The following is a 107,987-nucleotide window of genomic DNA, read 5'->3' as shown; positions in this document are numbered from 1 at the left end:
TGTGTCTGATCTCGTTAAACCAATTTCCCCCCCTGCCACAACAGCTTTGTAAGGAAAAATCAAGAGCATCTGGCTTCCCCCCACCACTACGGCCGCAACGGGGACTGGCCTCCCGCATTTGCTAACTGCTCTCACAGCAATTCAGGAAGCAGAGCTTTGCTTGTAGCAAACAGCTTAATTAGGACACAGTGCTCCCCTCATTTACAGTTAGCAAGAAGAGATGGTTTGACAGGATTTTAAGAAAACTGCTAAACGTATCACATGCCCAAAGGGATATATATTGCAATAATCCAACTACCAAAGCTGGTCTCTTGCTCAGTAAAACACTCCCTTTGTCTCTGAGCAGGAATTCCCCAGACCTTGGATATTAAAAGAAACCCATTTCTCATCTTCATCAGAGTAAATACCGATACTGATGACACTTTTTTTCCCTGACAGGTATCTAAACAGGGAGCAAGATGGCAAGACCAAAGAGGAAAACTATTCTGCCTGGTGGGACCAGCCTCCCTGCCGCTCAGCCACTGCGCTTACCCAGGTGGTGTAGGGAATTATCCACCCCAGTAAGTCATTTGAAACAAAGATTAGATTAAACTCTATGAACAGGGCCAGAAAAGGATTTTGAATCCAAACTTGGATGAAATTTATGCAGAAAAGGTGATGATTACAGATGCAATGTTGAGCCTGGATATCAGGAACACATGATTTTCGCTGGAAGCCAAAATTTGATTTCTAGCTCCTCTCCCAGCAGAGATGTTATTCCGGCAAAAGCAATTAGTTTATTGGCAGGAGCCAGACATCAGTTGGGCTGCTCCTTACATAAGCGTATTTGAGAGCCTGTGTGCGCCCCACTGCATCCGGATGGCGGAGCAGGTCAATAGATACTAATTAACATCACAACGAGACCCTGTTCCAGGGCCTGTCGGTACAATCACGCCAGGAGCTCCAATGCCGGGGTTTTTGCCGCCTGGGTCCGAATACTTTCTTCTCTGAAAGGATAAGGAGGTTGCATAAAATCGTGAAGATGTGGCCTGCTATGCCATGAAAATGTGAAAAATGCAAGTGCTCAGCAGTGCCAATACCCCCAAAAAGTGATGATTTAGCCAGAAAACCACCGTGTGGGAAACATCCCAGGTGCAGGTCCACAGAATAAATTTCAAGTATTATGTTGCCCTGGGAACTGCATCTCTTTAGGGAAACTCCTCCCCCAGCTCGGTGGTGTATGTACCAGCAAAGAAAGACTTTTTTTTCCCTCTTTCAAAGCAGTTTGTTGAATTTTGTAGCAGTCCAGACCCAGCAACCACCAGCTTCCAGCAATCCTCTGGTTTGAGAAGGACAATTAAACCCGCCTGCCCACAGCTCTTTCCCCTATCATCCAACCATGAATAAAGGCTCCCAAATCTTATGAACTCATGCAAAAGAAAGAAAAAACAAACCCAGAGCCACTCCCACAGACACTACTGTATGTCATAGGGCCAGATGATGTTATATGAAGTTCACCAGCGCCTGTGGTGACCACACGTGCGTGGGGTGGAAGTTAGGAGTGGGGATGCAAAGCACCAGGTGAGTTATGTGTTTCCTGTTAGCTGGAGGCTGGAGGCTCAACTGGACCTCAAGTCCAGTTGAGTTCGGGGTCTAGGTACCTGGGTGGCAAAACGGAAGAGAGAAGTGTTACAAGCTAAGCCACCGGCTTTAACATGGATGTAGGAGTTATGCCAGAGACCAACGGTTCAATACATCTTAAATGTGAAATGCTGATGGACTGGGCCAAGAGTACTTCGATACTTCAGAGATCACAAGATCTAGGATGGAGGAGACTGCTGATTAGATAGGCCAGTCCATTCCCACTCCTCTACAGCTGGTGACGAGGGCACTGATCCCCTATCCTTCCCCGTGCTCCACAAGAAGACTAGACCAGATCACGACAGTCAGGTTTTTACCCCTTCTCTCTGGAGACTGTGTCCTAGCCTATCTCAGAGGGCTGGGCTTTAATCCACATGTCCAAATACCCTCCATTGCAATAGCCTAGAATAGCCTGACGACTCCTCAGTCATCACTGGCAGAGGTGGAGGTCTTTGCAAACAGCTTAAACACAGCATAGGCCATAGTAATCTTGTCTCGAGGCAGGGGATGGACAGCTGCACTATCCTAGGATAGTCCCATCTAGTTCGTAGTATAACCTAGGGTTTTTCACACCATTTTGACAACGATGAAGTGGAAGTTTTGCTACAGACATCAAACTCGAGCGATCCCAGCAAATGCCCAAGAGGGTCATCCTGACAATTGCAATTTTTTTTCCCTTTAAATCTTAAATGTAATTATGCTGTGCCTGGGATTTCAGCCTGCAGCGAGGACTTGGATTAACACTATCCATATGGAAAGCAATGCTGTGGAAGGGGCTGGAGGCTTCACCAGTTACTTTACCAGATGCTCACCTGAGCATCTATGAAGACGTGAAGAAGATCAGAGTTATCGGCTAAGGGCACTAACTGGATGTTCCTGTTCAGACAATTAGCAGGGTCAAAAATGAAACAAACACAGTTTTAGAGAGCTAACCACCTGAGAAACGAAGTAGCTTGTGCATGTCTAGGGTGCTTGCTCCAGGCTGTCTGAAGGCACAGGCTGTCATTGCTGAACTCATTCCTGCTTTGCTATAGCCCAGAGGGGTCTCTACCATGGTAAGAGGCCGATATCACTGCAAAGAAGAAACAGACCCCAAATGTCTGTCCTTTGCTACTGCCTGTCTGCTAAGAGATGATGTTGGGGAGACAGTGTAATGAAACAGATGATAACAAAGGACTCAGCTTGTCTAAAGGACACCAGAGGCAAGTCCCTGGAGACCAGTGGAGATCCACAGGTGTCAAAAAGAAGAAAAATCAAGCCTAAAAACAGCTTGGAAAAGGCTTCATTGCTGGGAACCGGAAAAGCAGACCATTCCCACCAGAGGGAAACCCCAAACCAGAAAGTGTCCTGGAGGTCTTGTTGACTGCCCACACAAGCAATCACAGCTGGCTTTTGCTTTTTAACTACCCAAGATGGTGATCAGGACAAAGGACCAGGAAGGGCCTCAACATCTTCCACGATGAAAGCCCTGAGGCCCCGGAAAGGCAGAGGGCCCCAACGCAGACCCCATGGACTAAACCATAGCCTCTCCAAGGCCAGGTGGGATGGTTTCCACTCTGGAAATCCCTGTATACCCTGAGCACCCTTACCTCACTGAATGGGGGTTTGGGGGCACATGGGAACCAGGATTTGAGCTGGCTTGTGTTCTGCTGGGAAGGGCTGCTCCTGGGCACCAGGTTGCAAAGTCAATCTCCTTTTGCCTTCAATATTTAAACACTGTAAACAGCAACCAAGCAGTTGCAAGTCCACAGAAAGAGCTATCTAACATGAAAATCCTAAAATCCAAATCCTTTTTACCCTAAAACCATGCACATGATGCATTTCTCAGCCCCCTGAGGAGCACCATGTCATGTGGCAGAGGGGTAAAGATAAGCTATGCTTGGCACCTGACCAGGAGGAAGACATGACTTTCTGAACTATTAAGCAGAAGATAAGTGTATTTGAACCCTAGGGCCAGCGCCAGGCAACGGGGCCGGAGCTTGGCTACCCGTGACCCCCCCAGAGGAGGCGGAGGGCAGGCGTTGGGGCCAGTCACTGCTGCTGAAGAGCAGCTTGGCACATCTCTGCCGACCTCAGCGAGATGCCCTAATGGCAAAACTCTCCTTCCCTCACCCTGTCTATTAGCCTTATTTATTTTTTTCCTTTGTAGAAGCTGAAAGTTGTTCTGAGCTAATTTGTTAGGCCTGTACGGGCTCATCGTGCCTAAGTCACTGGCTGCGGGTGTGTGCCCATGCTGTGGGATGTTTTCAGATTATCGCTCTATTTGTTTTTAATAAACATTGAAACAAGTAATTATCTTTTCTTCTGTTACCTCCCAGTAACCCGCTGGGATGTGAGGCAGCGCTTCAGCACGCCCAGACCTGTCCAGGTGCATCCTGCTCAGAGATGTCTCTGCCTTTACTCCAAGCAGGGGTGTGGAGCAGGAAGGCATGTCTCGGGCTAGAGAAAGTTTGGACAGGCATATGATGGGGCAGATGCAGGCATGGAAATGAAGGTGCAGAGTGCAGGAGATGGGCCCCGAGGCTAGGGACAAGTGGATGGGCAGTGCCTTTGGCTTAGCCCCGTGGCCTGCATCTCCATGGATGTCCAGCCAAAACCCATCCCCTCCATAACCACGTGGCTTTTTTACCACTGTCCATGCTACTTGCTGTGGCTTGGGTTTGGACCAACCAGCACAGAGCCTGAAGAAGCTCCCTGTGATAGTTTGCCCTCAAAGGAGACCTGCTCCATTCTTGCCACCCAGCCCTGGGCACCTCCTGGCCGTGCCTGCCCTGGCAGCCATCCCCATGCTAGTCTTCCTGTGGTCTTAGGCAGCACCCTTCTTTGCTCTCAAGATGGGTGGCTTGGGCACCAGCCATGGGATTTGTTTTGAGCTGCAGCTTGTTTCCAGCCCGCTGACCTGCCCTAGGCTCTATTTTGAAGCTCCAGCTTTCAGGAGGCTCCCTGGTCCCTCCTGAAGCTGTCCCAGTGCTACATTGCCCTCCTTGTTCAAGACATGAGATGCCTTCCAGCTAGAAAAGACAGAGCACGTTGCTTTTCTCCCTGCCAGACGCGTCCCTGGAGGGATGGGGAGGACTGGTGGGAGGCAGCCGGCAGCCTCGGCACTGTGCAAGCATTCCCAGCAAGGTCACCTAAGGAGAGCCTTGCCGGTCGATCTGCTCTCTAATGAGTTTCCACATGTCTGCCTCTGCCCCGTACCACCAGTGGGCACCATTATTCCCATCCTCTTTTGAACGTGCTGCTGGCTCCCATCGCCTTGCTGTGACGAGGTGGCCACTCGCCAGGGCTTGGAGCAGGCAGGGGGAGGGAAGGCAGAGTTGTTCTTCCAAATACGAAGAGGCTGCAGAGGGGGAAGGGTGAGGAAAGAATCCTTCCTGCAATTATCTGGTCCCTGAATCCAGAAAGCTCCTTGCATTACCTTGTCTTGGCACCACTCCCTGGGGAGATGCGGGGAAGACAGGGTGCATCCCAGAGCCCAGGCACCTGCCATCCCTGGGGATATGACAGCCCAGAGGGCTGCTCCCTGCTGATCTAACAAGCGTCTGATGAGCAGGTTCAAGATAGGATCCGGCTCCTGTGCTTCTCATCACCGTTCCTGCTCATCTGCTGCTCCAGGCCACGGAGCCAACATCAGCCCTCGTCCTTTTTCCATCACTCACAGCCTACCCCTGCGGGTGACCATGCTGGGGTGCTGCTCATCTGGGTGGAGCTGGAGCCACTTGTGTCACTGCAGGATGCACACATTATATAATATTACATATATATTTTTTATATATATATGATGCAGTGGTAGTGCAACCTAGCATCCTTGGAGACTTGCCCGGCCCTGAGGCTCTGCACTGCTGGGCAGGGCTTTTCAGCTGGGGCAGGGATGGCTGTGCCTGAACAGACCTGGCTGGGGCACAGGGAGGCTGCAGGAGGTGGTGGGGGGCAAAGCTGGGCTCTGCCTGCCCCTCCTGTTTCTGTGAGCTCGCACTTGAGATCGCCAGCCTGCTGCAGCGTGGGCTTGGTAGTGGAAATATTGAGGGATGAGGTCCTTCATCTGAGCATCGCCCATGAAGCTCCCAGCTAGCACCTCAGCAGCAGCTTTGCACCGAGGTCCCCCAGCTCTGGTCCTAGCCTATGTCCTCTGTAGCACCTCTGCCATCGCAGCCACATGGGCAGGGCAAGAGGCCTTTGTCTCTGCCAGATTTTAGGTGCCTCCTAGTCTGTGAAATGCCAGCCACTTCTCCAAAGCCTCTGCAAGCCTCATCACCTCGCCGTACCTAAAAAAGCCCCGAGCAATGCCAGACCTTGGCTCCACAGAGGTAAACGCTGACCTGGCAACTTGCACAGCACCGAGAAGGCAATGGAAGTGAGCTGGCATGAAACTCCCCCAGCAAAGCTCTCTAAACCTCACAAACTACCCGTGACATGCTGGCTCCGTGGGATACAGTTCATCTCGTTTGGCCGCCGGAGATGCTCAGATAAGTCATCTGCTTATCAACACCCTCGTGTTGTACCGAGTAATAAATGAACATAAGCTGCTTTTATTTTCCTCCAGCCATTGAGGCAGGCTGAGCGAGCAAGCTGGAGGGGAAACCAGAAGCCTGGCTGTGTTTGTGTGGTTTTGGGTGAGTCATATGAGTCCTATCCCCCCCCTATCTGAGCTGCCAAGCCCACTTCGCCCCTGGAATAACAGCGACGATGAGAGTGGGCTGGCGCAGGAAAGGCATTTGTGGCATGGTTCAAAATGGCAGCCTGTTTTGTTTTTTTTTTCAAAGAGAGGTGCAAAATTGAAGTGTCTAACTTCTGGTGGCTTGAAGCAGGCATGACTTGCTCAGTCTGGAAAGGGGAGCTGCCACCCAGAAATACTCTGGCTGGAGGGGTAAAGGATGGTCTGCGGGACATGACAGAGTTGGCAGGCTACAGGTCCTCGGATTGACAGGAAAAGGTAAACTTTTTAGCCCATCCCAGCCAGAAAGCATGTTCCACTTCATAAAAGAAAAACAACCTCCCATGCATCTGTAGCTGTGGTTTCCTTCTTTGCTGGCATTTCTGATAACGCTCCAGCCACAGCCAGGCTCACTTTCTTGCAGCTTTTTCCGGTGTAAATCAGATTTCATCCTGGGGTGCACCCAGGGCTGGGGCATTGCGGGTACCCGATGTCAGAAAGGCCCCAATGAACAGCTATGGGAAGGGGAGGTATCCCCACATGGGTGCAGCAGTCAAAATATGACCAGCCCCAAATCCTTTCTTGTTTTGTTAGCTCCCAACAACAACAAAAGCGTCGTGCTGTACATCACCCTGCTCAGCATGTCCTTTCTGGGCACCCAGAAAAACATTGCTTGAGCTAAGAAGGAATAATCCACATGTAGGATTTTTCCAGTTCTGCTGGAAGCTAGAGCTGAAGCCCCCCAGCCGGTTGCTGGTGCAGACCCAGTGCCAAAAGGTGCAGTTCGGGGAGCCCGAGCAGCCTGGGGATGCTCCTCTGGAGAGAGCAGTTTCCTTGTGCCACCTTGTGGAGTCCAGCAAAAAATACAGGCAGCATGCATGGGAAGCCAGCACATGAAAAGGGACTTTTTATATTAAAAAGGGTTGTTGCTTTGCAAAGCAGCTCTCTTTTTGCTGCTCCAAAGCCGAGTGCTCTGATTTCTGATCTGTACATTAACCCTGAAAGAAATCTCCATCCCTAATGTGCATCTTGATGCCTTGCCATTCACTCTCTCCTGGTTGCCAGCCCAGGAGCAAGAATAGCTATCCGTCAAGTATATTAAGCCCCCCATCACCTCAAATGATACCTCAAGGCTGGAGGTATTTGCCTCAGCTCTGGATGCTGAAGCCACCCCCCTTACTCTGTTCAGAGAGAACAAGTCTGGGCCATCACCTAAAGGTGGAAGCATCCAAAGCACCGCTCGAATGAGCTCTGGGCCAGGAACATGGTGTTCATGCCCAAAATCACACACCACCAAACAGCTCTGCCTGTCTTCTTCCTATCAAACAGACCCAGGAACTCTTTTCTAGAGGGCCTCTCTAGTAAACCCCCTTTGCAACCTGAGGCAACCATGATCTCTGGTGACATGTTGCCCAGGAGCAGCTCAGCCAGGGCTCCTGAGCTCGGGCATGTTCTGCATGCTCCACCGCCCTGGCTTGGGGCTGGGCATGGAGACAAAACACTGGGATTTTTGTCTATAACGGAAGACACTGCATATTTCTCCTTCATAAACAAGTTTTTCACAGCTCTCTTGCCAGGTACTGTCAACAGCGAAGTGTCCTCCCCACCCTCCCAAAAGCTTAAACCATGGAAAAGAAACAAACACCATCTCTAACAGTCCCTCTTATTATTTTTTTTCACCTTTGGAAAGCTTTCCCAACCTCTGGGGAGGGCTTACAATTGCCCTTTTCTCCTCCCTGTTCCTTCTCCTGGTAGAGAAGGAAAATCCCAACTGCTATCCCATGACTGGTGAAGTCCGACCAGGGTTGGCCTCTTATGGGGGGAAAAAACCCAAATCTCCTCCTCTCTCTTCCTGGTATTCCTCATCCTACTTGAATACAGGCCAAATTGGCATTTCCCTGAAGAGCTTCAGGTCATTTATGGAAAAATCACTCCTGCTGTTAAATACCAAAGAAGATTTGACCCTTGTTTTCTGTACATCTAGAACTCCCTGCAGCATCTTCCTTTAAATACCGCCCCTCTCCTAGTTAAAAAACCTCATGGCCAACTCTGACTTCGTTGTGATGCCTATGGGCCACCAGTTTGTGATGTGAAAGTACTCGTTTTTGGGGGAAAATGAGTGTTTTCCACTTCTCTTTGTGCCATTGACCTCTTTGATCTTGTCCTTCGGACCGAGAGCCCTGGGGGACTGAAGTAATTTCCCACCCTGTGTTTGTACAGCACCTTGCACAGCCTTGACCCAAAACAGTGCTCCTGGGCTCCACCAAAGCACAGCTGGAGGAAACCACTGCCTCCGAGGCACTCCTCGATACAGGACCTCATATCTCTATAGCCATATAGGTCAGCTTAAAGCCACACAATGCAAAGGCAATTTACCTGTGATGCCCCAAGCCCCCAAAACATCACAAGAGTCAGCAACCCTTGGGAGATGTTGGACACAGAGGTGATCCCTGAACATCCTCTGAGCCTGTTCCCTTTTGTGGGGGGTTTATCCAGCTGCCAGGATGATGCCGTAGGTGCAGGGAGAGCATCCCGCCCACCAGGTATCCAGTTACTGCATCATCTCGCTGGAAACAGTCCTCCTGCTGTTAAGGCATCGGACAGATCAGGCCTTCCAGGGAAACGAAGTGTCAGTGCCCTGCAGACATCCCCACTGCCTGCTCTGAGACACAAGTCTTGGTGGGGGATCATTTCACGTACAATGGCTTTTCATTCAGCCTGCGAGTGTCTAATTTGATCCAGGGACTCGCAGAGCGGAGAGCTGGCGAAACTAGATGACCAGATGTTTTCTGAGGAGGCTTGCACTCCTCTGTGGCACAGTGAGAAGGATGTTAGTGGCAGCCTGCTCGAGAATATAGATCAACGGAGAAATTAGTGAGAACATGCTGCTGTCAACACGAGCGACGTACATGCTGTACTCTGTACATCACTGCACGTTCCTGCTCCACCAAAGCCTCCCTGCTGCAGAGCAGAGGAGGAGGTCAAATTACTGAACCAGTGCTTCAGATCCACAAAAATCCTTTGGTGTTAGCTCCGCAGCAGGTTGTCCTCTGCCCCAGCACTCTCCCTTGAACCGGGGGCACTGGCTGGTATTTTTATGTCCGTTTGGTGCCAGGTTTTGGAGGTAAAGAGGAAGCGGGATGCTCTGCAAGGCTGTTGTGGCACCCTGGTTCACCATGGCCCAAGGACTGGACCATGAGCTGCCATGCAGCAGTGTCCCCTCCTTGGTCTGGGCATCATGTAAATGCCCTGCCATTGCTCACCTTCTGGCGTGCGTGCACAAACCGGGAGGGGAATGGCAATTTGGAGAAGCTGATGGACAGCCTCGGACCCCAGCGCTGCAGCATAGGCTGTGCTTTTGCAGGATACAGCCTTTACCGTTGTGCTTGAGCCACCAAGGTGCATGCCCTGTACTGGAGGAATCTCTGGCAAAAGACGGGTTATAAGCTGTGGTCTAATAATACATTAACCCCCAGGAAGGTGCTGGTGTGGCCACCCATCACTAGGTCAATCCTTACATCGTTAGCACCCAAAATGCTCTTGTCGCCAGAGAAGGTGCCCTCACTGCGGCAGAAGGTTAGGGGCAGCCTGGTGGAGGTCATGCTGAGACCAGCATGAGGAGCTGGAGCACAGGGGGAGGGTATGGGGAAATTTAACCCCCTGCCTTGTCAGCCCGTCGGCAGGGTGCTCATCTGACCTCCTCCCAGAGATAGCTGCAAGTTGCTTTTGTCTTCATGTTTGTGCTCAATGTGATTTTGGACGTACAGGTTAGGAAAGGCCTCACACTAAGGCTTAAGCCCCAGCCTGCCAGCAGCATTTCATTCGCAGCGGATAATGCTTCCCTTACAGGTAAAAAAGGACCGCAAACACCATATATATAGCACAATTATTTTCTGGTTGGCGATAACTTCACCTCTAATCAGCACAGCAAGAGAGGTTTGGGATAGGCACTCAAAATAAGCACCTTGAGTGATTAGCAAAGGTGGTCCTGCTGTGAGGCTTCCTCAAAGCCAGATGTAAGGATGAGCTCTGCTTCATCTCCAAAGCCATTTCTGGGGGGACAGGCTGGAAGATGAGGTTAGCCAGAAGACTGGGTCACAGCCATGGTGCTGTAGGTGTGCTGGCAGGTTTCACCAGAGCAAGAGATGGAGAGTGCTTCTTGGAGTAGGGGCAAGTACGTGCTGCTGTAAGAGGCGATTTCCTCTTTCATTTCCGTGTTTTCATCCCAGGTAGGAAAATGCATCTCAGGAGGCTTGCGTTTGAGGGCAATGAACTAATTTACCTTTTACCTTCATGTCTGACTCACGTTAGGAGTGATTTTGGGACAGCTGGCAACCTAACAGCATTTCACTTTCCTGGGAGGACTGACCAAAACAGTAACTCACCAGACACCTGTCCTCATCGCCAGTAGCTCTACCTTTCCTTTGCAAATGAAGCAAAAGCTGGGGAGGTCCATCTCCCTGCGGTGCCTGCCTCCCTGCCAAAGCTGCTCCTGCACTGACAATAGGGAGCAAGAGAAAACTCATCCTCCATGCAAGATGCTGCTGGCACGAGACCCTGCAAAACAAAAACACATGTCAACGGCAGCCAGGCTGGATGTGAGTCTTTCTAATTCAAGAACAATAAGTTCGATGGATTGAGGAATCAAAGCTGCCAGTGCCAGAGGACAAAAAAGTCTTCAAAAGTATTAGATTGCTCCAAAGGCGGGGGGGAAGCCTAACGCAGATTAACTGTGATTTGGGGAGAGGAAACAAAATAAAGAAAGGCTGGTGTTTGTGGATAGTGCTCGTTGGCCACTTGGCATCTGTCTCCTCTCTATTTGGAGGACCAGAGACCCCTGACTGTTAGATAAAGCAGGAAAAAACACACACAGAGTAAAGCAATAAGAGCCAAGCGTTAGGACCCATCCCCAAAGAGGAAGAGGAGCATGTTGGTACGCAACCTCCAGTCTCACAAGTGCAGATGCACACTGGTGCATCCCATGGAGGTAAGGCTGGGCTTTGAGCAGGACCATCAGTTACCTGAGATACAGGACCTTGCCCTGGCACGCAGCTGCCTTGCTGGGCAGCAGCACTCTGTCAAAGCTGCTGGGCTGCAGTTTTTTGCATCTTTACAAAGCCCAGAAATGGTCTGAAGTAGTGGGGTTTTGTGCCCAGCAAGCCTCTGCTGATCCAGCATTTACCAGAAGGTTTGGTGGAGAATGAGTGTTTAAGATGGAGAACGTTTGCTAACCCACCTCATTTATCAGACTGGAAAAGCAGAGTTTTGACTGCTCCATCTTTTTACTGAAATGATTCATTACCTGGAGGAAGGTGGACAGCCCCCAGCATATTTGCCTTCAATCCAGCTCCAAATCATCCCCACTTTGGAAATTCACAATAAAACCATCTCACCCTGCAGATAGCCTGAGGTTGGGACAGGATGATGGAGGTTACATATATTTGGAGGGGATTGAATTAGACATGCTTCAGCTGTACTTGTTCGCAAGAGGATAAAGCGCTCCCTGTGAAAGCTGATCAGGCTTGATACGCTTAAAAACTCCAGCATCTAAGCTTTGGAGAGCAGGTTCAGATGAAAGGATGAGCGCTGGGCTGGACTCTGCCATTGCCGGGGGAAAGCTCACCTTTGCGGGCAAACCCTTGGGATGACGGCACAGAGTGTCCGTTGGCAGCTGGTTTGGGAGCGAGAAATTAGGAGAGCGCATCATCTCCCATGGACTCGCCCTCTCCACGTGCCTCCTCCCTAGGAGTGGCGATGTACCATCCCAGAGGGAAGGGGCCAGCATGCATGGCCACGTTATTCATGGACCACAGGGAGCTAGAACAACTCCATCAGGCTTTGCTGGCACTCAAGCTTGCTCCTCCTGAGTTTTACTCACATAGATGCTCGGTCCCATAAAGATCAGCCCCGTTCCAGCTTACTTGTAGTTGACAGGTGACTTGCTGCTAGGTAGCGCAGGGATTTTTTAGGGACAAGCGTCCTGTTGTTCTGCCTTGGAGAAATGATGCAATTTTCACGTGTCCCTGCTGCAGAATGAATGAATGAGACATTTGATGGACGACACATTAGTAAGGCTGGCAAGCCTGCTGGCTCTGGGTTTTATAAGGAGCGCTGAAGGCTTTTTTTCCACTTGTTTCTGCCATGAGCAGTTAGAAAGGGTGATAAACAGCAACAGTAACCATGCAAAGCCGTCCCCACCTCTTCCTGCCTCGCGACAGGTTGATCTTTCATGTCCAGGGACATCCCTAGCCCAGGGGCTGCGGCAGGGCCCCAGCACCACAGGAGCTGCAGGTGCCTGCGGAAAGAGGCAGTTGCCCAAAGGGATGCCTAAGTTTGCAGGGGGGGGGGGAAGGTTCATTGCCACAGAGGTTGCCCGGTAATCGGGAGATGTTTCCATAACCTCCTGAGCCTCTGCAGCCAATATTTGCTCCCCAAAACTGAGGTACAGGACGAAAAGACTCAACTTCTCCTTTGGCTCTGTAAAACCACGCTGGTTTCCTCAGCAAAAAAAAAAAAAAAAGCAACAAACAACAAATCCACTTGCCAAACTTACAAACTTCAGCAAAACAGCATTCTTTTCCCCAGGCAAATAATTTGTTAAAGCTTTTTTTTTTTTTTAAAAAAAACCACATTGTACACAGATTTTAAGTGGGATCTTATATCTGTCATTTGTACAGCTTTGTATCAGGTGAGTTTTGGTTTTTTCCACCCCTGTGACACCTTTATTTGGTATTGAAGTTAATTCCACTTACTTACTAGTTTGCATTTGATTGTGTGTGAATAACCTGGCAGTGCTGAGGAACTGATATTTGCTTAAAGAAAAACTATCCAATTAAAGGTTGAGGTCGTGTCTGCGTCTCTGAGGCAGCTCATGCAGAAAAATACATTGCTCTAGAAATCATCCAGACCAGCCAGAAATGCACCCATACTTTGAGTGAGTTTTTAGATGAATTTGGGCAAAAAACTTGGCTTTTTAGCTTCTAAAGGAGCTCCAGCCATTTACAGGGGAAAACTCAGCATCTCCCAAATGACGCCTCATCAGCTCTACCCAAAGCAGTGAACGGCACAGTGGAAACAACACAGTTTTACCTCCTTTTTAGAAACTCAGCATCTCCAGATGCCTCAGACACAAACATCTCAAGCACAAGTTGTTCCATATGTTCAGTGCAAATCACAGACAAGCCCCCGAGGAATAGATACATACCGACCGCATACATGCTCTTTCCTGTTTTTTTTTTTAATGCTAACTCCAAACAAAACAGCTATGATGTGGAGACACTGTTTATATCAGCTCCCCATCAAGCGACGGGATGTTTATAAGGGAGGGAGCAAGATTATGTAGCCTGGACCCCTGTGCCCACCCAGCGGGACTCCTTGGCACAAGGAGCCCCGTGTCACCCAGCTGGGGACAGCAAGGACCCCCTCATGCAGGAGAAGAGGAGAAACAAGTGCATCCCACCCTGGGGTACCTTTAGCAACAGCAATGCCAGGATGCAATGCAACATGAGGATGCTCAGTAACTAACGCTACTTTTTGTTATCACCGAGGAATATGGTGTCACCCTCTGTGTTGCAGCAGATCCGTGATGTCCTTGGGAGCAGCAGCCACCTCTGCCCATCACAACCCTCCCCAGGCAGGGGAGCATGCTGCTGTGGGAGGCAAGGCTTTGCTGCCGGCACCCCGCCAGCTCCTGCAGTTGCTTACACCCTCAGGAAAGAAAATACCAGTCCTATATTAAGGCCCAAGAGACCGGAGAGGGACTATCAGGTGTGGGATGAAGCTGAAGGAATTAAGCCCAGGGAGGAAACCAAGAAGCTACATGATGTGAGAGATGGAGAGAGGAGTGGGGATTCAACCCTGCTCAAATCCATGCGATCGCCTTGAGCAAGATGTGGGTTTTTTCCCAGCTCTTTTCAATTCAGGGGAGTGGCCCAATTTTCACAGCTGAATTAAACCTGTTCAACTTAGCATTGGCTCCAAAGGTTAAGAAGAAGCAGTGTTTCTGGCAGATGACCTGGCAGGAAAACACGGCGAGGGCTGATTAAGAACCTGGTGCCCCAGGGGAGAAACAGCAGCCCTGGCAAGGTTGGGGTGCGGGTCATGATCCCCATGGGGTGTTTCAGACTCCAGCATTGCTGCTCCGCTGGCTTTGTTCTCACCCTACCCGCAAGCAAGAGCTGCTCGTGGAAAATGCCATTTATCATGGAAAAACCCACATGGGCAAGATAAAAATACATATTCTTATTCCTTTAATAGGGAACCCTAACAAGAGCATACCCCCCAGGGACTGGGATGTATGGTACATCAATACAGAGCTTTACATTTCCAGTGCTGTCCTCTCCCTCTTAGCATAACACACAATTTTTTTCTCTTTACTGCTGGTGCACAATGACCACAGGTTTTCAATGAACTGGCTACAGCAAAACCTCAGGTCTTTTCCCGCCTGTATCTTCCCAACTAATATAACACTCATTCATGGGTATGAATAATTCCCTATAATTCCTCTTTGGCTCGTCTGCCATTACGTCATCCTGCCTGCGTGGGCAGCGAGTATTTCTGGCTTCTCCCTGACTCCAGCTCTTTTCAAGCCACCTCACTTCCCTCCCCAGTAATTAGTAACGGTTTTTTTCCATCACAAAATGGGAAGTTTCATTGAACCGTTGAAATTCAGCCCATTTCAAACAGATTTTTATGCAGCACAAGACTTTGAAGTTGCCACAGGACGTGGAGGCCAAGACTTTGAAAGATTTTTTGATCCCCTTGTGCAAGGCATCACCTGGAAATATCTAATGCAAGAAAACAGGAGCAACCCAAAGCAATGTCTGGCGACGTCTGTGTTGGCCAAACTGCATCTCATGCATGCTCCCCAAGTTATCTTTTATTCTGAAAAAGAGCTCAGCTAGCATCTTTCCTAGAAGCCGAGCATCACGGTTCACATTACAGTTTACTGACCTACAAGCTGGGCATTTTGTTAGAGGGGAAAATATTCACATTATTTACATATTTGAGAGTAGTTTGTTCTTTGTCATCGTAGACACTGAAAAGCCCTTCCAGCAGGAGGGCTTTCTTCAGGATGCAGTTGGTCAGGGCTCCAAGTTTCTTTGAGTTACAATCTCTCCTATAGGCCATAGATTAAGAGTATATATACACTCAGATAATACATGCAGCCCTGGTGTAGATTTGCTTTTATTGCTTCTTCTGGGGTTAGCCCGTTGCCGTGATTTATTAGCAGTATTAGCCTCAGAAATGTTACAACAAAACAGGCATCCTTTCAAGAAATCACTGATTTATAAAAAGAAAAACATTTTCTAGCATACGCAGAGATTTTTAAAAGCTTTGCTTTGGGGAAAAAAAGACACACAACACAATGCATTTCAGTAATTCTGATAATAATATATATTAATAAATAATAATATCAATAAAAATAATTCCTAATAAGCCCTACTAGGTTAAGCTTTTATCGCACCTTTGGTTTTAAATGATAACACTTAAGAAGCGGGAAGAAAGGAAGGAAATGACTTTTCAATTAGCCCTAAACAATTTCTCCTCCCAGGAGGGTTTTTCCTCCAGTCGCATGGGAGATGCTGAAATTTTTCGTTTCCTTCTTAAGGCTTTTCCTGCTGTTGCCTTTCAAAATTGTAGGAACCAAGACCAAAAGACTCCAACCTGCGCCTGACACCACACAACAGCTCTTTCTCCTATAGCAGTCACACTGATCACCACTTTTTGCCCTTCACATAGCTAGGGAGGCAAACCCCGCTGTCTTACGGATAAGGAGCTGAGGCAGAACAGACAAATTACCTGTAATCGTACAGCTGGTAGCAGAGAGATCCCAAGATTACAGTTCCCCCAGCACTACCCCAAAGAGCCCTGGGAATGCACTAATATCCACCCCACTGACCTGTGCTGGGGCACAAACCTCCCTCCCCTGGTGCCAATTAGGAGATGTGCCCTTGATTGCAATTAAGCCCAGGTTGCTGGGATGCTCATAGCATCCCCAAGGCTTTCCCAAGCCCCCTCCTAGTGCAGCCTGCCCTGAACCCGCTTATCACAACTTCATCCCTGAAGATGGGAGGGAGATTTTGCTGGTGTTTTAATTTCTTCACCAGGGCTGCGGGATGGGAATGGCAGAGCCAGATGGCTCTTCTCTTGCCTTAATTCCCACCCTGACCTGCCCACCTCACTTTCTCCCCACCCTCTCTGCATGCTCTAGAGATGCTCCTGCACTTTCCTCCTGCCTGTCTCAGTCGAGGGTGGTATCAAACGTGGCACAAATACATCGGGAGACATTTGCGTAGAGGCAGACAGACAAACAGAAAATGTAGGAGAAAAGCAGAACCAAGAAAAGCTTCAGAAAATATTTCCTGGACAACTTCCTAACCAGGGTGCTGCTGGTGGGGGAAGTATTTGGACAAAAGCAACGGCAAATCCTTTGGAACTAATGAAAGCCATCTATTGTGAGCAAAATGAAAATGCAATCTGCAACCCTGCCCTTGTTCTAGCAGAGCAGCTCTGCCTTGCTTTGCAAGCAGGAGAAAGCGCTTGTTCTTTGAAATAAGGGTGTGAGGGCCACAGCTGGACCCCACACCTCCAGTCCACTGTGCAGATGCTCAGACTGGTGATGGAAAAATAATGGAGCAACCCTTGGTTTTGGCGGTACCCACCAATTTCAGAGTGAGCAGCGGCCCCATCTTGCAGGAACAGGTTTTATTCAAGGGAAAGAAGGTGACCTTGGGTTTGGTGGATGCCCGAGGAGTCTCTGAAGGAAAAGCCAGCAGATGGTGCTCAAGGATGGAGCCAAGGCAGGATGCTCCTGGGTGTCCCCACGCATACATGACCCAGAGCCGTTGGCCCTGTGCTTGTGTGAATCACATAGGGGAAATCCACAGAGCATTTCTTAAATTGGGGGTAGAAATGGCCCAGCTGAAGCATATCCGCACACAGAAAAGAACTGCAAGATTTCACCACTGCCTGTTTCACTGAAATTTTTTTTTTGAGGGTCCCAAGCTGAGACCCTTATTGTGGGGATGGGAGGACATCAAGGTCCCCTTTGCATTCAGGCAAGGATATAGCACACAAAGCTTTTTTGTCATGGGTGGAAAGAGAATTCCTCAAAACCCTCTTCCTGACTCATAGCATTAATCACATCTAGTTATTAATACACCATGGGGGAAATCTTGCTAAACTTAGTCCCAGCTGTCTCTAGAAATTACCAATGTGATGTGATTCAGTCTTTTACTACTGACCAGAGAGGATAGTTTTGGTGTCTGGGGATGAAAGAAGTCTGTCCCTGCAGATGTCACCCCTTCCCGGGGTTTCACTCACCCCCGGAATATCACAGCAGCCATGGTGGGGACCTGCCCGGGTTCCCCACTGCTGCCGTGGCAGATGGGGACTGCTTTGCAGGGGGTCGCCAACACAAATATAGAGGGAACTGCTAAAGGAAGGATTGGAAAGGATCATGAGTGGAAGAAAAAAAAAAAACCAACCACCCCAAAATGCCATCAGCATCCTGGCTGCCTGCTCTCCCCCTGTGCAACAGTTACAAAGCCCCTTTCTGGAAAGGAAAACCTTTCAGCTTGGTTATTAGAGTCATGAAGGCAGTCAAATGGGAATTTAAGACCTCTCGTAGTCTCATTTAACTATTGGAGCACTTGGTAAAAGTCACTTCAATATTAAACCATATTAAGACAGATTCTGCACTGCAAAAAGAATAAATTCTAACTTCCAAGTTAAATATGTTCTCAGTCAAGCTGTGATAGGCATACAATGCAGGTCATACGCGTTTTGCCAATATTGTTACATGACTTATCTCCTATCTTCTATCTTGGCTGTTTTTCACTACTGTTCTGGGGTGGCTGGAGCTCTCCCATGTTTTATTATTTTGTTTTTGCCAGTCACTTAAAACTGTTTTCCTGCGTTCCTTCATTGCCACGCAGAAAACTCTGTTTTTTTAAGGTTATCTGAACTAATGGCAATACAGATCCCAGTTGCCATTGAGTTGATATGACCAAACCATACTAGTTTCCACTGGTGGTGGCAATCTGGAACCGCTGGACGCCACTCGGTGGATGTAATTCTTGCCGAGTGTGTCGTACAGGTGACAGCAGGGCTGAGGTGCACAGGAAAGGTGATAGCCTGAAAGACCAATGGCAGGAGAAGATGCAGGGCAGCACATCATCTGTGCCTGCCTGTTCTGTAGGAGGCTGGCAACAGGGTGAGAGCGCCCATGGCCACATGCTGCTGCTTTATGGGGTTGGCCTGGTGCCACCGCAGCATCCCCACTTGGGCTTTCCCACCTGACAGCTGAATTAAGAAGGAAGATAATTTGGTTTGGACACTTCTGCCAGCAAAGTGCACCTCCATCGTATGTATTTTATCCTTTAGCAGCTGTCTCTCACCCATCTTGGCCATTGTTACGTGTTTGTCATTGCTTTCTAGTGGACCCCATTTCCTCCATCCCCTGTTCAGCTGCCTGCCGACACCCAGCGAGGAGCTGCAGCTTCCTTTGGCCAGGCATATTTATTATTTGGGAACACCCTGCCTTTGAGCTCCAGCTCACCAGATTTGGGGAGGGGGACATGACACCCTGCTCACTTTTGGGCACACAGCTGGGGATGTTTGCACTGGATCCCTCTGCAACATCGGCACTCAGTCTCTGCAAATGCCAAGCCAAGCACCATTTCTAAAATGAGCTATTGCATCAGTTCAAGGGCTCAGCACTTTCCTGAAGCATTCTAGCTATTTCTTTACGTAGTTCATCTTTCAAACAGCACAAAATCTAGAGCAAACATAATAAATCCCCATTTGAAATGAAGAGAATTTGACTATTTGATGCCAGGGACACCATCTCAGTTCCAGCCTTATATGGAACCAAACAAGGGCAAGAGATAAGAATTACTGTTTCCATACCACCATTTATTGCAAAACACAACCCAGTCCAGACTGAAATGTTTAACTTTGGCCAGTGACATGCTGTCACTTGAGGCAGAGGAATAAAATTAGCCCCTCAAATATGCCTGAAAGGCTCTGCCTAATAAAAGGTTAAAGGTATTTTTTCACAGCACATAGGTTTTTGAAAAAAAAGTCACCAGTCAGGAACATTCAAACTTTTACTTGAAACTTTCCACTAGGCTATATATACTTTAAAATATTTATCCTTATGCTAAAGGGTTAACTTTTATTTATAAGTTATGCTATAACATAATCCCCCCACTTCTTCCTCCCCATCTGGGCAGGTAAAAAAACATGTTATATGTAAGTAGGAAACTGCATTAAGAAGAGATTCTCTCACCCTGTGCACTGATGCTCATAACCGTGCAGGGGGAGAGGCTGAGCTTTCCACAGCCTCAAGCATCTCTGTGCATCAAACGGCACTTCGCTGGAGCCCTGCGTAACTTGGTATGGTCCTTGGCACATCCTGGCTCCTGCAAACATCCAAGTCCAGCCCTTCCCTACTGAAAGGCATAGTTAAATCAGCTCCTGCAACCCTGCAGGACTTTTTTCTTTTCTTTTTTTTTAAAATATATTTCTTCTCACTGGTAACAGGGAGAAGCATTTTGGAGACAGCAAGGCCAGCACAGGAAGGGGAAGCCACACAGCACAGAGGCGTCCCCCGGGGCGGGGGGACCGCGTGTGATGAGCAGCTCTGACCTCAGCCCCGGGAACGCCAGCACCAACCATCTGGATCCCATTTGCGACGCCGGATCGCCCGGCCCCCCAGCACTCCTGCGCCAGCCGCCTCCTCCGGCCTCGCTCAGACCTGCAGCGGCCGTCTCGCAGGGACCAGTGCACCCCCATTTCCCTCGCCCCGCCAGTGCTTGTACCCCACCAAGCAAGGCGAGCGGGGACTGGGAAGGCTGAGCAGCGCCAGCACACCATGAAGCAAGAGTGAGAGGTGCTTTGCAGCGGAAAATCCTGGAATAAGCAACTTTTTTGGGGGTTCGCTCAGGGGTAAGTGTTGCTTTCTGTGTGGGAGCCCTTAGCTTGGGCTCAGCAGCTGCTGAGCTGTGTTTCTCCTCCTCAGTGGGGTGTTAGTCTTTGGGGAGTTTTCATGGAATTTTGGACAAAACCCATCCCATGCACAGAGCGGTGTCCTCAGAGGAAAGCTACCCCCAGGCTTGCATTGTGCTTGGAAAAGCAGAGCGATACAGCCTGTTTGCTCACACCAGGAGCCTCCTCCCTGAGCTGATGCACCGCAGGTGCATGGGGACACTCTTGACCCCACCAGTGCAGGGGAATTAAATTCATTCAAACGCACCAAGTAGAGTATTTCCCCTGCTGCTGCAGGATGGTGCTTGCCTTTGATGCCTTGAAATCACCGCAGCAGCAGCAGCTTGGTGGGGTGGGTGTCCCAAGGAGGGCATGTAGTGGTTTGGGGAGCTGCTTGGGCACAAGGAGGTGGGTGCATGAATGGGACCCTGCAAGGAGTCCAGCTAAGGGGGTGTCTCACTGCCCCTTTCTGCTCCTGAGGCATGCCCCCAGGGCTGGGGGTTGTTTGATAGCAGCCCTCACCGCTCCTGCCTCAAGGCAAGGTAGGATGAACTGGCCAGAGATGCTTGTCAGCCTGTTCACCCCATTCAGGTCCTGCTGCTGGGAATGTCCCTGCTGCTCCAGGGTGGGCCAGCACTGTTGTGGCTCCAGGGACAATCCTCATCCTCTCGTGGTCATCCATGGAGAGGGAAATTGGCCAAACATCGGGTATTTTTCCCCTGCCAAGGACTCTCCAGCCTTGCATGGAGCCACCTCCCCTCTCCACAGCCCCCATCCCTGCTCCCTCCTGCCTTTCCCCCCATAGCCCCAGTTGCCCTCGGCTCCCTAGGGCTTTGCACACAGCAATGCTCTTGCTGAGGGGGCGGCTATGACTAATCATAGAGACACCCTGCCACTGTCCCTCTTGGCTCAGCAAAGCCCTCCCTTCCCAACTGGAGTCCGAGGCAAGAAAGGGTTGCAGCCAAATTGGTTTCCTGACTAGGCACAGGGGCCAAAACTGGCTGGAGCAGAGGTGGCCAAAGCCACTCTGGTTCCAGCGGGTGCAATGGGAAACTCTCAGCTCATTTCTGGTTACTGTGATGATTCATGTACGCCCTCAGGGGAGGAATACTGCATTTTTCAAACTTCTGGCTTTACCCCATTACTTATTGGTTTAAAAAAATGAAAAAAATCAGTATTTATGGTTGGATAATTACTGTGCTTATATAGTGCTGTTTCTGGGGCACAGCCACTCAGTTTGGGAGCTTTGTGGAGGCTAGAGAGATGTCTCCAGCTGGAGGCTCTTGCAGGGAGCTGGGGGGACTCCTCCAAGGTCACGTAGTATTGTGGTGGCAGAGCAGAGACCCAACTCTGCATCTCCCCAGCACCATCCCTTGGCTCACCAGTACCAGAGCTCCTGGAAACAGGCTTTCCATCCCAAAACTTATACCCTCATTCCACCTTGGTCTTCGCAGAGAGGTTGACCATGACTAGGGTGCGATGGCATTTTTAAGTCAGGAATGCAGGGCTGCACACTTGCTGCCACCGCATCATCCTTCATTCATTCCCTTCCCATTCTTCAACAGTCTCCCTGGTTCCCTTCCTGGTTTTTCAAACATCTTTACAACTTTCCATTCAAATGCATTAACATTCCCTGATTTCAGGGTGAGCTAAACCAGCCCCTGCTGTATTCCCACATGTCAAGGAGGAAAAAAAAATGTTGTTCCTCTCCTAAATTTTGCTACGTGCCTGTCTGGGAACAGGAGGAAAGGGAAGGGGAACATCATATTCCTTCCATCAGTGCAAACTTGGGTAACTGCAGAGTCTTGCCAGCCTTGGACTGTATCATCCCAGCCTGGATGCATTTGATTTGCAAAGGGACGAACCTGCCTCCGCATTGGGCACGCACAGCAGCAGGGCTGGCTGCGGGTGGCATTGCATGCCTGTTCTCCACCGTGAATCGCAGCCAGCCTTACCCCTCCATATGCCTATCACTTTTTCCACCTTTTTAAGTGATCTGTGTTCCACATTAAGGAGCCGATTTGTTTGGGTGGAGAGGCACTGGGAGGCTTAGTTTACTATACATAAAGAGTCATTGATCTTTAAGGGAGTTTCCTCTTTTTTTTTTTTTTTTAGCAAATATTCCCTTTCTTATGAACTACTCTATTTTAGTCTCAGTTTTCAGATGAAAAAAAACCAACCAGATTTTAAGCCAACAGCATGCTTATAAGAACAGAAATGAATATGTGATTCATATTAGATGTTAGCATCCAGGGAACTTGCCTGTGTAGGATGTGTGACATAATTCTGTCGCTTTGCTGAACGCTGGTTTTCAAAAATCAAAGCTCAAGTGGCTTGCAAAAACAGGAAGATTTTCCACCCTTTTAGACTTGTTTGCTTTTAACACTCAGGTCTACCTTTGTAGGAAGAAATGTTTTCAGGAGCAGCCCTCAACCCAACAACCCTCACCTTCCCAGTGCCATCAATGCCAGATGGCAGCAATGTTTATGGAAACACTTCAAAAGAGCTGGTGCAAATTGAAAGGGCTCCACTCAACTCCTTGGATCCATGAATAAATTCAGAGTCTGTTCCATACAGGTCATCCCAAGTCTCTAGAAATAGCCTTGCTTCTCTGGAGGCTGTGTGGCCAGGTGATATTTGGTGCCATATGATGAAGAGGTAGCCAGGTGCCTAGAGGCTTGGGAGGCTTATGTCCCTTTTCAAAGGTGACTGAGTTATTTCACAGGGAAAAAAATCATGGCATTTAGCCTCCTAGGTGTCCAAATCACTGCTAGGAGTGGCTTTTGGCTAATGTTTTCCCCAGCTCAGAGCTCTTAACAGTGCAGAGAAATTTAAGGGGAGATTCATACAACAGAGAGGAGCATGCATCACCTCCAGAGGGCAATCTGTGCTATCATGGCTCCATATCAGGATTTCAGGAGCTGTTTTTCCTCCCTGCTTGCTCCACAGCTACAATGGGATGTACATCCCACTACTGGGACTGCAAATAGTTGTTCTGAGTGGCCAGTGTCCACTTTCAAGCCACTGGCAAAGCTTACAGCAGCCTCATGGCTTCACTGCTGCCTCCAAGTGACATGCATATAGCAGAGAACAGCCAAGTCAAGGGGACTTCAGGCTGAGCAGTTTGGTTGGGAAACAGGGTGATGATGAGGCATGGGGAGATCCCCATGAAGCAAACACAGATGAAGGCAGAGGCCCCTTGGTTTTGACCCTGGCATCCCCATGGAGCAGGCTTTTAGAGGGCTCCGAGGATGCTCACAGCATTTCATCTCCCACACCATCTGTAGGACAATGTTTTACCTTCCTTCTGGTCCTGCCTGATCCCCTTGCAGAAAAGCTGTTGGGACCCAGGTGGAAATGCACATCTTTCTCCCAGTACAAGATGACCCACCCCACAATCAAAGGGAATTTAGGGTCACAATTGCTTTGCAGGCTTCTATTCAAGCTATTTTGGGGGGATGCGCCTGGGGCTGGGCAGGAAAGTTGGACCACATGTACTTTGGCTGAGGGCAGTGAGGTATCCCAAAGGTCCTTGGCTGTGCCAGCTAGCAAAGCTGCACAGGCTGCCCAAGGCCAAGCCCAAACCAGGCCATTTGTCCCCAGAAGAGCACATGAGTCATGGCTCTGCTTACTGTGGTTGCTTTGGGTCCTCTGTTCTTTCCCAAAGACTGCTCACCTCCCTGCAGCAACAGCACTGTCATGGGGAAGGAGAACTGATGGGAACAGATTTCACAAATAAATCACTAGTTTTGGATTTCCTGGTTATCACACCCCAAGAGTCAGTTCTGCCCAGCTCAGTCCTTTAGTCTTGAAGAAAAGCATCAGGCAACTACAAAACACTAGTACAGAAAACCCATCCGACAGCTTGACCTGTGCTATCCAATTGCTTTCTCTTATAGTCCAGCAAGATAGATAGCATCAGTGCTTGAAGCACTGCCCAGCTGGGAGTTCAGGTTTAAGAGGTATTTTGCAACAACATTAATTATTCCCCCTACCTGCCATAGCACCCATCCATATCTATATGCATGACACACATCACATTTCTATTCACACCAAAGCCATAGATACTCCCCCTCCCTCTCAAAGCCAGCCAGCCCAGCTGAGAGGCACATGTAATGAATCAAAGTGATATGTAACAGCTGTAGTAATTTTTCTGTCTTTTATGTTTTGCTTTTTTAAGTGTACTCATCTGCTTTGCACTTTTACAGATTTTATTTTAACTACACTCTAGTGAAAAAACACACAAGTGAATGATTGCTTAGAAAGTGAATTTGAAACATCCACTCAAATAAAAAAATTATGTAAAAATATCAGATTTTATGCACAGAAAAGTATGCAATAAGCAAAAAATAGCTGCTGGGAAAAATATTTAAGGAAATCACTTCATTGCGTTAGTGGTAGAAATGAGTGCCTTTTGAAAGCATTATTAGTAACAGATGTGTATCTTCTGATGAAATGGAGGACATACCATAATATTAAGAGGTCACCACACACTATATAAACTCTAGACAGACATAAAAACTTCAGACTATTGAAAACTACATGAGTTAATCTTTTAGCACATGAATTAAGAGACTGGCTCCCCAGGTTTTGGTGCTAATTCTTAACAGTTCAGGAAAATGCTTTCCTTTCCTAAAGGCACTCAGTAGTTAGGTTTTTCAGCATTTTTTCCCAGCTTGCAGTGGTTATATGAAAAGCTCCACAGGAACTTTCACCTCCCACTTTTCATTTAAAAAAAAAATATCCAGGATGAAATTGCCTTATTGAAAATAACAACAATCCAGGAGAATAAAGTTGCAAAACAGATACTTACCATAATGAAGAATTAAAACAAATTAGCATAAGTTCACATCCCTGGTTTTATCCTCCACCCCCTGCAAGCCAGTGCCGCCTCCAGCTTCTGTGACCAGTAGTAATTTGGGCCACAAAGCAAGGACACATTGAGCAAAGCAAGTTACTTGTTGTGCCTCACCAAGGCAATCCAAGCAAGACCTACCTCCAAGCAATAAAAAAATCACATCCTTTACTGTCTTAAACATACTTTGCTCACTGAGCCAGAGACTTAGTGTTGGCTCAGTCAAACCAGATCTGAGCAGAGTTTTGGTTCAACCCCCCCAAAAAATCACATTACCTCTACAAAAAAGCTGCTGTCTTCGCTTCTTCTCAAGGGCTATCCCCTACAGAAAGATCATCTCCTCACCTACCCCTTTCTGCAAGCACCCAACTCTTCCTCCTTTGCTAACAAAGGTGCTGTGGAAGGGGGAATATAAGGGAAAACCCTGATCAGGAACACCTGTGCTTAAATGCGCCTCTTTTTCCTTAAGTTGTCAGTCAGTCTCTAAGAGACATCAATCACCTCTTCCTGCAAAACTTTGCTGCTTCTTTCCTTCTAATAACTAATCTCAGGTCCTGTGATTTTAGGATGGTTTTGGGGAAGCATAATGCTAAAACTCATCTCTTGTTGATGAACAAGTCCCTCTGCTTTCATATAACTAAAAATACCATGATGGAGGTCACAGAGAAAGCTGGAAATAGATCTGGAGGCCACCTAAAGGCTAAAATGGAAAAGAAGGTGACTAAAAAGAACAACGAACTTATTATTTCTTGAAAAAGACATTGTATTTCCCAACTGGCCAGGGCAAATAAACCAAAGCTGAGACTGAGTGTTGTTTTAATATACTGTAATATCCAGGTTTATCTCATGGTGCCCCAAGGGCTGACTCATGACTTTCAATTGTTTGGGTTTGCCAGGATGGAGGTACATAAAAAATAGCCGGTGGTTTCTCTGCCGCAAGGCTCTGGGGCTGAACCATGACCCAAAGGGACCTAACGGAGGTGGGCTCAGCCCCAATTCTCCCCCAGGCTCCCTGTTTGAACATGGGCAAGGCAGTTCTTCAAGAGGTTTCAAGCCATAGCAACCCTAAAGATGTAGGTGTAGATCCACCATTGAGTTTGGAAATCCCATTCAATGTAAAGCTCAGTTGCCCACCACTGTGGGACAGTCATGGGGGGTGTTGCAGGCAGGGGAGATTTCATAGCACCAGGGAGATTTGCTTTTCCCTTCTGCTGCGTTTCATGGCTGTAAACAGCCCCATAAGTCTCTCCGCAGCTGCTCAATGTTAAAATCAAAAAACCCCCAAACGTTTGCTTCGGTCCTGTGATTTATTAGCTGGCAAGACATTAATTTTCACTGGTTTATCTTGATGCTCTGTTCACCCCCAGCTGTTGCAACTGCAGAGGGATAGGATACCAGCAGCTAATAAACAGGATGGTAACATAACTTCCTGCGTTTCGGAAAAGAAATACTAGCACTCTTACGGCGTACATTATTTTAACGGGCTGTTTTTCCATAGCATGCATTTTATTTCACATTTTTCATTCATTGCTAGCAGCATTTTTACTCCCAATGGATGCTGCAAGGCAAGTCCATCTCAAAAAACTTGCAGCTCTTCCATAAACCTCTTCTGCCCAGAGGGGAGATGCTCTGGTGGGGTTGGATGGGTGGTTGTCACAAGCTCAGTGCTTTTTGCAAACCTCAGCTCTGGGACCTACAGACCTTTCTGTATTTGTGTGCTCAGGGGACAAACCCTGCCGTGACACCCATGGCTAATCCTGCACCCATGGGGAAGCAGAGCCCAGCTTTCCCCTCCCCACGTGTCCTTTGGGTGAAACTAGGTTTTCTGGGAGCAAGCTGTAAATTAGGGGCACGGTCCAGCACAGCAGGTTTGCTCCCACTGGAGGCACTGGGAGGTTTGGCTTGGACTCTGATAGCCGGGGGGATGGATGGGTGCCAGCTAACAAGGATGATTTTTTAGTCTCTTTATCAATGACAGCGATACCTCTGGGCTGCAGCAGCTGCCTCTATAAATCAAGGAGTTGCCAATACCAGGGAAGACTTGTCACGTCTTAATCAATGCTGCGTGCTAGCTGCTGGGTCTGGATGCCTATTAAATGTCTTTCCATCTGGTGCTATTATGATTATTATACACAAATGTGGGGGGAAAAGTAGAGTCTAGCTTTTGCCTGAATCATGCTATATGGCATTCATAAATGCCGTCTGGAGCACACGGAAGAGCGAATGCTGCAAACCCCTTCTCCCAAGAAGGACCAGACCCCAACCCAGCTTTGACATGCAGGGAGCCAGTGGAAGTGTCAGGATTGCATCGGGTTTTGGGAAACTAGGTGGACGTTGTCCCCTCCTTTCCACTGAACCCCCCTCTGATAGCCCTGAGGAGTGTCTCTTCAGTGGAAGATGGATCAGCTGTGCAGATGTTTGTTTCCAAATTTTCCCTAATTCCCAGCACTTCGTTCTGTTTCCAGCTGTGCCAGTGATGGCCATCTGTGTAACTACCATGGCTTTCCTTAAAGAGCGGGTTAGTCTTCCCCCTAGCCCTCTTTGGCTCTTGTATTGGTCATAACTCTCTGGATTGATGGAGTTAGCAAGGATGGTAATAAAAAAATCGATTTTTTTTTTTTTTTTTTATGATGATCTGGTTAATAGCTTGATGTATTTGTATCACTTCTGGCTTATTTGAGTAATTGAGCTCCTTTTGGAGAATGAAAAGTATTAAAATCACTGCATTCCCTTTCGGGAGGATATTTTCTCAGTTAAGCAATCCTTGCTGGTTTCTGCTCTGTAGACTTGGAAATGAGGATTAAATAATAAATCGCCCATCTCTATGACAACAGATACACAGCTTTCCTGAAGGAGACATTGTTTCAGAAGGCTTGCCAGGTGGATCACAGATAAGAAAACTGCATAAATTATATTTTTGGCTCCAGCATGTAAAATATTATTCTTGGTGCTTTTCCAAAATGTGATCAGCCGGCGCAGGCTATTCTACTGCTGGGGCTGCGAGCTTGAGGGAGTCCAAGGGCTTTTTGCTGTACAGCCAGAACATGTGGCTCACTTGGGTCTGGAGTAATTAAATTTCCATTTATATGTTTGGGACAGCTGAAAAGGTGAGCTGAGGCAAAGAGGGATGTTCAGGGCAATTATTATTATGGTATTTGTAAAAAATAAAATAAGAAAGGGCAACAGCAAGAGGGAACATGTTGGCCAAGGTGTTTCAGCTGGTCATCCATGGGTGAGGAGGATAAGAGAAAGGCCATCATATATTTTGAGGGTTGGTGGAAGAAACCTAGGCTGACCACTTTCCTATATATTAGGTATTACCTGGGACAGCATAGGCAAGAAGCAAGCCAGCTAAGTCCACAGGGATGATTAAATGCCAATTATGTGAGCAATGATTCCTCTTCCAAAGAAATGCTTGCTCTGAAGCAGACTCTGTCCAGCATTAATTTTTTTTTTTCCTGCTGAAGTGCCACAAAAGCATTGCAAAATCACATGGTTTGGTTTTTCTATCTCGTCCCTCATCTGTGCCTGGCCAGCACTGCTGCTGTTTCTCACTCTCCCTGTTTTTCTCCCTTAGGTCTCACATTGGGTGCTTTGAAACAAAGAGAATAAAAGGAAAACTCAGATAAGACCAAAATGAGGAAACACCGACATTTGCCCTTTGAGGCAATGTTTTGCCTGCTACTCTCAGGCTTTTGCTCAGTTCGTGCCCAGCAGCAAGCAGGTAAGACCAGACTCCTTTACTCGACTTCACCCCCAAACAAATGTGCTGCTAGTTCGCACTGTTTGGTTTTCAATATGCATGTTGATGGTACATTGTGTTTTATCTTCTGCTCCTCAGCTCCCACTTGGCTGAGGGTCCTTTCGGACCCAGACCTTAGCCAACGCACACGGTGCCTTCCTGAGCATGTTGCTGGCCGGTGGTGTGCCTTTGAGGATGCTCTGCGGGGGATGGGGGTGCGGGTTGTGCACCCAGGGTGGCCCCAAGTGGGTTTTCTCCTGGGCAGAGCTGTTTTGCCCTCCTTGCATGTGTAGGAGGGCTTTTTGCAGTGAGAAGAGCACTGCTGCCGACCTGCAGAAAGGTTGTTTGGTTTTTTAAGAGCTGGTGCCTTTGGGACCAGAGCTGGTGTCACGAGGCGGGGTGTTAGCAGCTGGAAAAATATGGAAAACTCATGCCAGCACCCAGGCTGCTTAAACCAAGCAGCCCTTCCTTCCTCAAGCACCGCCGCAGAGCCAGCAAAGCCCTGCGTCAGCAAAAAATGTGCAGGAGACCATGGGCAGCTAGAAGCTGAGCATGCCTAAATTCACATGTGAAGCTGCAGGCATCTTTGTCTGGCTCAGGGCTGGTGTCCAAACCTGTGCGGCGAGGGTCTGGGAGGGGAGAATCATCTTGCCTCCTCCTCCCTGGGAAGGGTAGGTCGCATGCTGTCCCTTCCTGTCTCCCAACGCCTGTGGTGTCAGGGCGCTGATAGCTGCCTGGTTTTTCTCCAGTGCTTCTCGTTTTGTTGTGGGCAATAAGGGGAAGCTAAGCTTCACTTTCACCATGTGAAGGAGGCTGTCGGTCGTTTGGGTGAGGAGGAGGAGGAGGCATGCTTGCGCTGACCGATAGAAAATCCTAAACCCCCATCTGTTTTTTTAAAGCTGTCAAAACCGTTGCTGTGGCTGATATAATATTTCTAGTGGATTCCTCTTGGAGCATTGGGAAGGAACATTTCCAACTTGTTCGAGAGTTTCTGTATGATGTTGTAAAAGCTTTAGATGTGGGAGGAAATGATTTTCGCTTTGCCCTGGTCCAGTTCAGCGGAAACCCCCATACAGAGTTCCAGTTAAATACCTACCCCTCTACCCGAGACGTCCTGTCCCATATTGCCAACATGCCTTACATGGGGGGAGGCACCAAGACTGGAAAAGGATTAGAGTACCTAATCGAGAACCATCTCACTAAAGCTGCTGGAAGCAGAGCCAGTGAAGGCATCCCCCAGGTTATTATAGTTTTAACGGACGGACGATCCCAGGATGATGTGGCTCTGCCATCATCTGTCCTTAAATCGGCCCGTGTAAACATGTTTGCGGTCGGCGTGCAGGATGCAGTGGAAGGGGAGTTAAAGGAAATAGTGAGCGAACCCTTCGATATGCACCTTTTCAACCTAGAGAATTTTACTGCTCTCCACGGCATAGTTGGAGACTTAGTGGCAAGTGTCCGTTCATCCATGACTCCAGAAAAGGCTGGGGCCAAAGGACTGGTTAAAGACATCACAGGTAATGGCTGACTGCTGATGGCTCCCATCAGCATGGTATCTGCTGGCATTGCGCTGTTTAAAGCCTTTGTAGGGGCAAGACTGAGATGGACGTTCAGAGGTTTAAAAACAAAGGTTTGAAGCATGTGGCCCCGTGTTTGTAGCTATCGAGCATGCTGTTGTTTGCAGACCAAGCTGGCATCCCTGCCAGAGCTGCCAGGAGTTAGCGCAGGAGCCCTTGGATGGGCAGCGGCCCATTGTGGCCATCTTTTTGCACCCATGGCATGGAAATGCAAACATAGGGAGCTCTGCAGAGCTATTAAATTGCCCCATCCTATCCACTCCCAAGGCAGGCAAATAGGGGATGAACACACCAGCCGTGATGGTGTCTCTTTGAGGTCCTGACTGAAAACCCTCTGGAGACCGAGAAGGTCGCCGCTGGCTGCAGGGATACCATGCGGGATGTCCCCTTGCAGCTAGTGGGCGAGATAGGCAATGTGCTACTCCAGAAAGTCACATTCTTGGCTGAAGACAGCAAAAGTAGTTTGGTGGAGAACTTCTCTGCTGAAACCCCATCCCTGAGCTGGCCCTTAGCCTCTCTCCTCATCTGCTTGGAGAAGGTGTGTGTTGGAGAGTCCTTTTTGCAATGCCACTCAAATGCCTTCTTTACAAGCCGATGGCTTCTACTTGCCGGAGCACTGGACCCTTCCTGTAACCGAAACCTCTCTGCAAACCATGTTGGCTTCAACGGATCTGCGCTGACCGCAAGCTGGGGGCCCAATTTGCCTGGGAAAAAAAAAAGACAGTCTTCCTCCGTCCCTTCTCTGTTTATGAAATTTTAGCGTGGAAAGGGCCTTCTGAGCAGCTTTGTTGCATTTCAAAACAGAAGTCCCAGAGATCAAACCTTTCTTTTTATTCCTGAGACTCCATCTGAAGGTCAATAGCTTGTGGGGTGATGTAAGGCAACGGCAGTGTAATGAGGCAGTGTAACATTAATCCCCCTGTGTTGTCTTGCCTGATTAACCCTCACGCCAGCCCCACTGGGTGCTCTCCATCACTGCATGACACCGAGCAACACCAAAAGGCTGTGCTCACATGTATTTTTATCGTGCAAAGCGCTTGACAGGGCAAATATCCAGATCACGTGAAAGCCACAGGGAAGAAAAGCAGCTGTCCCAGAAACATGACATAAGGTTCGCCAATTCTAAGAAAATCATATCAATATATGTGGAAAATGAATGTTATACCCAACCTGCTGAGATCACTGCAACAGCTGTTCAGCATCTTTGCCATGAAGGACCCCAGTGCTTCCCTGTTGAAATCAATAGGGGAATTGGTCTTTGGCTGCTGGCTGTCCTACTCTAGGGCATGTCAGCAGGTAACCCCATAGTACATAAACATCTGGATTCACAGACATTTCTTTAAAAGCTTTAAAGGCAAATTCCTACTTCATGTATATCATGCATGATAGTTCATTTCTACTCAAAGATCTTTTTTGCAAGCATTTCCTTCCCCCCATAACACAAATCTAAGCTAATCCTACTATTGTAGTTTTGCCCCTGTGTGACTTGCATGGGCCATCTACGGAGTATCATTAAACAGGGGGAAAAACGTTACAGGTCCTAAACATTGGATGACAATAGTGTGCAAAGCATGGTACGAGTAACTGTTTGCATAAGAATTTAGGAAGTCATTTATTCAGCTGCTAACTCCATGTAGCATTAAAATGTATAAAAATGCCATGGATGTTATGCTAGAAATGAGCCCTAGTATGAAACAGAAATGTAAAAAAAACCCAGTCCCATAGTACTTCCAGTATAGAGTACCAAAGCTGTTGGTCTGTGGCAGTCCCCAGAGCTGACTAGCGTAAGTATGAAAGTCAGCCCCAAGTTTGCCCTGATGTATTTGTTAAATCTTAGCTGTCTGTCTCATCTGACCCTCCTTGCTTAGTCGTGTAACAAGCATGCTTTTATTTGTTCTCCAGCATCCATAAATGTGCACTGAAGTACAAGGTTTTTTACAGTGATGACAAATTATCCAACGCATCTGTTTCATATCTATTTTCTCTCCTGTGGGAGCGACCCGTGCTGCTGTGATGACACACATTGGTGTCTGAAATCTCGTTCCTCAAAAAGATGTCCAGGGTATCTAAAGCAGTGCTGGGTACAACCGCTTTGAGATTTCCCTTTCATTTATGTGATGAAGTAGAATGTGTACATCCCAACTGAAAATGACACAGTAAAGACAACCCTAAGCACCCCTAAATTTCAACTCAGTGATGGAAAAATAAATCCTGGAGCCCTTTGCAATTCTGAACCACGTTGGCGTTCTCCAAGCCAACACTGGCTATTGAGTTGGCCCAGGGAAGCGATGATGCCCTGGAGACCTTCTCCTTTGTCACTGGAATTGCGGCATTATTTGAATCTCTTGGTGGCAATGTATGAAAACATTTACTAGAAAAACAACTAAACAGGCAAAAAAAAAAAAAAAAAAAATTGACACCGCTGGTTAATAGCACAGACCGCAGGTTTATTCTTGGTCTTGCCAAACTACATGCCAGCTTTGCTACTGGTTTCACCTTCAGCTTTCAAAAGTTGAGAGCTGGGTGGGATTTCCAAATAATGCTTGTCATTCATTTGCAAATAGTCTGAAATTTGATTTCTTGACAAGATTGGAGAGTAATAGCATGGAAACATCTGAGCATGCTTTGGGGTCTTCTTCCCCCCCTTTTTGCAAGCATACGGCTCTTGGTGACGTTGATGGTAAAATTAGTTGAGCAAAAGGAGTAAGAGCAGATACCAGGGCATTTTGGGTCTGCTTTGGTAAGTCTCACAGCAAAAATGCTTCCCCCTCAACAGCCATGTTCATGCCATATAGAAGTTTTGTTTGGTGTATGTATATTCTCAGCAGATGCTTGCGATCATCTGGGTATAGTCACAACACATAGAGTTGGATAATTGTGTCATGACTGATTTCATCACCCTGTTTTAACCTGATTCTGCATTCCTTGATTGAATACCCAGAGTCCATATGAAAAATACAGACCAGACCTCTCTATCGATAATCAATGCATCCTTGTGCAAAATAATTAAAGTAAGACAATTTTTACGTGGCATGGGTTGACAATTGTGCGGGTTAGCTTGCTGTACAAATACCATCGTGTGTATGCTGGCAGCTGGTAAAGAGTTACAGTGCAAGAATAATAACCAAAACATTTTCAGTTTTTTCTAACAAATGCATTTCAAATAATAATCCTTCATGGTGGGAGAAGCCAATATATTCAGCTGCTGTTTTTAACCAGAAAAAGAGCAGAATTGCAACAGAGAGGCTGAAACTTTTCAAGCATCCAGGAAATGGTGGCTTTTTTCTTAAAAAAAAAAAAAAAAAAGAAAAAGAGACTGCAATGAGGAAAACCTCCTATGAATATTACTGTCCTCACCTGCTATCTTCAGGGTGAATTACCACCAAAATCCACCTTTTTCTTTTGGCTCTGTCTAAATATTTGGACAGTACTGGCCACTGATGGAATGGATCTAGATATCCAAAAATTATATTTTGCCAAGTTTTCTTCTCGCGTGCCAATAATGCTGACCCCTGTGTAACTGCAACCACCGGCTCAGGTTGTGTCTGCTCGAGCCATCTCTTGATGGGTAGCGGATGCTACTGGGATGGGGCTGGGAGCTCGTATTCAATCAGAATGCAGAACTAAGAGGCAAACATCACCTCCTCAGTGAACATGTGTTTTGTTTTCTCATTTTCGTGTTTCTTACTGGTTTTCCAAGAAACATGTCAGAACACTGTACAACTGCATGTAATCACTCATTTTAATGCTTTCACCTTTTGCATTTCTTTTTTTAAAGCTCAAGAGTCCGCTGACCTTATTTTCCTTATTGACGGATCAAACAACATCGGAAGTGTCAATTTTCAAGCCATACGTGATTTCCTTGTAAATTTGATTGAAAGCCTCAGAGTTGGAGCTCAGCAAATACACATTGGGGTGGTGCAGTATAGTGATCAACCCAGAACCGAGTTCGCTTTGAACAGCTACTCCACAAAAGCGGATGTTCTGGATGCCGTGAAGGCACTTAGTTTCCGCGGTGGCGAGGAAGCGAACACCGGTGCGGCACTGGAGTTTGTGGTGGAGAACCTCTTCACCCAGGCGGGAGGCAGCAGGATAGAGGAAGCGGTGCCTCAGATTTTAGTGCTGATAAGTGGTGGAGAGTCTAGTGATGATATCCGAGAGGGCTTGTTAGCGGTGAAGCAAGCTAGTATATTTTCATTTAGCATTGGGGTCCTGAATGCTGACAGTGCAGAGCTGCAGCAGATTGCTACTGATGGAAGCTTCGCATTTACTGCCCTGGATATCCGTAACCTTGATGCTCTTCGAGAATTATTACTGCCCAACATTGTTGGAGTGGCCCAAAGACTCATTTTGTTAGAGGCCCCAACCATTGTGACTGAAGGTATGTATGCCTTTCTAGACTGTTGCATTTCGATGAATCGATGAATGAATGAGGTTTTGCACGCTTTAAAAACATTTTTTTTTTAATTTAAATTTTTTATTTTTGCAATGCATCTCTCTGGTCTGGTTATGGAGAAACAATGGGAAAGACAAATAGTCCTGCGGCTAATGTGCAGAAACTCATTTGCCCAGTGTGTTATCTTTTGAAAACTGTGAGGTTTTGTGTCGATAACTGGCATGGCATGGGGTTTTGAAGGTCACAAGCAGAGTATAAAAAAGCTCATATAATCCTTATCGGGATATCTAAGCACCCCGGGGGTAAATACTGTAGCACTGTCAGTTCTGAAAACATTTATGTCACGTAAGCTTACATTGTATGTCAGTTGAAAGTGTCATGAGAATGAAATTTGACTAGGAAAACTAACAGGGATGTTAAATGGATCTGTCACAGAGTTGAAGTTATCAGCTTGCTAAAACAGTAAAATTCTGTACCTCATTGAAACTGTGCACTGTCCTTGGGAAAAGAGTGAAACTCCTGTGTTGTTGAACTTAAAAGCAAAACAGCCGTTAGTTCTTCTGAAGTGAAATCCTTACCTTGCTGATATATATTTCCCTTCAATCCATAAGGTGAGAAAGTTTACAGCTTTCCATGAGGCCATGGGAAATGAAAATGTAGGTGGCAATATTCCACTTAGGTCACTTTGTCACTCTTAAGTCCCCATTGACATTATTTGTGGACTAGCATTAGCTTGGGTGCAGTAGAATAGTGAATATCTGGTGATACTCACTGTAGGTGATTAAGAGTTTCTCACCCTACGGTTTTATGACTAAGTTAAATTTACTGATAGAGAGGCTTTATGAAAGACACAATATGTTGTATTTCAGAGGCCTCTGGAAAGGGCCAGGCTGGAGCTGCTGCACTTAATTACCAGGACGCTTAATGCAAACAAAACTTTTGGCATTCAAGTGCCAGTCTGGCATTCTGTACATACCGTTCAACTCATGATGTATGTTGACATATAAAACTGCATTCCAGATGTCTTTGCTGATCTATGTTTAAACATGATTGCTATCCTGTGGCTCAAATCAAAGGGAGGAATTTGCCTAAAAGATCATTTTATGACCTTGCCTTGATTATTCCAGGAAAGAACATAAAGAACTTTTGCTTGTAGCACCCCACAAAAACCCTATTTAGCTAAATAAGCTGAAGTCTGCATGTCTGGCTAAAATGTGCATGCCAGGACCCATGCAAGTCAATGGAAAACCTCTCTTTCTGCCCCTCTGATTTTTAACAGTTTGAATGGCAAGTTTAAAAATGTTGGTACATTTGGTTTCATCTGCATTTGCATATTTTTCACTTAAAATGCCAGCTCATTTGCAGAAGGTACTACAGTAGCATCAGCCTGTGCAATTACATATAGATGGATATGCTAAATGGAGAAGTGGGTATTTTCAAAGGAGCTTTAGAGAATTTCCTTTCCCTAGCATCCATGGAAATTAATTTTGACTGGTCTGCTTGATTTACATCAGTGCCTTAGAAGTCTGCAGCGTAAAGCACGGGTTTGGGAGACGCACTGCAGCCCGAAAGGGATGCCAAACCCATTGAGGTGCCAAGCATTCCTGTGAAATACTGAAGTCACCTCACTTCATTTTAGCACTCCAGCTGTACGCTAGTCTTCCTGGGATGAATGGGTGTCTCAAAGTGCCTTTCTGCCTCTCTTTTCCCCTCTCCTTTAGCTAGTGGGGGAGCCTGGATGATTAAATTAGATGAGCTGCTTCACCAAAGATAGCTGAGATGGCAATGAGGGAACTATGCAGGGCTGGGTTCAATGCTGACACCCTCCAACATTCCCAACTTTTAGAGTCAAAGATATAATGCTTTGATCCCAAATCCTTTGAACTTCCTGGGAGACTTGTCATCAGCTTTACTGGGCTCTGGATCAGACCCTATAAGATGTGTACAGCCTTGCTTAAATGCTTTTGCTTTAATTGTGTCCGTTGAAATTAGCACAGTGTTTCTTCCTGTGGGTTTTGGTTTCGGTTCTTGCATTCCTCTTCTCTAAGGAAACATACTGCAGGATTTGAGAGCTGCAAGTGGAATGAGTAGCGGAGGGAGCTATTCCTTCCCAGCCTCCCTCATCTTTGCAAAGCCCCTTTGATGTTTCCCACAAACTTCTATATAAAGTCAAAAGTTTCCAGGGTCTCCATTTTTGGGTATCTAGCTGCTGACAAACTAAGGAAGCGCTTTGGACATCTCTCCTGGGTGACACAAAGCCAGAGATTTCAGCCCTTGTTATCCATTTGGAAAGTTTCCTGTTTTCAGCTGTCTCCTCCATGGAGTAACTGATAAGGTAAAAAAAACTGTCTGGGGGGATGAATGCTGGAAATCATGGCTCTGGGAAAAGGATCATTTAAACGAATTCTTGTTGCTTTTTGAGTAGCTCTGTTTTGACAGCCTGGGCAGTCAACTGCAAGCCACCAGCAGCTCATGTGAGGCTGTGGCTCGGGGAGGGTACCACCACATTCACTTCGTGCAGGTTCTCATCATTTTGTGTCCCACAGCACCATGGTGGACTATTTTAAGCTTCAAATTTTGACAATCAGTCCTTAATCAAAAAATTTCCAGCAAGACTTGCTGGTGGAGGCAGGTCTCTTGGGGTCCAAGGGCAGAGGGGGCAGCTGAGTTGCAGATGGCATCTCCAGCTCTAAATCACTCCTTGGGGTAGCCCAATCTCATGGCACTCACCCATAATAAGAAACCTGACAGAGACCAGCCTTTGGGAGCACTGCTTTCCGTGGCCAGGTGGTGTCCAGCCAAGGAGGACTGCAGCCAAAGCTTTGTTCTTTGTTCAAACCCAAAGTAAATAGCCTCCACGCAGAGGAGCCCTGATGGGCCGAAGGGCTGCCCTTTTCCATCCAGGCAGGACAAGAGAGTGTTTGTTACCACTTGCCCTGAGGGGTGTGAGGTCTTGACGATGCTGGATCTCCTCATCTCCCAGGCTGTGCACTGGGTGTAGCAGTGAGCCTGGGAGGTGATAGACCTGCCATCTTGAATATTGACCCCATCTCAGGAGCTCTTAGGTGGGCAGGCGATTTAAGGATACCCCAAGTCCAATGTAATGCAATGATCCATAATGCTCTAGCGTAACTTGGAAGCACTACAAGGTTTCCTTTTTCACTTCAATGGCATGAAATCAGAGAGGTGATGATGTGAGTGGGGTTGTCTAAAAGATGGTGTTAAGATTATCTCCCATGATGATCATGTATAATGCTTTTGTCATAATGGTATTGGTTTTGTTAATATTTACTGTTTTTTCATGTACATTTGCTGTATTAAATATGATGATGCTTTGGTTCCAATGCCACACAACAGGTTTTTTTTCCTCCCTAACTATCTTCCTTCAAACTTAGCCAGGGAACTGGAAAGCTAATTGTGCTCTTTCTGTGTCCTATGCCATCGTCAATAATAAAGTTTCAGAGATTACAACCTAGGGGAGCCGTTTTGTTAAAGACATGGCAACCAGAATATAATTCAGCTCTTCCATGACTGGGCTAGCTGTGCCAAGAAAAATCGTAACTTGTTTTTGTTAGATAAGGAGTAAGATGTAGGATGTGAAGACCCAAAGTCCAGGTATGTTGAGCAAGTGGAGACTGTTCTTTACTTGTGTCATTGCTCTTGGGAACCTAATGCTTCTGAGACCAAACCACGCTCTGGCATGATTCAGATGGCTCCACTGCAGATAAAGGGAGCATCACCTGCTTATTTTATCTCATGTGCCAGCTGAGCACCAAGCTTTCTCCTGACTGTTTGCCTTTCTTGTTTTGACATGGATATGCATTTTAATATTAAGTTTTATAAACAATGCAATTCTTGCAACTCTTCAACTCTTCTGTGTTTTAGAAAGGGGAAACATTCAATCAGATTTCTTGTTAGCCCTCTGCTAGAACCTAAAAAATAATTCTGTTTTGAAAGCAAGACCCTTTTAAAGGTGTTGAGAGTAACAGTACTTCAAGCAAACAAGAAGTCCTAAACGTTGCTGAACTGTTGATGTAGAATTGATGCGCAGAGTGTGGTGAAGGCTCCTGCTGACACTATGTTCATGTGTTACTTGCAGTTATTGAAGTGAACAAGAAGGATATAGTCTTCCTGATAGATGGCTCAACTGCTTTGGGGACTGGCCCCTTTAACGTAATTCGTGATTTCGTTGCCAAAATTGTCCAAAGGCTGGAGGTTGGACCCGACCTGATCCAAGTCGCGGTGGCACAGTACGCAGACACTGTGAAGCCAGAGTTTTATTTTAACACCCACCAAAGCAGAAAGGATGTGATGGCTAACGTGAAGAGAATGAAGCTCATGGGTGGTACAGCACTCAACACTGGCTCGGCACTGGACTTTGTGAGGAACAACTTCTTCACCAGTGCTGCCGGGTGCAGGATGGAGGAAGGGGTGCTTCCCATGCTGGTGCTCATCACTGGCGGTAAGTCCAGGGATGCCGTTGACCAAGCTGCGGCAGAGATGAAAAGGAACCGGATAGTGATCCTTGCCATTGGGTCGAGAAACGCTGACCTGGCAGAACTTCAAGAAATTGCCCATGAGAGAGATTTTGTGTTCAACCCAAATGACTTCCGTGTTCAGTTCATGCAAACCATTCTTCCTGAAGTGCTGTCGCCTATCCGGACACTCTCTGGAGGACTGATTATCCAAGAACCACCATCAGGTAATTAATTACCTTTTTCTAATTAAGGAGATATGGTTTATATGTTTGTCAACTCATATTCTAGGACATGTAGAGATAAGCGGGAAAAAAGCATCAAGCATATGTTTCAGCATAGCTATATGTTGTCTCTTTGATTTGCAAAATGTGCATGAACAGATTGGTGAATTTGGTAGCGTGGTTGTTGTTACAGGTTTGTCATTCCTCCCTGGAGATTTTTGTCCCATTCCATATTTGTCACCAACATTTAAAGGACTGGACGTGGAAGATGTGCTTTACTAGTTAGGTACTGAAATTGTTCAGTGGAGGCTTTTTCTCTCACTTAGGGTTTGTGTAACCTATGAACAGGATACACTGTGAATGTTATAATCTCTTCCCCAGTTTGAAAATCATCTGTAGTGGATATTTGCTCAAGAAAGCTTAAAAGTTTCTCCTGAGTGTAAAGAAAATAAGCAAGTTTGTTCATGGAAATGTTCAGAGAAAGCTAGCTGTTGGACTGAAACTCACCCTTTAAGAACATACTTACAGTTTTCTTATCATTTACTCAGCCTAAGCCCTAAGAGACATACGAGACTATTGCGGCGTTGATTTTAATTTAACCTGTTTAGATGATGATCCAAAGCCCCGTGAAACCAGTGGATTCTTTTTACTTGGTCTTGCCATTGACATCAGTAGACTTTGGAAGCAATCCGATCGCTAGAGTCATGTCTTTTGAGGCAGATTCCCCTGCATTTCAAGAGGTGTTCTAGCAGCATAGATTTTATACCAAATTTCTCAGGATTTCTTCCCGATAGAGATGCTTGAGGTTGAGTTAATGTTGCGCTAGATCATATTTGAACCTTGCATTTCTGTCTCATGGCATATAAACATTAGAAAAACAGGACTTCTTCCAGCTCCCAGTAAGGTCAACAGTGAGGTTCCCATTGGCTTAAGTGGGTGTCAAACCATGTCCATATTTTTTCTAGTTTCTCCAAGTAATTTAAAATTATAAACCACAGTGCAAAAGAAACTCAGTTTTTGGAAAGGGTCCTTAAAGAATTAAAGCCTATGACTAATTTACATGAAAAGCAGACATTTTAAAATCAGTTTGCCAATACTTGTCCTTAATTAAGATGAATATCACGAGACTTATAATTTAATAAGCTTTTTTTCAGAATGTGTTTCCTGCTAATACAGTTTTGCATGGCTATACACCAAACCTGACATTTTTATTTTTCAATGTAAATTAAAAATGTTCCTATACTTCCATGTTCTTTAAAGCTCATTCACGCAGCTTCTCTTTTTTTCCAGTCCTTTTGCTCTAGTGTACTCACAGCTATTCACGTATACAATAAGCAAGCAATCATATCCTACTCCATAAAATTACTATTATTAGTAACATAACTGATTTTGACACGGGGCAGTCTGTTACAGTTCAACTACATATTGTCTCACCCTGGGCCTTGAATGGCACTTTTCTGGGAAAAATTAAAAATACAGAAAGCCAAGGCAATCTGTAAAATCTGAGAGCAATGCCTGTACTCCGAAGAACCTTTTTCTCCCTTTCGGTTTTAATATCTCAGTATTTATATATTTTATATATAGGACAGCAAGCTTACAGGGACAAGGCAAGCTAGAGAGTTGGATGAATATAGCCATATACCCATAGGTAAATGCTTTAAACAGAAAGATAATGAACAGAATTAACAATGGGCATAAATATATTCTCAGATAACTTATTTGGAGGAAGGTATCCGGGGGGGATGCATTGGATGAGCCCACTCATCAGTTCTCTGAGATCTTATTTAAAGTTTCAGCATTTTGGTCTGTCGTCTGGACATGACGCGTTTAGAGCAAAAAGCACAGGCGGATGATCTTGTCGTGTCTTTGGGGTGATGTTGCAGATCTGTGTCTTGGGGATCAGATGCTGAGAGACAGCTCAGGAAGGATTTAACCTTAAAAAAGGAGCCGAGAACTGGCTGGTTACTGCCAAAAGTGGGAAATTTCTCCCCCTTCAACAGCCCACAAAATGGATGTCTATAACTGCAGACATCAAAATACAGTTTTCTGCATCAAATGCAGACATCAAAAAGGCAGGTGTCTCAGGCAGGTGTCTCAGGCAGCCGTTGCAGCCTTGTCTGGACCAGCTTTTCTAAGCCTATTAGTAAAAGCTATTTTTAATACCCACTCAAAACACCAACCAAATTGGTTACTTGCCAGAAGTGTTTTCCCATGCAAGTGGAGCCTAACTGCACCACAGGCCAGCTGCTGCTGGCTGTGCAGCATGACCATGAAAATCACTGCAGAGCAGGACATGGTTCTCTACACCTAGGGATGCATGGGAGCACGTCCGTGGAACGGGGGATTGCTTAATAAGGGAGTGATAGCATTGGGTGTCAAAGCACACTTTAGGTGCCAGAAAGCAGAAATGTTCCCTAAAGCTTCATTGGAAAGCCCCAAGTAAATGCGTGGTGACTTGCAGATAAGCAAGGTGTCTGTAGGCGTAATTCGGTGTTGCTCCACCAAAATCAATGAAGCTGCCTTTTACCAGCTAAGGATCTGTCCCAGAGCATGCAACTCTGGCATTAGCAGCCGTTGAAAACATCTGCCATGACAGAGGCTGAGCCCTGTTGATAAACCTGACTTTTAAAAGACTTTTCAATACAAGTCAGAAACCTCCCATGCCCCATTAAGTAATTTCCAGTAAGGTCCTTGTTATTTCTGTGCTGATCACACTCTTTCTCTTCTCTTTTTCTCTCCCCTTCCTCCTAACAAGGTTTACATGCGTGTACAGCATATGCTGTATGCACACATGAAAAAAAATTTCTATTTTTGTTTTCTGTGATGTCTCATGTTATTTTCTGTGCTCTACTGCAGTTCAAGTAACCAAAAGGGATATCATCTTTCTTTTGGATGGATCACTCAACGTCGGAAATGCCAACTTCCCCTTTGTGCGTGACTTTGTTGCCACCCTAGTTAACTACCTTGATGTCGGCAGTGACAAAATCCGAGTTGGCTTAGTGCAATTTAGTGACACTCCTAAAACCGAGTTCTTTCTATACTCGTACCAAACCAAATCAGACATAATTCAACGTATGGGGCAGCTGAGGCCCAAGGGGGGGTCAGTGCTGAACACTGGCTCTGCACTGAACTTTGTGCTTTCGAATCACTTCACGGAAGCTGGTGGGAGCAGAATAAATGAACAAGTGCCTCAGGTCCTAGTCCTGGTGACGGCAGGGAGGTCTGCTGATCCCTTCTTGCAAGTTTCCAATGAATTAGCTCGGGCTGGAGTGCTGACTTTTGCTGTTGGAGTTAGGAGTGCGGATAAGGCAGAACTTGAACAGATTGCCTTTAATCCAAGAATGGTATATTTTATGGATGATTTCAGTGCTCTGGCAGCTTTACCCCAGGAGTTAAATAAGCCTATAACAACATATGTTAGTGGAGGTGTGGAAGAGGTTCCACTCGCCCCAACAGGTAATACCTACCTTCCTTCATGTTGACTGCATAAAGTTAATCTTGTTTCTCTTGACTGTTTGTTCCCAATGTACAGCTTCACATCCGTCCAAGGCCCTGAGTCATCAAAGCGGTTAGGGCTGTGCTTAACCATCAATACGTGGCTTGACACTGGCAGCTCTTAATTTTGTTCAAGTAATTGTTAGCACACTTTAAAGACAGCACAATTTTAAGTCTTTTGGCAGGTCAGGACCAAAAGAGGATCTGAGTGAGTCTATGCCCACCAGTCACTTACTCAGGTGTTCCCTTTCTGTTGTCGTAATAATGTCACAACCTGTAAATGCATTGTCTGCACTAGCTCAGGCAATGGGAGCATGCACTTTTGTCCACAAGGAGTGGTATGGAAGCGTTAAAATCATGCCAAAGACCACAGAGGATCAGAGGTCTAGTCAGGTACAGGTGGCCGAATCCTTCCCCAGAGCCACTTTGTCAAAGTGCTGTTATCAAGCTGTCACAGAGGGGCTGAATTTGACTTCAGGTATTCAAAGTTATCCAATCCAAAAGCTGTTGGCAAGTTTAACCCTTTTTAAACAGGTATTTGCTCACTAATTCCCTTATTGTGGATATGTGCAGATGAAGACATAAGAACAGGAATGTTTAGTATGGAAAGGAGACCATCAAGATTAATATGAAAGATGTTAAGACACACAGATATGAGATGTTTGTTTTTGCCTTGGATATTCAATGAGATTAAAAGGGCATCAAATGGAAACAGGTAAAAGGCTTTTTCTCCTCCCAAAGGCATAACTCGCCTATGGATTTAGATGCTCCTTGTGATGCAGCTAAGAGAAGTACTTTAAGAGAATACAGAAAATGCTTTGTGTGTGTATGTATGTATGAATTAATGTCTATTTCTTATCTATTGAGCCTTTAAATAGAAAAAAAACCAACGAACCCTCTACTGCTGTTGTACTTCATGTCTGTATTGTCAGCACATTGCTAGACCACAAACATCACTGGCCTAATCTGAAACAGCCAATTTATGACACAACTGATATGATGTGATACAATATATGATATGACTATCTGGTGCCTGAATTTATTGAGTCTTAGGATAGAGGTGTCCTCGCTTCCCCTTCTTCCTCAGATAAATAAGTCAAAGGTACTGTTTAGTCCTGTAGCCTTTGAATACTTTGGTAAATGAAAATCAATTGCTTTGCATATTGAAACCCATCTAATTTGCAGAGAAGTTTCTAGGATGACGTTTAAGAAGAAAAATGCCTTCATATCTTTTTTTTCCCCTCTTTTCATTTTGTGAATTTATTCTAGAAAGCAAGAAAGATATTTTATTCCTGATTGATGGCTCAGCCAACCTCTTGGGTAGCTTTCCTGCTGTCCGGGACTTTGTACACAAAGTCATTTCTGACCTGAACTTGGGTCCTGATGCCACACGAGTAGCTGTAGCTCAATTCAGTGACACCATCCAAGTTGAATTTGACTTTGCCGAACTCCCATCTAAGCAAGACATGCTTCTCAAAGTGAAAAGGATGAAGATAAAAACCGGGAAGCAGCTGAACATTGGAGCTGCGCTAGATGAAGCTATAAGGAGGCTGTTTGTGAAGGAAGCTGGAAGCAGGATCGAAGAAGGGGTTCCTCAGTTTTTGGTCCTCCTTGCTGCTGGGAGATCAACCGATGATGTGGAGCAACCGTCAGATGCTCTGAAGCAAGCTGGAGTTGTGACCTTTGCTATCAAAGCCAAAAATGCTGACCCTGTAGAGCTGGAAAGGATTGTTTACGCCCCGCAATTCATTCTGAATGTCGACTCCCTCCCTCGGATTTCAGAGCTTCAGCCAAACATAGTCAACCTGTTGAAAACTATCCAGCTTCAGCCAACAGGTACAGGGACCCCCGGGATTTCCAAAAGGCGGAAAGACACCACTTACATGCCCCCCTCAATTTGGTAACAGGGGCAATTCGGTCTGGTGATGTTTAAAACGATTATGTAGAAACTGCTACTGTACTTGGATTTTCCTCTGGTCAGACCCTGATCCAGCAAAGCATTAAAGTCCAAACTGAATTTTAAAGATGAGTAAGGAAAAAGCTTTTTGTTTGGCTGCAAGAGCTGCAGTAGGTGCTGTTACCAGTGTGTAAAACATGGTACAATCCTGAAATAACAGAGAGTTGTTGCCCCAGAGATCTTGCATAAATTGATGTGCAATGCTGGGCAAGGGCTAGAAGAAGCAAATAAAGGCTTGTCTCGATTTCTCTTTCCATCCTCCCTTTTCTGGAGGAGTGGTAGGGAGTAAGGAGCACTGCAGCGTGCTGGATTCACTCTTGCTCCGTTATTTCTTACGGCATATGACGGCAGTTTCTACATTTTGTACCTACGCACCAACAAATTAGATGGTCTCGACTCAGTTACCATTACAAGCTCAGCAGATGAGTATGGATTAATTGAAGAATAAAAAAAAAATCATAAAAAGAATCACACGGCCACAATTATAAATTCACACTGTGGTACTGGAAATTATGCATTTCCAGCTGTGTGATTTCCTGAGGCAGCCCTAATTTGAGAATTAACCTGTCTCCCAACAGCAGGTGGGGACAAGGAAAAGTGTAATAACATCCACGTCATCTCTCCGTAAAAGTCCTGGGCAGATGGACTTAGAATCATAGAAACATAAAAAAGAAATAGGGCTGGAAGGGATCTCAGGGTGCCACCTGCTACATACCCCTGTCCCCAACAGGCTCTTCTTGTCCAGAACCAGCTGACATTGGTCTAATCTGTTCTGAAAACCCTCCAGTGGAGGAGATTTCCCAGCCTCCATAATCAATCTATTCAATTGTTTTTATCCGTATCAGTAGATACTTTTCCTTAATGTCTAACCTCTGCCTTCATAGTCATAGTTTAAGCCTTTTACATCTCCTTCAACTCAAGAAGGATACAGATGTCAGCTCATTCCCGTGTTTCATGTGACAGCCTTTCATTTACTTTAAGCTTGCCATGTATGTCTTTTCTCGGTCCTTGTGTCACCAGCTGTGTATCCAGCTCATTAAATCTTTCTTTGTAGGTCTTGTAGGTTTTCTACCTTTTTACCCTTGTCTCTCCAACGTCAGCCTGCTCCAAATGACCAGAACGTAACAATGGTGTCCCCTGGTGATCTCCTACCCCATCATTTCCATGCGGAGTCATTGCCCTTCCCATATTTGTGCAGCTTCTGCCTCAACATAAACTAGTGCAACTAGTGCTCTTGAATTGCATCCTCCCTTTTCAAACCACTTCTGTCTTGTCGAGATCATTTTGAATCCCTTTGACCACCAAGTACTGTGAATAATTGTGCTAATTGCTCACAAATAGCTGCATCCACCTACTTTTTCTAGTATTCTTGGCTAAAAGAGAGCCACCTCATAAGAGTACCCATGTTATTTTCCTCTTTATCTGCTATCCAGAGACTTTTGCTAGGAGTTTCTTCCCCTGCTCCTGAACTTTAGAGGAAGTGTGTGAAGCAGGGATACACCAGGCAATGTCTGCTCCCTCTTCCTACCTGTATTGCTCAACACAAGTTATATTAATATTCCAGTCCAATTCATTAACCCACCAAGTTTCCAACATTCCTCTTAAATAATAAACTTGAAGTTTGCCTTAAGACTTCAACTGCCCTTGTTAACTCTTTATACATCTAGCATTCATAAGCAGATATTTTAAGATTTTCTTCAGAGACACAGATCATGCTTCTGCTTGTCCCACTTGACCCTGCTATAAACAAGCCAATGGCACTTTTGGAGATGCTATCCATCAGTTGCTGTGTTTGAGACACAGTGATGTTTTCTGCTTGGCTGAGCCAAAGCTTTGCAATTCTGTAGTCAATAGCAGAACGCGTCAACAGTTCTCTGACCTTTGACATTTCACGGTCTTGTTTTTTTTTTTTTTAAAAGAATGTTTAGTCACAATCAACATATTTTTGTGCTTCAAGTTAGTAAAAAAAAAAAAAAAATCAGTGTCTAGCATTTTAGAAAAGCATTTCAGCATTTTAAGTTGGATGTCCTTTCCAGCAAATTCTTATTTTATCTGAGCATGTGCAGGATTATTTGTTTCTAAGTTCAGTGATGCCTCAGAAAAGCTTTTCTCTCCCTCTCTTCACCCGATCCCTGTGGGCACCCTCTCTGCAGTATGTTGTTTCATCCAGAAACTCAGTTTCCTCTGGGAGCAAAAGATCCCTAATGCCCCAGACTCCTGCTGCATATTGCAAAACCATGTGCCAGCTTCCTAGCCCCCTTGGGAGCAGACAGCTTCTCCCAGCCTCAGGTAGGAGATGGCACCCGGAGTCCCTTGGCACCCTATTTCCTATGGGTCTATGATTCTATGACTCGGTGGGTAAGGCACGGCACACGTTGCACTGTGGTTTCCACCAACTTCCACCCATCTGCCTCTTCGCCAGGGATTGCATCCAATGGCAAAGGAACCAAACGACCCGTCCTGACACCTCGCTTTCCCCTCCCTGAGCTTTTGTACTCCTTTGGTTCAATGTATGCGGAGAATAATAATCACTGCAAAGAGAATCTCACTTATTCCCCCCTTCCCTTACATGTCTCAAACAGTAGTTGAGAGAGGTGAGAAGAAGGATGTGGTGTTTCTAATTGATGGCTCGGATGGTGTCAGAAGAGGTTTCCCTCTACTGAAGACCTTTGTCCAAAGAGTTGTTGAAAGCCTGGATATCGGTCGTGACAAGGTCCGTGTCGCCGTCGCACAGTACAGCAACGTCATACAACCTGAGTTCTTACTTGACACCCACGAAGACAAAGCAGATCTCATCAGTGCCATCCAGGAGCTGAAGGTTATGGGAGGATCTCCTCTGAACACTGGAGCAGCCCTCGACTATCTCATCAAGAATGTGTTCACGGTGTCGAGCGGCAGCAGGATAGCAGAGGGCGTCCCGCAGTTCCTGATTCTGCTGACCGCTGACCGGTCCCAGGATGATGTGAGGAGGCCCTCAGTGGTCCTGAAGACGAGTGGCACGGTGCCCTTTGGCATCGGGATTGGAAATGCCGACCTCACAGAACTGCAGACGATTTCCTTCCTTCCAGATTTTGCTATCTCTGTGCCTGACTTCAGCCAGCTGGATACAGTGCAGCAGGTCGTCTCGAACAGAGTCATCCGACTGACCAAGAAAGAGATAGAGTCACTTGCCCCTGATCTGGTTTTTACATCACCCAGCCCAGGTGAGAAGATGTTTGTGTCTGCACCAAGAGCCAGCGGCAAAATATGATGTTTAGCAACATCATGGTTGCAACACAAACTGAGAAAAACAAAGATGGTCACAGCTAAGACTCCGAGTCCATCTTGGTCTCACTGTTGATGTACTTAGGGTTGGCAGGAGCTGTGTAATTAAGCTGAGCCACCTTTAAGCCCAGTCCCTCAAGGTGGTCCATGTTGTATCCACATGGAAAACCCACAAAGTGAATGCTATGACCTTAATCTTATTTTAAGTTGGTGGATTTTTAAGTCCATGCTATTCCTCCTGGAATGGAAATTGCGTCATTTAGATGCTACAGGGACGCCTTCACACCACTATAAATCAAGGTCAGCTTTCTGCTAAATGTAAGACCTGCTGATGTAGCTTACATTTTCCACACTCATTCACTGGGGGAAGGGAAACTGGAAGCGGGCGTCAGGAAAAGGATCAGATCTTCCATTTCTGGTCTCACTTGGAATGAAATCCAGACAGCATGTGCCTGGGATGAAGGGTATCCACCCCAGATCAGTCCCTTTGAAGTCCACCATCCTACTCTATCTGTTCCTTCCCTTCAGAGCCACACTGCTTTCCTCCATCCCCATTTATCAGTGTGATATTCAGCAATAATCAGGCTCTGACCTGAATTACCACTGCAGGAAACATTTAATTAGGAAGCAAAAAGTCATCCTGGAAAGGCAGAAGCTGGGAGAATAATAGGATAGAAGCTTTCCTAGAGAACAAAGCCAAAGAAAGAGGGGTGGTACTGAGTGTAAAACAACCCCAGGCTGCCTGGCAACCTGCCCTGAGTAAGGAGCATCACCAGGCTACATTTCTTTGGGTGGAGATCCCACAGGAATTATTGTTGCAGGTTTCCCCTGCTCCCTCTTGCTTCCTTTGCTCTGGAAGTTGCTGTTCTTGCACTGCCTGGGGTCTGCACTAGCAGACCAGTCCTGTCTCTGGGTTGAACCCAGAGCTGCCTGCTGGGGCTCCCAGGAGATATCACAGGCAACAAAACAACGAGCATCCTCCCCATAGCCAAAGGCATGGGCCAGTGGTGTAGATGATGAACTTAGCTGCTCTCCATAAGCAATGCCTCATGCATCTTCTGACTACTGCCTTCTTTCCTGCAGCGGGAGTGAAGAGGGATGTCGTGTTCATGGTTGACGGCTCCCGCTATGCTGCCCAGGAGTTCTACCTTGTCCGTGATCTCATTGAGAGGATAGTGAACAACCTGGACGTGGGCTTTGACACCACCAGGATTTCAGTGGTCCAGTTCAGCGAGCATCCCCACGTGGAGTTCCTGCTCAATGCCCACTCCACCAAGGATGAGGTGCAGAGTGCCGTGAGACGGCTGCGGCCGCAGGGTGGCCAGCAGGTGAATGTGGGGGAGGCCCTTGAGTTTGTGGCAAAGACCATCTTCACCCGGCCTTCTGGGAGCCGCATAGAGGAGGGCGTCCCTCAGTTTTTGATCATCCTCTCCTCCCGCAAGTCTGATGATGACTTAGAGTACCCATCACTCCAAGTCAAACAAGTGGGGGTGGCACCTATGGTGATAGCGAAGAACGTGGATCCTGAGGAGATGGTACAGATTTCCCTTAGTCCTGATTATGTATTCCAAGTCTCCAGCTTCCAGGAACTGCCCAGCCTCGAGCAGAAGCTGCTGACTCCTATTGAAACGCTGACTGGGGACCAAATCAGACGGCTGCTGGGAGATGTGCAACCCCCCGTAGGTAAGGCTCTGTCAACACCAGCTGCCTCTGGGCTGCTATTCAAGTAAATGTTGCCCAAATGTGTAAATAACTTTCCATCCCTTCTCTATAAACCAACATTTTCCTTAGTTAAAAGCAAAGGTGTAGCACATATACAGTTTTAGAAGGAAACTTTTAGATATATGGAAATTCTATACAAGTACCTAAACACATTACTTATGATTTTCAAGTCAAGTACCTAAATAAGTTACCTATTTTGATTTTCAAGTCAAATACCACAATGTGTACAATTGCCTATGCCCATTTAGCAGCTCTCTAGGAAAGAGACGTAAAGCTGGGGCAAAATGAAGCTGAAAACATTGAAAAATCCAGAGAAGAGCGTTAATGAATGAAACAGATAAGGTTCTGAGTAATGCATGCTTCAAATATTAGGCAGACTGCTAACACATGCATGCACACTTGCACACAAGCCCTTTTGGAGAGGGTCCCTGAAGCACCATGCTTAAAGTTGGCTAAAATATGCTGTGTAGTTTTACATCACACAAGAGCAGATAGCACAGAAATCCTCCAGCAAAGCTTAAGCTAAGACTTGGCAGGCAAATAATTTCCTCTCTTCTTGCTTCCCTGCAGATATTTCTGGTGATGAAAAGGACATAGTCTTCCTTATTGACAGCTCTGACAGTGTTAGGCCTGACGGGCTTGCTCACATTCGGGATTTCATTAGCAGAATTGTTCAGCAGCTGGAAGTTGGGCCAAACAAAGTGCGAATCGGCGTGGTGCAGTTCAGCAATAATGTCTTCCCTGAGTTCTACCTGAAGACCCACAAGTCCAAAAATGCCGTCCTGCAAGCCATCCGCCGCTTGAGGCTTAGAGGGGGGTCCCCCGTGAACGCTGGCAAAGCCCTAGACTACGTGGTGAAGAACTACTTCATCAAGTCTGCGGGGAGCAGGATAGAAGATGGAGTGCCCCAGCACCTAGTCGTCATCCTCGGAGACCGGTCCCAGGATGACGTGAACAGGCCTGCTAACGTGATCACTTCAACCAGCATTAAACCTCTGGGTGTTGGAGCCAGGAATGTGGACAGGGACCAGCTGCAGGTCATTACCAATGATCCTGAGCGTGTGCTTGTGGTACAGGACTTCACAGAACTCCCAACTTTAGAAAAGAATGTGCAGAGCATTCTTGAAGAGCTTCCGATACCTACAACAGAAACCCCTGGACCTTTAGGACCTGGTAAGGCTGCTATTCACCCTGTAGACTTTTCTGGACAGAGATAGAATTTGTATAATGTGAAAATGATTCTTTCCTATGCTCAACATAACACTTTTTGATTCCCAACCATTTAGTCGCATTGCTTTAAAGAACACTTTGAAGAAGATCTTGTTGAGCATAGGAAAGAATAGAATTAATTTGAAATGAGATGAGGGTGTCTATCACAAAAACAAGTAATGTTGTATGAAGTATAATAAATGTGTTGTATAAAACCTTTCTTCTTGTACAGATGTAAAACCATGTCAAAGACCGATGAAACTAAAAAGGTAGAAAGAAGAGAGAAACACACCACTACTTCACAAAACACTAAGCATCTTAAATATTATAGATGCCACAAACAATTCTTAACGGTGTTTTCTTTGTAATCTTTTCAGGAGGCAAAAAGCAGGCTGACATTGTGTTTTTGCTGGATGGGTCCATCAATCTGGGGAGGGATAACTTCCAAGAAGTTCTCCAGTTTGTCTACTCTGTGGTGGACGCCATTTATAGGGATGGAGACTCTATCCAGGTAGGACTGGCCCAGTACAACTCAGATGTCACCGATGAGTTTTTCCTCAAGGACTACTCCACCAAACCTCAGATTTTAGATGCCATCAACAAAGTCATCTACAAAGGCGGCCGAGTGGCAAACACTGGCGCAGCCATCAAACACATCCAGGCAAAACACTTTGTGAAGGAGGCCGGCAGCCGAATCGACCAGAGGGTGCCCCAGATTGCCTTCATCGTCACGGGTGGGAAGTCGTCAGACGACGGGCCGAGTGCCTCCTTGGAAATCACGCAGAAAGGCGTCAAGGTATTTGCGGTCGGCGTGAGAAACATTGACCTGAAGGAAGTCAGCAGGCTGGCCAGCGAGAGTGCCACGAGTTTCAGAGCATCCACAGCCCAGGAGCTGTCTGAGCTGAATGAGCAGGTCCTGGTTACGCTGGAAGCCGCTATGGAGGAGAAATTGTGCCCAGGAACGACAGACGTTACAAGAGGTAAGCGCGATCCTTTCATAATGTGCTCAGGTCATTCCTGAGTGTGTCTTTTAAAATCCAATGTGTTTTGGTGGACTTGTTCAGCCTGCTTTTTGCTTTGCCTATAGCCTGAGGTGCAGCATGGGCTCAGACCTCCTCCATGAGCGTGGTGGTAGGCTGCAAGCCTTTGGTACAAGAGCTGCCTGTTTGTGTGCTTCAGCACGTGAATGACTGGTGTACCATCACCGCAGAGGTGCAGCCGTGGTGGAATAATTTCAGATATGACAAGCAGGCACTAAATCACTGGCCTCCTACCACCGCATCGGAGGGGCTCCTTTATTTAGCTGCCTTTAGACTGAATCTCACTACCTTCCTCCCCAGATGTGTAGGCATATGATGCCAGTAGCATGTTGGCAGACCAACTTGTTTAGTGCCAAAACAAAAAGTGACGGTCCTTGTTTTGCCCACTGTGTTTATAACAAGTCAATTGGACTCCTTGGTCATTCAGTCCCTGGCATGCATGGTGTGCTGGAAATCAGAATTTCTCCTGTCCGATCATCCAGGGTGCCCACTTGATCTCGTGACAGGTATATGAGAAAACGCTAGGGCACAAGTGGTTGTAGTTTAAGGTAAAATTGCCCTAAAAAGGAATCCCACGATTTGGCTACTTGGAGTCAGTAAGCAAGCTGGTATTGCCATCAAACCAGACTCCCAGCAGCTGGTTTAACTTACTACAGTACGGCAAATCCTACTCCCAGCACAACTGACCATAGCTCAACCCTCTGGCTTTTGAGCAGAGGCGTCTCCTGAGCCTCTGGAGAAGCTGAAGGAGCGCCACAGCAGCCCTGAGCTGAGCAGCAGCTCCAGCCAAGATGAAAAACTGAGCACAGAGAAAAGCAAACTGCTGCTGGTGGTAACCGTGAGTGCTTCTCGAATGCAGCACCAGTGTGATTAATATCACAGAAATTTCAAACACCTCCCTGCTTGAAAGCTCATGTAGGTGCAGGAGATGTTACATCCAGATGAAAGGCATCCCGCAGCCTGATTTCCCTGTGCTCCAGACCAATGGGCAGCTCGGTGGCTGCAGGGTGGCTCCAAGCCCACGCTAATTATTCCTGCAGAAAGGCAGACTGTGCATCACCTCCTGAGCTTGAGCTGAGCAACTTCAATGCTTCTTTCTGCACTAATTCCCAGCTATCCCATATAAATCCTAGCTATACCTTTCAGGGACTTGAGATCAGTCATCTGATTGTCACCTCCCTGTACATCCCCCTGACTGGAGGACAGTTGCTTCAAGCACAGGCAGAAGGTGCATGCACACTGTGCAAGTACTGACAGGTTTTCATGCAGTGGAGAGAAAGCAGCAGTCTTGGCTGCCTGATGAAAATGCAAAATTCTGTTAGACTTGGTTTAGTAGGCTCATCCCAATGCTAAGCAAGACTTGCACAGGAAAAAAATTTTAAAATTAATAAAATGCAGATTTTTCCCAGGTTAACATTGCTATAACGAAAGGAAGCCTTGAGGCACTTGTGTATCAAATGGTGGCAGTTCTCGATGCAGAGAGTGTCTTCTCTAAAGACTAATAGAATAACTAGGAAAGTCATTATTTGAAAAGCAATGGTTGTATTGCTCAACAGTGTGACGCTCTCTTCTCCTCTCTTTCTGCATTTCCCTTTCAGATTGCGACTTAGATGTGATACTTGGCTTCGATGTCACGGATGTCGGGCCTGGCCAAAATATATTTAATTCCCAGAGAGGTCTGGAGTCCAGAGTTGAGACCGTGCTGAACAGAATAACGCAGATGCAGAAGATCAGCTGCACCGGCAACCAGGCACCCAACGTCAGGGTAGCCATCATGGCCCAGGCTCGCGGGGGGCCCGTGGAGGGACTGGACTTCTCCGAGTACGAGCTTGAGCTCTTCGAGAGGTTTCAAGGCATGCGCACCCGCGGGCCCTATTTTCTCACGGCAGATACACTGAGGTCCTACCTGAAGAAATTCAGATCTGCACCCTCCAGCAGCACCAAGGTAAGTCAAAACCAAGGCCACTGGGATGGTGTTGGCCAGGAAAGCTGACTCCTGATGTATTTTAGTTGGCAAAGCAACTGTAAATTCATAATAAATTAAATAAATAAATTTATTCATTAAATAAACAAATTTATTGCAGCCGGTACCCATGAGCACTGCTTGGCTGCAAACTATTCCTTTCCAGATTTTCCCTGTTCGTGCTTTAGGAACAAACAACTGCATGGTATGATGTACCTAAATCTGGCACAGAAATGCAAAGTTTCTTGGCCTGGAAAGGGCGTAGCAATTCCCCCATCTCCTCTCAGATGAATCATCCCTTGGAAGAAGGCCCTTCAGGTTGCACATTGATTATGTTTCACACCTGAAATATTCTGGGTCCTTGTCCTGGTTTCAACTGGGATAGAGTTAATTTTCTTCCTAGTAGCTGGTACAGTGCTGTGTTTTGGATTTAGGATGAGAACAATGTTGATAACGCACCGATGTTTTAGTTGTTGCCCAGTAGTGCTTACACTAGTCAAGGACTTTTCAGTTTCCCATGCTCTACCGACTGAGAAGGCTGGAGGTGCACAAGAAGCTGGGAGGGGGCACAGCCAGGACAGCTGACCCAAACTGGCCAAAGGGATATTCCATACCATGTGACGTCATGCTCAGTACATAAACTGGGGAAAGCTGGCCGGGGGGGCCGCTGTTCAGGGACTGGATGGGCATCAGTCGGCAGGTGGTGAGCAATTGCATCGTGCATCACTTGCTTTATATATTCTTCTTATTATTATTACTATTATTAGTAGTATTTTATTTTATTTTGATTATTAACCTGTTTTTATCTCAACCCATGAGTTTTCTCACTGTTACTCTTCCGATTCTCTCTCCCATCCCACGCCGGGGGGCGGGGGTGGGTAGTGAGCGAGCTGTGTGGTGCTCAGTTTAACCTCAGACTGAGGTTAAACCATGACAGTCCTGACATAAATTTGTTTTTCTCCCAGGTCATAATCCATTTCACTGATGGTGCAGATGACTCGATAGATCAGCTGGAGGCTGCTTCATCTGCCTTGCATACAGAAGGTAACTTTTTTACTCTTCAAGGCAGTGATTATAGTCCATGTTAACAGGTGGCCCGTTTTACCACCATTTCTCACGAATCCACCAGCTTTTGATAGTAATGAATAAGGATTTCATGATTTCTAGATGCACTTGCTGTTCTTCATTGCCTTCCTGTGATATTTAGCTACCTTGCTGGCACTTAAGTGTGAGGGTAACTTGCACTGAATGTGCTTGAAGATGCTTGTTCTCGATTGAATAAGCTCCGTTTGCAATCGAAGAGGCGGATAATGACCCGTCCTTACAGGGGAGGGTGTGCAGGCTCTGCAGAGCACCTCGCCCCATCACACAGCCCCTTCTGCTTCCCCCCGCCTCAGGTGTCAGCGCTCTCATCTTCGTGGGGCTGGACCGAGTGAGCAATTTTGACAAAGTGATGCAGCTGGAGTTTGGTCGTGGGTTCACCTACAACAGACCTCTAAGAGTTAATCTGCTGGACTTGGATTTCGAGCTGGCAGAGCAGCTCGTAAGTAACTTGGCACAGGCAGCACTGCCTTGTAATGCTGGAGGAAAGCCGATGGCTGGATCTCCTGCGGGGCTGAACCGTGGCTGAATTACACCCTCTTGGCTCTGGTCCTCTCCCCTCCCTACCTCACGTCAGCTCTTTTAACAGATGCCACAGCAAATAAAGTTAAGAGCAGATCATGGTGCTGCCTGGTCTTGTACCACTCCTGGAGAAGCTGTACTCCAGCCAAGGCTACAGCGCATTAAGCACGATGGGATTAGGTCAAATGGGGTGGGATAAGATGCCATCAAATGCTGCCATGCCAAAAAGCCCGCCCTCCGCCTATATTTATACCGTTGTTTTTTTTTAACCTTGTGGGTAATGCACTGTCATGCCTTGTCAGTGCTAAATCTCTTGCAGAAGCACTGCTTTCTAGGTTTCTTTCCCCGAGCTGATACACTGCCTGTATTTCAGACATGCTTTTAACAGATAAAGGAGTTATCCTTTCTTCTTCATAGATTTACTTTCCTCCCGTGTATGTAGTCCCTCTCGAGTTTGTTGAGTTAATTTGGTATCAACCTTGGTATGTCCAGTTCCTCCCAACTTCACATCTGCTACCAGCATTGTTAAGTTCCTTTTCCAGTAGATTTAATAAGATTGGGCTTAACCACTGATCCATGTGGTAACCTTGCTGGGCCCTTCTCTGCAAATCAAAGTGCAGCTACTTGGGAGTGAACCTTGGTTTTTGGGATAAAAGCTGGTCTTCAGCCCATCCCCAAATAATTCAGTTGCCTAGGAAAATCCTTTCAAAATGTAAATGTGCAAAGCTGGCAGGAAACGTTTGCAGCCAGCAATGTACTTGGCAAAGAAAGTGTTTTTTTTTCTTTCTATTGGATGATGCAAAACCAAGCTGTGATTTCTCTGAATCTGTATCTTTCTTTTTTTTTTTTTCCTTTTTCCTCTTTTGCTGTGTGCTCACAAATTGTTCTCAGCCTGCAGGTTGCTGGTGAGCTACTCACTACAACAACTTTCTTGTGGCCTATTCCATAGCCTGGATTTGTTTCTCTGGAGATGAGATTGCTCTCTTCAGTGACAGGCACTGCTCTGGGGACTGATCTCCTACTAAATGCTCTCTACAAATTCTGCCCCACACGGTTCCCAATTAAAACCCTTGCCTCTGATTCCAAAAGATAATGTTGACTGCTGCTTCCTAACCTTGCAACCTAACCAGTCTGCCAACACACACCTCTTTCTCCTGCTGTCATGAGTGGTTCAAGGCAGAGACACCCCAAAATGCTGCCAGACCGATGCTATGCTTGGCACAGAAGCAATTGCACAGACTCGAGGGCTTGCAGGAGTTATGGTGTTGGGGCTCTGCTAGGTTTCTAACACCTTCCCATTATGTCATGTGCATTTTGCTGCAGGACAACATCGCAGAGAGGATGTGCTGCAAAGTCCCATGCAAGTGCTCAGGGCAGAGAGGGGACAGAGGTGTGCTGGGCCCCATAGGACCAAAGGTAGGTCACTTCATCTGGTGATGAAGGGTCCCTGTGAAGGTCAGTGTCCACCACAGTGGTGATGGGTGGGTGATGTGCAGGCTGCATACGTTGTAACGGGTGATGCTAACGGGAAGGTCATCTCCACTTACCCCCCATTTTAAAACTGGCCCTGGGCCATGCACAGCGGTTGAGAGCTGCTCTTCTTCCCTTTCCTCACAGCCTCTGTGTTGTAAAACAACCAATAGGGCAGGGATGAGTGGCTGGAAGGAGGGGGTGAAGTGTCTTGTGAAACAATTTAAGGATGTCAAAGGGAGGTGGTTTCTCTCATAAACTTGTTTACACAGATGACCAAGCAGCTGCTTTGTGCAAATCTAGGGAAATCTTGAATATCAATTTAGAGGGAGATCACAGAACTATGAAAGAAATGCAGAATCCTCTCTGTTGTCTTCTAGGGTGCCACGGGTGATCTTGGCTATGGAGGCTATCCTGGTGATGAAGGAGGACCGGTGAGTGATTGCCCCTGCTCTGCACAGTACTGCTCAAATTAGGGACCTCACCATAGTGAAGTGTTTGGAGGCTCTTTCACTAAATATTTTCTGCTGGGGATGTGGGCGTGAATTAGACAAAAGAGCAAGCAGAAGTTTGTGTTTTCTCCCACCTGATGGTCTGAGAGCTGGTCCCAGCTGCTCCTGGGGGAAGGTCAGTAAGGAGCTGCTTGAGAGCTGGAGAAGGCATGATGGGGGGAATAACTCCCATTATTTGATGTGACCCAGCTCTGTGCTATTCCTCCAAGGCAGGTGGGAATGTTTGCAGCTGTTTCCCAACACCTGTGAGCAGGGCAGGGTGACTATGAACACAATAAAATCCCCAATGTCATTAAAGCTGCAGCCTATGCCAAAGTTATCCATACTAAATGCAGCTGAAAGATTTGAGTTAGTCCAAGAATGGGACCAAGAAGGGGTGTTTCTATCCATCACAGTGGCAGACAACATGAGTCCCATGACTTCTTATTTCATGAATCCCACGTCACCCCTGGAATAAACAACTCCCCACGCATCACACCCAAGAGGTGAAGCCGAGGCCAAGGGGCTGGCGGTGCTCATCGCTTTTCCAATAGCACGGGCAGGGTCCAAATGTTGCTGTCAGATATCGCGTGCGATGCAATGTTTTCCTGGGGCTTTAAGGTCAGGATGGGATTAGACGTCTATGCAGAGCTCTGAGGGTTTCATCTTGTCATTTTATTTTTGAAGGAGAAGGTTTATAAAGCTCTCTCATAGCTGAGAGTTGGGGAAGGATGTTTCTCTCTCAGTGATGAAGACTTGCAGTTGGTCTCTACATGAGGAATGTTGTGGGCAGGAGATGTGGGGTGGCTGGGCGTTGACCTTTCAAAACCTGATGCTCTGTTTTGCTCCTGCTTCCAAGCCACCTCCTGCGCTTGCTGATGCATGTGGCTAGCTGAAGAAACGCACTTAGCAGGCAAACCCTGACCGTTGCATTTTCTCCTCCATGCCACAGGGTGAGCGTGGACCACCGGGTGTGAACGGGACGCAGGGTTTCCAGGGATGCCCCGGGCACAGAGGAACCAAGGTACGTGCAGAAGGAGCCTGCACAGAGCAGACACAGAGTCCAGCTGGTGGGAGTCCACTGAGGGCAAGTCCTGCTGCTTTAGGATGTCACGCAACAGCCGCCAAGTCCACTCGAGTGGTGGTGTCCACCTGGCCAAGCACCAAGGCTTTCAGAAGGTGTCATGGCTTTAGCATTGCTATGAAGAGCAAAAGGGCAGCCCAGCGACCCAGGCTCAATCTGCAGACAAGGCTGATTTATTTTCTGCAGTCTGGCTCTAGGGGAAAGATGTGAGAAGAGAAGGATTTGTTCTTAACAGCAAGAAGTGGCATGTGCGTGTCTTGGCCCAGGGCTGGGACTGCGTGTGGATGGAAATCTGATGTTGGGGAGGAGGGAGAAAAGTGAGCCACGGCTGCTGCTTTAAAGAGGAACCTTGAGCAAATGGTTCAGGACAGCAGCCATGTCACAAGCCAGAAAAGGTGGTGAAACGTATAATATTTTTGGGAAATATTCAGCCATATTAAGGGGATGTTTTCTACCATTTGCTCTGATGACAGGATCCTTTGGCAGGGAGCAGAGGAGTGCATGAACCAAGCCCATTAGTTGCCGCTGAGATACTGAGTTTCTTTAAAAAGCTGTCCAGCCTTGGACAAAGCCATGGAAACTGGATCTGGATTCATATAAAAATGGGTGCAGGGAGAAAAGAAAGTTAGTGGAGAAAGAGTTGTGCCTAAGGAGTAAACTATTTTATTGGATCACCTGGCTAAAACCCAGGATGCACATATTTCATCTTGGCATGAGTGTTAAGAACGGAGCTGAAGAAGAAGATTGGCGTAAGAGAAATATGGGGCAGTTGATCCCTGGTGCAGCAAGCCCTGGGGTTGCCCTGGTCCTGGCTCTGGGTCAGCCACTGAGCACAGCTCCCCTTCCCCACCACTTCCCATGGCAATGAACCAGGCAAAAGCAGAGTAACTCCCTTTTCTAATCTCTTTAGGGCTCTCGGGGATTCCCAGGAGAGAAGGTATGGAACTATTTCCTCATGCCACAGCGGAGAGCGTGAGTGTATGGATGCATCAGTATCCCCCTCCCTGTTCCCCTTTCCCTCAGTGAGCATTTACCCCTTGCCTCTCTTCTGTAGGGTGAACTGGGAGAAATGGGTCTGGATGGCATTGACGGAGAAGAGGTCAGTCATTTTAATTGCTTTTCTCTTTATAACAAGATGCTTCAGTGGCAGGGCCCCAGTAGTGACAAATATTCTTCTAAAATATTTTTCTTTTGTAGGGAGACAAGGGTTTCCCAGGCTCTTCTGGAGAGAAGGGATACTCAGGCAGGAGGGTAGGCTTTTATCATGTTTACGACGGGGCTAAATGGTGGTGAAAAGGTGGATTTGAGCCAGGGGAGGGTGGAAAGCCATCATTCTCCCCTTGGGGCTGAGGAGTGCATCTGCACCTGGGCAGAGGTGTGCGACAGCAGAGATGCTTTCAGCAGGCAAGGGCTGCTCTCGCTAACTCTTTGTGTCTTCCTGCAGGGTGATAAGGGAATTAAAGGCGAACGAGGAGAACGAGGTGACCGTGGGCTCCGCGGAGACCCGGTAAATATTGCTAAGGCATCCTCTTGATTTTCCACCCACTTTCCACCAGTCCTGGGGGTCATCAGCAAGCATGCACTCAGGCTTATTAAATACCACTTGACAGTGGCAGGTCCAGTGACAGAGCAAGGACTCAGAGATGACATGTGGGTAACACATGCCTCTTGATACCAACCTGTCAATCACTGTTCCATTATTTTAAAATTCCCCTTCTTCCTCTTCCTCAATATTATTATTTCTCAGTTGAAAAGCTGTGTCTGTCTGAAAACACTAATAATACTTAATCTAATTCAGTCAAAAAAGAAAAAAAGAAAAGAAATGTTGGTTCTGAGCTATAACAGAGCAGTTTATAATGTCTGACTTTCATGCCCCACTTACACAGATGTTTCTCATTGCTGTATTGCTTTCAGGGAGATTCAGGAGCTGATAATACTCAGCGGGGATCCAGAGGCCAAAAGGGTGAAATCGGACCAATGGTAAAGTTTCTTTGTTGTCTTTTGTTGTTTTTTTTTTGTTTTTACAATAGGATGGGACAGAGAAAGGAAAAAAAGATGCTGCCAAAAAGGTGCAAGTTTCTTAAACTCATCACGCCTTGTCAGATGGAATATTTTGCCACTAGAAAATATTGTTGTTTTGCAACTAAAACTTTCTCTGGGAAGACATCAGCTTAGAAGATGTTTTGTGTAAAAAGTGCACTTTTTAAATTATTATCATTTTACAATGCCTTTTGGGATATTGTCACTGAAAACAACTTTGTACTTGGAAATTAACTTCATACGTTCTTGCAGGTTATATACAAAAGCAGAGAACTGTTTAGATGATACCAAATCTGAATGTCCTGATTCACCTGAAACTTTTGGAAAAAAACCCTACATGCTCCTTGGAGAATTTCAAACCCCATTTGTTTTCATATCAGCTCAGTATAAAAATGTGTCTTAAAATGTCAGAAGGCATTTCCCAAAGAATGGGACTGTCGGCTTGCGCTAGCTCAGAAACTTGATGGAAAGTCTCCATGAGTTGTTAGAAGGATTCCACTGATGCGGGAATATCGAGTAACTTGTGTGAGAGTGCGAAAGGACCCATTTTTTGAGAGTTGAACCTCTTTTCCCAGTGCCTGCTCATCTCAGAGCTCTTACCTGAATTTTGCTTTTCCCTTAGGGAGAGCCGGGACCGGCGGGGCTGGATGGCCAAGACGGTGGAGTCGGGAGGAAGGTGAGCTGCCAGACCCGCGGTCAGCGGGGGTGGAGCTTAGATTGACAATAACTTTTTCCCTCCTGCCTTCCCATGTATTTTGTTTCACAAGCGTCAGGAGCTCAACCTAAAAAATAAAAAAGGGAAAAACCCCAAAACCTCAAAAGGAAAATGCCTGGTGGTTTGCTGACTTGTATAGACTTTAAAGGTCTAACCCTGAATTTATTCCCATGCAAGTAACTCAGTGCTCGGATCAGTGGAGTTACACCTGATTTACTCTGGCATATGCATCTGCATTTGGCTGCTGGCTTTTAAAAGGCAAAAACCAAACTGGAGCTGGTGTAGCTGGGACATCTAGGGATACATTCCCTGCTGCTCTGCTGCTGGCTGTCCCTCGGGGCACATGGCCCAGGGACTGTGGCATGCTCCTGCACACATGAGGGAGCAACTTGTGGTGGAGGGTTGGGGGATGCGGGGAAGGAGAAAACATGCCAAAGTTTGATTTCAGAGAGCTAGCCGTGTGGATTTCTCTCTCCCTCTCTCCCCAGTAGTTTAAACTATTCAAACATAATTTTGGACTAAGAGGAGTGGCAATACATGGATCTAAAAGCAATAGAGAAATGTGTGCTTACATACTTGCGTAACAAGTCTCATCATTTCTTCATTTGCAGGGTATGACAGGACGAAGGGGACTGATAGGAGTTAAGGTAAGTGGTGATGGGGATGAAACCTGGGGCTCCTGCCACACCACCGGCCAGGCAGCCACAGCACCCAGAGGGATATGCCAAAAGAGACATGCAGGCTTTGCTTCTTCCTCTCTGCCTCCTCTCTCCTCCAAATTTCCCTCCTCCTCCTCAGGCTCATCTCCCTGTATGCTCCTTGCTGGACTCAGTGCAAAACCAGCTGTCCACTTGCCTGGGGCTGCCCGTCCTCTGCAGCATTCTCTGGTCAGATGCTTCATCTCTGTGTACTGCTGGAGCAGCGTAACAGGGCCAAAGCATAAAGGAGATTGATGCCCGTTTATTGCAGGAGCCAAATTACCCAGCCAGTTCTGTGCTCATTCTCTGCTATAACCATATTCTGCAAAAAACCCCCAAAACTCCTGTTATTCCCTGCTCTTTATGCAGCTTTAAATGCTCTGAGATCTCCTTTTCCTCCCCATGGTGTTGACCACGTCCCCCCATGCTAACCTGTGTTGTCCTATTTTGCACTTCAAGGGTACCAAGGGCTCGCTCGGTCAAGCAGGGCCGGCTGGAGAACAAGGCATGAGAGGGCCACAGGTCAGTGAGCTTACAGCAAAGTAAATGTTTTACCTCATGATGCTGTTGCGTCATTTCATTGCAGCCACTTCCTCAAAGCGTGTCAGCAGCAAGGACTGTCAGGATTTGGGTATTTTTGGGTGTGCTGTGGCCTGGCTGTCCTGCCCCAGGACATCAAGCCTGCCACTGCATTCGCGCCACCCAAGGTGTGATGTGTTTGTAAACCTCTTGGGCGCTGTAGCGTTTGCTTTCCCTTGCGATCTTGTGTAGCACTGGTGTGTTTCTGCCCATGTGTGTTGACACAGTCTCTCTTTTCTCCCGGCACAGGGTCCTTCTGGCCAGCTTGGCACGCCAGGCATAAGAGGAGAACAGGGCGTTCCTGGACCCAGGGTAAACCCTTCTGCTGCTTCTCAGCCATTGACCCAAATATGCTCTGCAAGAACATCTCACTGAGCTAATAAGCTGCAGCCCATGTGTCTTTCCATTCCCCCCTCTAGGGCTCTGATTCTGTTTCACTCTCTTATAACACACTCTTCCAGTATGATTCGCCTCTCAACTTATGCTAAAGATTTCTTGATCAAGAGTTACAGAAGAGAAAGGTTTAAAAGCAACCACAAAGGGGTCAGGACTTCAGCGTTTGGCCCATTATGGTTTGCGATCTTAATTAAAGAACATCCCTGAGTGACGGGCAGGGCATCCATGATGTTTCAACCTCTAAAGCCAGAGCATGACCATCTCACATGCTTGCTGGGGGCCCCCCATGCATTTATTTCTCCCTCCTGCTGCATACCCCAGCAAGACTTGTGGCCATAAAGCCAGACACATCTTGCATTTCCCCATCCTTAGCAGGACTTTGCCCCTCCTGCTTACACCTCTCCCAGGGGGATTCTCTAGGGACAATATAAATTGGTGCTGACATTTGCATTGAACTGACCTGGTCCTTCCTGACCATGAATTAGACTTCTGAATTTCCTAAGGTGCTTTGAGAGGCACCAGCCCTAGTAGTTAATACAAGATTTCTATGGTCACCCAATCCCCTAGTTTCTGGCACCCAGTTTTCTTGACACATTGCAACATGTATCTCCCTGTTTCCATTCCAGGCTGGTGGTGGACCACCAGGAACCCCAGGAGAGCGTGGCAGGATCGGTCCCCTGGGACGAAAGGTATGTCTTCACGGGCATTGGGCATCAGCAACTAAAACAGCAATGAAAAGCTTCTGGATAGGAGTGAGCTTAAAAAAATACTTGAGGTGAACCTCTTGGAGAGAAATTAGCTTGTTTTCACTGGCTTGCACAGTGTGGAGTAGAGCAAGGTCTGTGCTCTGTTTGTTTCATTAGGCTCCCGTTTCATTGAACAGAGAGGCAAAAGTAATTGAGTAACTGAGATTCCCAAGTAATTTTCCAGGGCAGATTCTCAGCTGATGCCCATGTGGGAAGATGGTTGTGCTGGATGTCTCCAGACCCTCTGTATGATTTTATCTCTCCAGATTCACACACACTGGTTCATTTCCATGACTGCTCCACTGTCCATTTGCACTGACAAAATACCCAGAGCTTGGGAGCTTTTATTTTTGCAGTGTTTATAAAAAGCAAACACCATCCTGTGGTGGGAGCTGGCTGGTCTCCCATGTCCCATTGCTCAGCTTTCCTGAGATCACTAAAGGTCCCACTAAAGAGCAAGCATTTTGTAGCATTGCTGGCCATGTAGGTCCAGTCATGACTTTCTGCTGCAAGGACCACTGCAGACTGGTCTATGTAAAGAAACCAGCATTGATGGGGTGGGAAAAGCTCAGAGTTGCCTGGAGTTTCAGCACATGCTTTAACAGATGCTCCTGTTTTCAGGGTGAGCCTGGGAACCCTGGACCCAAAGGGCCAAATGGACAGCAGGGCCCACGAGGAGAGATGGTAAGTGTGGCCATGCACTCACACCTTTAAGGATGCTGGGCTGAACCCTCTCCTGTGGCAAATGGGCCACAGCCCTTCGCAGCAGAGGGTTTAGCTCCCATATGGACTTTGCGTCCTCCATAGTACAATATAAGAGAGGGAAATCAGCTTTGTCTTCAGCTGGCATGAGCACAGCTGGTAACGGCAGTCCCTTCACAGAGGTGAATTATATTCACTTGAGAAGTGGCTTTTAACATCTCAGAGATCAGTCTGCAGGGCAGAGGCTGTCCAGAGTTGCTTGGCCTTGTCCTGGCTCATTGCATGAGGCATGGGTAAACACCCTGAGCTGACCCTGTGTGCTAGTCCGAAGTAACCTATAAAAAGGACCTATGGACTAAGTGAGTGCTTTCATGGGGCCTGATTCTCATTACTCTGTAAAATGAGGAGCCAACTGAGGAAAAAATGGTTTATGCCAAGCAAGGAAGGACGAGCTTGGGTCAGACAGAGCTATAAGTACACCCCTAGCATTGACTGACCTCCTAACCTGCTCCCCATTGCTGGCTTCCACCCGGGTTTTACACATTACGTGTGTATACTAAGCAGTTTTTAATTCAAATTTGTAGTTTTGGCACCACCTTTTTGTGCTTTTTTTTCTTGCGATAATTTCATCTATAGAAGGAGTTCTCAAAGGCCTGTGGCATCAGTGGGTTCTTTCTATTGATGCCGCTGGATCTGTGAGGTTTAAGCTATTCACATATGACTGCATATTAATGACTTTGGCTTTCCAATTTTAGGGTGACGATGGACGAGATGGAATTGGTGGCCCAGGTCCTAAAGGCAGAAAGGTAAGTGTATGCTCAGCGTGCCCATCTACCAACATGAGTTACCAAGGACAAGGAAGTAGCCAAGGTCCCCAGTGCAGATGGGCAAAGGCAGAGCCTAGGTGAAGTCAGATACATATAGGGACAAAAACCAACCCTATGTGTACCCTAGTGAGAAAATCAGGCAAGACTCTTCAAACTTTTCCCCTCTGCCTTTGTCTTGGTTTTGCCTATGTAAATCAGCTTCTCCAAGGAGGAAGCATAATGTTTTTGTACCTTTTAGCCAGAAAGCCCCATGAATGTCTGTGGGACTTTGAAAACAATGCGCCAGCATCTCTGACAGCTCCTCTACAGTTGAAATTAGCCTTAGAGGAGCAACCAGACCTTAAAAAGAGCGGCTATTTGCTTTTTATTAATCATATGAGGAACAAAATTGCAAAATGAATTTGCAGGCTCTCTCTCTTTTCCCTCCATCGTTTAATTCCTTCAGTTGTTACAGATCTGCCTGCAGAATCAGGTTCATTTTCTAAAACATATTCAAATAAACCTTTATGTTGTTTCAGGGAGAACGTGGCTTCATAGGCTACCCAGGGCCCAAGGTACAGTGCAGCCCATGAGCTATGCATTCATTTTCCAAGCAATGTAGCCGTTACCTATGGTCCTGTGCAGATTTAGAGCTACCATTCGTGTTTTTCCTCAACCAGGGTGGACCTGGTGACCGCGGTGGTGCTGGAGGCCCTGGCCCTAAAGGAAACAGAGGCCGCAGAGTAAGTTGGACCATGACACAATTTTTCCCTTCTGCATGAACGGCCTGGAAGATGTACACATCTTTTCCCCCAGGTATTGACCCACGTTCCTGGGAGTCCCCCTGCAGATGTTAATGGAGAGGACTTCTCTGCTCTCTCTCTCTCTAGGGAAATGCAGGAGATCCTGGGACACCCGGTCAGAAAGGAGAGGTTGGATACCCTGGACCATCTGTAAGTGTTCATTGCATTGCTGATGGAGCCTCTGGCTTCCCCCCAGAGAGATTCCTGAGGAGAAACATGGCGGTCCCTATTGGTGTCAGGGGTTGAAAAATATGCCCATCACCATCTCCTGCTAATTTCAAGTTGGGCAAATTTCTGTTTATTTGTCCTAGATGTGTCTCTATAAATTCCTAACTAGCTGTTTATCATTGATATCGTTCACCCGCGCTCAAACTGCAATGCAGGAAAAAGTCAAGAGACAGGCTCTTATCAAGCAGTAGGATTTCCCCTTGGCAATATGCCACTTAAAGCTCCTTCTAGGAAGTTCTCAGCTCTTTATCATTTATCACCCCACACAGGATATGGTCCATGACCAAATCTGACTGGCACAGAGCACCCTAGAAAGGCCAAGGTGACTTGGCTTGCTTTGCACATGAACATAGAGCATTGTAAATGTCCCTTTTGGGTTTGGCCTCAGCCAGGTTTACTCCTCACAGGGGAAAACATTTCCTCCTGTTGCTGGAAACACAACTGAAAACAGGCAGGTTTTCCCTTAGCTTCTGCATGACCTGTAGTTAAATAATTATTCCAACTGGGTTCATGGGGCACCCTGAAAATACACATTGCACTCAATTTTACTTTTTTTCTAAACAGGGACTTAAAGGTGATAAAGGAGAATCCAGAGATGTAAGTGTGGCATCATTTATCTCCTGTTTTGAAATACTCTTTTGTTGGCTGTGTCACATATCTCTTCTTTTCCCTTTCTCCCTCTCTTTTATTTTATTTTCTAAAGCAATGTGCGCTTGTGCGGAACATCAAAGACAAATGCCGTGAGTACATCAGTGCTTTGCTAATTCCCTGTCTCTACCCTTGTATGCCCATCACATTACACAAATGGCACTGACCAAACTGCTTTTTTTCCCCATCTTTTCCACAGCTTGCTGCTATGGTAAGTCACCTTCAGTTCTCTAAACCCCAGCGTGACTTGTGCCAGAATTGTTTCTTTCCCTATGTATATGGTATGAATGATTTACCCCTGCCGAGGACGTGGTCCTTGCACCTTGACAACTATTTGGGGCACTATTTGTTCCCTACGCACGTTTCTGGCAGGTCCCAAGGAGTGCCCTGTCTTCCCAACTGAGCTGGCCTTTGCTATTGACACTTCCTCGGGAGTCGTGAGGGATGTTTTCAACAGGATGAAGCAAACTGTGCTCAGAGTGGTCAACAACTTAACCATTGCTGAAAGCAACTGTCCTCGGGGTGCCCGGGTGGCTCTGGTCACCTACAACAATGAGGTCACCACAGAGATCCGCTTTGCTGATGCCAGGAAGAAATCGAGCCTCCTCCAGCAGATCCAAAACTTCCAGGCAACCCTGACCACAAAGCCACGCAGCCTGGAGACCGCCATGTCCTTTGTAGCCAGGAATACCTTCAAGCGTGCCCGAAGTGGCTTCCTTATGAGGAAGGTGGCTGTCTTTTTCAGCAACGGGGATACGAGAACCTCCCCGCAGCTCAACGACGCCGTGCTGAAACTCTACGATGCTGGGGTCATGCCTGTATTCCTCACCAGCAGGCAGGACCCGGTTCTCACCAGAGCTCTGGAGGTTGGGGTCATTCACCCTTTCTTTCATTTTCTGCTCATGACCTCAGTCTGGTTTGCTGGGGACATTGATGGTGTTTGCTCCTACAGGCAGTGGTTGACTTCCACAGGCCTTTCAAGTGCTTAGCGCTGAGAAAGCATTGCTGGCCAAACTCATCCAGCATGTCTATTAGGAGAGAAATCTAAAACACGGTGCATGCTGTGAAACGCTAGTGAGGTTATGATGAGTCATTTGTTTCCCAGACCATGGCTCCAGGGTGCCCGGTGTGGTATGAAACAGAAGAAAAGACAGTCCCCATAGCAAGAAGGGTCTGACAGAACGGCAAAGGGTGGGAAGGTGGAAGTTTGGTAGCTTTGTTGGCCCAGGGAGAGTGGACGTACAGAGATTTAAAGCAAAAAAAAAAAAAAAAAAAGCCCCAGACGAGCACGCTGAGCACTGGTTCAAGTGCTTGACCCTTTTCTTGGAGTTTATGTCTCTAAACTAGTCCCACTAACTGATGTTGGGGGCATTAGGCTCCTCCAAATGGGATCCACCAAAAACAGCGTGCTAAGTAGAGAATCTCTTAGAGTTGTGGATTACCCTCCCCTACTTTGAGCTGAAAATGACAGAAGGCAGCATTACTAACACCATGTTTTTCTGTTTGCATCTAACCAGATCAACAACACAGCGGTTGGACATGCAATTGTTCTTCCAACCAGCGGCAGTCAGCTGAATGAAACTATCCGGAGGCTCTTGACTTGTCACATTTGTCTGGGTAAAGCATCCAATTTCTCCTCTAGACAGTGCCAAATCCTTCTGGTTGCACAGCAGTCGGTTGTCAGTGGTGCAGAAGGGAAGCCCAGTTGGGAGTCAGCCCTTTTGCTGCTGAAGACAAGGGATTCTTATTCTTAGGTTGAGCAGAAAACATTGGCATCGTGAATGAGGCTTGCTGGGCATTCTCCACTTTGTAAAGAGAAGCTCCTTTTTTGGCTGATTCCTACTTTTACAGCCCAAATACCGATAGCTAAACACTCTAAAATATGGCCTTCTGCCATTTATGACAGAGTGCTTCAGGGCTCCCTTTGGACAAAGGAGTGCATAAAAATACTAAATGCGTAACTAAACATGTTTTGGGATGAAATGACTTTGATGTCAAGTAATGGACCAGTGAATGTCCATGGCTTGGTAATATTTCATATGACACGAGATTATTACAATGATGAGGGAGGGTCATCTTCAGTTCCTCCAGGTGAAATCTACTGTATTTCTTCCCTAGATGTGTGTGACCCTGATCCTGTCTGTGGTTTTGGTAGTCAGAGACCTGTATTCAGAGACAGAAGGGCAGCCCCAACAGATGTAGACACTGACATAGCCTTCATCATGGATAGCTCAGAGTCCACCACCCCTCTGCAGTTCAACGAGATGAAGAAGTACATTTCCCACCTCATAAGTAACCTGGAAATCAGCTCTGAGCCAGAAGTATCTCAGCACCATGCAAGAGTGGCAGTCCTCCAGCAAGCTCCTTATGAATACGAAACCAACTCAAGCTTCTCACCAGTAAAAACTGAGTTTTCACTAACTGATTATGGATCCAAAGAGAAGATCATTAACTACCTTCACAACCAAATGACCCAGCTCCATGGCACGAGGGCTATAGGAAGTGCAATTGAACACACAATAGCTCATATTTTTGAAAGTGCACCAAACCCTAGGGATCTAAAAGTCATAGTTCTGATGATGACCGGAAAAGTGAATAAACAAGAACTTGAGTACCTGCAGAAGGTTGTTACTGATGCAAAATGCAAAGGGTACTTCTTTGTTGTCTTGGGCATTGGCAGGAAGGTGAATGCCAAGAATATCTACAGCCTAGCTAGCGAGCCAAATGATGTGTTCTTCAAATTGGTCGATAAACCAGGAGAGCTTCATGAAGAGCCCTTACTACGCTTTGGGAGACTGCTGCCGTCTTTTATCAGAAGTAAGTATAACATCCTGCAGCCAAAGTATTATGGAAGGGGCAACATGTGACCTCAGAGGGGTTAATCAGTCTACCTGCCTGTTGGCTGAGTGGGCTCTAGCCTGACCACCTCTTGGGGCAGCGGGGCCCACTGAAGTTAGTCTCTTTTTATATGTTCTGTACTATTTGGTCTGTTTGTTGCTGCTCATAGGTCTACCTAGTTGAATATGTCTGGTTTTTGTTCACTTTGGCCTCCCCAGCCCATTCCATGCAGTCTGTTGGTCTGCCAAGTAGAGTTTGCACTTCTGTCTGGTTTGACTTGGTCTCCGTGGGCTCACCTGTGGGATCTGACCTAATGCTGCCTGGCTTGCTGGTCACATCTGCAACATATCCCATAGGGTCTGGTCCTGCTGGGGCTCTTGGCTCTCTGCAGCCTGGCAGCCTGCTAACACTCCCCCCGAGCTCCCTGAACACCCAGCAAATCTTTCTTCCCAACTTCAGCATAAACATCATGCTAGCAGGCATTTGGATGGCTCAGGCTGAGATCTGGAGTTGCTGTGTGCAGATTTAAGGACCAGATAAACAGGATTCTTTGCTCAGGGATAAATCATGCTGCTGTGTTTGGGATGTGCAGATTGTGCCTTGAAAATCTGCATCTCAGCTTAGCTAGAGACCCCAGGCTGGATCTCCAGCTAGAGCCAGCTGCCAGAGATCCTAAACAGACCTGGCCAGTAAGGACAAGAAATGGGCCTTTTCTAGGAAAGATAGTTCTATCCAAAAAGTCCTGAAAATCAGGCTACTGGGCTAATAAACCACTGATTCGGGAATGTCTTGCACTAAATAGGAAGCAAACATGAGCACATCTTTCCCTGGAAATAAATGTTTAGGTTTTCTCGGTTTGCTTTTTCCATTTACCACTTACAGGGTTCCTGGAAACTTCTAACTCTTGAAAAAATATTAACTGTGTGGTTGGAAGTGCCTTGTTGTAAGAAAGCTGTTTACATGTGACAGACTAAGACATACAGCCCTCTGGTATCTTGTAGTTACTGCCTCTCATGTTTGTAAATTGGAATAACAAATCTCCCAGCCCATGATGCTGCAGTAACCACACCAAATGTCAAAAGATATTCCATAGCTTTTATCAGAGCAAGCAAGAAGACAGGAGTTTTTTTTAAATCAAGAAGAAATATATGTAGTGTGTTGTTCGTAGGTAACCACCATCCTCAACACCAGTGTTTAATGCCAGGCTCTCTCTGTCTCTAGGTGAGTTTGCTATCTACCTGTCTCCAGAGATAACGAAACAGTGCAAGAGGTTCCAGAGTGATCAGCAAGCCAAGAGCCAGAGCCCCGGGCACGCCGGGCACAAAGCAGTGTAAGTAGTGGTTTGTCTGCGAGAGAATGAGCTTTGCTAACAGCCTGTCTGGGGGAGAAGCCTTCACTTCCCAGTCCCTGTTTGGAAAAAGGAAGAAAAAGCAACTTCAACGCTAACAATCAGGATTATCAGCATTTTACTAGTTCCTTTAGTGCTGTGTCAAAAGAGCAACAGATATATCTACTAAAGAAGGGTAGACACGTACACATATAATTTTAAATTTGGGTTAAATTTCATATTTATATATGTATAAGGGATATGAAGGAGGTATATGCTACTGTCATCATGCAGGTCAGGAACTCCAGAAATTACTATTAATTTGGGGTTTTCCACTCAATAACTATTTTCAGAGGCTGGGCTGCCCTGGACTATCTGATGTTCAGGATCCATCATAGAATATATCCTAATATTTTCTGAACAGAAGTGAAAGCTTGTGTCACCAAGACTCACTCGTCACTGGCACAGAGCTGTTCTGGCTTTAGAAGGTCGAGCCCCTTGAAATCAGGCATGCTACAGATCTGTCTACTGAATTCACTCTTACGTGTGTAAAGTTGGTGTATAGACAGACTTGTGCCCCAAGTGATAGGCAGTGCTCTGCAGCACTTTTCACTGCTTGGCTGTGGGCATATCTAAAGCTGACAGAGACTATTGACCTTGGGGGGGGTTCTTGCCAATGTCAACTCCTCTCCACTTCCAAAATTCTGCTTATACAGGGGGGAAAAAAAAGCCATATCAGCTGCTTTTGCTTTGACAGGTACATGGCACCCAACGCGACCATAAGCCGGACCCTCAGTGCCAGCACCACGGTCAGTGCGAGCATCAAGCCTGTTGCGAGCGCCAACGCCCGTGCCAGAACCACCACTGCCAGCACCACGGCCCAGACCAAAGCCACCGACCAGATCACAGCCAGCACTGTGGTCCAGGTGAACACCACTGCGCAGAGCACAGCAAACACTGCTGCCCACGCCAAAGCCACCGGCCGCACCACTGCAAGCACCACGGCCGCTGCGGCAGGTGGCAGGAGAAGACAAAGCGGTACGTGAAAGGCTCTCCCCACATGAGCAGTGCCTCTCGCTTGTCTGTTACCACAGTGGGTTGTGGCTTTCTTTCCTCCCTGAGAGGATTATTCCTATGGGAAATGCCACTAAGAGGCCAAATTTCGTGCTTGCAGAAACAAGTTTTTAGGTGCAAAACTGGAAATCTGCACTGGGGGGTTAAGGCTTTGTCAACTTATGTTGAGAATTTTGTGCAAAACTGGGTGGCGGACAGCCTGCCTCTAGGCAAAATACAAGCAGGACATCTAAACATGAGACAATCCATCATCTGCTGCCTAGCTCAGTAGTACAGCAACAAAGCACTTCTCTTTCTAGTGTGGCCCATTTGCTTTCTATGTTTTCCTTGTAGTATTACCCCTTGGCTAAGTTTTGCTATTTATGGTGATTCATACAATGACATTGTTTTAATTCTCTGTTAGCTAATATAAATAGTTAGTTCAGTTAGTTCAACACTGAATCAGTATGGAGACCTATTTGGGAATGCTAAAGCTCTTTCATGTGAGCACAGTTCATATAAAGGAGTTTTCTCACGTGTTTTTGCAAGGGGCTGCAGGCAGCTCTGCACTAGCTGAAAAAGTAACAAAGAACATGTGTCAAAGCACAGGGACGCTTAACCAGTCAATGAATGCATGTCCCCATGTAAATAATAAATAAAAAGCAATAAATAAAAGCAATCAGCTTTTGCAAGGTTAATGCTTTCATCAGCTTGCGGGGAACAAACATTTCCAGGTGTTTCTTGCTCCACTGTTGCTTCCAAGCAGCGTTTATAAAGGTCTTATCCGATACTCTGCCATAGCAGGAAAACCTTTCCCTAATAGCTTTTTTGACCTGTCTAAGGTTATGTTCAATCTTAAGCAGGCTTTGCTTGAAGATCTTTAGCAGTTCAGTGAATCCATTGCACCCAGAGAAGGATCTGACTGGACATGTTTACAGTTGTTGGGAAAGTTGTGCTGGGAATCACATTTCAGGCTGTGTAAATTTTGTAAAAAAAAAATTGATTTGCTAGATTGCAGCAGATTATTAAAAACTAAATAAACCACTTGGTAAATCATCTAGGCTATGAAAAAAAAGCCTCCCTGCAGTGTGCTGGGTTGGGCAACTGAGACAGCAAAGTTACAACCCGGTTTGCACGTGCCACAACTGGCTGCAGACAACTTTATTTGCTGTGGACTGGGGAGGAGACCCTGCAGCACTGAGATACTTTTTCCTTGAGACCTTTCTTTTTCAAGTCCTTGCTTAGTGTTTCTTCTGATTTTGCATTGCAGCAAAGACCCACGACATCCAAATCACAGATGTCACTGAGAACAGTGCCAGGCTGCGCTGGGCCAGCCCTGAGCCACACAATGCCTACGCTTTTGATATCACCATCACCTTAGCACATGACCACTCTCTCGTACAGAAGCAAAACCTGACCGGCACTGAGCACGTCATCCGAGGACTCAGAAGCGGACAGAAATACCTTGTCGTCATTACCGGCTACCAGAAATCCCAACCCAAAGTAACCTACACAGGGACATTCAGCACAAGTAAGTACCTCTTGAGGAAAACACACAAACATTTATTTTTTCATAAAATGGACACAAAAAATGAAAAAAAAAATGGAAGGGATGGGGAATCAGTTGGTACCAACAATCCCAGCCCTGGCAATACTCAGTTGTGTCACTGCGTGTCTGGCATCCTCCAGACCAGCAGCAGGACTTGGTTATGAAACGCTGCAAATATGTTACTTTGGCAAATGCAAGCTGACACTTCAGTGGTGTTAAATTGACACAGATTGTGGGAGAATTAAAGCCAGTCCCAGAGGGGGGTTTGTCTTATTGTGTGTGCAGGAGGCTTTGTGCAATGGGTTTTGGTGGGGTCCAGCCGGCGCTGCTGCAATTAATAATAAAAGTCAAACTGGGTTAACACAGAGTAAATACCGTCCAGCCTGATTGCAAAATAAGCAAGAAAAGCTTCTTCTCTGATTACCATTTCCACAGCTACCTATCTGCTTCGCATACTATATTATCCAAAAAAACCCACAAAGAAGATATTAAACGGAGGGGTTAATCCTTTGGGGATCCACGCTCCATATGTACAGATCACATGTAAACCTCACCAAACTCTTTGGCATGGCCAAAAGTTGCTATGTAAGACACAGCCAATTTTTTTTTTATATAGTTTGGCATAGAGGTGACTTGGCTTGGTGGTGTGGAGAAGTTTGCACTGGTCCTGCCAGTGCTGCATCTGGCTTCTTCTGGCACTTCAGAGCCAATGTCAGTGCCCGCAGAGAGCCTTTCCATTGGCTTCAGTGGGTTTGGATCAGGTCTGAAGTCTCTTACCTTCACGAGCAATAAATGTGCCCACAAAAATGTTGAGAAAAGACATCAATGTGTAGAAGTAACATTTGCATGTGCTGAGTTGGAGCTCTCGATGCCCGGGGAAGCTGCATTTCCCATACAGTAAATCTCAAACGGAAACAAACTGGGCAGGCAGCAGTGATGCCACCTATGCCCACAAGCTGTGACCTGTACGCTGGGTAGCACTGTCCCCTTTACCTGCACCCATACCCTCCACCAAAGAAAAGCAAATCCAACTCTTTCTGTGTCTGCAGCCCCCACCTGCCCTCCAGCCCCACGGAAAATGAGCAACAGGTTGCCCTGGAAAGGGGCATGATGCAATATGGTGCAGTCATGCAGGGCATGATGCAATATAAACCATGATCTCCTTGCCATCACAAGGGATTTCTTCCTCTGGTGACAGTCCTCAACAACAGAGTTCCTAGAGGGATGTGAGGCCGTGATGGGAGGAATGTGGTCAAGGAGAGGCGTGCAATACATGGACAGTTCTTGAGGGCTGCAGGGGAACAAGAGAAGACCCATCATGGACTATTTGCTCCCCTGGAGGATGCCTTTTTTCCCTGCGGTCTCTAAGGCCAGAGGGGCAAAGCTAAACTGGCTACAGAGAGGCCACATCTGCTCCTCCAGAGCCCTCCAGTTGCATTCTGTGGGGTGAGCAGGGGCCATCCAAAGCAGTCGTGTGGGGCCCTGGGGATGCTCCTTCACAGTCACCCCTGAGGATGAGCTCGACTGTGCAGCAGAGCCGCTGGCTGGGGAGAGCAAGGTGAACCCATCCGAGTGTGGCTGGGTGGTTGTGGGTTACTCATCCCGTCAGCTGCCTCCAATAAACATTTCTGCAATGTATGTGCTAGCGTAAACAGATCTAGACCTGATTCCTGTGACTTGTGTGCGTCCCCTGTGCCAGAGCTGGGGCCAGTGAGTTTGTTTATGGCTGTGCCGAGGGCGCTGCTGCAGATCCCCTTCCCCTTGGCTAACCTCGCTGCTTCTTCCCCCCAGAGACCCCGGCGCAGCCCAAGGTGTCCCTGGCCAACATGATGCTCAACACCGAGCCGCTGGAAGGACCTGAGAGTGGTGAGTATGGGCGATGGTGGGAGTGCTGGGCTGGGGTCTCTGCCAGAACCCTCACCGAGAGCCTGGCCATTTGCACCGGTCTTCCTTGCCTGCTCCTAAACCTGGCCTTTCTCAGACCCCCACTAGGACCAAAGGATCCGTGAGTCCTTTGCTTTGCAGAGCCAGCAGATTATGAGCTAGATGACAGCCTTGCCCATGCAGACCTGAGCCCTGTATTGGGGTCTCTGCCCCATGCTGGATCCAGAGCCCCGTGAAGTTGCTGTGATCTTCATGGGGGACTCAAACCAGGTCCTGTCTCCGTCGCAAGGATGGGAGATGAGCCAGGACCCAAGTGCTGGCTGCTCTCCAGGGACAGGCTGTGCCCCATGGCCTCTCTGGCACACGTGGATGCAGAACATCACCTGATGCTTGTTCGCACTCTCACTCCCCATTTGGGGCAAAGAATAGGTCTTGGCTCCTTGGTTTAACACACAGCTCTCAACAAGGGCTTGACCAACAGCCAGGGATTGCAGGGGAGTTAGTGTCAAACATTTGCATAAATTTGGCTAATTGGTAGCCTCCCTCCAGTTTCACCCATCTGCCCATCCCCTGTTTCTCTGCCACCAGTGGTGGATGTAGTAAACTGCTAAATGAGCAAGCTGTCACCTCCTACTCTGGTGTTAATCCCGTTAACCTGTGTTAATAACCCATAATCGCTATAGTTGTTAATACGTCATCTCATTGCTTTTGTTGACATCAAGCTCATTATATCAGTGCTATTACGCTCAGTTGTACCGTAAGTGCCAGGCTGCAACCATTCCTCCAAGGGTCTGGAAGGGCTCTCAGCCTTCGTAAAATAGCACAGCCCTGTCGCAGGCACCAGCTACGGATCTGGCATCCAAAACTCATCCCTGAATCATCACACTGATGTTTTTCTTTAAGCATTTTGCTTGCACTGTGGCTCATTTTCTTCCTGAGGTGATTTGAGAGCATGAGGAGATGTTGCTGCTCAGTGCATGCAGCCAACAAGAGTTGCAAAGCTGCTGTTGGGGCCTGGCTGCTCGTGTTGGAAGGTATGAGCATGGATCTCATGCCTGGCTGGTGGTACCAGTGGAGCTTGCTGCAGCGGAGGGGCCAAGGGCTTGTGCTGGGCAGGGACCATCTCATTTCTGCTTTGCTGCATGTCCCATCATCCCAGAACTTCCCATGCATTCCTACTCATTTGGTCCCTCTCCCTGGCACTGACATCCCCTCTGAAGCCTTCAACTGGCTTGTCCTATCCAGGTGACACGCACCCCCATGGCTTTGTTTAACCCCTTGTGTGCCAGCCCTTTGGAAACAAGGTGTGCAGGCTTCTGTAGGTCTGCCCGAAGAAAAACGGATGTGCTGTGTGCTCACTCTGTGCTTCAACGCAGACCTCTCAATCTCAGCTCCTCTTGTTGACCCACTTGCAGCAAATGTCTCTGCCCGAGGATTTATGGCAGCTGGCAATCTGGGGGAAACATTCCCCGAGGATGCTAATCTGAAGTTTTTCAGCAGGCTAAGGACATTAAACAGGGCAGGGGATTTGGGATGGGTTGTTTAGCTGAGTATTCTCTAGTTCTCTGTGCAATGGGAGAGACCCGTGCATAAATCTTCTGACAGACCTCAGAGGAAGCCCCAAATTCTGCCCTCCTTATATAGGCAAAGCAGATGCTAGCACGGATGGCCTATCTTTGCTAATAAAAACTCTGGGATTTGGACCTAAATTATAATTTCTGTGCAGGAAAGGAACATATGTTTAAATCCTCATCAAGCCTTAAAGTCTACCAGGTGCGGCTTGCCTTTAGAGATAAAATAAACACACTTAAGGATTAAAAGTTACTAGCAAGACAAATAGCTTTGAAAATAGATGGGGGGAGTTGTGTGAGGGCCCGATCCTGTGTGCACCAGCGGGGAGAAAGGGGCTCCCACCACCTTGGTCCAGGGACTTGGGGCTTGGATGTGTGATGAAATCAAGAGCAGGGAGAGGCAAGCTGGAGGCTGGGGAAGGTTTGCATTCAGCAAGAGAAATCACACGACAAGGAAATGCCACCAGTCCTGTACTGGGCTTTTTTTTCTTTTTTCTTTTAAATCTCTTTGCTTTTTCAGCTTTTAACCCTTTCAGAGTCACTTAACCTTTGCACCTTTTGACATGCAGATTGGCCAGACCCTTGCTTGCTGGACTTTGACATGGGCATGCAGTGCAAGGACTATCAGATTGTGTGGTTCTTTGACTACAAAAACAAGATCTGCAGCCAGGGTTGGTATGGTGGCTGCAGTGGTAATGCCAATAGATTTGAGGCCGAAGCTGAGTGCATTAGCAAATGCTTAAAACCATGTAAGTACCACATGGGGATTAATCCTTTTGTATTTTATCATATTGTCAAATGATGTTTGGATCGGAGAGAAAACATCGTTTAAAATCCAAACCCGCGCACTTTTTCCTCCAGCAGCAGCTGAGAAAGCCATGCAGCAGCCACCCCTTGAGAAAAGATTATTGTCAGGTAACACCCAAAAAAAAAAAAAATCACAAACCAAAGCAAATCCATTATTTCACCTTGACCATTTCATAGCATGCATCCAAGCTTGTCCAATACAAGATCACCAGTAGTATAGACTTGGTTTTCATTTGCTCTTTGACATGACCACGCCCTACCATCTGCTTTGCATGAGTGCATACACCTTGCATGCGTGTTGTCACACCAGGACATGTTGTGTTTGCACGACCTGAGTGCAAACCATAGCTATATGGCAAAATCACGCACTGGATTTCGTGAGAAGCGTGGGGTTGCTGAACTGGAGCAGTTTCTATTATCACTGCATGACTAAGGAATGCCACCGCTCAGTGGTGTGCCTTTGCTGAGATGCAAAGAATTGCAAACGTTTCACTGCCTGTAACCAAAACACTTGATGGAAAATTACTCCACGGGGCTTGGATCTTGTGTGCAGATGTTTTCCTTTTGCATCAAAAGATAAAAATCAAAGTTGAGGGTGGAGTCCACAGGAAAATGGCAATGACCTCCTCTCCTCAAGGAGTTTCTGAGATTAAGGGTTTGCATTTACAAACCTCTTCAAGACCTGGGAAGGAAGTAGAGACTTGCAATCACCTGTGTTGGTTCAGCAAGGGCTTGGGATGGGAACCTGACCCCAGCAAAGCCTTGCTATCATAGCAGCCTCCCCCTTCTTAGTAGTGTTTCAGGGCCCTTTGCAGAGATGAGAGAGAAACCTAGGAGTGAAGCAAGCTCTGGTACCTACTGGCAGGGCTTTAATGCCCTTGTAGGGGCATGACAGGGTTTGAATAGGCAAATTAAGGACCCCTCCCACCCATTTGATTTTCTTAGGTGTATTTTAGGCTCCTTAAATCAGACTCAGGAATTTTTGTCACTGACAGCGGTGCAGCCTGAGTCCAGCTGTGGGTGCCCCTGCAGAAACATGCAGGCAAGCAAGGAGGACGAGGCCACCACCAGCCATGGAGATGCCTGGGGCAGCAGCTGCTTGCAAATGGAGATTGCAAGGTGCTTCTGGGCTGCAAACGGGCATCATGGACAAAGATCCATTGGTTGCAGTTTGAGGCCTTTTCAGCCAGATGAAGCAGCGTATGGCTTGTGCAGAAACCTGCAGCTTCAATCTAGAGCCAGATTTCATCCTCACAGAGCAGGGAAGCTTCCCTGATGTGTTTTTCTCCAGAAGGCGCGTGTTTCTGCTAGCCCCATCCCATAGACCAGCCCCTTCTGATCATCGTCACATGCCTTGATGATGTTTCCAGCAACTGTTGTTCAGGCTAAAGTGATATTTCATGAACTTGGCGCCATTCTGCCCTGGGCAGATATTCAAGAAAAGCAACCGAGAGGCCTTGGAGGGACGCTCATGTCTCTGCCCACCCCGCCAGGGTCCCCTGCTCTATTCACCACTTTATTCTCTTTTTGTTTTCTGCAAAAACAGAGCTTGAATCCACAATGGAAAAAGAGACTTGAGAGTTCACGTGCAGCTCAGCTTTTAGAACGCTGGGTGTGGGGTCAGGCTCTTGGTCAGCCCATACCAGGTACCGGAGCCAGGTGCAACACAAAGAAATGAATTGGTCTCCCAAACCTTAGGGCTCTTTGGGTGCAAAAACGTGCACCAGACCCACCTCCCATTTGAAGCCTTTTAAATGCTGTGATAACCTTTAATTATTTAATTTTTTTTTAATATATATATTTATAGCCTTTAATTATTTTTATATATATTTTGGTAACCTTTAATTATTTAATTTTTTATATATCTATATATATGTATGTGTATATATATGTTGTGGGTTTTTTTTTTTTTACCATGAAAAAATTAAATGTAAGTGCAACTGAGGAGCCCAGACACATTTTCTCCACAGGATGAATTAAAACCCCAGCTTACGGTGGCTGCCCCCACCTTTTGAACCTGCCAGAGCCAGCCACAGCTTAAAACACATTTTAGCTCCCTAGTTCTTGCTCTCCATCAGTTCTTTGACATTTTTGGATAAGCTTGTGTTTCATTTATTGTTGTTTGGGCTTGGGGTTTTTGGTAGTGGGGGAGGTTTTGGTTAAAAATGCCATCCAGAGCAGCTGCTAGGTGGTGTTTGATGGTGCTCTGAAACTGGAGAGTGGCACAAGCCCCTGTGGTGTGAGTATTAGGGCAGGCAAACTGGATATTACAATTCAAGTGGATTTTCAGCAGCTTTCCTGAAGCCAGATCTGCCTCTTAAGTGGTGGTTGAATTTCCCTCTGCATCTGCTGATCCTGAAGGCTGCTTCCACTCTCAAAGGGGATGAAGGGGGGGGGAAAGCCGGGCTGCCTGGACTCCGTGCCGCAGAGAAAAATTGTATTATACCTCTCATCAGCTGAATGTTTTGATTACTGGTTGGATTTCCGAAAGGGTACATGGGATTTGGGGTAGAGTCATTCTTGTATTCACATCTGCTGGCTTTCAGTGGTTTGGAAGGCCAGAAAAAAGGGAGATGGACTTTGGAAAAAAAAAACCCACCTGAATAATAAAAGGCAAAAAGCCTGCCAAAGGCATCAGGAAGCTTTTGGCTGTAGGAGCCCAAAAGCAAAGCTGAATTGGAAGGTCAATACTGATTTCAAATTCCAAAGAAAAACTGAGATTAAAAAAAGAAATCCTGCTTTAAAAAGCTGCATTTAGAATAGGACAAGGGGCAGGAGCATCCTTTCAGACGTCTTCTCTCTCGGAAAGGACATATTCCCAGCTCCTCCTATCTAAACAGTAAAAGCACTGCACAAACAAACCACCTGATCTCCCTCACGATAGCAGCAGTGTGGACCACTTGAGCCTGACCCCTTTGACCACAGCGTTGTTCTGGCAGCTATCTGTTCAGTCACTCACAGCACGGAGGGAAAAATGCAATTGAAATGAGCAGGCAGAAAGAGTTTAGACATTTGGCAGGGGCTGCCCAGAAGCATGCCTGACGTTGGTCTGGGCATTTCCACCTTCCCCCTGGGAGCATCCCAGCCTTGCTGCAGCGTTCCTGGGCTCTGGGCAGCCGCCAGCACCAGCCGCAATTTCCTTTAAAGTAAACCCGCCGCTGGGGCTTTCTTGTTGCCTAAGGGTCATTGCCAGACCTACTTTCTAGTCGGGATTTCAGGGATAATCTTTTGCACCCTTCTTCCCATGAGAACTTTAGAAGTGTTTAGCATGCCTTTGTCCTCATCAGACCCCAAAGAAACTTGCTTGCAAATACACCTTTTTATATATTCACCCTATAGCTATATTTTCTTTCCTATATTCACTATATATATTCCCTTGTATTTGGGACTATTAACCACAATTTAAGAGACAAGTCCTTTAAGTAGCTTGATTTCTGGCACCTGGTTTACAAAAGGCATGATCCTAAGACAAGATTATCAGAAGATAACTTCAAGACCTGAATTTCCCCAGCAGTCGTTGCTGGTATACTCTGTATACATTGATTTATCTTTGCTTTTGGAAAAAAAAAAAAAGAAGGTAAAAGATTTTTTTTTTTTTCTTAATTAAAAAAAGGGTCCTGGTTGCAAATACCCCTCTAGTAAGAGGAACTCTACACTTTGCCCATCTGACTCCCCCTCGCCCCCATTCATTTTTCAGTGCTGGCTGTTTTACTGATACTTGTTTGACTGATGACAATGATTTTTACTCATGTCCAACACTGGACACCAGCAGCTTGAAGCCGTACCACTGATAAGTGGCAGTGATGAGCATGATACCAGAAATTTCTGGGATCTGCCTGACTCAGGGCTATGGTAACAAGGCTTTTCCAGGACTAACTATGATGGCTGAGGGTTACGCTGCGCTGAGCAGAGGTGGCATGAGCTGCTTTTGCATCCCTGCCTGCAGGGGATGTCTTGTTTGTGACTTGATGGTAAATTAGTGGCTAATACTGGATTTTTTTACTGTTTTTATTAATTTATTTGGCAATTTCATTTTAACACTTCCAGGTACTTTGTTAGTTTGTTCCCTGCTCACCCAGCAAGGGATGCAGGATACCACAGGGCAGTGTGTGGTAGGTCCGGGAGCATCTTCACATAGAAGATTTCTCTTTTCAGGGGAAGCCAGTATTTTTAATAGGAAAATGATGGTGCAAACACTTTTTCCCTTGCAGCCCAACCAGTCCGCTCCCAGTTCTGAGACCTGCCAACTAATTTCCTGCAAATCCAGGGGATCTGCAGACAAGCGCTGCCGTGCAGCACTCATCCTTCATCTCAGCATCGCTCTGGGGCTGCATGACAGAAACAGGGCTGAGGGCTTGTGGATGAGGGCTGGTGTCCTCTTGGGCAAAGACATCCAAAGAAAGACCTTCTCTTTGCAGACTAAGAGGTGGATTTAGTCACAGGAGATGCGCAAAGTCTATGCTGTGATTGCCCTTTCTGAGCTTGCATGCCAGCCCTGCTCCCAGGCATTTCTCTATCATGCACATACATTCAGAGAGACTGTGTTTCATCCAGGACTGCTGTTGCTGACTCTTCTTGCTCCTGCTTTTATCCATAGTTACAGATATCTGCCGGCTGCAAAAAGACGAGGGGACCTGCAGGAACTTTGTGCTGAAATGGTACTATGACCCCGAGACCAAGAGCTGCGCCCGGTTCTGGTACGGTGGCTGCGGAGGCAACGAGAACAGATTTAACACACAGAAAGAATGTGAAAAAGTTTGTGTCTCCGGTAAGCAACTTATGTGTGGCTGGAGAGGGGACTCCTGGCATTTCCAGTCTGGTGCACGGCTGTAGTGACCTTGGTTGCGGTGCTCTGCACTCCATAGCAAGTCCTGACAATTAACTCCGTTTATCTTCCCTCAATATTCTGCACAGCTTCCCATGCACGGAAAAACCTCATTTATTTTCTCTTTCTCCATCAAACCTTTTCAGGTAACATCAACCCTGGCGCGGTGACGATGATAGGAACATAGAGCCAGTGACCTGTTAACACATACCTCTGAGACAGCCAGGAGCATCAGCCGTTGCCACCTTACCCCTATAGAAGCTAAGGGTATAGACTACCTTGCACTGTACTATTTCATGCTTTTAACTTCCAAGCAAACCTTGAAGAAAGTGTTTTGCTGCATGACCTATCAATATGGTGCTAAACTGTTTGTGGACTGAGTGCTACATGTGTCCGGGTTATATTGTATAGCTTCAACATTACCAAATATTTACCTATTGCAGATTGTTATTGTCTCTGAACACATCTCTAAATTACCCTTTCCTTCTGATTCTGGCAGTCTGCCTATCTAAGGCACCGTAAAAATGAGATTAAAAAAAAAAAAATTTCACTGCAACTGTTACATGCTTGCTTTTATTGTTTTCATAACTGAGCATAACTTTACAGGGAAAGCCTTTGTGTAAGAGAGTAGCTAATTCTGATAAACAAGCGGTTCAATTTTTCATTCTTCCTTTTTTTTTTTTCCCTCCTTTTGCTGGATTAGATTTCAAACTAGATCTCTTGTATGCATTTGTAACATATGTGGCCAACCGAGCAAGGAAAAGGAAGCAAGGTTTCCGAATGCAAATGCACTGCTGGGACCAAGGCCTCAGTTAACAAATTTTTAAATTGTGGTGTAGGATGCCTCTGGCATTCTTCTGATGTTGTATGTTTTATAAAATACAAAGCAAAGCAATTTGGGGAGGGGGGGCGGTGGGTGGGAAGGGGATTTTATTTTTATTGTGGATTCTGTGTCAGGAAGTCTATACAAAGAACTTTTAAATAAAGTCTAATGGAGGTTTTGAGAAATGCATGTTTTTGTCTTTGTAAAAGCCATGGTGGGCATTGGTGGAATAATTTTCCAGGGTCTGGAAGCCATTTCTTTGGAGGGAAATCCCAGTGGTCCTTATACAGAGGATGGATATTCAGGGGGACATCGCTGAGGTGCTGCTGGTGTCATGGTTTAACCCCAGCTGGCAACTAAGCACCACGCAGCCGCTCGCTCGCTCTCCCCCAGTGGGGTGGGGGAGAAGATCAGAAGAATAAAAGTGAGAAAACTCCTGGGTTGAGATAAAGACAGTTAAATGGGTAAAGCAAAAGCTTCGCATGCAAGCAAAGCAAAACAAGGAATTCATTCCCTACTTCCCATGGGCAGGCAGGTGTTCATCCATCTCCAGGAAAGCAGGGCTCCATCATGCATAACGGTGACTTGGGAAGACAAACGCCATCACTCCAAATGTCCCCCTTTCCTTCTTCTTCCCCCAGCTTTATATGCTGAGCATGATGCCATATGGTGTGGAATATCCCTTGGGCCAGTTTGGGTCAGCTGTCCCGGCTGTGTCCCCTCCCAGCTTCTTGTGCACCCCCAGGCTACTCGCTGGTGGGGTGGTGTGAGGAGCAGAAAAGGCCTTGACTCTGTGTAAGCACTGCTCAGCAGTAACTAAAACTACCTTGTGTTATCAACACTGTTTCCAGCACAAATCCAAAACACAGCCCCATACTAGTTACCATAAAGAAAATTAACTCTATCCCCTTCCATAACACCATTTACAAGACTAAATTAAGCTGGCCAAACACCTTAGGTTCCCTGTTCAATGCTGCACATGATCCACAGGGGTCCAAGAGGCTCACGTTGACTTGTCCAGGTGAGTGGGGCTGCAGATTCATTGTGGCAAGGGGAGCGTGTAGGGCGGCTCTGGGCTTTGTCCCCCGGGGATTTACATTTTTAGGTGTCCCAGCTTTTATGCCATTCCTGACACACGGAGCAGCCCAGCTCCCAAAATTTCCTATCAGTACCAAGTCACTTGCACAGGGCTCGGGGACGACAGGGACACTGCTCAAGTGGGGATGAGCTGAGCCCTGGCAGCCGTGCTTTGGAAGCTGCACTGTTTATTTGGCACCCTCTCCAAGCACATGACAAGGGCTTCATTAGAAAAGAGGAGAATAGGTAACTTTTTTTTATTTATCATTATAATTGGCTGTTGCAATGGCTGCACCCAGCTGTGGCCGCTCTGGAGGACAAGGCAGCCTGCCCTTATACAGAGGATGGATATTCAGGGGGACATCGCTGAGGTGCTGCTGGTGTCATGGTTTAACCCCAGCTGGCAACTAAGCACCACGCAGCCGCTCGCTCGCTCTCCCCCAGTGGGGTGGGGGAGAAGATCAGAAGAATAAAAGTGAGAAAACTCCTGGGTTGAGATAAAGACAGTTAAATGGGTAAAGCAAAAGCTTCGCATGCAAGCAAAGCAAAACAAGGAATTCATTCCCTACTTCCCATGGGCAGGCAGGTGTTCATCCATCTCCAGGAAAGCAGGGCTCCATCATGCATAACGGTGACTTGGGAAGACAAACGCCATCACTCCAAATGTCCCCCTTTCCTTCTTCTTCCCCCAGCTTTATATGCTGAGCATGATGCCATATGGTGTGGAATATCCCTTGGGCCAGTTTGGGTCAGCTGTCCCGGCTGTGTCCCCTCCCAGCTTCTTGTGCACCCCCAGGCTACTCGCTGGTGGGGTGGTGTGGAAACCGAGATGTCTTGGTTGTGAAATTTCCATCCTGGAGAAATTTAAAGTGCCCCACACTTTGGGCTACCACTTTCTGAAGCATTTCAGGTGGGTCTTCAAGGACCATGACTTGAGACACTCCACATGTTGTACATGATGCCTTTGAAAGCAGTCCTCCCAACAGGATTTGCCTTCCATAACACCATTTACAAGACTAAATTAAGCTGGCCAAACACCTTAGGTTCCCTGTTCAATGCTGCACATGATCCACAGGGGTCCAAGAGGCTCACGTTGACTTGTCCAGGTGAGTGGGGCTGCAGATTCATTGTGGCAAGGGGAGCGTGTAGGGCGGCTCTGGGCTTTGTCCCCCGGGGATTTACATTTTTAGGTGTCCCAGCTTTTATGCCATTCCTGACACACGGAGCAGCCCAGCTCCCAAAATTTCCTATCAGTACCAAGTCACTTGTACAGGGCTCGGGGACGACAGGGACACTGCTCAAGTGGGGATGAGCTGAGCCCTGGCAGCCGTGCTTTGGAAGCTGCACTGTTTATTTGGCACCCTCTCCAAGCACATGACAAGGGCTTCATTAGAAAAGAGGAGAATAGGTAACTTTTTTTTATTTATCATTATAATTGGCTGTTGCAATGGCTGCACCCAGCTGTGGCCGCTCTGGAGGACAAGGCAGCCTGCCCTGCATTTCACTGTGCATGGGGGCATGCCCAAGACCTCCTTTTTTGCTCTCATGGGGTATAAAAGTTGCAGCTAGGTTACAGTGACCCACGAATCATCCTTCCTTCCAGCCTCCCACCCCTCTGCAGCATGGGAGAGGTTTTCCCAGTGCTGGTGCCGCCTCCGTTTCCCAGGAAAGCTACATTCAATGGACCATGCAGCGCTCTGGGATGTGAAGGTGCAGGCTGGGCTTTCACAGCGTGCTGGGGAAGCAGGCAGCTTGGGAAGGGGGCCCCCCAACCCCTCCCATCCCCTCCCATCCCCGGGGTTGTGGGGCGTTGCAGTCGCCTCTCCCGAGCCTTTTAAGGAAGCATGTTACACCCCGGGCCCCCGGCCAGCGGCCACGCGGGGTTACACATGGAAGTCAGCTGCAGCTGGGAGCGCATCTGCCAGCGTGGCTGCGGGACCAGACCAGGAATAAAAATAGCTCAGCCCAGCCCGGCAGAGCCCCGAGCAGCGTGCTCCACTCCTGGCTGCCGATGGTTAGTCCTGACATCTGTGCCCCGCTGCTTTTGGGTTGGCCTTCACCATTTATTAGCATCCCCATGCTGCAGATCTGGCTGGCATCCTCCCGGTCGCCAAGCCCCCCATGTTAGGGGAGGGGGCTGCTCCCCTAATGTGTTTTTTTCAGACAAATTAGCTCTGGCTAAATAGTTCCCTTCCCTTTGTGAAACCATTGCTTTGCAGCCTCCTGAAAGAAACATGGGCACTGTGTTGACGAACTCAAGAGAGACGTGATGGATGTATGTGCTGTAATCCAGAGGACACAGTCCTTTAAGCAGGACTTCTTATGCAGACATCCCATCTGAATCTCCTGCATCAAAAATGCCCACGACTTTGAAAGGTACAGCGTCAGTCTTCCACCCCTGCCTGAGAGTGAAACAGCAAAGACGTAAAAGCTGGACTCAAGCCCAGCAATTCCCCATAAACTGAGGGCACGTTGTGAAATAAAAGAGCTTCACTGGAAGCAAAGTGTCCTGGTGAAGACTTGTTCTGTGGTGCAACGCTGTTTAGAAAGTCTCTGTCTTTTGGCATGAGCCCTGAGCAAGCCACTGGAGGATGTGCCCCATGGTTGGGCTGATGCTCTCAAACCCTCGGGCTGTGGCCTGAACAGGACTTGCATGCCTAAAAGCCTGCTTTCTTGAGGCACATCAAGCCTAATAAAAGATACTATCGCTCCCTATAAACTGCATCTCTCATAGCCAGACCACAACAGCTACATCACTTCTGCTAATTGCCAAGACATCTTGTAAAAAAGTTCAGCATCAGTGGAGAGGGTAAAGTGGCATCCTCCTCCTACTCTGACCTGCTCGCATCTTCTTTTGGATAGGCTTGGCCACATGTTTTAGCATAACTTGCCTGTGGGACTCATGCCCTGAGGCACTTTGAAGCGATGCTAGGAAGGTCTGACCATCGATGTAGGCAGTAGGGGTGGGATATGGTTGCCTACATCTAGGCATGATGCGTCATTTCAGAAACTCTCGGGCACCAGTTGCACAATGCATGTGGGGTCTCTATAACCTTTACCATGTCTTCCAACCCCACACAGGTATTGTCAGCCAACATTGAGCATCTTGACTTGTAGCAGGGGCCCACATTTAGACAATGAGGACCCACTCCTAAAAGGAGGTGTGGATGCAGGAGGGGATGTAGGACTTTGTGGCTTCCTCTGGGCAACCTTAGTGTGAAATACTTTGTGAGGAGGGTCACCAGTAAAATAAAGGCTGGTAGCTCTGCTGCCTGGGACAGAATTAGCATTAGGACTTGAAGACAAAGCATTAAATCCAAGATTTGCTTGAACTTCATGCGGGTCTCCAAGGCAGGGTCAACCCAACCTACACCAGCCCTGCAAAGTTTTGTCTAACTTGTTCCCAGAAAACTCCAGAGATTTAGGGCAATTCCCCTAAAGGGTGAGGAGTGGACAGTCCCTGGGACAAACTATTACATGGCTTTTGCAATAACCAGTCTCAAATCTCACTTGCTGTAATTGAAACCCAGAGGGTTTTGGATGAACGTGCTGCCCTTGGATGCAAGTGAGCTACCAGTCTGCTGGTGAAAACCACAGGGTTCAACAGCAGAGCAGAGACATGACCTTTTATGATACTGATAGTATCATAAAAATGAAGAATAGGACATGTAGCAGAGTTAAACATTGCAGCTAGACCTTTAAATTTAGGATAGCACCGGCATTTGATGCTTGGTTAGGTTCTGCTAATGTTGTAGCTTTGCATTTAATCATAGCCTTCCTGGGAAACCTTTACAAGGAGAGGCAAAGTGGCTCTGACACATTTTATTAGCCAGTATTAAATTTATTACATCAGCAGAAGAAGCCAGTCTAGAAGTATATAGATGTACACATGTACCTGCCTAGCTCCTTTCAGTTAAAGTGGGTTTTCCAGCAATGCCACGCCAAAGCAATGCCCTACACCTCGAGTGTTGACATTGCAAGGTCAAGAGTTTAAGGAAAAGGATGTCTTCCACACCAGGCATTCCTGGAAATTAGGATGGTGTCCAAGTGCTTCAGCATAAATGCAGATAAACTTGAAGCTTCTGAGCCTGGAGAAAGGATATTCAGATAATTAAGACATAAGCCTGGGCATTTCCTCGGCCACGGGTTTTCTGTGTGGCCATCGCCCTACCCTTCGTCCCTTCTTGCTTCAGCCTCCTGCTTGTGAGATGGAAAAAAATACATCTCCCAACCCTAAAGTCATTAAACCTCTGTGTAACAAGGAGATGATAAGCTGAGATAAGTGGATTCAGAAGATGCTACGATGTTAAATCTGCACGGTTTTGTGGGTGTTCATTTGCTTACAGCTCCTGCGTGCCCCTAAGCTCTTTGAGTGAGCTCCCAGGGTGCTCGCTCCCAGGGAGCAGCATCCCACAGGGAGCTTGCCGCAAGCAAGTGCTATTCCCACAAGCTGAGCTGACTGCTGCTAGCATGCCGAGACTGGCATCCCAGATGGCTTTAAATCCCGAGATAATTTTAAACCCATGACAATTTCTCAGCCCTTGCCACCCGCCCAGAGCCCCAGCCCAGCAGCCAGGGACCGCTCACAAAATGGCAGCAGGCAGCTTGCTGGAAGCGCAGCCTTTCCAAAAGCAAAACCCACAGCTAAATGGGATGTGGCGGGGTAAACAGCCCCAGCAAATAGCTGGGACTGCGCTCCAGCTGTGGGATGATTTACGAGACAGCAGGAGCGGGTCTTTTCTTCAGTTAAACAGAGCAGATCAGAACCAGATGTCTAACCTTTATCTCGATTGCTGCGGAGACGGAGGAGCAGACAGGGGAGAGAGAAGGACGTTCGAGTTTCCATTAGCTGCCGCTCCGCTGTCTTCCAAAGTCAGCTCATAAAGAAAAATGAACACCATCAGCCAGGAAACTTTGCTTTGGTGAACTATATGTTTTGTTTTGACCTTCGCTGCTATAGCGACCACGCCGAAATAAAAGTGCAGCCGGCTGCGATGACCTCACCATATTACTCTATTAAAATCTGTTATTATAAAGATATAACCTGGGCAGATGATTGAAGATTTGCACGTAGGCATGGCTGTGGTCTCCGGGAAAGTGGGGCTGGGGAAGTATAAGTGCAGGGGGAATGAGGGCAGGAGGTCGAGGCACCCATCTTTTGGGATTTTTCCCACCCAAGGAGCGAGACGAGTGAGAGAGAGACGTGGGAGAGAGACGGGGTCTGCCTTGTGTTCCCGGGGAAGGGGCGACTTCTGGCCACCCGTGATGAAAAGCTTTTGGGAAGGCTGTGCTGAGGGGAGACCACACTACGTGGTTTCACAGACCAGTGCAAGTAATGGGGATTTCCAAACTGAGAGCCTGAAGCATGCACTCTCCTAGCTCAGCGCCTAGACAGGCAGGGAAATACCCTGGGAATAACATCCAGCTCTCGAACTCATAAAAAGAGGCTTCCAAACATGGGGTGAAAGCACCCCAGTGTGCTGCTGGGAATCTCATCTGAGATGCAAGTGTCTCAATTTTAGGATAGTCTAGTGGGCAAATGCCAGTTAAGCTATCACTCTTGAAAAAAGATAGACATCATTTAAGCATGTATACAATAAATATATATCGCTTGTAAATGGAATCAGCAAGATCGTGAGCATGGTCAATGAACTGAAATGGAACTGAAAGGCCTGAAAAAAAGTTGCTAGGGATGAAGGCAGTAGTTTGTTATTTCTAAAGCACTCATCTAGCTTTCCAGCAGTGATTAATTCTGCAGATGGGGAGGTTGCATTGGAGGTTAATGAAAAAAAATGAGTATTGCATTAGATTGACTGGAATATTGCAGAGGGCATGACACAGTCTGCTTTGGAAATAAAGGGACCTCTGCGGCTGCTCTTCTACGGCATACGTGTTTCAGCCTCCCCTGCCTGTCTTGCTGCTGCTTCCCTACTCCAGCCCTTAAAGCATCCTTGTATTTACTGATGGTTTAATGGCAGCGCACGTAAATCTCGGATGACAGCATTACCGCTTACTGTCTAGCAAATAAAAGCTTAAACAAGTGCCATTTGGAAAGGAAAGTTGAATACGTTCACTCACTGCTCACACCTTTTTCCCCGGAAATCTGGCAATTTTTGTGGCAAGAACAGTTTTCTAAGTAAAAGATGATCAATGGTTTAAAAGAGGTGTTTTGCAGCAGGAGGATTAAATACAGTGAGCCTGACATTTCCCATTAACCCACAGTTCTGCTGATCTCATGGCATTACATTTTGCCCCAGTTCATTTTTTTAAGTCTGCTAGAAATGAGAAATTATTTTGGAAAAGCCATCGAGCTCGACCCCTCGCTCCTGCCCTGGGTGCTGGTGTCCCCACACGGCTGGCTGGGTGAAATGGCCAGCTCCCTGGACTCCTGGGCTGGCAGCACTCGGAGTTATGCAGGGGTGGATTTTGGACAGGCCGGCTGACAGTTTGACACACAGCAAAAAGTTGCCAGATCCTGAAGCCGTTTCCAAAATAATTACTCAAAATCCCCACCAACCCGGTTGCGTTTTAAGACTCCTTCATTTTCTCTGCACTTTCTTGCTCTGTGTCCCCCATCCCTCTTCCTTGGGATGCAGACCATTGGCAAAAAGCTCTGCATCGCCCTCAGTGCCACCCCAGCAATGGATGCAGGTGGTCCCAGACTGGCTCCTTACTGAGCTTAGCTATTTTATTTAATGCTATTTCTCCCCCAGGATGGAAGCAGCCATGGGAGAAAGGCAGAGGAGCACCTCCAGGAGCAGCCTGGAAGCTGCACTCCCTCTTCACACCTAAAAGCCTGCCGATGCAGAGCAGGTTGTAGGTGTCAATCTGGGACTAAAAGCAGCAAGCCGTCCAATGGGAAACCTAAAAATGCAAATGTTACCCTGAAAAACTTCAGTGGACAAGCCCACAAGGTCTCTGAGGATGGTTACAGTGGTATAACACAGACTAAGTGCAGTGTGGGAACCTCGGAGCTCGTAAGTAGCTGCTTTAGGTATCTGCATATTGCCCGTTATTCTCCTAGCAAGGAAATTTACAATTCTCCTCCCAAGGGAGGCTATTTCTTGAAATAGGCCAAGTCAGAGCATCCTCACAACGCAGCCCAAAGAGCCCCTTTTCGCCCACTTCCCAGCAGGACAGGGTGGATTAGCTGGGTTTAACAGACAAGTGCAAAAGCCTTGTTAGTGCTAGAAAAATATCTCCTGTTTGGAAGAACTTCACAAGCTCTGAAGCACTTGGTATCGAAGCCAGCTTAATCCTGAAAGTTGGAGGCGAGCGAGGAAGCTGGGCGTCATGCCTGCGCGGACTCAGGGATGGGGTTAACCCCACATTAAAGAGCTTGACTTGAGGGTTACCTCCCATTTTTAGTACTTTTTCCCCAATCTGACCAAAGCTTTATCTGCTCCATTTTTCTGCCTCCAACATGGGCCAGCCCCAGCTGCCTTGGGAAGGGGTGTGAGCATAAGGAAACGGATGGTGACCCTTTCCACATTGGGCTTGCAGCACCCCATGGCTTCGGGAACCAGTAACCATCACCTGCACATCTCCATTTAACACCCCAGAGGGTGTTTTTTCCCCCAGTTATGATGTGCCATTCAATAACTTTTTAAATTCCTCTAAGGCGTTCCTAGTCCATTTGACCCCTCTCCATCTGAAGCCCCCAGTTTGAGACCTCAGTTTTGGCCACAGGCATTTGAGCATTGCTGAATTAGGAAGCGGTGCACTGAAAACGGCATCTTGTTTCTACCCCTCTTCTTCTGCCGCTGCAACAGGCAGCTGCTGGAATGCTGCCTCCTTTTTTTCTTTCTTTGTTTAATTTTATTTTTGGGAATAAAAAGGCACTTTTGTTTGTAGTCCAGAGCCAAACTCATTGCAAAAGAGCAGGCTGTACTCTGGTCAGCCCTGTGCATCATCCCTACAGCTGTGTTCCATCGCGGGGCCATCTAATGCTGGTGGTCACGTAAAGATGGGGAGGAGAACATACCCCTCTTGCAAATTTTCTTTGACAGCCTGTCCCTGTAAGTGGTAAGCTCAGCTCTCTTCCATGGGTCCTCGAGGATTTACCAAACCAGTGCCATGCTGATCCCCGGGTGCCCGTGTCCCCGGCTCCCCTCCTTGCAGGCATGGGCTCAAACCTTTTCCCAGGTGGGTTTCCCTATGCAGGGGCAGCTCCCCAGTCGGGGCCTCATCCTGACTCGTTTCGCAAAGCCTCCCTTGCTACTCTGGGGTGCTGCATGCCCCACAGCTGTGCATCCCACAGGGCTCCTCCAGGCATGCGAGAGGCTGCATGTTATGAGTTTTCCAGCCTCAGCAGCAGCATGAGAGGAGCTGGCACAAGGGGTGGCCGCCATATACTGCCAAAATCCACTAACTCCCAATGAGATTTCATCATGCCTTTGTTTCCTTGGCATTTTTCAGCTACACATGGAAATCACCTGGATGATTGGAAGCTGGGGACAGCATCTTCTGCACGGCAGGGAGCAGCGTGCACGGCCAGGGCTGGCTTGAGTTGACCATGCCGTGCACGGCAGAGAGAGGTCCAAGACCCATTTGCAAACTCTCAGCCTGCCAGAGGCACAAAAGTAGCTACAAAAACTCGGTGCAGCGGCAAATGCTTGAGTCTACCCGCAGTTCTGGTTTAACATGGGTTGAATAACCCTTTTGCAGGTGCAGACTAGAGAGGATGAGTAGAAAGGATTTGTTTCTGCAGAAAAGGCATCTCCTAAACTGCTGCCTCCTCCTCCCCAGCCCCAGCTCCATACGTGTCTGTCTGCACCAGAAATCTCAGGAATTTCCACTGCACAGCTCTCAGGAAATCTCTGCATTTTTCACAGACATTTCTACAAAGGGACACCGATTGCACAAGAAGGTCTGAGCGCTGGGGAAGGGAGAGTCCAGAAAAAGAAAAAAAGACAAAAATCCCAAGCAACAACTCTGTTTGGAAAAAGCAGTCAGAAGTTTGAAGCACATCCAGACCACTGCTCTGGAAATCAAGCTGAAAAATCTTGTGACATCAGGCTCTCTCAGGAGGTCGCTGCTATTTCCCAGCTGTAAAGCCCTGGGAACATCACTAGCGGCCCGCGGTGGACTTTGGAAGAGCTGGAAAGATGATGCTGTGGTGCCAAGCAGCATCTTGCAGCAAGCTTCCCATTGAGCACCACCGTAAGACTCTTGCAGCACAGTATTGGAGAGCACAAAACACAAATAATTCTCCATCGGTCATGAATTTGCTCTGAAGGTACAACACCTGAAAGTTGAACATGTGGAGGGCTGGACAGAGAAGGAGAGGGCATCTTCGAGGCCTCCTTCTTTGCTTCAAAGAGCTCCCAATGCTTGGGGACAACAGGGGATTACATTTCTTAGAGTATTTTGAAATAAAACCAGTGCAGGTTTGTATTGCACAGAGACGAGGGTAGCAGGCAGGTCATGCAGATGTGGAGCAGGAGATGCAGGAGAGAGACGGTCAAGTGGAAAGGGGGCTGAGAAGGTGTTTTCTTTGCCTTTTTTATGTACATGTTCCTGTGCATCACTACATCTGTGCCTGAGGCAATCTCCCTCTCGCTCAAATGAGTGCAATTTGCATTTTTTAAAACAAGCACACACTTATTCCAAGAAGTGTTGCTGAAAGTTTATGGATATGTTGCAAAGTCACTTGGAAATTGATTGAGATGGTTATCCCAAGGGAGACAGTGCAATCCCAAATTTGTCACTGATTGCATCCCCCAGGAATAATACCCAATTGCCTTATTTTGGGGGTTGGCAAAAGGAAAAAAGAAAATTAATGTTAAAATATACAAGAGAGGTTTGTCCAGCGTGCTGAGCAGCTGAAGGATGATGGATACGCACAGACATGAGAGATAGGATGGAAATGGAGGAGAACACAATCAGCCAAGAAAGCAGCAAGCCTGGGCCTCAAAGGGCATCCAGCTTTTATGGTGTACATCGTATCCCCCTACAAGCCATTATGCTGCTGCCTAATCCCGCTGCTCCTGTGAGATGCTCTGCACCTCCTGTGAACTGCTGGGACCCCTCATTGCCCGCTGCCATCCCTGGGAGTCATGGTGACTTGGCCACCTCAGACCTTGGTGGCCAGGAAGTCCTCCTTAAACATAAGGAGCTGCCCAACTCCTCCCTGGTTTCATTTCTTTGAGGTTTTTTTTAATTTTTGGTGAGAAGAGAGTCTTTGCGAAGGGATGCTTGTTTGCAGAGTTAAAAGGCAGCTTACAGAGGAGAGAGCATGTCTACAAACAGCCAGGGCAGTGCCTGCACACCAGAGCCATTCGCTTCCCCGGGGTCCCTCCTGCTCACCCTGCTGTCAGACCACCCTTCCCTCTCTCGGGCAGCTATCATCACTTCCCTGTGCTGGTGATTTCATGCCATCGTGTTGCCATCAGCCTGGCAGGAATTGGGGGGGGGTTACATCTCTCTCAACACCCTTCTACAGGCTTTACCTCCTCGCAATGGGGTGGGCTTGAGCCAGACCCCAGGGCCCATCACCCTGGCCTCAGGGCAGCCAGCCCCGCTCCCCTCTGCGGGGTGCAGTGATGCCTTTCCCTTGAGCTCTTCCATCCAGCAGCCAGGACCGACCCGAAGCTCAGACCCCATCTGACTTTTGCAATCCCTTCCCAGCCCCACCAGCAAAACAAGCGCTTGGCTGTCTGGATCTGCCCCTCGCCTGCCCCGGCTCTGATGGCACACGGTAGCCCCGTGCTTGCTGGGCTGGGGCCGGACCCCAACTGTGGCCGGCACCGGGCTGAGCCGTGGCTGAGCACCGTCTCGCTGCCTCCCACACAGATCCGGGATCCAGCAGCGAGCCTCATTAGCTCATCGCTGGGGTGCTGCCAGCCTGACTGATGAGGGAAGGGAAAGAGAGAAAAGGCAGCATAAGAAAAAGGAGGACTAAAAAGAAAAAAGGAAGGGAAATAAAAAAGAGAAAAGGAAAAAGGAAAAAGAAAAATATATATGTATATAAAAATAAATAAAAGAAAAAAGAAAAAAGAAAAAAGAAAAAAGAAAAAAGAAAAAAGAAAAAAAGAAAAATGAAAAAAAGAAAAATGAAAAAAGAAAAAAGAAAAAAAGGAAAAATTTAAGGCCAAGTCCACATGGATCTACAGCAATTCACAGAGGTGACAATGGGTGGGATGGGAACTGGGGCAGGCCACCGAGCCCAGGGAGCCCCTTCTCTGCTGAAAACAGCCTCCCCATCAAACCCAGAAATGGGGGAAAAATTCATATTTGCTTCAAAGCCTTTTGAGCCTATACAAAGTGCTTTGAGCCCTGCAAGTTTTTAATATGTGTACAAGCAGATAACTCTGCCTCTCTACCCAGGAGGGGGCAAAGGGGCTGACCGTGAGGCTTGGGGGGGGGACAATGGCAGCACACACTCAGCCAACAAGGGATGCAAGTAAATAACCCACTGTTTGGAAAAAGGAAGTGTTTTTAAAGACCCTGCTTGGCTGGTCTCCTCTCTGAGCTGGTTAAGACAGGAGGATGATTTGTGGCCATGAATCCCCGCATGAGATTTGGAAGAGGTCCCTTGCTGACATTACGGCTGCTGTCTTTTACTTTAAGGGCCAGCCTGGTTGGAAAAAAAGGAGAATTTGGTCAACAACAGCAACAGCTTTAATATTTGTGTGATTGCCATCATCTCCTGTGGCTCCTGCATGACCGGGACCACCACTTGAAGACAGGGTCCCACAGGAGAGCCTACAGGGCGGCTCGTCGCCTACCTCTCCATATCACAGCTGGTCCATCCAGTGAAAAATATCGTTACATTTCTCCAGAAAAACTGCACAAATTTTGCAGAAATGTGCTTCAGCCACAGATGAACTCTATTACCAAAACCCCACGTACTCCTCATTGCTCTATTTGTGCACAACAGCTGTTTCTCTCATCACCTTGTACAATGGTCATGTTTTGTGTCCCTGTTCATGACCTGCTTCCCTGGTTCAGCTACAACATGGCCTGATGGATGAAGCATCATTTATTTTGGTATGTCGCCCATCACCTGTACCTCGGGTGATAAACCACTGATAAAACCTCTTAACCATCCTCTGAGAATCGTAAAAGCATCTATAAGGTAGGATTTTATTTGTACCGTCCCTGTGGGAGCCAGCTCGGAGGACACCCATGGGCTGGCTCGTCCTCAGCACCGGGCAGAGCACAGCAGTGGGGGCAGATTGTATGCCAAAACCCAGCAAACCACGCAAACAAAATCAACGATGCCAACACAGGGTGAGTAAGAAAATCCAGCCCTTGCATAGCTATGGCTGTCCCACCTGTGCTGCGATTTTCTGGAAGTGATTTTATTAGCGAGGCAAGGCAGATAAGGAGCCTGTCCTCCTGACGGCAAAAGCAGCCCCGCTAATCTCTTGAAAATGTGCAAAAAGCGAGCAAGGTTCAAGCGTGTTTTAAGCTGTTTCTCATTAGTGTGGGAACCAGAGGCACGCTGCGAGGAGCTCAGGGCAGAGCAGGGGGGCTGCTTCTACGTGCATCACCCGCCGGGATGCTACCCTGCCCCAAAACAGGGTGACCGGTGCACCCAGCCCCACTGGGACGAGGCTTTCCCTCCTTCTGCAGTAGCGACCCTTCTCATTGCGGCTTCGTTCCCATGCCCGGGGGTCCGGCAGGGACACCCCGACCTCACAGCTCGTCACCCAGGGCCGGAGGTGAAAAATCGGATTCACAGGCAGCTCATCACTGCCACACCACTGCCTGAAGCCCCTCCAATGTGCCAGCACCGGGGCCAGGAAGAGCCAAACCCTGTGCACAGCCAAGGGTCAGGGCAGGACACCCACGAGAAGAGATGGGAGGGTGGGGACATGGAGAAGGGAGTGGAGCGGCGATGTTTTGGAAGAGCAAAAAGAAGGAATGAGAAGCACGATGTGAGAGCATCGGCCAGCTACCGAGGAAGGGAGATGCATGACTGAGTGCATCGGCCTGTTTGCAATCAGCCCAGAGGTGGTAGCAGCCCAGCCACCAGGGACACACACAGCAAGTTGGAAATCTGCTGGAAAAGGGCTTCAGGGAAAGTCTTGCGCTGACGTGGAAAAAGATGTGATGACCTCACGCATCTCTTCCAGCCCTAGGTTTTATGGCGCCAGCACACATTTCCTATTAAAAATGTGAACCTAATCTTCCTAATGATGAGCACCAGGTATCACAACCACAGGAAGCATCACGTTCATTCCTACACTCACCCCACGCTTGTGGGAGTTTAAAAAAACACTTGTCCTGCCTCAAAATCAAGGACAAACCCCAACAAAGAGCAGGGAAATGCCTTTCCTCCTGTGTATTCCCAGTCCGCGTGTAAAACCAGTAAATTACTCTCTGCATAGGAGTGGAGATGAATTAGATTGCAATTAAATTGCAGCAAGGGAATTTTAGGTTAGGTATGAGCAGAGGCAGCAGCTTTGCTGCCGTGCACATGGTCCCACATTACACCATCGGGCTCCATGGATGCGGTGCTTCCCTCCTCGGGACCACGCGTGGCACATATAAGAGAAATCCAGGACTCGTCTGTCTGCTGAGCCACATTCATAGACCAGGACCAGGCCTTTTAGCAGCTTGCTGGAAATAAGGAGCGAGGCAAACCGCACGTTCAGGAGATGCCAAGGGCTGCACTAGCATCTCCTAAACCTTTTGTAGCCCAGAGCAGGATGAAGTCTGTGGGCAGGCACATCCCTCAGGCTCCAGCTGCGGTGAAGGGCATATGAGCTGGTCGTGGTTTTACGCATCAATCTTCAAGGTCCACCAGAATGAAACCAGCTTGTGAGCCTCAAATAATTTGTTTCTCTATTCGACAGTGAGCAGTGGGAGAAGAGCAACCTCTTGTACAGTTCACGGGGCTGCAGTGGATAGGGAATCCCCTTTCCTTGGTGAAGAGCCCTTTTCCTGACAAACCAGCCTCTGTGCAATGCAATTAGCTGTAATTAGAAGGCTATGGGCCAGTGGCAGTATGTTTGCACTGCAAGTCACTGTGCCAGCTGCACTGCTTCGCCAATGGGGCCGGCTGCTCTTTCTCAGCTCCCCTCTGCTGCCGGTTTACTTTCGTGCTCAGATGTCATGGGGTTGGGAGAGCTTTGAAAAATAATTATTTTACTGTTTAGGGTTATAAATTGGTGTTGAAAAGTTGGAGACCAAAACTCATCCAACTCTTACTGACACTATCCTAGACCCAGCGTAAATTATATCTTTTTTTGTCTAATTTTAACAACCTTGCTAGGAATCAGAAGGCAGAAACAGTTCAATAGTTCAAGTTCCAGTGAGTGCTGCAACTTTGGGGACCAAGATCTTCCCATTCCCAGACACCTGCCCTGCTCTGGGGCCAGAAATCCTGCAGGTTTCAGCTCCCATGCAGCCCTATATGTTCAGAGAGCGAGTAGTAGGAGTGCCACCTGCTGACACTAGAGATTACATAGCATCCTCTGTACATTGATCCCTCCTCTGCTGAGGTCACCTCGCCTGTCTCCAAGGCAGAGCCATCCACCGTGTCCAGCCAGCACTTGCCTTAGGGAAACACTGCTGGTGATGGTGATGGTGGTCCTCACCCTCTTGGAAGGAGAGGACAACACTGGCTGCTCTGATTTTGGACCCATCTGCAAGGCAACGGGAGGAAGAGCTGTAAATTAGGGGGGAGGCTTTGGAGGGGAACTACCATGCTGCAAGCACCTCTTGCCAACACACCCAGTTGGTGGTAGAGCATTTTCAGGGCCTTTTATTTGTAGCTGGTGGTTTTGTATTTTTTTGATATAGAGAGGCTGAGTTAGTTACTCTCTGGAGAGGCTCGAGGGCTCACAAGGCAGTGCGGAAACCCCATCAGCATCTCCCCACAGAGCGGGGAGAGCGAAGCCTTGGCGGGGTGGGAGCAAGAGGAGGAACTTTCTGTTTAAAATGGAAGATATTTTATGACCCCCTTCTTGTAAGGCCAGTTTCTCCTGGAGGCTCACTATGCAAACCCTTACTGTGGCCTTACAGCTTTTACAGATTGACTTTTCAGAGGGAAAGCGCAGCAGCAAAGCCCCAGGCCATTTCGACCCAAATCAAGGTCTGGTCCTTGCAGGGCTCTTGACAGCCGGGGAAGCTTTTGGGTGTCCAAATGCTGGGAAAGGGATGAGTGCTTAGGAGGGAGGAAACCTCCTTGCAGCCCAGGTGCAGCTGATGCAGCCCCAGACAGATTTGGACCCCCATAAAGCATGAGCAGCAAGACCCTCCCTGACCAGCACCCCAAGGATACCCAGGAGATGCACCTTTTCCAGGGCAGCCCCAAGCCGTTTCTCTCTGAAAAGAGGAAAATATACTAGGTTGGACTCTGAGCGATTCAGAAGGCTACTACTTATTTTAAGCAGTAGTCTCATTTTCCTGGCCACAAGCTGCTTTTGGGAAGCTATTTGCAAAAATGACATATGGTCTTTTTTTTTTTAACTCACAGTGCACTCATACCATCCCGGTCGTTAACCAAGCTGCTAAACAAGCTTTGATACAGTCACACACTGGATGCCCACTGCAGCCCTACCAACGTGGCTAATCCTCAAGAAACAGTAAAAATAAGCCAATAACCCATCCAGCACCCTGAGCCCTTGGCTGTGCCATTGTCCAGAATCTCAGGGGTTGCTACCGGCTGATCCAAGGCAGAATTTCTAGTAATTTCCTCCAATTAGTATGTTTTTCCTTTACTTCATTTACACTGTTTTCTGCAGAAAGCTTTACCGCAGCGTGCGGTTCCTCATGTTTTACAGAGACAGCCAAACACCTTCTTGCAACAGCGACTGACTGCCCAAGCTGGGCTTAAAGAAACAGCACTTTCTAGTAATACCTTAATCTAGTAATACCTTAATATGGGAAAAACTTTGAGCTTTACTTTTACTTTGCCCCCTCTGTTTACCTTGGGACTTTGTCGTATGGAGAGACATGGCAGAGCCCTTTACTCATCCAAAATCCCTCTTCCACCTCCCAGCGGCAGGGGGTTGACTGCTGGGCTGAAAACGTGTCCTCAAAAGCTTCGTTATTTGGCTGTTTTCCCTGTCATTTTTCAGAATAAATGTCCAGGCGATATTTCACAGCAAATAAAAGCCAGGCGTGAGAGCCCGACTTTCCTGGCAGCCGCTCGGGACGTGAAGCTGGCAGGTAACCGCATGCTGCTGGCCTGTGCTGGAAAAAATGCCCCTGTCCCAATTCTGAACTGATTCAAAGCTGAAAACCTTAATCCTCCCTCCCTTAACCCTCTGGACAGAAGAAAACAAGTTTTTCTATGAAACAGCTTAAAAGCAAAAAAATTAGTGAAAGCCTAAATACCCCACTTACTTCTCACAGGGGCAGGAAAAATCCCAAACCCCGAGGAGAGGGGTGCAATGCTGAGCTGGCTGGCAGCAAGGTTTCCGAGCTCCTTCCCCACCACAGACGCAGATAAGAAGCAGGTAAACCCCAGCACCTAGCACGCAGGGATGTATTACCAAGGCCAGGCTGATGGTTGAAGGAGCCAAAGACATTCCTTCTTTCTTTCTTAATTTTTAAAAAAGTTCAGTCTTGCACAAAAACACCATTTTTGAAGGATTTATCCCCTTGGTGGTGTTGGCAAATGCCACCAGCCACCCCGCTGAGACCTTTTTTGCAAGGGCGCATGGGGAGAGATGGGCTTATTCATCCCTACAACATGAAAACTCGACTGCAGGCTGACTCTGATATCTCCCAAAGAGGGAGAAAAAGCAGAGAGCTGGCACCTGGGCGAAAGGCAATAAAATGAACATGGCTGGGAAGTGGAGAGATCCGCACCCCTGGGAGCAGCCAGGTTTCCTACAGCTCACATCGGTGGCGGGGAGACACGGCTTCTTTGGGAAAAAGCATCTGCAATAACGCACTGTGCTGGGGGACCGCACAGGGACTTCAGAAGGCATAGCTTGGAAACTGTCACCATAGGTCTAAATATCACCCTAAATACACACCTCCCTTCCCACCGATACAAAAGAGCCTGTTTCATACCACTGCAAAACTGGGTTTGCATTCTCTGGCTTTTGGGATAGACTTAAGCTTGCTGAGCCCAGCTTTAATGTTATCAGGTGCGTAACAGAGCACAATAGTCCTGCAAAGTTCTTTAAAATTCATTAAAATCCTTGGAGGAGGAGCCATGTGGGTGCTGCTCAGTTCCACGTTTGCTGGGCGCCTACTAAGCCAGGGCTGACAAGTGTCACTGAAACACGTCAGGCTTTGACCCAAAATCCCACGTGAGAGCCAAAGTCTCTCTCCTGACTCCTCTTTTTTTCATCCCACTGTCCTATACATCCAGCAGCTGTCCCTTCATCTTCACTTACACTATCATCAAACAGCAGCAACGATAAAAAGAAATTTATTTCAGTGGGCAAGAGCCTGATGTTATTTTGGCAAAGGGAAAATCACTAGGATAAAAAATAAAAACCGCAGAGAGGTGGTGCGGGTCACCGACGAGGTCGGCTGGAGCAGACCGTGCATGCTGCCAGAGCGGGGGCTCCCCATGCTGCTGGAGGGGACAGCGACGTGGCACGGAGCACCCACCTGCCATTACAGTGAAGCCCTTGAACAAAGCACAAAGCAATCTACTTTGTGCTCAGGAACAGCTTCATTATGGGATGAAAATACTACAGGGGATAAGTGGTCCATCAAAACAACCTAAAATTAAATAAAAGTCAGCTTGCTGGATGCTTTGGAGAGTTCACTCCTTGTATGTGCACCCTGCACCCAGCCCACGCACACTGCCGCGGCAGTGCCGGAGCTTGCTCAGTGGTCTACATCCCTCTGCTGGGATTTGGGACCCCCAAACCTGGGGTACATTCCCTTTAGGCACACGAACAATGAGGAAATGTGTGCCAGTCAGCCAGGTAGACCACCGAGAAGCCAGCCCGCTGTTTGCTGTGTATTTTTGTTGCTGAAAGAAGTAGCTGGTCCGCATCCTGGTACGAACCTGGCAATGAGCCACGGAGCGAAGTTCACAAAGGAAAAGATTCAATTATTTAATTCAGCTCTTTAATATTCTGAAAACGAACACGGGCTGCCAAATCAAACAGAATTAAAACACTGGCACAAATGGGAGGGAAAAAGCTAAATGAACTTTTTGATTTATATGTTGGCTGAAAGCCTCTCCCCAGAGATGCCTTTCATTTAAGGCTTTTAACAGTTTGTCTCACCAAGTGAAGACAATAACGATAGTGCTCACGTGTTGGGATTTTTGTGTTTCCCTTTGCCTTCCTGCTGGCACAGGACGCCACAACCCTTGCTCACGCTGGTGGTGGGGGATCAGTCTCTTGTGCTCAGAGAGGAGACAAAAAGAAAAAGAAAAGAGCAAAAAGCAAGATTTTTAAGTCCAGATTGATCTAAGCACACGGCGTCTCCTCCACATGGCTCTGTACCTCCACTTAGACCCACACAGGCTGCCTCTGTGCTCTTGGCAGAAGAGGATGTTCTTCTCTCCACCTTTTGGAGAGGTGTAAAAGTCCCTGCCTCGTGCTTTGCCACGCTCCAGCATCCCAGTGCAGTGCAGCAATGTCAAATCCTTGTTTTAAAGTACTAGTACCTTATGTACTAACTGCTTCTATAGCAGCTTATGGTTCAATTGCGTTTTTCACTTCTTTTTCTTTTGAGATTAATGATTTTATTAAGTGGTTTATTTGCCTGGTACAAAATATTCACAAACAAAAAAGAGAAAAACAATTCTTCCATTTATACATTTACTTTTTGGCCAGATACTTCCAGCCTTGCAAAATAACAGATTCAGACAACTTGGGTGGGACTGTTTGCTGTTACGGCTTCAAGTACAGGGACGCCCTGCTCGGTGGCTGGCAGGGCCACAGGACCAACACAAATCCTGCCTTCTGTCAATGAGGTGGAAGAGGTGACACGGCTTGATCATGGTGAGGACCAGGCAATATCAGAGAGCTACATAACTCCTTCAAATGAATGACAGCCAGGTAGATACCAAAAGGGAAAACCAAAGTGTAGGAAGTGGATGGTGAGAGGCACGATTTGCCTCTGTCCGGAGCAGGAGCATGGTGCTGCTGATGGTGCGATGACCATCTAAGCAAGGCAAGAAACCTTCCCCCCGTTCAGCCTCCACAGTCTAAGGGATTGGTAGCAGAGATTAAGCTGTCCAGTGAGGCAGGGCATGAGCTAGGAGTGAGGTGACATGGATTTTATGGGTCCCTATTCCGGACCAGCTTACTGCACTAAGATGTTAGGAGGTGATGCTTGGCCCCTCACCGACCCATTTTGCCTTTTCTTTCAGCAAAGCCGGGGAGCTTTCTGCAGTGTTTGCTGGGGTCTGAGCTGAGCTCAGCTGGAGCCAAGCCACTGGAAGAAGCAGAGGTGTGACCTGGTTTAACATGAAAGTCCTGGGACAGTGTTTTTACAAGCCTTCCATTGGTTTGTAGGAAAACATTAAGAAAAGGTAGACAGGAGTGACAGCAGGTCCTGGGCTGGCACCAAGGACTGCTAGCACGTACCACATGTTCCTCCAGCCATCTCCAAAAGGACCCTGGAGGAGCTCAGGGGAACTCAGTCACAGGAAGGCCATCAGGGTAGTACATGCAAGCGAGGACACCCTTGTCTTAATGCCTTGGCATTCCCCACCATCCCTCTCAGAGCACAGAAAGGGCAACAGTTCTGCTTCTCTTGGGCTAACCTAACCTGTGTGTGCGCATCACCAGGGAGAAAATACAGCAGGGCATTTTTATTATTTTTTATTTTGCAGCTGGGCTAAGTCCATCACAAGGGTGCAAACACAGACTTAGACTGCAGGTTTTTGGAGCAGGACTATCTCTTTGTCCTGCAGGTGGGTTTCTGCACTGGCTTTGGGGTGCTCCAGTACTGCCCACCAAACAGCAACTCCCCATTTCCCTCCTGGGACAGAAAAGGAAACCACATATGATGAGTGAAATTATACCCAAGGCTAAAACCAGTCTCATTAACAGAAGCACAAAGAAGAAACCAGCTTCACTGACAGCTTTGAGACATGCCTTTGCATGCAGGGAGAGTGACTACTGCCAGTGCCTCTAGCAGGCACCATGGTTTCTGAAAAGAGTGCAAGTACCGTATTTTTTATATATATATATAGTCTTGGTCAGCTATCTCTAGAGTCACTAAGTAATGCAGAAGTGAGGTATCTACTTTGTTATCTCCATGATTGTACTATCAATATCAGCCTTTTCTTAATTTCCAGGTTGCTGCTGAAGTCTCCCAAGCCTGCACTGTGCTAGACACCAGCTGGGAGTTCCTGGACTAGCACTGCCTGTTGGACCCAGCTCACAGAGTTTGTTGACCAAGCAGCTCTGAGATAACACTCAGCTGACCTGGGCAGCTTAACAGTAACAGACATTTCCCTGAGCCCACGTGGCCTCGCTGCACTAGTCCTTAAACAACCGCCCATCTGCATCTCTCGGGGCTCCCACCCTCCAGCAATGGGCCAGCCGGGGCTGGTGGATCAGGGCAGAGGTTTCTGGGCCAGCCCAGGAGAAAGGCTGCAAATGCCCTTTGCTCTTGCTGCTACTTCTGACCAGTACTGGAAAGTGCTGGATGGTTTTTGGCCTGCCACAGAGAAACAGCTTTCGCCTGAATTTTGCCCGAGATTGCTCATTTTCAACTGCAGCCTGACATGCAAAAAGCTCTCCTATTTCAGATGTGATTCTTCAGCGTTTTCTTCAGCCCCTGAACCTCTCACACGATTGCACTGGCACCGAAGCCAGAAAAGTTTAGTCATGGCCTATGTCCCTCCTGTGCCAAGGAGGACAGAAATGAAAACAACCACATTCAAAGCCAGTCGATGGACTGAATCCCAGCCCAGAGCTAACGAGACATTTACCCATGGAATTTACCCTAAGCAAGACAGCATTAGCCACACAGCCACCTTCTCAATTAAATAAAAGGAACCTCCAATTCCAAAAAACTTAAGCTGTCAGGCCAATGAGCAAATAGGAAAAACCCACAAGGTGAGGACTTTGAAAAGAAGTTTGTGTTATCAAGTATTTCCCAAGCACGCAAGAGCTGAGCTCTGCCTCAAGGAAATGGAAACGATCCTCCCTCCCCACAGCAGCCTATGCTGGAAACCTCATCTCTCCCTGCTTTCCTGCCCCAGCCTTGCCACTGCCCCTCGGGAAGCTGCGCTTCCATCGCTGGCTACAGCTCTTCCAAAAGAAGATGAGTCAAACCTCGGGAAAATCCTGATATTACCTTAAAAGTTGGGATTTCTAAAGAAAAATTTGTGTCATCTTTATTTCACTCATTCCCATGGTTTTTAGGGGTTTCATACTGAAGTTTACCTGTGAATCCTTTCCCAGGAAGACTGGAGACTCCCTGCGAGCTGGGATTTCAGGGCAGACCCCAGACCTTTGAGCTGTATATTAAAACTGGGCAGCTCCACAATCCTAGTGACCACTATGGTTTTCACTCTCTTTTTTTTTTTTCTGAAAGAAAAGAAAGAAAAAAACAAAGCAAAAGAAAAACCCATTAACTGCTTCCCTTGTTTTTAAAGCAGAAATTCTAGTCTGACTGCTGACACCATCTGAACCAGTGTCTGCTGCAGTTAGTGCTCAAGAGGGTGCTGGAGTGGTCTGCTATGGAGCAAGGGCAGCCGAAATTCAGGCCTCCTACACTATACCTCACTCCTCCGCCCTCCGGCTCCATGCCCTGCTTGGCCAGGTCGCTGTGCTGGAAGACTTGGCTGCAAATGTCCATTGCATGAATCAGGGCAAGAGTTTGCCCCTTTTTTCTGCTGAAGAATCACGCTGACTTTATATAATATGTGTGTATGTATCTACACCTAGAGACACATAACGTGTTAATCCATAGACTAACTTCAGTAATGAGGGTTGGATGTGCATGAATGACTCCACTGATTTTTTTTCTGGAACAGATATCCCTGTTCCTGATCCCTGATCTTAAAATAAGCGGAACAATAATGTGAAAGCAGCCGTGTGCTCCCTATTGATCCTGACATCCCTGCCGCTGCTGCGGCTGCTTGCCTGCACCCTGCTAGCAGCAGCCCGACCTACATTAGATCTGCATCTCTTCTGATTTTTTTGTATTTTGCTCACACATTCAGGACAGGAGTAAAGGAGGACCATGCACCGTGTAAGAGAACAGTGAAGCTCGGTGACTTGCTAACTAGCTCTGGTTTAGCTGCACAGCCATGCCTGACACCCCAGTGGAAACATCTGCATGGAAGCGCGACATGTAGCTTTGGCTGTGCTGGTGCCAGATTTGGTCCTGAAACTAAGCTCTGGAAGGAAGCTGTGGAGTGGATGCAATTTTCATTGATTCTGTAGAAAAACTGGTTTTTGCAGACCTTCTTTGAAGGTCTCGAAGATCTCCATTGCGCCATGTATAGGGTGATATAAAGCAGGTCACAGAAGGGCTGAGAGCTGGGGTGACAATCACATATGAAATGCCAAGCTGAGCTAAACTGCAGGGGCAAGCAGTGAAACTCCACATGATGCATCACAAAGAGATGAGTTTTGCCAAAGGGCTCCAGAAAGCCGAGACAACAGGTCTGCAGATACCGTCAAGGAGCTTTTGGGAAGAAAATGCATGGGGGAGAGAAAATTCTGGAGAGATGAGGGGCTGGGCAAAGTCATAATGGGGGAATGAATGTGGAGAGACGTTAACTACAAAATAAGAGCTTGCATTGGTCAAATGGCTAAATTATGGGGAACTTCATATGGAAGGACAAGCAATTCAAGTCCCTAGTCCTTAAATGGATAAAAATGCTCAGATACCTTGGAAGCAAGGTCAGGACGAATGCCGTCCACAAGCTCTGGCAAGGCAGAGACTGCACGATTGATAGATAGCTGTGGGCAAGACACTCTGCCAGCTTCAAGGACATCTGGAAGGAACTAGTGTCCAGAGCTACTGCTAAACAAATATGCTATCTGGCTAAATATCTTATCTGTAAATACGTTCATGATACAATCCTGCTCAGCCATCTAAGGAAAAAACAAGAGGTAAAAACTGTGATAGCAGAACACGACTGGCACCTTGGGCTTCAGGTAGGTCAGGTTGTCC

At 47.2% G+C, this 107,987-nt stretch overlaps 1 protein-coding gene across 7 annotated transcripts; it reads left to right on the top strand.

The window, feature by feature from the left end:
• The first annotated feature begins 19,681 nt into the window (after positions 1–19,681).
• COL6A3 (collagen type VI alpha 3 chain) lies at positions 19,682–84,076 on the top strand. 7 transcript variants are annotated; one of them, XM_076342054.1, is made up of 45 exons: positions 19,682–20,227; positions 28,699–28,845; positions 34,219–34,821; positions 38,936–39,538; positions 42,392–42,991; positions 44,300–44,866; positions 47,573–48,190; positions 49,335–49,934; positions 50,544–51,146; positions 51,560–52,162; positions 53,821–54,167; positions 55,151–55,229; positions 55,583–55,728; positions 57,132–57,224; positions 57,659–57,712; positions 58,722–58,793; positions 59,764–59,790; positions 59,908–59,952; positions 60,051–60,104; positions 60,298–60,360; positions 60,768–60,833; positions 61,516–61,569; positions 62,220–62,255; positions 62,766–62,828; positions 63,135–63,197; positions 63,908–63,970; positions 64,649–64,711; positions 65,485–65,535; positions 66,075–66,110; positions 66,216–66,278; positions 66,426–66,488; positions 67,131–67,163; positions 67,270–67,306; positions 67,414–67,425; positions 67,587–68,080; positions 68,732–68,831; positions 69,333–70,031; positions 71,274–71,382; positions 72,137–72,417; positions 73,703–73,963; positions 75,773–75,847; positions 78,006–78,185; positions 78,298–78,351; positions 82,841–83,011; positions 83,215–84,076. In XM_076342054.1, the coding sequence occupies exons 2-45, from the start codon at positions 28,758–28,760 to the stop codon at positions 83,253–83,255; spliced, it is 9,033 nt and encodes a 3,010-aa protein (XP_076198169.1). In that variant the 5' UTR covers positions 19,682–20,227; positions 28,699–28,757; the 3' UTR covers positions 83,256–84,076. The 7 variants fall into 7 exon arrangements, with proteins under 7 accessions (XP_076198169.1, XP_076198168.1, XP_076198173.1 ...); XM_076342053.1 differs by having other exon boundaries at positions 47,570–48,190; XM_076342058.1 differs by lacking the exon at positions 34,219–34,821 and having other exon boundaries at positions 47,570–48,190.
• Positions 84,077–107,987: the final 23,911 nt, after the last annotated feature.

Source organism: Aptenodytes patagonicus, chromosome 6 (genome assembly GCF_965638725.1).
Source record: "Aptenodytes patagonicus chromosome 6, bAptPat1.pri.cur, whole genome shotgun sequence".
NCBI lineage: Eukaryota > Metazoa > Chordata > Aves > Sphenisciformes > Spheniscidae > Aptenodytes > Aptenodytes patagonicus.
This window is presented reverse-complemented; position numbering and strand designations above follow the sequence as displayed.

Coding starts and splice junctions, on each gene's coding strand:
- COL6A3 (XM_076342053.1), top strand. CDS start 28,758: ATGAGGAAACACCGACATTTGCCCTTTGAGGCAATGTTTTGCCTGCTA. Junction 61,570..62,219: donor ACGGTGGAGTCGGGAGGAAG/GTGAGCTGCCAG, acceptor CTTCATTTGCAG/GGTATGACAGGACGAAGGGG. Junction 62,829..63,134: donor AAGGCATGAGAGGGCCACAG/GTCAGTGAGCTT, acceptor CTCCCGGCACAG/GGTCCTTCTGGCCAGCTTGG.